Below are 144179 nucleotides of genomic sequence, written 5' to 3' on the forward strand. Positions count from 1 at the left end.
ATTACCAGAGGGGCCTCATTGCATATGAAGTGGATGGTGTTACAGGAGGGGATCCCTGAGCTTAGGGAATCCAAATCTTTTATAATGGACAGTAAGCAAGCCTTCCCTTTGCTCCAGAGGCAGACTCTATCTCTATTTTCCCTCTAAAAATATTCTTGAAAAGAGAGTCCAGAGAAAGGGCAATCAGTGCCTTTCCTCACAAGTCACAGAGAAATGTGAGAGACCTATAGACAATTGTCTCCTGGTGGTGTTATTAACTTACTTAATCCTCTCTACTTTACAAATATGGAAACTAAAGTACGGAGAGTCTAGTAACTTTCCCAAGATCATACAGCTAAAGAGTCAGGCATATTGGTTATTATTTCTAGAACAAAGATAGATTTCTGTTTAAGAAAAATCTTTAATACTGTAATTCTAGAATAAGGAATATATGAACTCAGTTTCTTCATTATCATATTAAATAGTAGTCCTTTTGACTTTATTAAGCTGTTGAGTTTATATAAGGCAAAATATTATATCTTCATAGCACTGTATCTAGAGAGAATGTTTTCCACGAACAGTTATTTTAAGAAGCCAGGACGCTTTCCAGGAAGAGAATACACGGGGGTAGAAAATGAAACCAGCCAAGTTGTCAAAGGTTTCAAGAGACAGTATGCACTTCAGAGCTAATGTAGAAGCTTGATTTTATCATCAGTATGTTTGACTGAATTTACTATCTTTGTGGGTTTTCAGTACTGATTGTTATGGAGGAAACAAAGAAGAAAGCAATCTGAATATGGATTTTTCTATTTGTTGAGTGCCAGAGGAGAAACAGTTCTACTTTGTCATATAATCTTATTAAATAATGTTTTATAAAGATTTAACCTTTTACCATTTGATCATTGTTTCACCAAGATATCCAAGTGATACCTTGATCTCGATTTGAATGTTTTTAGTGGAATACATATATTTATATTCTGTAGGGATTATCACTATTGTAACAAGGTCCAAATATAATTATGAGAGGTCTATAAAGGGATCATAGAACCTTAGCAATAATGGAACAGATTCTGAGAAATAAGATCTATAAATTGGCTGTTTAGAATTCAATGTCTGGGTAAAATATTATTTTGATTTCCACCTTTTTCACCCACCTGAAATTTCCTACATTTTAGATGAGACACATTCCTGTTGTAATACTGACCTGTAGCTTATTCCAGAGCCTTGTGTTTTGAAGGGCTGAGTTAATCTTTGATTATTAAAAATAGGAGCATTCTTATTATTTATAGGAACACTTATTTGAATTCATTACTTACATTTAACTTATCATCAGATCAGTTCTTTAAGAACCTTTTTTCATTCCATAAATAAAAATTTTATTCTATTCATATGATTTATTGACTCATGGAACTCAAGGATGTACTGAATATATAATAATGCAGCTAAATTTCAGAAACAACTGAACTAAGGTCCTTGCTGCAGTTATAACATTTCACCCATTGAATTCTAAACAACCACTTTATAAATTTTATTTCTCATCAATTTTCCTATTACTGTGCAGTTTCTCTTGGCCAAAAATTATGTGGAAAAGACTCTGGCTGTGCTGGAGACATATATACAGAACAATGTATGAAAATGGAAATCTCCACAGTAACCATGGAGATGAGGCACAGGTTCTGAGGAAAAGGAACAGCGCTGAGGAAACCCTCAATGATGCCCTCTACAGGACCTCAATGATGTCCCTTTCTTTTCTCCCAATTTTCTACAGTAAGTTGCAGTTTACTCTTTCTTCATATGTAAGATGCTTCAAATAAGTCAAAAAACAGGCAAAGAAAGATATAAATAATGAGAACAATATAACCAAGTCTGAGATAATAATATTCATGTCACCAAACCTGCAGGTTAGGAATACAGAGCAAACTAATCATTCAATTCTGATACATATGTTGTAGACTTTCAGAGTTGGATATATAATGATTATCCCATTTTCTCCAATGAAACTCAGGTAATCACCAATGCTAACTAATCGACTGATTCATTCGTTTATTCAACAGCATACACTGAGATCTTACTTTATGCCAGGAATTATGCCAGATATTTAAAGAAGTATATTTATTTTATTTTTAAGAGGTTATACATTCAAATGATTAAAAATGAAAATAATACTAAAAGGTATACACTGTAAAGTTTTATTCCCACAGAGGTTCCCAGCTACCATTTTCCCCATCCCACATATCCTATAGGTAGGGTGACCATACACCCTGGTTTTCCTGGAACATTTCCAGTTTGTGCTTTTCATCTTGGTTTAATTATTAATAGTGCCCCCTTTTTATTCTTGAAAATGTTCTGGTTTAAATAATAAACATGAGAGAAAAAAATCAATAAATTTGAAAACAGGAACTCAATAGAGAAAATCAATGAAACCAAAAGCTAGTTCTTTGAAAAAAAAAATCAATAAAATTGATAAACCTCTAGCCATACTGACCACGAAAACAAAGACAGAAGACAAAAATTGCCAATATTAGGAATGAAAGAGGAACTATCACAACAGATCCCATAGAGAATAAAAGGAGAATAAAAGAAGACTGCAAACAACTCTATGCCCATAAATCAACTCAGATAAAAGAGACCAATTATTAAAAGACAAAAATTACTTAAACTCACTAAAAAACACTGCAATACCAAAAACAAACAAACAAACAAAAAAACCTAGTCCTATAACTATTAAAGAAACTGAATTTATAGTTCAAAACCTTTCAACAGAGAAAACTCCAGGCCCAAATGTTCACTGGCAAATTGTAAAAAACACTTAAGGAAGAAATAATATCAATTCTAAATAATCCCTTTCAGAAAATATAAGAAGAGGAAACACTTCTCATGTATTTTATACTGCTAGGATTATCCTAATATCACACCAAACACATTATAATAAACTGAAAATAAATACCAGTATCCCCCCACAAACATAGATACAAAAATCCTCAGTAAACTATTAGCAATAAGATATGGTACATATATAAATGGAATATTACTCAGCCATAAAAAAGAATGAAATAATGCCATTTGCAGCAACCTGCATGGGCCTAAAGATTATCATACTAAGTGAAGTAAGTCAGACAAAGAAAGACAAATATCATATGATATCACTTATATGTGGAATCTAAAAAGATGATACAAATGAACTTATTTACAAAACAGAAACAGACTCACAGACTTAGAAAACAAACTTATGGTTACCAAAGGGGAAAGGTTGCAGGGAGGGATAAATTAGGAGGTTGGGATTAACATATACACACTACTATATATAAAATAGATATCAATAAGGACCTACTGTATAGCACAGGGAACTCTACTCAATATTCTGTAATAACCTATATGGGAAAAGAATCTGAAAAAGAATAAATATATGTATATGTATAACTGAATCACTTTGTGTACACCTGAAAGTAACAACAACATTGTAATCAACTATAGTCCAATATAAAATAAAATTAAAAGAAAAACTATTAGCAAATCAAATCTAGGCATATATAACAAAAATAATACAAAATGACCAAGTCGGCAAAACCTAGGAATACAAGGTTGGTTCAACTTTTGAAAACTCAATGTAATTCACACCAGATTACCAGACTAAAGAAGAAACAAAACAAAACAAAACATGATTATCTCAATAGCATTTGACAAAATTCAACACCTCTTCATAATAAAAACTCTCAACAAACTAGAAATGGAAGGAAAATTCCTTAACCTGATAAAGAATAACCATAAAAAACCTACAACTAATATCAAACTTAATGGGAACATGGTAAAGATAATCTCCTTTCACACCACTCCTACTCAACACCACAGTGAAAGTCCTAGCCAGTGCAACAGGTGAGAAAAATAAAGTCATTTCAGATTGTAAGGGGGGAAAATACTCTATTACAGATGACAGAATTTTTACATAGAAAATCCCCCAAATATAGCAAAAACAGTTCCTAAAACTAATAAGTGAATTTACCAAATTCACAGGATAAGAGATAAATACAGAAGTCAATTACATTTCTATAAACTAACTTGGATTTAAAAATTTTAAAAACAATATTTACAATAGCACCAAAAAAAAAGAAAACATAGATATAAATCAAACTATGAGTAGGATCTATATGCTGAAAACTACAAAATACTGATAAAATAAATCAAAGAAGACTTAAATAAGTAGAGAGGTATATCATGTTCGTGGATTGATAGACTCAATAATATTAATCCTAAATTCTCCCCAACTTGATATACAGATTCAGCATATTCCCCATCAAAACCTTAGCAGAATTTTTTGTAGGTATCAACAAGTTGATTTTTAAATTTCTACGGAAAGGCAAAAGAATTAGAATAGCCAAAATAAAGTTGAAAAAGAAGAACAAAGTTGGAAGACTACGCTTTCTGATTTCAAGAAATACTGTAAACTACACTAACCAAAGACAGTGTTGCACTAGAAGAAAGGATGGATAATCTTTCCAACAATAGTGCTAGAATAATTGGTTGTCCATACCAAAAACAAAACAACTTATACCTCATACCTTATTTTAAAAAATAACTCTAGATCATAGACCTAAAGGTAAAACACAAAATGGTACAACTTCCAGAAGAAATCATAAGAAAAAAATCTGCATGACCTAGGGTTAGGCAAGGAATTTTTAGGTATGACACCTAAAAGCATACATAAAAGAAAAAAAACTGGTAAGTTGGTTCTATCAAAATTAAAAACTTTTGCTCTGGCAAAACACTGTTCAGAGAATGAAAAGACAAGCCACAGACTACAGAAAATGTTGTTCAAATTCACATTTTGATAAAGGACTTGTATCTCAAAAATTACCAGGAAAAAAACACCCCCATTTTTAAAATGGGAAAAAGGTATGAACAGACACATTATTACAAAAGATACATTCATGTCAAATAAGCATATGAAAATATGTTCAACATCATTAGGTCACTGAGGAGATGTGAATTAAGCCACAGATATCACTACACACTCTACTAGAATGGCTAAAGAAAAAAAAAAATACTGACACTATCAAGTGTGGATAAGGATGACAAGCAACTGGGAATGCCATACATTGTTGATGTAATGCAAGATGGTAGAGCCACTGTGGAAAGCAGTTGGCAGTGTCTTACAATTTAAACATATACCTACTATATAATCCAGCAATCCCACTGCTAAGTGGGTTAATCCAAGAGAAATGAAAATTTATTTTACACAAAAACTCTCTACGCAATATTTATAGAAGCTTATTAACAACCACCCCCCACAAACTGGAAACAACTGAGATGTCCTTCAACCAGTGATGAAAAGCAAAACTGTGATATATCAATACAGTGGAATGCTAGTCAGCTATAAAAATGAATTATTGATTCATGCAACAACATGGATAAATCTTAAATGCATTTGCTAAATGAAAGAGGTCAGACCCAAAGGGTATGACTGCATTAACATGACATTTTGTAAAAGCAAAATTATGGGTATGGAAAACGTATCAGTAGTTGCCAGTGTCTGGGAAGTAGGGGGGAGGGATTGACTATTAAGGGGTAGAATGATGGAATTTTGAGGGTGAGGAAACTTCTGTATACAACTGTGGTGGGAGATAGAAAACTCTAATAATTTGTTGAAACTCATTGAACTGTACACCACAAATAGTACATTTTACCATATGGAAATTAGATAAAACCAACAAGGATTTGGACAGAACACAAGCTGGAATGCAGACTGGGACATATAAATCTAACTGTATTACAAATAAATCAAATAGCCGCCCTGAAGCAGGTGGAGAAGAAAGGAGTGACCCAAGTAACTTTGGAAAATGGTGTTTGGACTGGGTGCTATAAGGCTAAAGACAAAAAGATCTGTGCCCAAGCAACATGCTCTAGTTTTAAATGTGTTTCTTATCCGGTATGGATTAGCAATTTTTAAAACTGCTTTATATGTGTACTGGGGTTGAACAAACAAGTAGATGTATTGTGGATAATGAGAGCCAGGTTTCCCACAGTCACAGAAAGAAGTTAAAAGAAAAGGGCAAAAGTTAGAATAAACTGTGGTGCTGGATTTGAGTGGGAATATCAGTATGAACTCATGTCTTATTTATATATCCACACATTTATATACATGTAAAATATATATATATATACAGATAGATACAGAAATATAGATATATTAATGTATATGCATGGGGTGGTATTTATACATATATTTCCTATCTCTGCCTTCTGAGAGGAACTAGAAGCAGTGATAGCCTAGCATTCAGATTTTAAATACCATTCTTTAATAAAAAGAAACAGGGTTCCTTGGAGAAGTGGTTGAATCTAGGGCTGGGCCAGGAAAATACAAGATGAGCCTGGAAATCTTGCAATAATAGAAAGTAGGGAAGTGCTTAAAGGAAAAAAAAAAATGAGACACAGTGGCTCCTTAGTGGTCTCTGAATGGCCAAAGCTGGAACAATTTCAGCAACAAAAGAATAATGATATTGGATATAACCCAAAGAATAAAATAAATATCCATAAGCTCAAACTGATGTAAATAACTGAATAAATAAATAAATGGGAGAAAACATACAACACCTCTCTACAAAAGAACTCCAGCTAGTAAATGAGGAAAATAGAAAGCCACCATTAACACACCATAAAAGCTGTTAGCAAGAAAAACCAGCTAAATTTAGTGGGTGAAAGTTTAAGGAGAAACAGGATATTTGCACAGCCTTGAAGTATCTCTCCCCAAATACTTATTAGTTACAGAGAAGAACGCAGTAAGATTACTGGAGAAATCTAACAGGCATCACTTTAAGCAAGAGATGAATATTAACTTAAACAGTAATAAGGCAGGCATATCATGTACCCCCGAATATGAGGCACCAAGAAGTACCCAATATCACTTCTGTGGTATTTTTCCCAAATTGCATAACCACGATCTAGTCATGAGAAATCATGACAAACCCAAATTGAGGGACATTTTACAAAATAACTGACCAGTAGTCTTCAAAGATCCTAAGGTCATGAAAGACAAAGACTGAGGAAGGAGACAGGACAAGTAAATGCAATGTACGATCCTGGATTGTATCCTGAAACAGAAAAAAGACATTAGTGGGTAAACTGATGAAATCCAAATGAAGTTTGTTGTTTCATTAACTGTATCATACCAGTACTAATTTCTTAGTTTCGATCACTGTACCATGATTATATAAGATTTTAATATTAGTGGAAGCTGGGTGAAGGGTATATTGGAACTCTATGTACTGTTTTTGCAACTCTTCTGTGAATATAAAATTAACTGATAACACAAAGTTTGTAAAAAATTATCTTGGTTAGGATGGAAAATTATACAGTCTCCCTTTTACTTTTATTGGTTCCTTATGTATCCTCCCAGTGCTTATTTATACAAATATAAAATTCTTATCCCCTCTGTTTTCCCACAACACCTTGCTTTTTTCACTTATTATATATAGTGGAGACTTTCCATATAAGTACATAGATATTTTCTTTTCTTTCCAGTTTATTATGAAAAAAAATTTAAACATACAGAAAACTGGTAAGAATTGCATAAACACTCACATACCATCACCTGTATTTCCTCATTTTCTTTTATAAACATATGGTATTCCATTGTGTGGGGTTAACTCATGTATTTCTCATCTCATAGTTAGATGCTGAAATTTCTGTCTTGACCCACTGTTGTCAGCATGGAGTAGAAAATGGATAGGAGATGGAATCAAATTGAAAAGCATGGGCTTTGAAGCCAGATAAACCCAAGTCCAAATAACCATTCTGTCACTTACTGGCTATATGGTCCTAGGCAAGTTACTTAACTTCCTCAAATCTCAGTTGCCTCATCAGTAAAATGGGAATATAACTACTACCTCTAAAAGTTACAGTCAGGATCATGTGAGGCAATATACAGTCGGCCTTCCATATCCATGAGTTCCACATCCACGGATTCAACCAACCTCAGATAGAAAATATTAAAAAAAAAAATTCCAGTAAGTTCAAAAAAGCAAAACTTGAATTTGCTGCAGTGGGTAGCTATTTACATAACATTACATTGTATTAGGTATTATAAGTAATCTAGAGATGATTTAAAGTATTAGGGAGGATGTGCATACTTTATATGCAAATACTATGCTATTTTATATAAGGGACTTGAGCATCCTTGGATTTTGGTATCCTGGTGGGTGGGGGAGTCCTGGGAACAATCCCCTGCAGATGGGGAGGGATGACTGTATATAAAACATCCAATTCAATAGATGATTCAATAGATAATATATAGTTACTATTATTCAATCAGAAAATTTCAGAAATACCTGGCAGCTGATTTGTGTAGGCCAACTTAAAGACCACCCACGCCCCTTCCTTTTGCTGATTATGAGTCATCCTATTAAGACCAAAAGAGTACTCTTATCTTAGGAAATGTAAAACAGAGCCCAGCAACATCACCATAACCTTGACTTTATTCTTAAGTTTGATCAGCAGAACAATGTGAAAATCTACTTGACCACACAATTTATCAATAGTTGGTAAAGCTAAATGACAGAGACCTTGTAAGAAGCGCTGTTACCCTAGACTGATTCAGCTAACAGATCTATCTTTTCAGCCCTGGGCTGACTCATCAGTTCATTAAAAAGTCAGACTCCTCCAAATTTTAATCTCTATACCCAGAGCCAATACTTTACCAAAAGGTCTGGACTGCCCACATAAGGTGAGGAACCAGTTAGTGAATTTGCCATTCTCATCCCTCCATTGTACCAACCATATATGAAAACTTTGATTTTTTTGTGTGCGTTTGCATTTCTTTATCCACAGAATACATTTCCACCTCCAAGGGGAAGTGGTTGCAGGTAACTTTGCTGTCATTTGTGTAACTGCAATGTCAAATCATTCCCAGCTGTGGAAAAAAGCAGATGCCTTTTCCTGCCTACAAATAGTATAGTCACGAGAGTGAGACATAGCCTCTGTAGAAGCATTCAAAATTTATTCATTAATTCATTCACTAAACAGGGACTTACCAAGCCTCTACTGTCTGCCAGGCATTGTGCTTGCTGCTGAAAATTTAAAAATCAAAATAAAGAGAACAAAGGTCCTGTCCTCAAGTGGCTTACAGCCTAATCAAGGGGAGGTAAGGCACACTGACAATTATGCTGTACAATAAATACTTTGGGAGGGAATAGAATGGCTCTACAGAAGAGGTTACATTTCCATTGAATTCACCAGACTGATGAGAGGGAGGGCATGCCTGGCAGAGGGTGCAGAGCCTGCAAGCACAAAGACGTGCCCGTAGGCTTGAATTCAAGGTTCCCTTGGGGGGCCAGGTGCAGATGAGGCTGGTAGATTAGGCTGAAGCCATTAGAAATTTGGGCTTCATACTGTTCAATGGAAAACTAAAAGTTCAAGTGGGGAACTATTAAATGTTTTTAAGCAAAGGAATAAGATAATCAGATTTACTTTCTCAAAAGATCATGTTAGTAGCTATATGAAGGATGCTTTGGGAAGAGTGATCAGAAAACCAGTTAGAAGGCTATCATAGTAGTCATGAGAGAGGATGGTCTCATGGAATCCCTAGGATTTCCATGGCTGAAAAGACCTTGTTTTTGAGTGGGGGCAACCAGTGTGAAACTATTTATCAACTGAAAATCAAGAGGGAGATCAGGAAAAAAAATCAATACGTTCAGGCACTTAGAATAAAAACAGACTTTTAATATAGTAAATTCTCAGGTGTCCAGAAACCCCTTCTCTAACAGATGAATTAGTTTATTGACGACTTCAGATTCTTTTCTCTAACTCTGTAATTGCCTGACTTAAGTTCTAATGTGGTTTACCAAATGGTAGACAGAGGAAAATACATTAAAAACACTAAATTTAATCAATTTGGCTCCCTGACTGCTGTTTAATATGGAGAGTCAAGGAGAAGGTGAAAACTCTCATTACACTTAAGTGTGCAGATTATCTACGGAGTGCATACACATATCCCTCATCTTCATCCATAATCAGAGGTCACTACAAGAGAAACCTGCGAGTAACTGGCTCTTTGTATGACGCTCTAAAATACTCTTCCACTTTCATATTAAAAGCTTTATTGGCCCCTCACCTGAATAACGTTTGCGGTGCTCATTTCTCCTTCACCGGATGGCCCTACAGTTTGATGAATATGCCTTACAGCTGTGGTTTGACATTCTCTCCATCTCATGTGAGTCTCGGCTATCAGAATAAGAACAGCCAGATCAATTCAGCCGCCACTCACTAAGCAAGGGAGGACTCATCTCGGATCTGACAGCATTCATTTGAGGGCTAAAGTTATTGTCAGCTGCAACCCCAGAGAGACGAGAAGAATACATTAATTGCCCTGGTGCTGGTAAAAGGTGTTCTGTCCAGCTACCTAAAGCAAAGCCGTGTTGCCTTTTCACTGTAGAAGACTTCACGGTAAGTGTGAATTCCCAGTCTTACAGCAAAACTCAGAAACGACTGCAGTTTTATTCTCGGTGCTCTCTCTCGTTTCGCAGCTACTTACAGTCAAACTGAGAAATACCTACTCACCTGTAGACAAAGCAAGAAATAAATTATGCTGAAGAGACAAAAAACCAGGGAGCAGACATGTGTTTTACTCTCGATCTGGCCATGATGCACGAGGATGAAGAGGGCCTTGTTTATTTCTTCAATGAGAAGAATGTTTGAGCTCGGTATTTTTACCATTTTTTATGCTCATTAACAAAATCTTATTTTCCTGTCGTTCAGAAGTTACTTGATACTTTCATCCTTCTAAAACTAAAAACATTTTCTTCTCTTGGACTCTGACCTGCTGCAGGGTATGTGTCAAATGACCCAAACGCCGCACGCTCACCGGCATGGGATGGGTAACTCCGCAAAGCGGACGCCGCAGGACCTCCGGGACGTGAGTGGGCGGAAACTACCTATCCCGGCGTGCCCCGCTTGCGAGCACAAAGGAGATCTGTCGTCGTCCGGGTCATGGGGCTGCGCGTTCCGTGCGCGCCTCCGGATACCGGCCTGGGTCCCGCCCGGGGCGGAGGGCCCTCCAGGGCCGGGAAAACTGCGATTCCCGGCATGCCCTGCCACGGGTGCGCCTGCGTAAGGGAACTCCCGCGCCGGGGGCGGGTAGGTTTAAATCGCTGTCTTAGTTCCATAGAAACCAGCTCACCTGCTGCCGGACAGAGCCACAGGAGGACAGATGGACTGTGGGGTGAGGCTGCGGGACCCTGGGAGGTCCGGAGTCCGCGGGGGCGGGTCGGCGGCTCAGATAAGGTCCCAGTCATCTCTCCCTGCCGCCCTCTCCCCTAGCTGGCGGAGTTTACTCTTGCCCTCTGGACCTCAGGACCCTGATTTATGGCGCTTCTGCGCTGGATGCCGGTGAAAACTGTTTAGGAGAGAGTTTTTTTTTTTTTTTTAAAGTGATGGTCAAAGTGAAGGGGATGAGATTTTTTTTATATTCTTTTTTTTAAAATTTTATTTATTTATTTATTTTTGGCTGTGTTGGGTCTTCGTTTCTGTGCGAGGGCTTTCTCCAGTTGTGGCAAGCGGGGGCCACTCTTCATCGCGGTGCGCGGGCCTCTCACTGTCGCGGCCTCTCTTGTTGCGGAGCACAGGCTCCAGACGCGCAGGCTCAGTAGTTGTGGCTCACGGGCCTAGTTGCTCCGCGGCATGTGGGATCTTCCCAGACCAGGGCTCGAACCCGTGTGCCCTGCATTGGCAAGCAGATTCTCAACCACTGCGCCACCAGGGAATCCCAGGAGCGATGTTTGCATTGATCTGGCTCCAGCGGAGGAAGGATAGCCACCAGAGAGGGCCGCGCATAAGCCCCAGTCCGACTTTTCTTTATTTATATGTTAGGTTGGCGTTATAGGTTCCCGAGAAAGCCATTTCATTAATTTCTGGTTTTTGCCACCGGTTATCTTCCCTGGCCCACTCGTTAGAATGCAGGTGTCAGGAATTTACATTCGTTCATTGCTGTTTCCCCAGCTCCTACCAATTAGGCTGGAACAAAGTTACATTTTTGTTGAACTATGCCGCTGTTTGCCACCCACAATGTCCCATGTACTGTCTGGGCTCTGAAGATAGAAAATGATTAAGAATATGACCTTACTGAGGTGAAGCTCGGGTTAGTCTGGCTTGAGTACTCCACACTGATCTTGGAGCGCCCAGGACTAGGTCCTTGAATCTTTTCTGTTCTCTGTTATCCAGTCTCCGCGGCTTTAAAAGCCATGTATATATTGACAACTTCAAAATTTATATCCCCGGTCCACCTTTCTCCCCTGACTCCAAATCTACAAGTTCAGTCAGGTATTGGGCATCTTTCCTGTTTTAAATTTAACATTTCCAAAACAACTCTTGATCTCTCCCCCTGAAACAACTTCTTCCTAATAGGCTTTCATTGTCTCAGTTAATGGCAACACCGTGCTTCCAATGCATCCTTTCTCATCTAATCTATCAACCAAACCTATCTTTAAAATATGTCTGGACTCTGACCACTTCTTACTGTTCCGTTGCTAGCACCCTGGTCCTAGCCAGCGGTATCTCCCCTGGGTTATCGTAGTAGCTTTACAACTGGTCTTCCTACTTTGCTGTTGTCTTTCTACCATCTCTGCCTGGCTACCATCTAGGCAGAGTGATCCAGTTAAAAGTTAAGGTAGATCACAACACTTCTCCACTCTAAACCCTCCAACAGCTCTGAAAGTAAAGGCAGACCTTTACAATAGCCTTTAAGGCTGTATGTAACCTGTCCTGTTATTACTCTCTGACCTTATCTCCCACTATTCTCGCCTTCACTTTGTGCTTCCCAGTCAAACTGACCTCCTTACTGTTTGTGGACCCATCAGGCCTTCTGACTTAGGGCCTTTGCACTCTCTGTTCACTCTTTCTGGACCTTTCTGTCCCATCCAGGTGTCACTCCTGTACCTCCTTCACAGGTCTTTGCTTAAATATCATCTCAGTGAGGTTTCCTTTGACCATTCTGATTAAAATGGAAGCCTGCCCCACAACCTCCCTCCCATCCTCTTTCCTGCTTTTTCTCCATTGTACTTATCACCAGTGAACAAACTATATATTTTACTTATTTCCTCAAGTGGAATATAAGCTCCAGGAGGGCAAGGAGTTTGTCTCTTTTGATCATTGCTGTATTTCCTGGCGTCAAAACAGTTTCTGGCTCATGGTAGGCATTCAGGAAATGTTTATTGGACGTATGAGTAAATGAAGAAAATATTACTGACCAAATTATTTTCCAGTGGTTGTGATAAGCTACACTGAGTTCCTGGCCTGTTACTTTGGAACCAACAGCATATAGTTGTAGCTATTGCCAGATATAAGAATGGAGCCTGTGTCTACAGAAGCCAGTGTTGCCTTTTCAAAGCCACCTGGCTTTTACTAGTATATTACTTACCGACATTTGTCTTATTCATGCCATGCTTTCAGTGAGGTAACCTGAGCTCTCTGGAAATACTTTCCCTAAACATAGAGACAGCACTGTATTAATTTGATAATGATATATTTATGAAAGTAATTGTGAATTAACTTTTTTAAAAATAAAAGCTTATATCTTAGTATTTTTATTATCGTTGCTATCAAGCATCAGGGCTTAGGTTCAAGGCTGCATTCAATGATATTTACTCCTTTTCAAAAACAGCAAAGCACAGATATGTTCAAGCTGTAGTCTCTTTGCTGGAATATTAGCAATTAGAGCTAAGTTCTCTTCTTGTAAGAATTATGGCTTCTATCCCCATAAGTTATAGATAGAGTTGAGAGTCTGTAACTTCTTAATAACATACAGAGTTATAAGTCTACTGAGCGTGGAAGTCATAGAGTTACGGCCACTGGCCTCCAGGTGGCCTGCAGATTGTGTGTGGAGGCATGGTGTTTCTGTTACCCTTGCTTGGACGTGCCGGATAAGGGAGGAGAGGCCAGGGGTATGAGCAACCGCAGCGAAAATGAGAATCTCTCCTGACTCTAAACCTCAGCCCAACGGATTCACTGGATCCCAAGTTCTTACTTTTCCTTTAACAGGCTCGCAGGTGCTCAGGGACTTCCTGGTGGATATTAAGGCTGTCCTGCTCTTGCTACTGGGCCACCATTGCTTCCATTTTTGTTTCTGAGGGCTCTCCTGACCTTGGCATTGTTTTTCTCCCCATGTGGAGAGGGGTTAGGGAAGAATTTTCAGCTAACCCTGAGACCTGTTTGTAATAAATCCTCAAAGGGTAGATTGTCTTGTTTAGTTTTTGAATCCACTTCTTTGACGACCTGAACCTCAGTGATTGACTAAGAGAATATTTCAAGGACAACACCGTGTATTTCACTCAAAAGCTTTATTCTCTGCCCACCATCAGCCAGTGTCCCAGGCACCTCGATCTCTCCCTCCTGAGGATGAATTTTCTATAAACCTCCTCGCCCTCAGAGGCTGGGGGCCAAGTTTATTCTTCTTCTTTGTCTGAGAGTATTTTTCCTCTCCAGAAGCCTGAGGCGCTCCAGTATAGATCAGGTTCAGGTGGGTGTGAGTGATGATGCCAATCAAATTCTTACCTAAACATATATAGACTTACTTTCTCTTTTCTGAGAAAATGAAGCAATTTAATTTGTGTTGTTTTCCATCTTGTTTTTATGGCTGAATGCGCACACATACCCTGTAAGGTTATGTAAGCATTTTATATCTATTTTGGGTACCTTGGGGAAATAACAGCAAAACTATGCCATTTCGACAATTACACGAAAAAATTTTAGGTGGGAATCTGCATCTTATTAAAAATATGTGGGAAACTTGTACTCCATTTTCTGTATTTTTTTCCAAAAATGAACTTTTATATTTGTGTTAGTATTATGTATCTGACTTCTGACATAAATTAATTAGACAGTCCTTTATATTATAACCAGCTCCCTGGGACTAACAAGTTGCCACAAAAATTACCCTCCCCTCCCACCTCCGGCACCGCTTGTCATTTTCTTTATCTCCTTCTTCTTCTCATTTCTCTACCAACTATTACCTGGGACTACTATATATTCCAGGACTGCTTTTGTTGCAAGCAACAGGAAAGTGTGACAAAACAAAAGTTTATATTTCTCACATAAGCAAAGTTTGGAGGTTACTAGTTTTATTTTAGAAAGTCAGGTAAATCTGAGCTTCTCTGGCCTTTTCCTCGTTTCTCAGATGCTGGTGATCCCCGACTCTTTGTTTACATTTAACAGTGAGGTACTGCATGGCTGACTTCAAGAGAGCCCTCACAGCTCCGGGCATCACACAGGGGAAGGAAAGGACAGGTGCCATCATTTCTGTTCTTTTTATCAGAAAAAAAAAAAGTCTTCCCAGAAGCTTCTTGCAAACTTCTGCCTAAAGTCTCACTGGCCAGGATATGTCACGTGGATGTGCCAGCTGTAAGGGAGGGTGGAGACGTGAACTTTTCAACTTCTTTTGGAGGGAGGACAAAGGAGCCAACTGCCTGTTACAAACCCCATTAAACACCCTTCCCGTACTTTTTTCTCCCAGCCCGAGGCCTGGTTTATTTCTATGTTGGCAGTAGCCAGACAGCAGGTGACAGAAAATGGAATGGAGGGTAAACCCATCTGGTGTTTCTTCACTGTTACCTCTCTATTTTCTTCCCACCCCACACTATTGTGGTTCCCCAACCCTAGCCCTGGTTTCATGGCAGTAGAACCAGCCCTAAGGTTTGTGTTCGAGGTTCTTCTTTCTGTTACCTGAGGGACACTATCCTGGCCCAAGTGGTAACCTGAGCAGGAAACTCTAAACCTGGCTTTTTTCAGAAATGTAGATGAACCTTACTTCACATCTTTGTGTATCCAGAGACTCTATTAATATCTGCGTCTACTTTTGTCATTCCCTTCAAGAATGAAGCATGAAAAGCAGTTAATAGAAGAGAACTTCTTTACCCCCTGTCCTTAAGCTGATTGTTAACAGAAAATCTAAAGAACTCAAAAAGGTTATGTGTGTCAGAAATGCATTCTGTTTTATAGAGGAGCACAAAGGAGAGAAATCTTGGTCAGGAGCATAAAATAAGAATAAAAAGAAAATTTGTACCCTTTGACCTACATCATTCCATTTCCCCTATCTTCCAGCCCCTGGCAACCACCATTCTATTCTCTGTTTCTATGAAATCAGATTTTTTTGTTTGTTTGGTTTTTAGAGTCCATATATTAGTGATACCACACACTATTTTTTCTCTGTCCAGCTTATTTCACTTAGCATAATGCCCGCCAGATTCATCCTGCAAATGGCAGGATTTCCTCTCATGTGGCTGAATAACGTTCCATATATATATATAAATCACATCTTTATCTATTCATCCACTGAAGGATGTTTAGGTTGTTTCCATCTCTTGGCTATTGTGAATAATGGTGCAGTGAACATGGATATGTGGATATCTCAAGACACTGATTTTAGTTCCTTCAGATATATACCCAGGAGTGGGGTTGCTGGATCATATGGTAGTTCAAGTTTTAATTTTTTGAGTAACCTCCATACTGTTTTCCATTATGGCTGTACCAGTTTACATTCCCACCAACAGTACATAAGGTTCCCTTTTCTCCACATCCTTGCCAATGTTTGTTATCTCTTGTCTTTTTAAAACTAGCCGTTCTAACAGGTGTGAGCTGCTATTTTGTGATTTCGATTTGCATTTCCCTGATGATTGGTGTTGTTGAGCATCGTTTCATGTACCTGTTGGCCACCTGTATATTTTCTTTAGAAAAATGTCTATTCAGGCCCTCTGCCCATTTTTTAATTGGATTATTTCTTCCTTTGCTACTGAGTTGTATGAGTTCTTTATATATTTTGGATATTAACCCTTTATCAGATATATGGTTTGCGAATATTTTCTCCCGTTCTGTAGGTTGCCTTTTCAAATAAGACATTCTGAGGATCTAATGTATAACATGGTGACTATAGTTAATAATATGGTATTGTATACTTGAAAGTTGCTGAGAGTAGATCTTTAAGTATTCTTACCACAAAGAAAAAAAGTTACTTATGTTAACTATGTGAGGTTGTTAATTATGTGGATGTGTTAATTATTTTGATCTTGGTAACCATTCTGCAAGGTATATGTATATAAAATCATCATGTTGTACACTTTAAATGTATACAATTATATTTGTCAACTATTCCTCAGTAAAGTATTTGTTTGTTTGTTTGGGGGTTTTTTTGTTTTGTTTTAAGTAAAAAGAGAGAAATAGGCCATTCTCTGGGACCTGTAGGGGAAAGATAGAAGGTGGTTAAAGAGCTGTCCTCAGTGGCTGTAACAGTGTTACATTGGCAAGAAGCTTAGCCTTTCCACTGGTGCCCCCTTAAATCCTGCCACCAGTTTTAGGACTTCTTTAATTCCTTCCCTGGGTCCTGGGGACCACCTTCAGTGACTTTAACCTGAGGGAGTCCCCACTTCCATTGCCTGGGATACCTCGGGGAGGTATCTAATCACACAGCAAGTGGGAGAGAAAGGTGTATTACGAATATTCCAGGTGGGGCCTTTGTGAACACATTCCCACAGGTACACTACTGCTAGTGATGCTTAAGGTTTATGGTTTGATTAGTATAGAAATGTCTGTACAGGATAGAGTTGCAGGAGAATGTCCTTAAAGTTTCCACCAGTGATCTTGTCATTGAACTTTGGGCACATGATTCGTTTAAATGTTGGGACTGCTTATAAGCTGATTCTGCTTCTGTCACTAATACCTGAAAGAGTAGTCTCACTACTCCCATTTACTCTCATGTGGTCTTGTGGGAGGAATCTGGAAATTTGATGTCAGTAGGTGTAAAAGAGTCTTTGCTATGAAGTTATGTTTGCAAGTTATTTTTAAAAGTCACTGCTTCAAGGTAGTTGGTAAATATTTTATGACAACTGCTCAGAGATCCAAGTACTGTAGAGTGTTGTTTTGTTTTGTTTTCAGAAAGATTGGATGGGAATATGTTAAAATGAAAATGGCTGGCAATGAAAAGAGGTAATAACTCCTTCAGCCAAGTCATAGGTCCTAGTGTACGTCTAATAGTAGCAGACAGGATAGACTAGATTGTGCTGCAATAACATACTACCTAACAATCTGCGGCTTATAACAACATTAGTTTCTCGCTCACTCACGCTGTATGCCATGGATGGGCCATGGCTCTGCTCATGTAATCTTTACTCTGGGATCTTGGCACATGGAGCAGGCCCTATCTGCGATGTTGCTCATCGCATGGAGAAGGGAAAAGAGATGATGAATGACAAGTTGGCTCTTAAAGCTTCTACCCACATTTAACTGACCAAAGCAGGACACATGGCCATTTCCAAGCTCAACAGGACAGGGATGTATAATCCTCCACAGGAAGGGGCAGTGGCTATTTTGAACAATAATAGAACCGACTACACTAATATTGTGACTTTAATCTCAGGTGCATATGGAAACTACAATGTCCAGACCAGTCCTCTCTCCAGCCCGCATCAATGCTACAGCTTCTGAAACATTCACGATACTTCAGCAAAGGACGAGAATAGTTGAGGAGCAGACCAGTTCTCTGAGGGATGACCTAATAATGTTGGACTTTGGTGAAAAAAGGTAACAAATGAAAAAATTGTGTTACAATATCTTTGTAGGTTGAAGGATTTTGCCTCACTGGTTACTAATAAGGAGTCACAGTGTGGGTGGTTTGGCAGGTGAAATAGGTACTTAGAAAAGAATTGAGAAATAACATTAGAATATTAATTAGAAAATATTTGCAAGATAAAGAGTTGTCCTCCTGTAATGGAGCTACTACCACTATTATAAACAGATTTTTAAAGTGTGTTAATTAGGTGCACAAACTTTGATATCCTATTCTCCCTCAATACTTGATTAAGAACAAATGTAATTTCTCACATAATTAGAAAAAAAATTTGGTCCTTTTTTAATAATAAAAATAGACTTTGATATTAGTTAAGGTGAACATCTACAACTTGATTCATGCCATTAATATGGTCTGTATTTTCTTTCCTAGATTTATTGTAAATTAAAAGAGAGGTTATAAGTCTTAAAAAAAAAATTCGTAGTTTAGAATGAAGTACTCAAAAGAAGAACTGTGTTTTTCCTTTGTGCTCCTGAAGAAGTTATTGCCATTAAAAGTTAGATTGTCAAAGACCTTGAGGAATCTGGGTGCTTAAGTGGCCAATGTTGAATTTACTGGTGTGATTTTCTTTAAAATTACGTATGTATTTCCTGAATGTCTCTTATGAAGGCCTAAAATTAGTATAGTTGGTATTATAGCACACATAGAATAAATAACTCTTCGGCAAAGATTAAATTTGTACCAGTGTTGAGTATGTTAGAACAAAATGGGAATGTTTATTATCACCTTGTTTAAAAATTTTCTAAAAAGGATGTGAAATACTGCCTCCATGCTAACTTTAATTCTTAGTTTACCATTATAGAATTAGCATTTAACATGTTTTATATATCACTTGCTTTTACATAAAAAATAAGCTTACAAAAAATTCCGATTAAACTAACCATTAAAAAATCAGTGGTCTTTACCCATCCCACATTGGTCTCATCCTCTTTACCTAATAGTGCTCTCTATGTTTAAATTTGTAGGGGCTATCAGATACTGGTTAACTAAAGAATATAGTTTTTATACTCAGTAGAAGTGTTGCATTGATTCGATGGTTGGGATTACCCTAAAATATTGTTATATTGGGATCTTTGTCCAGAGGCCACTTGGAAACTCCAAAATGTTTAGAAGAGCCTGTGAGCCAGAACATCATTAGCCCTATCCAGAATGAAATAATTTGTTCAGGAAAAACAGATATTTTCTGGAAGAAATGTGAGTTTCTGGTAAGTCGAATGTGCCGTCTGGAAAGCCTCATCCAGTCCTTGAAGATGAACATCTTCCATCTGCAAACTGAAAAGGATTTGAACCCACAGAAAACAGGTATAGAGAGAAGAGAATCATCAGAAATTTGGTCCTGTGTGGGTGCTTGATGAGTTCATGATTCTTTTCCTTTCCTGACCTTCTTTAAACTGCTTGATGACCCTCCTGTCCTGTCTGGTAGATTTTCTGAAGGAAAGACTGAATACAATACAGGAGGAGCATTCCAAGGACCTGAAGCTATTGCAACTGGAAGTGATGAATTTGCGCCAGCAACTAAGAGATGTAAAAGAGAAAGAAGACAAGGTACAAGATGAGGTGCAAAGGTTGACTGTGACTCTGCAGCTTGCCTCAGAGACAAAGGTTTGAGTCCAGAGTTCTGGAATGCAAACTCACTGTTAACCTGTTATCTGGAGGAGGCAACAGACCCATAAAACTGACTTTTAAAAATAGGTGATGTTGGTGTGAGGATTCTTGACATCTGAAATTTATCTACGTCGATAGCCTATAACATTGTGTGCTGTCAGTAATTGAGTATTTATAGATTCCTACCCTCTACATGTGACTGTGAGGATCCAGAGATACGAGGGAGTCTGTGCTCTTCAAGAGCTTATATGCTAGCTGGGAGAACAAGGCATAGCAGGAAAAACTAAAGAGAAAAAATAAGGGTATAAGAAATATTGAAGGACAGTATAGGACAATAAGCAAATATTGCCAACTAAGTGTTCTGTATTCAGGTGGGTTTGAGAAGGTGCGCATGTCCTGTCTAGAGTAGATTAGGCTAGGCTTCAAGGAAGAGACAGGACTTGAGATGAACCTTTAGAAGGCAAAGCAGTGAGGTGAGGACATTTAAAAGACCACACACAGAGGCAGCAAAAAAATAAGACTAGGGAAAAAAACTAATGATTTTGTTTTCCCTTCACAGGCCAGGCAGTATAACAGATGTTATTTTGTTTAAAACATGTTTTGTTTAATCTCTGCAAAACCTCAAGATGTAGGATATTATTGTCTCTATTTTAATGATAAGTGTACTGGGGCCCAGAGAGAAGTCACCTCTCCGAGATCACACTTGCCTGTTTTCTTCCTGTAACTCAGATTTGAACCTAGATCTTTCCCTTGGGTGCAGTTAGGAGGAAATGCATAAATTAGCTGGACAGGAGTGAGGATTTGTTTGTGTAAAATAAGTTGGAAATTGGCTAGGGATAACGTCATAGAGGATCTCAAAATCAAGAATAATCAAGTAGTTGGGCTTGATCCTATGGGGAGTGGTTAAATTTTTGATAAGAAAGTGACATAATGAAAACAAAAAAACTAATCCAGCAGTAGTGTAGAGTATCAGTTATAGAAGAAGAGATTGGAGATAGGAAAACCAATTAGGAATCCATTGCCTTATTTGAGACATAGACCTTATTAGGTCTGAACTACGGTTGTGGCATTTTGAGAGGAAAGATATTTTAGAATGTGGTATTGGATAGGGGCTGAAGGTAGAGAAGAAGGCAAAGACAGCTTTGAGTTTTTACATCTTAGATTGTAGTGCCATTAATAATATAAAAGAGAATGAATAGTGAAAACTGTGTTTTTCATCCTCAACTCCTAAGCATAGATAATATTTGAGGCTAGAAAAAATGGAGTACTTAAAAAAATAGGAATATAACCTGTAAGAAAAATGTCTAGCAATTACCAGATTTTCCTCTGATTATTGAATTTTACATAGAAGGTACATGTGACTAATCATTTTTTAATTATCTGAAAGGGAAAATGATAGAAGTCATGAATCAAAGTAATAAAATAACTTTAAATATCTCATTGTAATAATTACTTTAGACTCATAAGAAGTGTTTATAACTGTATTCAGAATAGCATTTATAGGTTGCCCCAAAAAAGTCTAGATTTGAACTGTGATATACCATAGACAGTTTCTTCCTGTCATTTCAGATTATTTAGAACCTTTTCTCCTTCTATTTTTAGAAGAATGCAGCCGTTATTGAAGAGGAACTGAAGACCACAAAACGTAAAATGAATCTTAAAATTCAGGAGGTAAGATAAAAAGGAAGCTGGAAGGTGAAGGGGGCATTGGAATTGCAGAGGGGGAAGTCAAGGAAGTGGATAGAATGAAAAGAAACCATTGAAGAAGAAAATATGTGGCTGTTTATTAGCAAGATTTTAAAAATATGCCACATGAAGTTACACCTGCCCATATGTGACATTAAGACTTCCCTTCACCTCAATACTGCCACAAAACCAGAAATAAAAAATAAATGCTCTCAGCCGGGAGGGAAACAGTTACCATGAAACTCATGCAGTTGCCCATATACTAGAGTTAAGTGGACATAAAAAGACCTTTTACACTGAAGTTGTGTTTAAAATAAGAAGCTTTTAATAAGTCTGCTCATCTAATTTTACCTTAAAACTTTCATTTCAGTCTAAATTTAAGTAGATAACAGATTGGAATTATGGAGTAGGTGGCTGCTAAAAGTTGTTGGACTAAAAATTTGCAGCTGAAAACAGTGGAAGAGTCAGAAGAATTACCAATTCAATACACCTTGACAGTGGCCTAAAAACCTCAATATTCCCTGACAGAATAATAATTGACATTAGTCCAAATCAAAAGAATCAAGTTATATTTAAAATATTCTGTTATACAAAACAGAGAAATAGATATACTATTTTAAAAATTATGAATTTCAGTGTGTTTAGGGTAGTAAGTGTAGCTATCTGGGACATTCTCTCATGTAGAGTATTTTATTTACCATTAGTTACTGATAAAAGCATGATTGTTCATTGTTAGTTGGAGTATATTGTTTCATGCTTTAAAAAAATATTTTGGCTATTTTAATAGATTCTTTTTAGAGCAGTTTTAAGTTTTTAGAAAAATTGCACAGAAACAGAGTTCGCATATATCCTCTCTCCCCACCCCCAGAGCTTCCTCTATTATTAACATTCTGTATTAGTCTGGTATGTTTGTTACATTTGATGAACCAGTTTTGATACATGATTACTAAATTCACACATTAAGTTGTACTTTTTGGTCATCACAGTATACAGAATAGTTTCACTGCCCTAAAAATGCCCTGTGCTCTACATACACATCACCCTGCACCTCCCTCCCCCACCCCCCATCTTTCCTCAAGCCCCTGGCAACCACTGATCTTTTCACTGTCTCTGTAGTTGGAATCATACAGCATGTAGCCTTTTTGGACTGCCTTCTTTCGCTTAGCATATGCATTTAATCCTCCATGTCTTTTCATGGTTTGATAGCTCATTTCTTTTTATCAGTGAACAATCATCCATTGTCTGGATGTACTGCAGTTTATCCATTCACCTACTGAAGGACATCTTAGTTGCTTCCAAGTTTGGCAGTTATGAATAAAGCTGCTGTAAACATTCATATGCAGTTTTTTTGTATGGACATAAGTTTTCAACTCCTTTGGATAAATACCTAGGAGTACGATTCATACTTATCATATGATAAGCTTATGTTTAGTTTTCTAAGAAATTGCCAACCTGTTGCAGTGGCTATGCCATGTTGTGTTCCCACCAGCAGTGAATGAGAGTTCCTGTTGTTCCACATCCTCACCAACATTTGGTGTTGTCAGTGTTTTGAATTTTTGCTAATTTTATAGGCGTATCTATAGTATCTTGTTTTAATTTGCAGTTTTCTACGGACATGATATTGAGCATCTTTTCATATGCTTATTTGCCATCTGTCTATCTTCTTTGGTGAGGTATCTTAGATCATTTGCCCACTTTGCAGCTGGGTTTTTTTCTTATTGTTGAGTTTTTAGAGTTCTTTTTATATTTTGGATACCAATCCTTTATCCAGTATGTGTTTTACAAATATTTTCTCCCAATCTGTAGCTTATCTTTTCATTCTCGTAACAGTGTCTTTTGCAGAGCAGACGCTTTTAATTTTAATGAAGTCCAACTTATCCATTTTTTTTCATGGATTGTACGTTTGGTATTATATCTATTAATAAAATATCATTGCCAAACCCAAGGTCACCTAGATTTTTCTATGTTATCTTTTAGAAGTTTTATAGCTTTGCATTTTACATTTAGGTTTTGAATTATTTTTTGTGAAAGGTGTGAGGTCTGTATCTAGATTGTTTGGGTGAGTTTGTGTATGTGTATGTCTAGTTGTTACAGCACCATTTGTTGAAAAGACTATCCTTTGGATTGCCACTTAACATTATTCTTTTATTGGGGAAGTCTTAATTCTTGGTGCTGTAGTAAAATGTTGAATGTTCATTGAACTTGTCAAGGACCTGAAGAAGGACTGTGCTAGTCAAATAGGGACATTTTGAGGGTATGTGGAGCAGGAAGGATGTATTAGTCTGCTGGGGCTGCCATAACAAAGTACCACAGACTGGTGGCTTAAACAACAGAAATTTATGTCTCACCATTCTGGAGGTGAAAAGTTCAAGATCAAGATATCATCAGCAGGTTTGGTTTTTTCCTGAGTCCTTTCTCCTTGGCTTGCAGATGGCTGCCTTTTTTCTGTGTCCTCACATGGTCTTTTCTCTGTGTACACATCCCTGGTGTCTCTTTGTGTACAAATTTCCTCTTCTTATAAGGACAATAGTGATGTTGGATTAGGGCCCACCCCAGCGGCCTCATAACTTAAACAACTCTTTAAAGGCCCTATCTCCAAACACAGTCATATTTTGAGATACTGTAGTTTAGGGCTTCAACATATGGATTTCAGAGGGATGCAATTCAGCCCATAACAAAGGACTATACAAAGATAAAGTAAATGCAGTATATATCTTTCTAAGAGATAAGAAATACATATATATATAAAATCTGGTTCTGATGAACATGAAATAGATTAACTGATAGCCCTTCATAATGCTTTAGGGATGAATATCTTAGTAGTATAATTATCAAATAAAGATTCCCTTTATAAGGCACTTAAATTATATCTTGAGCAAATTATACTATATAATTCAATGTAGAGCTTAGAAAAGTATATTATGCTACTCTAAAGTATAAAGTGATTATAATCTGATACTAAAATAAAACCTGAAAAATATAGCTCAAAACAAAAACTATAGCTCATTCTTAAATAAGATTATAATATTAATATTTAACTGATTATTGGATAAGGAAGGAATTTCTAAGCTTGAAAAGAAGGAACAGGACTATAAACTCGGTAAGTTTGACCATATAAAAATTAAAATCTTATACATGTATAAAAAAAGCAAAACTAATAAAACATAACAAAACTAGACAATAATCTTCCCTTTTAAAGAACTTAAATTGACTTGAAAAAAAAAACAGTGGGCAAAGGATAAGAACAGTTCAGAAAATATATAAAGAACTAATAACCATATTAGAAAATGTTTAATCTCACTAGGAACCAAAGAAATGCAAAAATATTAAGGTGTTGTTTTTCATTTATTAGCAAAGATTTAAGAAAGTGATAATCTGTAGTGCTGATGAGATTTATTCAAATACTACTGATAAGTTAAAATTGGAAGGAGAATTGTAAAATGTATCAAAAGTCTAAAAAATGTTTATACCTTTAGCCTAGTGATTCCTTTTGTAGGATTTATCCCAAGGAAATAATCAGAAATTCAATGAAAGATTTATTCTCAAGCATGTTCAGCAGAACAGTATTTAGAATAGCAAAACACTGGAAATATCCAAATGTTCAATATTAGGTGTATGGTTAAGAAAATCATAGAACATTTCCAAAACGGGCTATCTTGTAACTATTTCATGTCAACATATTTTTCATCTCATTTCACTTTTTAAAAACTTCTTGGGCTTCCCTGGTGGCACAGTGGTTGAGAATCTGCCTGCCAGTTCAGGGGACACGGGTTCGAGCCCTGGTCTGGGAAGATCCCACATGCCACGGAGCAACTGGGCCCGTGAGCCACAACTGCTGAGCCTGCGCGTCTGGAGCCTGTGCTCCACAACAAGAGAGGCCGCGATAGTGAGAGGCCCGCGCACCGCGATGAGGAGTGGCCCCCGCTTGCCACAACTGGAGAAAGCCCTCGCACAGAAACGAAGACCCAACACAGCCAAAAATAAATAAATAAATAAATTAATTAATTAAAGAAAAACTTCTTAAAAATTGTTAAATATATCATCCTTCAAGAAAACACATATAAAGTACATATGTACAATGTAGAGAAGAGTTATAAAGTGTACTCTTACGTCATCTTTACTGGGGTTTAAAAATAGAATTTCTGGGACTTCCCTCGTGGTGCAGTGATTAAGAATCCACCTGCCAATGCAGGGGACATGGGTTCGAGCCCTGGTCCGGGAAGATCCCACATGCTGCGGAGCAACTAAGCCCGTGCGCCACAACTACTGAAGCCCGCTCACCTAGAGCCTGTGCTCCACAACAAGAGAAGCCACCACAACAAGAAACCCGCGCACCGCAACGAAGAGTAGCCCCCGCTCACCGCAACTAGAAAAAGCCCACGCGCAACAACGAAGACCCAACGCAGCCAAAAATAAATAAATAAGTAAAAAAATTAAAAAAGAAATTCTTTCAATTTAACATCACTTCATAAAAGGAACAGCATTTTTCAGTTCCCATTTAAATTGGAAAGGATTTCTTCACTTCATGATAAAAGAGACTCTTAACCTTCTTTGTATCTTTACCTAACTCATTTTATAGTCATTTATTGATAGAAATAGGGTCAGTGTACCCAAACTCTTGAGTGTTGTTTTTGTCTGCTGCTTAACAACTACTTCATTATTTGTTTTGATCTTTAAGTTCCAATACATGAAAAAAAAAATTCCAATACATAATTGAAACAGGTTTCAGAGGAATGTTTATAATACTATGGGATTAAAAAAAAAATATATATATATATATAGGTGAAGAAATCAAAATACAGGAAAATAAGGAGTTAAAAAATAAAGTTAGAAAATAGAGAAATACAGAAAATACGTATACTAAGACATATTAGTGTTTTTCAAACTTCTTTTTGACAGCAATACATTGTAAGACATATTTTACACTGCAACACCATACATACATGCATATACACAAACATTTCATGAAGCAGTACTTACCCTTCCTTACTACTCGCTATGTGCTCTGACATTTTCTTTCTATTCTTTTCTCCCCCCGTTTTCAAGTGCTTCTTGCAACTTACTAATGCGTCTTGACCCACAATTTGGAAAACAGACTTACACAGTAGGAAGATGAGGGTAACAAATTTGACTCTGCATTTCTTAGAAGGTTATCCGTTAGGGAGAAACAAAAACATGTTTTTGAGTAGTCATAAATGAACGAAGAATGGGGGTGAGATGGCATGTCTGGTAAACTTTTCATGGTGACTTTGATCTTTGTTAAACTGCTATGAAGTTCCCTTGGTCTTGCCTAACTGCAATGTTGCTCTATAGCTAAGGAGACAACTGTCTCAAGAGAAGCACCTAAGGGAATCTCTTGAGAAATCTGGATCAGCCTTGCTACTCAAAATACAAGAAATGGGATCAAAGGTGGAGATGGAACGGAAACAGGTAGAGAGATTTTCTCTCCTTGTTTATGTTGGGAAAGTGAAACCAAAGGGGAAAAGCTAATGTTTTACCTACAAACCTATAGTTTTGCTTATTTCCTCTAGATTTATTAAATTCTTTTCTTTAGTATTCCTCTATTAACATTCTTACTACAATTTTAAAAATTTTAGTGCAAAATAAGAAAGGACTCTGACGCCATTTAGTCCAACGCTCTTAATTTATCAATGAGGGAGCTAAGGACAGAGAGGTTATTTTGTCTCAGGCTTTACAGAAGTGAACTCTTAGCTCCTGGGAGGGAATCCTTCCCCCTACACCATATAATCTCTGTTACAAGAATTGATTTTGGAAGGCACTGACCTAGTCTCATGTTATATGTATTGTATATGACGTGCATAAAAAAGAAAGATTAAACTGAGCTGACATTTGAAGCAAGGAATAAGTCAAATAATCAGGAATGTGTTTACATTGCTGTTTTCAAGTCTCATTATTTATTTTAGCATAATATTTTTGCTTTCATCAAAGTTGTTATTTGAAATATCTATATGTAATTTAGAATATTTTAAATGCTAAGTACCAAGGCAATTAGTAGTTTCAAATCATAATACCTATTATTAGATTACATAATTTTTATTATTTTAACGAGTGCTGTCCTTCACAATGGAATTATAAAGAGGATTCTACTTAAAGAATTGGTAAATGATCCTTTATTGCTATACCTTATATTGCCAGTATAGTAGGCACTAGCCACATGTGGCTATTTAAATAAAAATTAATTTTATTTGTTAAAATTAAACAAAATTAAAGATTCAATTCCTCCCTCACTCTGGCCACATTTTGAGTGCTGTTGAAGAATGCACAGAAGGTTCTCCTGGACAGCACTGCTGGAAGACACTGCACTCTGTTGAGATCTTTAACTGTAACACATAAACACCGCTTCTTCCTCCAGGAACATTAAGATCAGAAAAATCTGCCTTACGCCTGTGCTATAAGTTAGCTTAGTAGAAATCTTTACCTTACAGAAAAGGAGTTTTTCTTATACGATTTCAGGTGCAAATTTTGCAGCAAAACTGCATTGCCCTACGCAGTTCTATTCAGACCACCCAAGAACTACTGGCACAGGAGCGACAACAGAAAGGAGAGTTGGAGACCGCTACCTCACAGCTCAAGTCTGATCTAGGTATGAAAACAGATGCTAGAAATTACACTTTTGTTAGTTTTTTGAGATTTCATGCGAAAACTCTTAAGATTCCAAATTCTCGAAGTGGCCAGTGTTACTGGTATTTCCCACAGACCTGGATGTAAAAAATTGCTGATTTCCTTTTTATCTGTGGCACTGAGAAAGAGAATGTTGGTAATAAAATAGAATTTGACCCTCTTAATTGTAAACTTATGTAGATTTTTTTCAGGTTTATTTAACTGTGGACTTGGGAACATTTGGGTTCTATAAATCTAGATTGAATATTGGATAATAGAATGCGAATAAGGAAATGAGGTCATTAATCCATGCTATCCTACTGATTCTAACCATTTATCATGTCAGACTCTCCATTCTTCAGGTTATCAACCTATTTTGGTCAACTTGTATTTGTAGAAATGGATAGTTGTAAGGTACCATAGAGAGAGATTAGATTAACTACTCGTTTGAGGAGGAAAAAACATCTGTTTTTAAAAAAAAAAGAGTCCTAAAAGGTGACAGAGCTAGGAAATGGAAGTGTCTAGACTTGATCCCAGGTCGCTCAGAGACATGCTTCTTCCAACCCAACAGCCCTTATCAGATTACTGTTTGTTAATATATAATTGTAACAGCAGTTTTCAGGTAGATCTCACTATAGAGATCACCCAGAGTTCCAGTGCAGTGCCTTACGGATGAATAACACTTCATGGTTTACACAGGGCTTTCACATACATTATCTCATGTAATACACAAAACTATCTGTAATTCCTAAAGTTACAAAATGAATAAATGGTGAAGTGAGGCCTCAATCTGGATCTTCTAACTCCAAACCCAATGTTCTTGCCAGTGTGGCTTTCCTGCTCTGTGGCTGTAATGAGGACAGGGAATACCAAAAGGGAAATGAAAATTTAAAAAAACAAACAAACATAAAGGGTAATCCATTCAATACTTTTACTTACTGCTTTTAGCAGAAAGTATTCTTTTTCCATATAGTTGTTGAGTAATGAATTATTCTGTGAAGTTCTCACTGATAATGCCCCTAAATAATTTTCTGTCTTCCTGTGACTGCATGCCTACAAAAATACATGTTACATTTTATTGTACTACCACATTATCCCATTTGAGCCTTACAGCAAACTTGTGAGAAAGATAAGAAAATATACCCCATTCTACAGAAGGATAAAAAGATCTATAGTAAAGGGCCCACAGTAAATAGAATAGCTGGGGCTAAAACACAGATCTTTCTATTATACTAGTTGTCCTTCTGATTAAGTGATTTTTTAAAATGTTACTTTCTTAATGGATTAATGCTTTAGTTTTGAATTTTGTAAGAATATATGGAAGACCATTAAAAACATTGAGATTAGAATAACAGTAATTCAAATTAACATAAAAAAAGGAAACCTGTCTGAATACCAGCTATATGCTTCATATTGAATAATAGATGCTTTACATGCATGCAATTTTATTACTTTAAGGTACAAATAGTTATTCTAACTAGATTAATAAAAGGAATGCCTTTAGATATTTGCTTCAATGAATTTTAAAATGCACTTATTTATTAATAATTGTTTATTTTATTTATTAGCGATAAACATTATGTATATATATGTGTATATGTGTGTGTATTACACACACATTAATTAAAGTGATTAAATTGTTCTCCTAAATAGGCTACACATTCCCCTTTTAGTCTTTCTTTGATTAGTGGAATTTTCAAAATAGATCATGTAGTTTATCTTTTTGATCCTTCACCTATGTTAAATTAGAATTTGTTTAAAATGAGTCTTGGACTCATTTTCAAGAAGTACAGTTTTTCTGAGTATATCATAAATAAAATGTGAGTTTTTATGTGTTTTATAATTTTCTGGCTTTAGAATATTTAAGTGAAACAAAACTAATAGATCTTTATGAATTTTCTATGAAGCCAAACATTAACCTCAGAAAAGTGTATATCTCTTGGCTACTAGTATACAGTGCCAAACTGTTCTCCTATTTCTGCCTTTGGTTTTATTTTCACTGTATATACATACTCTGAGTGGTTTCACATCTTTTTTTTTTCCCACACCAAATCATCCTCCTGAGCTCCAGATGGTATCTTACTGCCAACTAATCATCTATATTTAGATGCTTTGCAGATACCTCAAAACACATGATGGAAGCTTAAGTGTTGCAGTCATTTTTACTCATTATATCCCCCAAACCTGCTCCTTGCCCTGAATTCCCTGTTAGAATCCACCAACCACCCCCACTGTCCAGGTCTGTACACTAGATATTTTCCTTGACTCATCTATTGCCTTTACCCCACTGGTCGGTCACCAAATCCTGACAGTTCTCCCTGCTTGCTTTTCACAAGTCTTTTCCTTCCGCATCATTACCTCAGAGCCAGCTCTCATTGTTTTACACTTGGGTTACTGCAACAGCTACTAAACTGATCTCCCTGTCTTTATTGAGCCTTTGTCAGAGTAATCTAACAAAACGCTTTTTGATCTTTTTGATTGTGTGCCTCTCTGGCTTGAAATCCCTCAGACTCATCATCATCTGTGCATTGAGTAAAATGTGACCTCATTTACCATTGGACTAGTTTCTTGATAATTTCAGGATTTAGTTTCCAGTCTATAAAAATATGATAGAAATACTTCCATTCTCCTTATTTCTGCAAAATACAGACTAAAATGAATTTTTTTTAAATCAAAGTTTCTCAGGGAAAATACCATGTGTTTTCAATGTAGTTGTAAGTTATTATCATCATAGTTATGTGGACTTTTTTTGTTTTTAGTTACTAGAGATGACCTCATTTCCAAGTTGGCTGAAGAAAATAAGGTAGGTTTTGAGGTTTTGAGTACAGAGGTTTTCTTTCATCTCTTCACTAAGTAGTATTTCCTCACTCATGTTTGTTTACAGTCCTTCTGATTCTCCTAAAATCTTTATTAAAAAAAGTTTCAGTGTAAATGAGTGTATATCCAGAACTATTGTCAACTGGATATTAGGAAATAAATCATTTCATGCAGATTATTATAGTTTGAAAAAAGGTGCCTTGGCAAAACTAATGAGGCTTATTTCCATTTTATACCTATTGCAAATGAATTGTTGTGAAGCTTTTTTTATGAAATGTAAGAAATATTAACTATTTTTGGTGATGGTTTATCAACAACATGAATGTATGTACTTACTACCACTGAATTTAACACTTAACACTTAAATAGTTTTAAGTGAACTGTACTCTTAGAAATAGTTAAAATGAGTATAGTGCTATACAGTAGGCCCTTGCTGGTTATCTATTTTATATATAGTAGTGTGCATATGTTAATCCCAACCTCCTAATGTATCCTTCCCCACCCCTTTCCCCTACAGGGGAAAAGAATCTGAAAAAGAATACATATTATTAGATGTAATTATATAATAATATAATGTATATTTGTATATAATATTAATATTATTATTGTATATAACTGAATCGCTGTGTTGTACACCTGAAACTAACACAATATTGTAAATCAACTATACTTCAATAAAAAAGACATTTCATTAAAAAGACTTAAAAATGGTTAAAATGATAAATTTTGTTATGTGTATTTTACCACAATAAAAAATAGAATAAATGTTACTACTTTTATATCTTAAGACATTTCTAAATCAATCTCATGATGTAGATGTTATATGATGTTGACTTTTATTGAGATGCTTCTTCTGGAAAGCTAGAAAAGTGGTTCTCTCTCTGAAGGGAGAGGACTTAGACTTTGTTCTTCCCCATTTGACTAAGTACCTATTAGGTAAAACCCAGCCCACAACTCAACATCCCTATCACCTTTTCCTCATCTCAAAGAGAACATTTTTTTTCACAGAACAAAGGTGCTTTCTTCTGCTCCACCCTCAGGTATTCCTTGATGAAAATCTCTTCCCCTACTTATAATTTTAAAAGATCCTTGCATGTGTTTCTTTGAAATAATAAGCTCATACTGCTAATGGGAAGAAATGTGTATGTAACATAAAGTAAAAATATTTCATCTTAGAGAGTAGAATTTTTTTGACATAAGGATACTAGGTAAATATCAAGGTTTGTTTTTAGGCAAATTCTTTCTAATTGGAGTCCCAGTATGAGAATATTTTTAATAAATAGTTTTGATAAATTTATAAATTAAGAGAAGTTTGGGAGTTGGATATATCAAGATTTTAAAAAATCCTTTATAAGACACTTATCTATGTATATTAGAACTTGAACTGGTACTAGCCACAATACAGAACAGGTATTTTGAAAGAGATACATGTAATAGCTCTTACATGTAGAAAAAGAGAAATTCTTTTTTTTTTTTTCCTGTAGAATATACAGATGTCTTTCAACAAGGAACATGAAGAAAATGCATATTTGAGGTCTGAAATAATATTCCTTCATGAAGCAGCAGAAAAAGCACAGGTAAATCTTCCCATTTCTCTAGTGTTTAGATGTTAATTTTGTTCAGTTAAAGAACCAAGAACCAAGATTAATCCTGGTTACGTGAATTCATACCATTGCCATCATCCAAAATTTTTATTTCCATAAGATTTACTTCATTTGTGAAACATCATCAGATTAACTACATTTCCCATTTCACCCTCTAAATTCCTGTGATACGTAGGTATTTGAGATATACTGCTAAACCATGCACTAGTTTAAACTTTGCCTTGTTTGTTTTCTAATTTACTCACTAAATGTATACCTTTTATTTCCCCCTATGAAACTCTAAGCAGTTCAATGCCAAGGGCTATCTTATACTTTCTTTGTATCTTCTATGGCAAAGCACAGTAGGAACCTAATAAATACTTGCTGATTTTGGAGTTATGTGTAATCATTTTATGTGGGATGGTGGTTCCCACATTCAGCTGATGTTTTCTGTATATGCATGTATATGGAGAGGAGTCACCACATATGCAAGCAACCGAGTTATTTCTCATAGGGCCCAATGAAATAGTATCGATCATTTAAAAGAACTTTTTGTTAGTACAATTTGATTATTTCAATGTTAGGATCATAGTGTTGTTATGCTCTCTTTATGATAAAGAAAATACAAAATGTGATCTTTCATAAAATAATGATAACAGTAACTACTACTACTCTTACTATAAATGGTAGTTAACATTTACTGAATCCATACTACAGTAATGGCACAATTCTAAGCACTTTATGTTACTAACATTGTAATCCTCTCAATAGGACTTCTTTAGAACTATTATTATTCCCATTTTAAAGACAAGAAAGTTGATATACAGAGAGGTTTAATAATATAGCTAGGGCTTCCCTGGTGGCACAGTGGTTAAGAATCCTCCTGCCAATGCAAGGAACAGGGTTCGAGCCCTGGTCCGGGAGGATCCCACATGCCGCGGAGCAGCTAAGCCCGTGCGCCACAACTACTGAGCCTGCTCTCTAGAGCCTGCGAGCCACAACTGCTGAGCCCGCATGCCACAACTACTGAAGCCCTCGAGCCTAGAGCCCATGCTCTGCAACAAGAGAAGCCACTGCAATGAGAGGCCCACGCACTGCAATGAAGGGTAACCCCTGCTCACCGCAACTAGAGAAAACCGGCGTGAAACAATGAAGACCCAACGCAGCCAAAAATAAATTAAAAAAAAAAATATATATATATATATATAGCTAGTAAGTGACACAGTTGGAATTTGAGCCCAGCAATCTAGCTGTAAAGAAAATTAGCTATTTCTTTTCAAGGAGCAAGAGTTCTCCTCTGTCTTATCCCCAAGTATTCCTTGATAAATAGTTTGTGCATCTGGTTATAACTTTAAAATGCCCCTGAATGAATTCCTGTCTTATGATGCTGTCCCACTTATGATGCTGTCCAGATAATCTTTAGTTTATCTGTCCTTTCTTGTTACTGTTTTTTGAGTGTTTTTTCTATTAACCCTTCAGAGTTATTTGCCCCATCCTTAAAGAGTTTGTACATTAAAACATAAGATCCTTACCAAATATACTTTGCAAAAATAGCTGAGAATTAAGATAAATATTTTCCACAGGAATACAAATTTCAAAATACCAAAAGGACAAGAGAATTATAAACTAACTACATGTATGATAGATGTGTTACAGAAAAGATTTTTGTTTTATTTTGGAAGGTTAATCTTGTGAAATGGCACAGTCATCTGTATTTTGCTTTTTTGAATACTGTAACTGGTGATGAAAGAGCTTAGGTATTTTGTTATCAGCTAAACAATTCTGAAAGCTCATCATCCAATTTTGAGAATGGATTTCTGTAACATTGGCCATGCATCTACATTGTAAATTCCATTCTGTAGATGTCTTGCTGTAATTGACCAGCATTCAAAATTATGAAGAATGGAAGATTGGTAAACTGCCAAATGCTTCAGTTGCTTCTCTGTATCAGCAAATTTCCCCTTTTAATTTACAGTTGTTTAGGATGATGACTCCAAATATTTGAAAGTATTTTATAATCTAATGAAATATCAATTGGGATTAGGTTAAATAAATTAGGTTCACATGTATGGTGAAATACTAGGCCATTGTTAAAAATGATGATATGTAAGTAAAAAGACTTATTTATTGGAGAGATCTGTGATTTGCTGTATATGTTGTCTTAGGTTTTGAATGACCAACTGACTAGAAAGTGTTCAGAGCTGAACAGAATGCTTCAGACTGTTAGAATGGAAAATACCAGAATCATTGCTGACCACCAAGCCATTCTGCAGGTATTCATTTTTAACACTAGTCAATTTCTGGTAGAGTCATCAGGAAGCCTCCTTGGCTAAGAGATCAGGAAATACAAATAGCCAACTGGATACATAAAATATTTTAGCAATTAATTTCAAGGATTTTTCTGAATTATTTTATTTTTTAATTAGTTGTTTCCTGTTTTCATCAGAGGGGTCATTTGGCCTTACACTCAGTGCTTTCTTAATGGTTTCTTCTCAAATATCATTACTTTAGGAAAACTAATTACCTGTCCCAGTATTGATAGAATCATGGAGAATACTTATGACTGACCCTAAAGTATTTACCTTTTCCCCAAAGACCTGTGCTTTCCCATTTTGCTTATGCCATTCCCTCTGCTGAGAATGGTCTTTACTTCATTTTCAACTGTTTGAGATTGTGTTCAGTCTTTAAGACTCACTTTCACCCAGAAGCTTGATCACTCCAATCAGAAAGAATCAGTTTTGTCTTTTAATTTCTACTTCTAGGACACTAAACAGGCTGTAATAATAAGGCTCTCTCTTTTTTTTTTTTTTTTTTGAGCATACTTACTATATACCAAGCATTGTGCTAAGGATTTTACATATATTACCTCCTTTAATCCTAGCAGCTGTTACATAAAGGGATATTTGTCATCCTCGTTTTACAGATAATAAGAATAAGATTTAGAGAAGTTAATCAACTTGCCCAAAATCACCCAGCTAGTATAGGGTGGAGCCAGATTTAAATCTAGATTTGACTCCAGACTCAGTGTTTTTAATCATTTATGTTATGTTGCTTCTCTTGTTCTGCATTCTATAGTAGTAGTTTATATGCATGGCTCATTCCCTGTACTACATTCCTAGGACATTGTCTTACATATCTTTGTTATTACCCATAGGGCTAAGCGCATTTTGCACATAACAGGTACTCAATAAGTATTTTTTATTAATTCAGAAAGCATTTAGTGTTTACCTCATGCAAGTATGTTGCTAGATCTAGATAGAATTATGGCAGTGAACAAGACAAGTCCCTACTTTCATGGAACTTACAATTTAGTAGACTGAATAATGTGACTTATGTATGTAACACTTTCACAAACATTTTAAAATTTTGGAATATGACACAAGTGAGATCCCATTTTGCCAAGTATGAAGATGTGAAGGTTTACCTTGCAGTCAAATATTGTTCAAAAAGAAGTGTTTTAAAATATGTTTACAAATATAATTATTAATATGTACTATATTTACAAAAGCTTTATAAATTGTATATAGAGGAGGTGTGCATAAATATGCTGTTTTGATAATTGAAAATAGTAAGCCAGAGAAAATTGTGCAAAACAGTTATAGACTTCTGCTGTAGCAGTATCTGAGTGCAATTTCAGATACTGTCAAAAGAATTTACACTAAACTATGAAACATGATTGTCCCTGGAGAATGGAATTATTTGGAAGAGATGTGGGGGAGATAGAGGTGGAGCGATCATTTCACTTTATATATGTTGATATTGTCTTACTTTTTAAAATATAGTATGTTGAAATTTTAAAGTACCAAAATATACTTAATATAGTTTTTTAAAAATCTCTTTTGGAGTCTGGTTGCTTTACAATGTCGTGTTAGCCTCCACTGCACAACAAAACGGATCAGCCACACACATACAGATATCCCCTCCCTCTTGGACTTCCCTCCCATTTAGGTTACCACAGTGCATTAGGTAGAGTTCCCTGTGCTATACAGTATGTTCCCATCAGTTGTCTATTTTATACATGGTATCTAAAAATTTGTTCATGTTAGGAGTTTTATAAATTTTGCAGCAAGCTGGATAAATAATGCATCTTGATTGTTGGCTAGAAGAGCTATAAAATGATAGAACTGTGGTCAGGTCAGGGTAGGTACAAAGAGCAAGCTGGACATTAAGATAAATTCTTTTAAAAGGGGGTTTTATTTATATAAATTAAATTTGTCTTTGGTAAGTATCAGTATCTTTGATCAGTTGTTTAGAGTGATACCCTATCAAATGACTTCTGGCATCTTAACTTTTAATATTGCTTCTAACACTTAGGAAGAACAGAAAATGATGACACAGACATTTCAAGAACAAAACTTACTGCTGGATGCAGCCCATGCCAGTATCACAAGTGAGCTGCAGACTGTTCAGAATGAGAAAACACAACTCCAAATGCATCTGTAAGTAAACTGTGGGCAACTTTTGCATCTTTTGTTTTTGCATTTGTATTTCTTATCTTTAATGAAAATGTTTAATTCTGCATTTGCTGGGCCAGTCACAGAAATAAAGACTCTGCCCTAAAGGAACTAGTTTTGTTAGAACATTTCGGTAACTGCCCTCAGGCAGGAGATATGTTCTGTAAGAACATTTAGTCTTTCTGTTAAAGAAGAACTCTCATTCAGCTTTCATATCTCCTTGTTCTCTTCCTGCAGGGACCATTTAGTCCTTGAGCATAACCAGTGTATCCAGAAAGCACAGGATGCTGAGAAGAGGGCAGCTGTGCAAAAAGAGCTGCTAGAATCAACTATTGCAAGATTGCAAAGGGAACTGGACGCATCAATGCAAGAGAAGACCTCTCTGCTAGAGGAGAAAGAAGGACTTCAGAGAGAGGTAGGTAGAGGCAAATTTATGTTACCTCCTGGTTGTGGTGGTGATCTTGTTTTAAAATTTTATTGTAAGTGCAAAAGACCAGAAAAGAAATACAACCCAGATGCAGTTTGTCTGAGTTGCCCATGAAAGAAATCTTTGGGTGGCTAATCTGTGTCTTTCAGCATGTGAGTGCACTGTGCCAAATAGTTACCCTTATATAGCATGAGTGAATGTTAACTAACCATTCACACATCCTCATGTTAGTTAAGGAGTCAGATTTAAAACTCGATTTTCCCAGTAGGAGTGAGACAGTGTAGCGGAAACAGTGTAAGGGGAAACAGCCCTGTCTTCCTCGTTAGGAAGGAACCAGCAGAGTCTGACATGCAGACGTGTCTTTCTAATTTCAGGGCTGTTTGTGAAGTCTGCTCTGCCTCTGAGACTCCCGGAGTGGCCCCTTTTCTGAGAGGATGTGCTATCTCTGCAGTGTAGGTATTAATTGACATGCAGGGTGTATCTGCTATAGTAGAGCCTGTCAGCTGTTTTTAAATTGACCCATTTCTTTTTTTCCCTCCTCTTGGGCAGGTTAATAAAACGGAGAAAGAAATAGCAGAAGAAAAATGCAACTTGGAAAAGGAATTAGCTAAAAGCAAGGTATTCCACATTTTATTTGTGTTATGTCATTATATTTAATTCCTTCTGTATTGCTGCTTCCTGTATCAGCTTATCTTAATGAGGAGATGGGTTATTTTGTTGAATACCAAAATGTGGGGGGAGTAGAGAAGCCACGAAGCTGGATGCACTTAGAGCACTCCAGTCACTTCAGCATAAGGCTGCATCTGGGGAATGTTTGCTTGTTGAGCATCTCGTGTTTGCCAGTGAGCCATCACTGCCTCGGACCCTAGTGTTCACCGAGTAGTTTAACCAGGAATTCCCCTGAGAGTGAGCTAATGAGCCTGTGGGCTGCAAAGGGATGATTGCTGACCATGCTGGTGGTTTTTTTTGTTTGTTTTTTGGGTTTTTTTAAAAAACTAATTTAAGCTTCCTAACTTGTTAGCACTTGCCACTTTATTTGTGAGATACCCCTTTCTGGGTTCTATGAAGGTAGCATGGCCAGAGAAACAAACACAATCCTTATTCAAACAAAAAAAATCTTTAAGACATTGCTGTTTGCATTTCAAAATTTGAAGAGTAAAGATTATGTATCACTATCATCTAGAAAATATATCTGGAGCATCAAGGACTATCAGCCCATCCCCATTCAATAAACCCAGCAACAGGTGTCAGATATAGGCATCAAGCCTTGACTGTTTCTTGGCTCAACTAAATAGCATTCTTAGTACCATATATGTGAACTTTTGGTTTAAGAACTGGGGAGAGAAGAAAAGCTAAATTCTGAGCTGGAGCTCAAAAACAGTTCACTAAGCTGGCAGGTACCTTGTGTGGTTTAGTCACTCATATCTAGTGATTTCAAAACAGTCCACCCAAAAAATCTTTAAATAAAGCTGACTTCCTGTGGCAAGGACTTTGCTGGTGTCAATGTGGCCTCAAATATGTTTTTTAAAATTTGGGAAGTTGGTGGATACTATTAAATTCATTAATACTTTTTGCTTTAAAATGCTAGTGAATATTTCATGGCTAAGGCAAATGCTATTTGCGATTAAAACATGGTATTATTATTTTGCTTGTCTGATTTCATTTGTTTTAATGTAGACTAAGTGTATGTTCATGGGGCTGAAAGATACTTGCTCGTTAGAGAGGTTTGGTTAAGCCAAATGACAGTGCTTCTACAGAGTTCCGTTTTTTGGTCTAACTGGATATTTTTTACATGTGTACTCATTGTAAAGCTATGTTTTCTTAAAGTCAGGCTTATTGAGTTATAATTTAGAGTGAAATTCACCCTTTTTTTAGTGTACAGTTCTGTGAGCTTTGACAACCACAATCATGTAACCACCAGCACAACAATCAAAATATAGAACATTTCTATCACCCCGGAAAGTTCCCTTGCGCCTTTTAGTAGTCAGCCTCTTCCTCCATGCCCATCCCCTGGCAACCACTGATCTGTTTTTCTATCCCTGTGGTTACATCTTTTCCAGAATATCATACAAATGGTATCATACAATATGTAGCATTATAAGTCTGGCTTCTTTTATTTAGCATAAAGCATTTGAGATTTGAGATTCACGCATGTTACTGTATGTATCAGTGGTTTATGTTCTGTTATATCACAGTTTCTTTACCCGTTTGCCAATTGAAGAACATTTGGGTTGTTTCCAGATTTTGGCAGTTATGAAAAAAACCTGTATAAATATTCATATGTGAACATGTATTTTTATTTCTCTTGGATACATATCAGGAATTGGACTTCTAGATCCTACAGTAAATATATGTTCAACTGTTTTCCAAAGGATGTGTGCCATCTTGCATTCCTACCAGGAATATATGAGTTCCAGTTTCTCTACACTCTCACCAGCACTTGGCATTGTCAATTCTTTTAGTTTCAGCCATTCTGATTGGTGTGTAGGGGTATGTCACTGTGGTGTACTTTGCTTTTCTCCAGTGACTAGTAATATTGAGTACCTTTTCATCTGCTTATTTGCCATCAACAACTTAAAGTGTCTCTTCAGATCTTTTAACCATTTTTAATTCAGTTGTTTGTTTTCTTATAATTTATTTTTCAGAGCTTTAAAAATAGTGTCATATTAATTCTCATGTAATAGTTATTACTATTTGTATATAAACAAATTTTATATGTGCTTTACCTACTTTTCTTCTATATTATGCCTTTTCATGCTCTTTTAAAGAGCAGAAGTTTTATATTTTGATTAAGTCCAGTTTATCAATTTTTCAAATTTTATGGATGATACTTTTTGTGTGGTAGCTAATAAATTTTTGCCTAATCTAAGATTACATAGATTTTCTCCTTTGTTCCCTAGAACTTTTTTGGCTTTACGTTCAATATTAGGTCTATGATCCACTTCAAGTTAATTTTTGTATATCATGCAAGATGTAGTCCAAGGTTCATTTATTTTTAGGTGGATCATCTGATTGTTTTAGTACCTTTTATTATTGAGATATAATTAGTATACCATAAATTCACCTTCTTAAAATATACAAGTTAGTGATTTCTTAGTATATTCACAAGTTTGCACAAATACCACCACTATCTTATTCTAGAACCTTTTTAATCATCCTAAAAAGAAACCTAGTACCCATTAGGAGTCACTCCCTATTTACCCCTGCCCACCTCTGGCAACTACTATTCTACTTTCTACCTCAATGGATTTGTCTGTTCTGGACATGTCATGTAAATAGAATCAAACAGTATGTGGCCTTTTGGGTCTGGCTTCCTCGCATGATGATTTCAAAGTTTGTCCATATTGTAGTGTATATAACTACTTCATTTCTTTTATGGCTGAATAATATTGCATGAATATAACACACTTCATTTATCCATTCATCAGTTGATAGACATTTAGGCCGTTTCCATTTTTTGGCTATTAAGAATAATGCTATGAACATTTGTGCACAATTCTTTTTGTGAGCATATGTTTTCACTTCTCCAGGAACAAAACTACTGGGTCATGTGATAACTCTGTTTATCATTTTGAGAAACTGCCAAACTGTTTTACAAGTAAGGTAGTTGCACCATTTTACAGTCCCACTAGCAATGTATGAGCATTCCACTATCTACGTCCTCACCTAAACTTGTTATTGTCCTCTTTAAAAAAACTACACCCATCCTAGTAGGTGTGAAGTATCTCACTGCAGTTTTTTTTTTTTTTAACTGAGGTGAAATTCACATACTGTAAAATCAACCATTTAAAAGTGAACAATTCAGTGGCATTTAGTACAATATTCACAATATTGTGCAACCACCACCTCTGTGTAGTTCCAAAACATTTCAATACCCCGAAAGGAAACCCCATACCCATTAAGCAATCACTCCTTATTCCCTCCTTCCCCCAGCCCCTGACAACCACTACTCTGCATTCTTTCTCTATGGATTTACCTATTATGCATATTTCATATGAATATAATCATACAATATGTGATCTTTTGTATCTGGCTTCTTTCACTTAGCATAATGTTTTTGAGGGTCATCCATGTTTTTGTATCAGTATGTATCAGTACTTCATTCCTTTTTATGGTTGAGTAATATTCATTTTGTGTGTGTTTGTGTGTGTGTGTGTGTGTGTGTGTTGAGTTGGCTAAAAAGTTCGTTTGGGTTTTTTGTAAGATCTTACAGAAAACCCAAACGAATTTTTTGACCAACCCAATATATGTATGTGTGTGTGTATACATACACACACACACACACACACACACACACACGTATATATATGTACACACACACATACCACAATTTCTTTATCTGTTTGTTGATGGATATTTGCATTGTTTCTGCCTTTTGGCTGTTGTGATTAGTGCTGCTATAAACATTTGTATGTGTATTTGTAAGTACCTGTTTTTTTATATATCTTAAAGATATGTTAAGATATATAGCTATGAGTGGAATTGCAGGGTCATGTGGTAATTTTATGTTTAACTTTCTGAAGAACCACCAGACTGTTTTCCACAATGCTGAACCACTTTTTCTTCCCACCAGCAGTGCAGAAGGGCTCCAGTTTCTCCACATCCTCACCAACATGTTATTTATTTATTTAATTTTATTTTATTTATTTTATTTTTGGCTGTGTTGGGTCTTTGTTGCTGCACATGGGCTCTCTCTAGTTGCGTTGAGCGGGGGCTACTCTTCCTTGTGGTGCGCGGGCTTCTCATTGCAGTGGCCTCCCTTGTTGTGGAGCACGGACTCTAGGCTTGCGGGCTTCAGTAGTTGTGGCACGTGGGCTCTAGAGCGCAGGCTCAGTAGTTGTGGCGCACGGGCCCAGTTGCTCTGCGGCATGTGAGCTCTTCCTGGACCAGGGCTCGAACCCATGTCCCCTGCATCAGCAGGCGGATTCTTAACCACTGCACCATCAGGGAAGCCCCTATTTTTTGTTTTTTGATAATAACCATCCTAGTAAGTGTGAAAGTGGTACCTCATTTTGGTTTTGATTTGCATTTCCTTAATGGCTAATAATGTTGAGCATCTTATTATGTGTTTATTGGCCATTTGTATATCTTCTTTGGAGAGCTGTCTACTCAGATCCTTTACCAATTTTTAAAGTGGGTTACTTAATGTCTTTTAATTGTTGAGTTGTAAGAGTTCTTTATATATTTTGGATGGTAGACCCTTATAAGATATGTGACTTGCAGGTATTTTTCTCCCATTCTGTGGGTTCTTTTTAAATTTTTAGATTTTTATAAAGTCCAGTTTATCAATTTTTTCTTTGGTTGCCTGTGCTTTAAGTGTCGCATCTGAGAAACTGTTGCCTGATCCAAGGTCACAAAGATTTACACCTTTTTGTTCTGTTTTGTTTTTATATTGGAGTATAGTTGATTAACAATGTTGTGTTAGTTTCAGGTGTACAGCAAAGTGATTAAGTTATACATGTACCTATTCTTTTTCAAATTCTTTTTCCATTTAGGTTATTACAGAATATGGAGCAGAGTTTCCTGTGCTACACAGTAGGTCCTTGTTGGTTATCTATTTTAAATATAGCAGTGTGTACATGTCAGTCCCAAACTCCCAATCCCTCCGCTCCCCCACCCTTCCCCCCATAACCATAAGATCATTCTCTAAGTCTGTGAGTCTGTTTCTGTTTTGTAAATAAGTTCATTTGTATCTTTTTTTTTTTTTTTTTACATTCCACATATAAGTGATATCATGATATTTGTTTTTCTCTGTGTGACTTATTTCACTTAGTATAATAATCTCCAGGTCCATCCATGTTGCTGAAAATGGCATTATTTCATTCTATTCAATGGCTGAGTAATATTCCATTATATTTATGTACCACATCTTCTTTATCCACTCCTCTGTCGATGGACATTTAGGTTGCTTCCATGTCTTGGCTATTGTAAACAGTGCTGCAATGAACACTGGGGTGCATGTATCCTTTCAAACCATGTTTTTCTCCGGATATGTGCCCAGGAGTGGGATTGCTAGATCATATAGTAGTTCTAATTTTAGTTTTTTAAGGAACCTCCATATTGTTCTCCACAGTGGCTGCACCAATTTACATTCCCACCAGCAGTGTGGGAGGGTTCCCTTTTCTCCATACCCTCTTCAGCATTTATTGTTTGTAGACTTTTTGATAATGGCCATTCTGACTGGTGTGAGGAGATACCTCATTGTAGTTTTGATTTGCATTTCTCTAATAATTAACAGTGTTGAGCATCTTTTCATGTACCTCTTGGCCATCTGTATGTCTTCTTTGGAGAAATGTCTATTTAGGTCTTCTACCCATTTTTTGATTGGGTTGTTTTTTTGGTATTGAGCCGCATGAGCTGTTTGTATGTTTTGAAGACTAATCCCTTGTCGGTTGCATTGTTTACAAATATTTTCTCCCATTCTGTGGGTTGTCTTCATTTTGTTTATGGCTTCTTTTACTGTTCAAAAGCTTTTGAGTTTAATTTGGTCCCATTTGTTTATTTTTGTTTTTATTTTCATTACTCTAGGAGGTGGGTCAAAAAAGATCTTGCTGTGGTTTATGTCAAAGAGTGTTTTTCCTATGTTTTCCTCTAAGAGTTTTATACTGTCCAGTATTACATTTAGGACTTTAATCCATTTTGAGTTTATTTTTCTGTATGGTGTTAGGGAGTGTTCTGATTTCATTCTTTTACATGTAGCTGTGCAGTTTTCCCAGCACCACTTATTGAAGAGGCTGTCTTTCCTCCATTGTATAGTCTTGCCTCCTTTATTGTAGATTAATTGATGATAGGTGTGTGGTTTATTTCTGGGCTTTCTATCCTGTTCCATTGAATTATATTTCTGTTTTTGTGCCAGTATGATACTGTTTTGATTACTGTAGCTTTGTAGTATGGTCTGAAGTCAGGGAGCCTGATTCCTCCAGCTTCGTTTTTCTTTCTCAAGAGTGCTTTGGCTCTTCAGGGTCTTTTGTGTCTCCATACAGATTTTAAGATTTTTTGTTCTAGTTCTGTGAAAAATTCCATTGGTAATTTGGTAGGGATTTCATCGAATCTGTAGATTGTCTTGGGTAGTATAGTCATTCTGACAGTATTGATTCTTCCAATCCAAGAACATCGTATATCTTTCCATCTGTGCCATCTTTGATTTCTTTCATCTGCATCTTATAGTTTTCAGAATAATGGTCTTTTGCCTCCTTAGGTAGGTTTATTCCTAGGTGTTTTATTCTTTTGAATGCAATGGTAATTGGGATTGTTTCCTTAATTTCTCCTTCTGATCTCTCATTGTTAGTGTATAGAAATGCAACAGATTTCTGTGTATTAATTTTGTATCCTGAAATTTGACTGAATTCATTGATGAGCTCTAGTAGTTTTCTGGTAGCATCTTTAGGATTTTCTATGTATAGTGTCATGTCACCTGCAAACAGTGACAGTTTTACTTCTTCTTTTCCAGTTTGGATTCCTTTATTTCTTTTTCTTCTCTGATTGACGTGACTAGGACTTCCAAAACTGTGTTGAATAAAAGTGGTGAGAGTGGACATCCTTGTCTTGTTCCTGATCTTAGGGGAGGTGCTTTCAGCTATTCACAGTTGAGTATGACGTTAGCTGTAGGTTTGTCATATACAGCCTTTATTATGTTGAGGTAGGTTCTCTCTATGCCCACTTTCTGTAGAGTTTTTATCATAAATGGGTGTTGAATTTTGTCAAAAGCTTTTTCTGCATCTATTGAGAGGATCATATGGTTTTTATTCTTCAATTTGTTGATGTGGTGTATCACACTGATTAATTTGTAGATACTGAAAAATCCTTGCATCCCTGGGATAAATTCCACTTGATCGTAGTGTATGATCCTTTTAATGTATTGTTGGATTTGGTTTGCTAGTATTTTGTTGAGGATTTTTGCATCTGTGTTCATCAGTGATATTGGCCTGTAATTTTCCTTTTTTGTGGTATCTTTGTCTGGTTTTGGTATCAGGGTGATGGTGGCCTCATAGAATGAGTTTGGGAGCGTTCCCTCCTCTGCAATGTTTTGGAATAGTTTCAGAAGGATAAGTGTTAACTCTTCTCTAAATGTTTGATAGAAGTCGCCTGTGAAGCCTTCTGGTCCTGGACTTTTGTTTGTTGGGAGTTTTTACAGCACAGTTTTAATTTCAGTGCTTGTGATTGGTCTGTTCATATTTTCTATTTCTTTCTGGTTCAGTCTTGGGAGATTATATCTTTCTAAGAACTTGTCCATTTCTTCTAGGTTGTCCATTTTATTGGCATATAGTTGCTTGTAGCAGTCTCTTATGATCCTTTGTATTTCTATGGTGATTTTTGTAACTTCTCCTTTTTCATATCTAATTTTACTGATTTGAGCCCTTTCCCTTTTTTTCTCGATGAGTCTGGCTAAAGGTTTATCAATTTTGTTTATCTTCTCAAAGAACCAGCTTTTAGTTTCATTGATCTTTTCTGTTGTTTTCTTTGTCTCTATTTCATTTCTTCCCTCTCTGATCTTTATAATTTTTTTCCTTCTACTAACTTTGGGTTTTGTTTGTTCTTGTTTCTCTAGTTGCTTTAGGTGTAAGGTTAGGTTGTTTATATGTGATTTTTCTTGTTTCCTAAGGTAAGATTTTATTGCTAGAAACTTCCCTGTTAGAACTGCTTTTGCTGCATCCCATAGGTTTTGGATCATTGTGGTTTGGTTTTCATTTGTCTGTTAGTATTTTTTCATTTCCTCTTTGATTTCTTCAATGATCCATCAGTTGGTTAGTAACATATTGTTTAGCCTCCACATATTTGTGTTTTTTACAGTTTTTTCTTGTAATTGATTTCTAATCTCATAGCATTGTGGTTGGAAAAAATGCTTGATATGATTTCAATTTCCTTAAAGTTACCAAGAATTGCTTTGTGATCAGTCCTGGAGAATGTTCCATGTGCACTTCAGAAGAATGTGTACTCTGCTACTTTTGAACAAAATGCTCTATAAATATCAGTTAAGTCCATCTGGTCTAATGTGTCATTTAAGGCCTTTGTTTCCTTATTGATTTTCTGTCTGGATGATCTGTTCATGGATGAAAGTGGGGTGTTAAAGTCCCCCACTATTATTGTATTACTGTCAATTTCTCCTTTTATGACTGTTAGTATTTGCCTTATATATTGGAGTGCTCCTATGTTGGGTACATATATGTTTTCGATTGATATAGCTTCTTCTTAGATCGATCTCTTGATCATTATGTAGTGTCCTTCTTTGTCTCTTGTAACAGTCTTTATTTTAAAGTCCATTTTGTCTGATATGAGTATGGCTACTCCAGCTTTCTTTTGATTTCTATTTGCATGGAATACCTTTTTCCATCCTCTCACTTTCAGTCTCTATGTGTCCCTAGATCTGAGGTGGGTCTCTTATAGACAACATATATACGGATCCTGTTTTTGTATCCATTCAGCCAGTCTATGTCTTTTGGTTGGAGCATTTACTCCATTTACATTTAAGGTAATTATCAATATGCGTGTTCCTCTTGCCATTTTCGTAATTGTTTTGGATTTTGGGTTTTTTTTGTGGGATTTTTTGGCCGTACCCCTTGTTTTGTGAGATCTTAGTACCCTGACCAGGGATTGAACTTGGGACATGACAGTGAAAGTGCCGAGTCCTAACCACTGGACCACCAGGGAATTCCCTGGATTTGTTTTTGTAGGTCTTTTTTCTTTCCTTCCTCTTTTGTTCTCTTATCTTGTGATTTGATGACTAACTTTAATGTTGTGTTTCGATTCCTTTTTCTTTTTTGTGTGTATCTATTGCAGATTTTCGGTTTACGGTTCCCATGAGCTTTTGGTATAGCAGTCTATATATAAAGAAGATTGCTTTAAGTTGCTAGTCTTTTAATTTCAAATGCGATTCCAATATCCTGCATTTGTGCTCTCCTCTTCTCACAGTTACTGGTTTTGATATCATATTTGTGTGCAGATGATTTCCTACATTAACTGTATGTTTGCCTTTACTGGTGAGCTTTCCATTCATAATTTTCTTGTTTCTAGTTGTGGCCTTTTCTTTTCCACCTAGAGAAGTTCCTTTAGCATTTGTTGCAAAGCTGGTCTGGTGGTGCTGAATTCTCTTGGCTTTTGCTTGTCTATAAAGCTTTTGATTTCTCCTTCAAATCTGAATGAGAACCTTGGTGGGTAGAGTATTCCTGGTTTTAGGTTCTTTCCTTTCATCACTTTAAATATATCTTGCCACTCCCTTCTGGCCTGCAGAGTTTCTGCTGAGAAATCACTTGATAACCTTACGGGAATTCCTTTGTATGTTATTTGTTGCTTTTCCCTTGTTGCTTTTAATATTTTTTCTTTGTCTTTAATTTTTGTCAGTTTGATTACTGTGTGTCCTGGCATAGTCCTCCTTGGGTTCATCCTACCTGGGAGTCTCTTTGCTTCCTGGACTTGGGTTACTGTTTCCTTTTCCATGTTAGGGAAGTTTTCAGCTATTATCTCTTCAAATATTTTCAAAGGTCCTTTCTCTGTCTACTCTCCTTCTGGGAGGCCTATAATGCGAATGTTGGTGCATTTAATGTTGTCCCAGAAGTCTCTTAGACTGTCTTCATTTCTTTTCATTCTTTTTTCTTTATTCTTCTCCATGGCAGTGATTTCCAACATTCTGTCTTACAGCTCACTTATCCATTCTTCTGCCTCAGTTATTCTGCTATTGATTCCTTCTAGTGTATTTTTTTTTCACTGTATTTTATTTTTACAAGAGATAAATAGACTGTATTTTATTTTTACAAGAGATAAATAGACTGACACCAAGCATTGTACATGGATGACCACAACAAAAGCAACAATGATTGCAATTACCAAACATGAAACACACTCATACTATGTCATAATATTGACATTCAGTCCAGTAATCCTCCACTGTAACAGCTCCTTTACTTTGCAGTGAAAATTGATTTGTATATTCTTTGCCTCTGAGACCTTGTGGGATTTTTTTTTTTTTAATTCAGACAGAAAGTCACAAAAATTATACTCATCCTCATCAGTTCACTCAATCCCATGTAATTAATTTTTTTTTTAATCTTGATCTTTTCTTAGCACTTTTATGAGTTCATCAGTTTTTCATTACAGTTCTGAAAATGCTTATTCATTCAGTTCAGCAGTACAGTCAGTTACCAGAAACCTGTACTTGTCAGAGTCTTTTCCATGAATTTCTTGAAGATGAAACCCTTTTATAGGAACATATTTGCAAAAGCATCAGAGTACACCCAGGACTGTCTGTAAATGACAAAAGACTTAAAAATGACCACAGTTAAAGATTTGATGAAAGTTCATAATAATGCAGTTGACAAGAAAATTAGTTATTTCTGAGATATACATTTTAAAGTAATAACTAGGATTGTTACTTATAACATTATACCAGAACATATAAGATTTTTAGAAATTTCATGTAATGTCTGAAACATTTATATTAACATATTTCCATACATATTTCCATACAAACACAAGATTTTTAGAAATTTCATGTAATGTCTGAAACATTTATATTAACATATTTCCATACAAATAAACCAATGAAAGTTTAGTATTAGTTGTTTTGTTTGTTTGTTTTTTTATACTGCAGGTTCTTATTAGGCATCAATTTTATACACATCAGTGTATACATGTCAATCCCAATCACCCAATTCAGCACACCACCATCCCCACCGCACCGCAGTTTTCCCCCCTTGGTGTCCATATGTCCATTCTCTACATCTGTGTCTCAACTTCTGCCCTGCAAACCGGCTCATCTGTACCATTTTTCTAGGTTCCACATACATGCGTTAATATACGATATTTGTTTTTCTCTTTCTGACTTACTTCACTCTGTATGACAGTCTCTAGATCCATCCACGTCTCAACAAATGACTCAATTTCGTTCCTTTTTATGGCTGAGTAATATTCCATTGTATATATGTACCACAACTTCTTTATCCATTCGTCTGTTGATGGGCATTTAGGTTGCTTCCATGACCTGGCTATTGTAAATAGTGCTGCAATGAACATTGGGGTGCATGTGTCTTTTTGAATTATGGTTTTCTCTGGGTATATGCCCAGTAGTGGGATTGCTGGGTCATACGGTAATTCTATTTTTAGTTTTTTAAGGAACCTCCATATTGTTCTCCATAGTGGCTGTATCAATTTACATTCCCACCAACAGTGCAAGAGGGTTCCCTTTTCTCCACACCCTCTCCAGCATTTGTTGTTTGTAGATTTTCTGATGATGCCCATTCTAACAGGAGTGAGGTGATACCTCATTGTAGTTTTGATTTGCATTTCTCTAATAATTAGTGATGTTGAGCATCTTTTCATGTGCTTCGTGGCCATCTGTATGTCTTCTTTGGAGAAATGTCTATTTAGGTCTTCTGCCCATTTTTGGATTGGGTTGTTTGTCCTTTTAATATTGAGCTGCATGAGCTGTCTATATATTTTGGAGATTAATCCTTTGTCCGTTGATTCGTTTGCAGATATTTTCTCCCTTTCTGAGGGTTGTCTTTTCGTCTTGTTTATGGTTTCCTTTGCTGTGCAAAAGCTTTGAAGTTTCATTAGATCCCATTTGTTTATTTTTGTTTTTATTGCCATTAGTCTAGGAGGTGGATCAAAAAAGATCTTGCTGTGATTTATGTCAAAGAGTGTTCTTCCTATGTTTTCCTCTAAGAGTTTTATAGTGTCCAGTCTTACATTTAGGTCTCTAATCCATTTTGAGTTTATTTTTGTGTATGGTGTTAGGGAGTATTCTAATTTCATTCTTGTACATATAGCTGTCCAGTTTTCCCAGCACCACTTATTGAAGAGACTGTCTTTTCCCCATTGTATATCTTTGCCTCCTTTGTCATAGATTAGTTGACCATAGGTGCGTGGGGTAATCTCTGAGCTTTCTATCTTGTTCCATTGATCTATGTTTCTGTTTTTGTGTCAGTACCATATTGTCTTGATTACTGTAGCTTTGTAGTATAGTCTGAAGTCAGGGAGTTTGATTCCTCCAGCTCCATTTTTTTCCCTCAAGACTGCTTTGGCTATTCGGGGTCTTTTGTGTCTCCATACAAATTTTAAGATGATTTGTTCTAGCTCTGTAAAAAATGCCATTGGTAATTTGATAGGGATTGCATTGAATCTGTAGATTGCTTTGGGTAGTATACTCATTTTCACAATGTTGATTCTTCCAATCCAAGAACATGGTATATCTCTCCATCTGTTGGTATCATCTTTAATTTCTTTCATCAGTGTCTTATAGTTTTCTGCATACAGGTCTTTTGTCTCCCTAGGTAGGTTTATTCCTAGGTATTTTATTCTTTTTGTTGCAATGGTAAATGGGAGTGTTTCCATAATTTCTCTTTCAGATTTTTCATCATTAGTGTATAGGAATGTAAGAGATTTCTGTGCATTAATTTTGTATCCTGAAACTTTACTATATTCATTAATTAGCTCTAGCAGTTTTCTGGTGGCAGTTTTAGGATTCTCTATGTATAGTATCATGTCATCCGCAAACGGTGACAGTTTTACTTCTTCTTTTCCAATTTGTATTCCTTTTATTTCTTTTTCTTCTCTGATTGCCGTGGCTAGGACTTCCAGAACTATGTTGAATAATAGTGGTGAGAGTGGACATCCTTGTCTCGTTCCTGATCTTAGAGGAAATGCTTTCAGTTTTTCACCATTGAGAATGATGTTTGCCGTGGGTTTGTCATATATGGCCTTTATTATGTTGAGGTAGGCTCCCTCTATGCCCACTTTCTGGAAAGTTTTTATCATAAGTGGGTGTTGAATTTTGTCAAAAGCTTTTTCTGCATCTATTGAGATGATCATATAGTTTTTATTCTTCAATTTGTTAATATGGTGTATCACATTGATTGATTTGCGTATATTGAAGAATCCTTGCATCCCTGGGATAAATCCCACTTGATCATGGTGTATGATCCTTTTAATGTGTTGTTGGATTCTGTTTGCTAGTATTTTGTTGAGGATTTTTGCATCTATATTCATCAGTGATATTGGTCTGTAATTTTCTTTTTTGTAGTGTCTTTGTCTGGTTTTGGTATCAGGGTGATGGTGGCCTCATAGAATGAGTTTGGGAGTGTTCCTTCCTCTGCAATTTTTTGGAAGAGTTTGAGAAGGATAGGTGTTAGCTCCTTTCTAAATGTTTGATAGAATTCACCTGTGAAGCCATCTGGTGCTGGACTTTTGTTTGTTGGAAGATTTTTAATCACAGTTTCAATTTCATTACTTGTGATTGGTCTGTTCATATTTTCTGTTTCTTCCTGGTTCAGTCTTGGAAGGTTATACCTTTCTAAAAATTTGTCCATTTCTTCCAGGTTGTCCATTTTATTGGCATAAAGTTGCTTGTAGTAGTCTCTTAGGATGCTTTGTATTTCTGCGGTGTCTGTTGTAACTTCTCCTTTTTCATTTCTGATTTTATTGATTTGAGTCCTCTCCCTCTTTTTCTTGATGAGTCTGGCTAATGGCTTATCAATTTTGTTTATCTTCTCAGAGAACCAACTTTTAGTTTTATTGATCTTTGCTATTGTTTTCTTTGTTTCTATTTCATTTATTTCTGCTCTGATCTTTATGATTTCTTTCCTTCTGCTAACTTTGGGTTTTGTTTGTTCTTCTTTCTCTAGTTTCTTTAGGTGTAAGGTTAGATTGTTTACTTGAGATTTTTCTTGTTTCTTGAGGTAGGCTTGTATAGCTATAAACTTCCCTCTTAGAACTGCTTTTGCTGCATCCCATAGGTTTTGGGTCGTCGTATTTTCATTGTCATTTGTTTCTAGGTATTTTTTGATTTCCTCTTTGATTTCTTCAGTGATCTCTTGGTTATTTAGTAACGTATTGTTTAGACTCCATGTGTTTGTCTTTTTTACGTTTTTTTCCCTGTAATTCATTTCTAATCTCATAGCGTTGTGGTCAGAAAAGATGCTTGATATGATTTCACTTTTCTTAAATTTACTGAGGCTTGATTTGTGACCCAAGATGTGATCTATCCTGGAGAATGTTCCGTGCGCACTTGAGAAGAACGTGTAATCTGCTGTTTTTGGATGGAATGTCCTATATATATCAATTAAATCTATCTGGTCTATTGTGTCATTTAAAGCTTGTGTTTCCTTATTTATTTTCATTTAGGATGATCTGTCCATTGGTGTAAGTGAGGTGTTAAAGTCCCCCACTATTATTGTGTTACTGTCGATTTCCTCTTTTATAGCTGTTAGCAGTTGCCTTATGTATTGAGGTGCTCCTATGTTGGGTGCATATATATTTATAATTGTTATATCTTCTTCTTGGATTGATCCCTTGATCATTATGTAGTGTCCTTCCTTGTCTCTTGTAACATTCTTTATTTTAAAGTCTATTTTATCTGACATGAGTATAGCTACTCCAGCTTTCTTTTGATTTCCATTTGCATGGAATATCATTTTCCATCCCCTCACTTTCAGTCTGTATGTGTCCCTAGGTCTAAAGTGGGTCTCTTGTAGACAGCATATATATGGGTCTTGTTTTTGTATCCATTCAGCCAGTCTATGTCTTTTGGTTGGGGCATTTAATCCATTCACGTTTAAGGTAATTATCAATATGTATGTTCCTATGACCATTTTCTTAATTGTTTTGGGTTTGTTTTTGTAGGTCCTTTTCTTCTCTTGTGTTTCCCACTTAAAGAAGTTCCTTTAGCATTTGTTGTAGAGCTGGTTTGGTGGTGCTGAATTCTCTTAGCTTTTGCTTGTCTGTAAAGCTTTTGATTTCTCCATCAAATCTAAATGAGATCCTTGCCAGGTAGAGTAATCTTGGTTGTAGGTTCTTCCCTTTCATCACTTTAAGTATATCATGCCACGCCCTTCTGGCTTGTAGAGTTTCTGCTGAGAAATCAGCTGTTAACCTTATGGGAGTTCCCTTGTATGTTATTTGTCGTTTTTCCCTTGCTGCTTTCAATAATTTTTCTTTGTCTTTAATTTTTGCCACTTTGATTACTATGTGTCTTGGCGTGTTTCTCCTTGGGTTTATCCTGTATGGGACTCTCTGTGCTTCCTGGACTTGGGTGGCTATTTCCTTTCCCATGTTAGGGAAGTTTTCGACTATAATCTCTTGAAATATTTTCTCTGGTCCTTTCTCTCTCTCTTCTCCTTCTGGGACCCGTATAATGCAAATGTTGTTGCGTTTAATGTTGTCCCAGAGGTCTCTTAGGCTGTCTTCATTTCTTTTCATTCTTTTTTCTTTAGTCTGTTCCACAGCAGTGAATTCCACCATTCTGTCTTCCAGGTCACTTATCCGTTCTTCTGCCTCAGTTATTCTGCTATTGTTTCCTTCTAGTGTAGTTTTCATTTCAGTTATTGTATTGGTCATCTCTGTTTGTTTGTTCTTTAATTCTGCTAGGTCTTTGTTAATCATTTCTTGCATCTTCTCAATCTTTGCCTCCATTCTTATTCCGAGGTCCTGGATCATCTTCACTATCATTATTCTGAATTCTTTTTCTGGAAGGTTGCCTATCTCCGCTTCATTTAGTTGTTTTTCTGGGGTTTTTTCTTGTTCCTTCATCTGGTACATAGCCCTCTGCCTTTTCATATTGTCTATCTTTCTGTATCTGTGGTTTTTGTTCCACAGGCTGCAGGATTGTAGTTTTTTCTTGCTTCTGCTGTCTGCCCTCTGGTGGTTGAGGCTATCTAAGAGGCTTGATGGGAGGCTCTGGTGGTGGGTAGAGCTGACTGTTGCTGTGGTGGTCAGAGCTCAGTAAAACTTTAATCCACTTGACTGTTGATGGGTGGGGCTGGGTTCCCTCCCTGTTGGTTGTTTGGCCTGAGGCAACCCAACACTGGAGCCCACCTGGGCTTTTGGTGGGGTTAATGGCAGACTCTGGGAGGGCTCACGCCAAGGAGCACTTCCCAGAACCTCCGCTGCCAGTGTCCTTGTCCCCACGGTGAAATAGAGCCACCCCCCGCCTCTGCAGGAGACCCCCTAACACCAGCAGGTAGGTCTGGTTCAGTCTCCCCCAGGGTCACTGCTCCTTCCCCTGGGTCCCGACGCGCACACTACTTTGTGTGTGCCCTCCAAGAGTGGGGTCTCTGTTTCCCCCAGTCCTGTCAAAGTCCTGCAATCAATTCCCACTAGGCTTCAAAGTCTGATTCTCTATGAATTCCTCCTCCCGTTGCCAGACCCCCAGGTTGGGAAGCCTGACGTGGGGCTCAGAACCTTCACTCCAGTGGGTGGACTTCTGTGGTATAAGTGTTCGCCAGTCTGTGAGTCACCCACCCAGCAGTTATAGGATTTGATTTTACTCTAATTGCGCCCCTCCTACCGTCTCACTGTGGCTTCTCCTCTCTCCTTGGACGTGGGGTATCCTCCTTGGTGAAGTCCAGGGTCTTCCTGTCAATGATTGTCCAGCAGCCAGTTGTGATTCTGGTGCTCTCGCAAGAGGGAGTGAGAGCACGTCCTTCTACTCCGCCATCTTGGTTAATCCTCCTTGACCTTGTCTTTTCCAAGCATTTGTTCTTGATTTCAGGAAAAAACAACCAAACTTCTATAGTTAGTTTTCTTCTGCTTGAAATTTTCAAGACGGTCATTTCACTGTGGATTTAAAAAGCTCAGCAATTTCTCTGTTTTCTCCTTCCCTGGAGTACTGATCATCAGCCTGTTGGACTAACTAGCCTTAATAGCAGCCTTCTAGTGTATTTTTCATTTCAGTTATTGTATTGTACATCTCTGTTTGTTTGGTCTTTAGTTCTTCTATGTCTTTTTTAAACATTTCTTGTATCTTCTCAGTCTGTGCCTCCATTCTTTTCCTGAGATCTTGGAACATCTTCAGTATCATTACTCTGAATTCTTTTTCCGGTAGATGGCCTATCTCCACTTCACTTAGTTGTTCTTCTGGTGTTTTATCTTGTTCTTTCATCTGGGACATAGTCCTTTGCCGTCTCATTTTGTCTAACTTTCTGTGATTGCGGTTTCCATTCCGCAAGCTGCAGGATTGTAGTTCTTCTTGCTTCTGCTGTCTTCCCTCTGGTGGATGAGGCTGTCTAAGAGACTTGTGCAGGCTTCCTGGTTCCTGCCCACTGGTGGGTAGAGCTGGGTCTTGTCCCTCTGGGCAGGGCTATGCTCAAGAAGACTTTAAGCAGCCTGTCTGCCGATGGGTGGGACTGTATTCCTGCCCTGTTGGTTGTTTGGCCTGAGGCGTCCCAGCACTGGAGCCTACAGGCTGTTGGGTGGGGCTAGGTCATTGGGAGGAAATGGCAGCCTCCAGGAGTGCTCATGTTAATGATTATTCCCCAGGACTACTGCTGCCAGTGTCTTTGTACCTGCAGTGAGCCACAGCTCCTCCCCTGCCTCTCCAGGAGACCCTCCAATACTAGCAGGTAGGTCTGGCCCAGTCTCTTATGAGGTCACTGCTTTTTTTCCCTGGGTCCTGGTGCACATGAGACCTTGTGTGTGCCCTCTAAGAGTGGAGTTTCTGTTTCCCCAGTCCTGTGGAATTCCTGCGATCAAACCCCGCTGGCCTTCAAAACCAGATTCTCTGGGGGCTCCTCCTCCTCTTACCAGGCCCCCACACTGGGAAGGCTGACATGGGGCTCTGGACTTTCAGTCCTGTGGGAGAACTTTTCAGGTATAATTACTTTCTAGTTTGTGGGTTGCCCACCCAGTGGGTATGGGATTTGATTTTATTGCAGTTGTGCCCCTCCTACCATCTCGTTGTGGCTTCCTCTTTGTCTTTGGATGTAGGGTATCTCTTTAGGTAGGTTCTAGTGTTTTATTGTCTATGGTTGTTCAGCAGTTAGTTGTGATTTTGATGTTTTTGTATGAAGGAGTGAGCTCATGTCCTTCTACTCCCCCATCTTGCAACTGTCATCCTGCACCCATTTTTTATTCTAAAAATTTTATAGTTTTACAGATTACATTTTGGTCTTTGATCCATTTTGTGTTAAATTTTATATATGGTATGAGGTAGAGGTTTAACTTCATTATTTTTCCTGTGGATATCCAGTTATCCTAGGACAATTTTTTGGAAGACTGTTCTTTCTATTGAATAATCTTGGCTCCCTTGTCAAAATCTAGTTAACCATAGATGCATGGGCTTATTTCTGGACTCTGAATTCCATTGCATTGATATATATGACTGTACGTACACCAGTACCACATGGTCTTGATTACTGTAGCTTTGTAATAAGTTTTAAAATTGAGACTTGTGAGTCCTCCAACTTTATTTTTTTTGAGATTTTTCTGGCTATTCTGGATCCTTGCATTTCTATTTGAATTTCAGGATCAGATTTTCCATTTCTGTAAAAAAAAGAGGAGCTGGAGTTTTGATAGGGTTTGTATTGATCCTGTAGATCAATTTGGAGAGTATTGTGATCTTAACAATAGAGTATATATTTTCTCTATATAAGATTGTGCCATCTGCAAATGGAGATAGTTTTATTTTTTCCTTTCCAATTTGTTACCTTTTGTTTCTTTTTCTTGTGTGATTGCTTTGGCTAGAACCTCCAGCCATGAGAGGTTGAATAGAAGCGATGAGAGCAGACATCCTTGTTTTGTTCCTGAGTTTAGAGGGATAGCTTTCAGTTTGTCACCATTAAGCATGATGTTAGCTGTGTGCTTTTCCTAAATGCCCATGATGAGGATGAGGAAATTCCCTTCTATTCCTAGTTTGTTGAGAATTTTTATCATGAAAATATGTTGAACTTGGTCAGTTGCTTTTTCTATATCTATTGGAATAATCTTGTGGATTTTGGCCTTTATTCTATTACTAAGGTGTATTACATTGATTGATTTCAAATGTTGAACCAAGTTTTCCTTTGGGGGATAAATTTCACTTGATCATGGTGTATAATCCTTTTCATATGTTGTTTGATTTGGCTTGCTATTATTTTGTTGAGGATTTAAACATCTATATTAATAAGGGTTATCCCATAGTTTTTTGTTTTTTTTTTCTTGTGACATCTTTGGTTTTGGTATCAAGGTATTCAATAATATTGGCCTCTTAAAATGATTTGATAGTGTTCCCTCTCTTATTTTGAGAAGACTTTGCGAGGGATTGGTGTTAATTCTTTCAATGTTTTGTAGAATTCAACAGTGAAGCCATCTAGTTCTAGGTTTTTCTTTGTGGGGAGTGTTTTGTTTTGTTTTTAATTATTATTATTATTGATCCAGTCTCTTTATTTGTTATAGTTCAATTCATATTTCTACATTTTTTTTTGAGTTTCAGTCATTTGGGTCTTTCTAGGAATTTGTCCATTTCATCTAAGCTATGTAATTTATTGGCATACAGTTGTTCATAGTAGCCCCTTTTTTATTTCTGGAAGTTCAATATAATGTCTCTTCTTTCTAATTTTAGCAATTTGTGTATTCTTTTTTTTTTTTTTTCTTGGTTAATACCACTAGTGGTTTGTCAATTTTGTTGATCTTGTCAAAGAACCAACTTCTGGTTTTACTGATTTTCTCTGTTGTTTTTCTAGCCTCTGTTTTATTTCTGCTATAATCCTTATTATTTTCTTCCTTTTGCTTGCTTTGAGTTTAATTTGCTCTTCTTTTTCTAGGTTCTTAAGATGGATGCTTAGGTTATTGATATGAGATATTTCTTTTTTATTAAATATAAGTTTATACAGCTACAGATTTCCCTCTAAGCACCACTTTAGCTGCATACCATACATTCTGCTTATCATGTTATATTTTCATTTTCATTCATCTCAAAATATTCTTTAATTTCCTTTGTAATTTCCTCTTTGACCCATTGGTTATTTGGAAATATGTTGTTGAATTTCCCCATATATGTGAATTTTCCAAATTTCCTTCTTTTATTCATTTAATTTTATTTCATTGTTGTTGGAGAACATACTTTATATGATTTCAGTCCTTTCAGATTTATTGAGAGTTGTTTTATGGTTTAACATGTGGTATATCCTAGAGCATGCTTCATGTGCACTTGAGAAAAATGTGTATTCTATTATTGTTTGGAGGAGTGTTCTAAAGATGTCTGTTAGGTCCAGTTGCTTTATAGTGTTGTTCAAGTCATCACTTGTTTCTTCATTGATCATCTAACTGTTCCATCTATTATTGAAAGAGGGATATTGAAGTCTTCGAATGTTAGTGTTGAATTGTTATTTCTCCCTTCAATTCTGTCAGTTTTTGCTGTATTGTTTTTGCTTCATTGGGGTTGTGTTGTTAGATGAAAATGCATTTATAAATGTTATCTTCTTAATGGGTTGATCCTTTTTTCAATATATAATGTACTTCTTTATCTCACAGATTTTTGTCTTAATATCTACTTTGTCTCATGTTAGTGTAGCCACTCCAGCTCTTTTCAGATTACTGTTTACATCATATATCTTTTTCCATCCTTTTATTTTCAACCCATTTGTGTCTTTGGATCTAAAGTGTGTCTCTTATAAACAGCATACAGTTGGGTCTTTTAAAAAACTTATTCTGCCTGTCTCTGCTTCTTAGTTAGAGTGTTTAATCCATTAATATTTAACATAATTACCCATAAGGTAGGATTTACATCTGCCACTTTACTATTTTTTTATATGTTTTATGTGATTTTTGTTCCTCTCTTTCTCCAGTACTGCCTTCCTTTGTGTTAAGTAGATATTTCTGGTGCACTATTTTACTTCCCTTAACCTTTCTTTTACTATATATTTTTGATTTATAGATAACAAAGAGAGTTACAAACAAAAACTACATATTTATATGTCTTCTACATGTACCTATGTTGCTACATTTTCTGGTACCCTTTATTTCTTTATGTGGATTCCAGTTATTATCTAATCCCCTTTTATTTCAGTCTGAAGAGCTCCCTTTAGCATTTCTTACAGGGCATTATTTTCTAGCCTCACAGTCTAGACCCCACCAAAGGGTGGACACTGGTAAATTATCCCACACAATTTAAATTGGGATTAGAGAGAATTGACATCTTAGCAATATTGTATATTCCTAATACAGAGACACAGTATGTCTCTCCATTTTATTTAGGCTTTTGATTTATCTTGTCAGCATACTGTAATTTTCAGCATGTCAAATATTGGACATATTTTTTCTTAGATTTGTACCTAAGAATTTCATGGATTTTGGAACTGTTATAAATGGAACTTTTAAGAAATATCAATTTCCAATTGTTTGTTGCTAATATATAGAAATACAATTGATTTGACCTTGTATCCTTCAACCTTACTAAACTCACTTATTCTAGCATTTCTTTTGTAGATTCTTTGGGATTTCCTATGTAGACTATCATGTCTGTTGTAGGTAGAGACAGTTTTATTTCTCCCTTTCCAATTTCTATGCTTTTTATTACTTTTTCTTACCTTGTTGCACCAGCTAAGGCCTCCTGTATGATACTGAATAGGAATGGCAAGAGCAGATATCCTTGCCTTTTTCCCAGTCTTAGGGGAAAACATTCAGTCTTCCACCAATACTGATATTAGTTGTAAGTTTTTACAGACATAGTTTATCACATAGAGATGGTTCCCTTTCATTTCTAGGTTACTGGATTTTTATCATAAATTAATGTGAATTTTGTGCAATGCTTTTTCTGTGTCTATTCAGATGGTCATATGGTTTTTCTTCTATAGTCTATTGATGTGGTGAATTATAGTAATTAATTTTGAATGTTGAACAAGGCTTGTATTACCAGAATAAACTACACTTAGTCCTGATTTGTTATCCTTTTATATATTGCTGGATTCATTTTGCTAATATTTTTTGGAGTATTTTTGCATCTATATTTATATGCTTGAGTTAATATATAAATAAGTATCAAGTACCAGAAGGACTTTCACTTCTAGTAAATGTACACTATGCATTTTGTAATAACTCTCCTGCTAAAGACAACTAAAAAGCAGGGAAACATGTTCATAAGATACCATTTATTTTACAGTTAAAAATGTCATTTTAAAAACAAGATAATATTTTTGGATCTGGCATAGATTTCTTTTCTCTATTTTTTCTAAAGGTAGACATAAATGCATCAACCCGCAACCTGCAGACTCTAGAGGAAAAGAATAAGCAACTGGCAGATCAAATTGCTTCCCTAGAACTTGAGCAGGCAACTTCTGATTACCATTGGGGGTATAAAAAGGTCAGTCTAAAGTAGCAATTAATGACTATGAGTTTTAAAAAACAATCAGAAATCAGGAGATGGGTTTCCTTCATTTTTTTTTTTTTTTTGATAGTTATCACAAGTCTGAATAATGCAGGCTAAATATGTCAGAGAGCCCTACGGTATTCAGACAATAGAGGATTTAGGAAAACAAGAGTTTAAGACAGCCTTTAAATGTCTGCCTACACAGATGATCTATAATGCTGAAAAGCACCAGTATTTCTAACGTTTTAAAATATTTTCTTTTCCATAAATTGTGAGGAACAAACTTGTATTTTTTTTCTCTTTCTGACAGTTCCATCCATTAGGAAATCAGTAGTAAGTTCGATTTCTAAAAGCTATTTGACAAGGTCAATCCATTACAAATAAATGGTAGAATTCTTAAAACATCTCCAGGTGAAAGAGATTTAAAGAGATGATTGTTATGTTAAACAGCTAATAAGTTTTCCATGTGCTTCTGAATGCTTGAGAAAGAATTAGCCATTGCTTCTATAACATGCAAATCATCTTTCAAAATTCCAAAGAAGGCCCTGATGTGAAGTCTGCCTTAATCTGAACTAAATTCTTTCAAACTCTGTCATAAGCTGCTCATTACTTCAACTATAAAAAATTACAGAGACTAAATCTAAATCCTGGGACTTCCCTGGTGGTGCAGTGGTTAAGAATCCACCTGCCAATGCAGGAGACACGGGTTCGAGCCCTGGTCCAGGAAGATCCCACATGCCGCGGAGCAACTAAGCCCGTGCGCCACAACTACTGAGCCTGCGCTCTAGAGCCCGTGAGCCACAACTACTGAGCCCTCGTGCCACAACTACTGAAGCCCGCATGCCTAGAGCCTGTGCTCTGCAACAAAGAGAAGCCACTGCAATGAGAAGCCCATGCACCCCAATGAAGAGTAGCCCCCGCTCACTGCAACTAGAGAAAGCCTGTGCGCAGCAACGAAGACCCTATACAGCCAAAAATTGGTAAATAAATAAAATTTAAAAATATATATATAGGGGCTTCCCTGGTGGCGCAGTGGTTGAGAGTCTGCCTGCCGATGCATGGGACACGGGTTCGAGCCCTGGTCTGGGAAGATCCCACATGCCACGGAGCAACTAGGCCCGTGAGCCACAACTACTGAGCCTGTGCGTCTGGAGCCTGTGCTCCGCAACAAGAGAGGCCACGATAGTGAGAGGCCCGCGCACCGCGATGAAGAGTGGCCCCCGCTTGCCGCAACTAGAGAAAGCCCTAGCACAGAAACGAAGACCCAACATAGCAATCAATCAATCAATAAAAAAATCTTTAAAAAAAAAAAAATATATATATATGTATAAATCCTCTTACATTTTCATGGCTTTAGAGCCAGACTATCTATGTTTCAGTTTTGGCTGTGACCTTGGGTGTGATCCTTAACCTCTCAGAGCCTGAGTTTCTTAATCTGTCAAAATGGGGATAATCATACTATTATTAGGAGGTTGTTGAGGTTAAGTAAGTTAATACATGTAAAGCATGTACAACATTGCTAACATTTATTGAATTCTTAGTATCTCATCTGTCTCAGAAGAAAGCCTGTAAGTTCCTATCAAAGCAACAAGGTGCATTAGCTCTAATTTCTGGTACTGTCTCAAACCACGCCTCCCTCCCCCGAGATTAAAGGTTCATCCATGTCCTTTCCTGTTGGCCAGGCCTCAGCTGGGCTTATCCACCCACCTGGTTTGGGTCTCTCTGGAAGACCATATCTCAGTCTGCGTGATTCTTTTGTGCCTCTACTGCCAGTGAGCAGGCCTCTGGCCTTATCCTATTAGTGACTTTGACGGGTCTTGCAAGTGATTTGGTCAATGTTGATTCTTGCCTGCCCACAGCACCTCTTGATTAAGGTCTCCCAGTGATATCCCATACCTCAATTCCAGCTTATATGTCTATGCATAGAATCTTCTCTGACCAAGCCTGCCTGGAAGTGCTTCACTTGGCTGTATGAGTCTTGAGGAAAGAGGCTAAGAACTTTTTTTTTTTTCAATCCGAGCAATGTCATTAAACCTATTGCCATTCAAGGCCAGCAGTATATTTTTGTTCTTTGAGAATTAACACTTAAACTTCTCAATAAAAACTACCCTCTAGTATAACCTCTTACTGATTTTTAGAGATATACATATGAATGTGTGTTGTGTATGCCACGCCACAGATTTAAATTCAGACCTGGTTACAATACTTGGCTCCATTTACTGTGTGACCTGGGCAAGTTCTTAACCTCTATGGCCTTCAGCACCAAGGGGATCTCCCCTAACTGTGGGGTTCCCACAGCCTACTGTGCATACCCATATCAAAATAGTTACTACATAAGTTAGAAATTGACCTGCTTATGCATCTGCCTTCACTCTCTTCTAATGCAAGAAGAGTAGTTACTCATCTGTATACTCCCTTGCCTACCATAGCGCCTAATACATAATAGGTGTTTAAGAAATGTCGATTGGGTAGAGCACAAAGAGGGTCATGTCTGTCTTACCAGGCTGTGAGGATTAAATGTCATACTGTGAGTAAAGTGCCCCTCACAGGGCCAACATATACAGTATACTTGTATAAATATCATTTCTTCTTTTTCTCACACTTCCTTATTTTAGGTTTATGTTTGCCATTTCAGCCTTTAATGACTGTGTAATTTTTAAAATTTTTTATTGAAGTATAGTTGATTTACAATGTTGTGTTAATTTCTGCTGTACAGCAAAGTGATTCGGTTATACTTTTATATTTTTAAATATTCTTTTCCATTGTGGTTTATCACAGGATATTGAATATAGTTCCCTGTGCTATACAGTAGGACCTTGTTGTTTATATATTCTATATATAATAGTTTGCATCTGCTAACCCCAAACTCCCACTCCATCCCTCCCCCATTCTCCCCTCCCCCTTGGCAACCACAAGTCTGTTTGCTATGAATGATGGTGTAATTTAAGTCCGTTACCACAGGCAGTCATGCAGGGAAACACAATGAGAAAAGATACAACTGTGAGAAGGTTACTATTCCTGGGTTCAAGTTAAATGACTATTTGCCCCACTTCTCATTTGTATTTTAAACATACATTTTCAAATGGTAGCACCAGACAGAAATAGAATTAGTTGCATACACAACTAGGATTATAATGACTTGAAATTAAACAATGTATTAAATGTAGTATTTCTTAAAACTAGGATGACATTCAGTCAGTGTATACTTGTGAGGGTGACAGAGTTGGTTCCATTTGCAGGGGCCCATGTCATACTGGTTGTTAAACACTTTGAATAAAATTCCTAGTTAAGAATCTACTTATAAAACAGCTTTACCAAGATGCTACTATCTCTTGGTTTTATGTATCCTTCTAACAGCTTCTGCTAACTTTTAGAGCTTACCCAGATTTTAAAAATTATTTTAGAAATCACTTTGTGGCTTACTGTTGATCCTTGTCAGCCTGCCTTTCATATCTTAAGATAATTCTTTCTGTGTTAGCTTCCTGCTTTTTCAAGGGGTGATGTTTCAGTGCTTGAGTTAAAATGTATATTCTAACCATTAGCATTTTTCTTTGTATGCTGTTTCTAAGGTGATTCTCCAGTTTCTGTTTTGCTCTGTATATTAATAATCTTTATAGTATATTGCCAAGATTATTTAAGCAAAGGTTGCATTGAGTTCTGCATTCCACAACTCAGAATCTGAGATATTCACTCATTTAAGTGGTCTCTCTCTAATTTCTGGTGTTCCATCAATTTTCTTAAGTACAGGGCCTATTTAAATAATCTGAAAACAGTAATTTAAGTTACTGCCTTAATATCTACTTTCCTTTAGCAACTGGAACAGTTTATTTTTGTTTGTCATAAATTTAAATAAGTGACTCTGTGTCAAACAGTCACATTTTGATTTTTCTGAGTTTTCACTTATCAGTGCATTAGTGTTCTCTTTGGTGGCAAAAAGGGGAAATTATTTTAAAAGTGTATTTGAAAGAGTAATAGAATTCTTTATGCCTTTGCCTAAAAGAGGGAGTTTTATTGAGGAAAAAAGTGCCATTATTTTAAAAATTCTTGGACACATTTTATAAGAGACCCGGACTATCCAAGTTATTTAAAAAAATAAAAAGCCTTCCACATTCCAAGAAGGCAAGCAAAGTTATTTTTGAGTGTTTTTATTTGTAATAGCTAGCATATTTTTGGTTAAATCTAGCTCTTGACTTTTTATAAGCTAACCTACATTTTGCAACACATTGGGCACCTTGATTTATAGGACTTGGAACTGAATTTTAAGTTTTAAATAATTCAGCTTTTATGGTTATGGTGTAGCTTTGTTTTTGTAGCATTATTGGCCATCCTTGTGATATATTTTCTGCTGAAGGCTTGATCAAAACATAATCCCAAATGTTGCATTCATGGGATGATTTTACATCATAGTTACCAAAATGAAAAATATTGTGGTAAAGGAGGACTGTATGTCTTCCACAGACAGAAAATTAATTGATGACTAATGTTATGATAATATATTACTAGCCTCCTATTTATTGATAGCAGTCTACATTTTCCTTAGGTTATTTTGAAACCAATACTTTATTGGTCTGAATGCTTTAAAAAAATATTTTCCTTTGCTTTAGTGGGAGCAACCCACGATTGAAAGTGAATGGACCTAGAGTCTATCGTACAGAGTGAAGTAAGTCAGTAAGAGAAAGACAAATACCATATGCTAACACATATATGTGGAATCTTAAAAAAAAAAAAATGGTACTGATGAACCTAGTTGCAAGACAGGAATAAAGATGTAGACATAGAGGGACTTCCCCGGTGGCGCAGTGGTTGAGAATCTGCCTGCCAATGCGGGGGACACAGGTTTGAGCTCTGGTCCAGGAAGGTGCCACATGCCGCGGAGCAGCTGGGCCCTGTTCTGGAGGCTGCAGGCCACAGCTGCTGAGACCCGCGTGCCTGGAGCCTGTGCTCCGCAACGGGAGAGGCCACCACAATGAGAGGCCCGCTCACCGCAACGAAGAGTGGCCCCCACTCAGCGCAACTAGAGAAAGCCCGCGCGCAGCAATGAAGACCCAACACAGCCAAAATAAATAAATAAATAAATAAATAAATTAGTTCCTTTTAAAAAAAAATGCAGACATAGAGAATGGACTTGAGGTCACAGGGTGGGAGGGGGAAGCTGAGGCAAAGTGAGAGTAGCATTGACATATATACACTACCAAATGTAAAATAGTTACCTGGTGGGAAACAGCAGCATGGCACAGGGAGATCAGCTCGGTGGTTTGTGACCACCTAGAGGGGTGGGATAGGGAGGGTGGGAGGGAGATGCAAGAGGGAGGGGATATGGGGACATATGTATGCATATGGCTGATTCAGTTTGTTGTACAACAGAAACTAACAGTAGTGTGAAACAATTATACTCCAATAAAGATCTGTTTAAAAAAAATTTTTTTTTAAAAGTGAAACTTTAAAAAACAAAGTATGAATATGTATAAGTAGGTATGAAATAAATATTGATCTGATAGGACAAATGCCTAGATAGCCATAATAGTTAATTACCCACCGATCTAATATTGGGTATAAATTTTTATATTGAATGTGCATAATTTTACAGTAGGACTAATCACTACTTATAATTTTTCCATAGGTTTTTATCAAGTCTAGAATGTCTAAAATGGCTTAATTCTTCTAGCCAAGACAACTACCAAGGAGAAAACAATGCTCCAGATTAATGTGACCTCTTAACAGAATATATGCTATCATGAAAATATTTTGAACAGGGGAAGAAATGAGTTACATGTTATACAGTAATCTAGTTTGGAATGTGTTTTTACTTTTATTTGGAAAATATTCACAATATTTAAAATGAAATAAAGTGCACTACAAAGAGACGAGTAAAGAATAGCTGTAACAATGTTGGAGATAGTGAGGAATGTCTCTTGTGTAAATTAATATCCCAACATATATGGTTTCATCTTTACAGACTAGCCTAAAGTTGAATATAAAACAAAAATCTAAATTCTTTGGCTTTAAATGCTGAAAAGGTCCTTTTGTTCTATTATTCACAGATTAAGCAAATGTAAACCAGAAATAGTGATTATGTCAACATAGGATATTTACCAACATTATTAAGACCTTGAACTTAAAATTTACTGGAAATGACCCATAGTGCAGCTGGTTGGCCTACGTGATTAAGAATTTGTGTTCTTAGTCACATTTGCTTGTGTGTGTATTATTCCTACAATGGACTTATGAAGATGATTTTGACATATGGCAAATATCAGTATTTCCCGTTATTAAGGTGTAACACTGAAATTGATTATGGAAGGTGAAAATTTCTATATTCAGTCACTAATAGTGTTCCTGAAGTACCAGTAAGGTTCAAAATTTAGTCAAGAGAAAACTATTTTATAGTTATTTCCTCTGACAAAGTCTGAGGAAAAAAAAATAACTCATTATTAAAGGCTGTTTGAATGATTAAATATGTAATTTCATGAAATATAGAGACTTCAGTAATGTTTGTCCTAGATAACATTGTGTTGAGTACTTGATCAAACAATGTTGGAGTTTCCGACAAACATTTCTTTTGGGTTTTTTTTTCAGTTTTTTTTTTCTTTTTTTACTGTCTTTTACTATGGTAACTGAAGTATCTGCTATTGACCAAATGGTTGTGATCATTTGTAGCTCCCATTGTCTTAAATAACTACAATCATCCCTCAGTATCAGTGGGGGATTGGTTCCAGGACCCCCCAGATACCAAAGTCTGTGGATGCTCAAGTCCCTTATATAAAATGGTGTGATATTTGCATATAATCTATGCACATCCTTCCATATACTTTAAATCATCTCTAGATTACTTATAATACCTAACACAATGTAATGCTATTTAAATAGTTGTCAGTTGCCCGTGTGTGGCAAATTCAAGTTTTGCTTTTTGGAACTTACTGGAAATTTATTTTTCCTGAATATTTTTGATCCACAGTTGGTTTAACCAGTGGATGTGGAACCTGTGGATACAGAGGGCCGACTGCATATAATCCTCAAACTGCATATCTGCAACCACTGATAAAACCACCCCACATCTGGGTTAGGTTGCAGCTACAAAGGAATACTTGACATAACAAAAACAGAATTAGGAAACAAAGAACAACTGTGAGTCCTAAGGCACTCATATTTTCATTAACAGTCTCTCTACATGTTTCATATTATACTATGATCAGCTGTCTAAAGACAGACTAAGAGGTAGCAGTAGCAAATAAATATGAATCCTGGATTCATTACTTTAGAAATAGTAAGGGTATAAATACTTGTTTAAGAAAGAAAATGATTATTCATTCTATGCCTAGAGGTACTGATACCTGTGTTTGCTTTATCAGCTTGCCCAACAGCAGGTGGAAAATGTCTTGGGAAAAATTACTGAGAGTAAAAATAAACTGGCCTATGAAAAGGGAAGACTACAGGTATGAGATTTCATTTTTTGATTTTTGTTTTCTTATTTTTTAATGCCAGTTGTCAAGCTAAATTTTGCTGGATTTTGAGAGGACTTTGCTCTGACATTTACTAATTCTATAACTTTGGACAAGTTTTTAAGCCTCCCTAAGTTTGGCCCCTCATTCAAATCCAGGTGACTCCTATTTACACACCTATAATATAATACTGAAACCTAAAATTGTGAAGCCAAGGCTCATTTCTATGACAGTATAAACTTTATTATAATTATTTTATGCATGGTCATTTGCTGCCAATGTAGAAAGCCTATGTTCTCTCTCTCTTTATTGAAGTATAGTTGATTTACAGTATTACATTAGTTTCAGGTGTACAACAGAGTGACTCAATACTTTTATAGATCATATTCCATTTAATGTTATTATAAAATATTGGCTATATTCCCTGTACTGAACAATCAGTCCTTGTAGCTTGTTTATTTTATACATAGTAATTTATACCTCTTAATCCCCTACCCCTGTTTTGCCCCTCCCACCTTCCTTCCCCCAACTGATAACCAATAGTTTATTCTCTATTTCTGTGGGTCTGTCTCTGTTTTGTTATTTTCATTGCTTTGTTTTATTCTTTAGATTCCACATATAAGTGCTAACATATAATATTTGTCTTTCTTTGTCTGACTTACTTCACTAAGTACAGCACCTTTCACATCCATCCATGTTATTGCAAATGGCAAGATTCCATTCCTTTTTATGGCTGAGTAATATTCTCTCTCTCTCTCTCTATATATATATATGTGTGTGTGTGTGTATATATACATACACACATTTATATATGTATATATATATATAGAGAGAGAGAGAGAATATATATATATATATATTCTCACATCTTCTTTATCGAGTCATCTGTTGATATACCCTTAGGTTGATTCCATATCTTGGCTATTGTAAATAATGCTGCTATGAATGTTGGGGTTTTTTTTTTTTGTAAAATAATGGGTTTATTGAGATATAGTTCACATTTAAAGTGTACAATTTAGTGGTTTATAGTACATTCACAAAGTTGTGTAATCATTACCACTGTCTAATTCCAGAACATTTTCATCGTGCCAAAAAGAAACCCTGTACCCACTAGCAGTCATTCCCCATTCTCCCCTTCCCCTAGCCTCTGGCAACCACTAATTTACTCTCTGTCTCTGTAGATTTTCCTATTCGGGACCATGTTTAACTTTTTGAACTGTAAAAAAGAATTTTTTTTTTACCACCCCCCCTCCCCACCCGATGCTTTCCCCCCTTGGTGTCCATACGTCTTTTCTCTACATCTGTGTCTCTGTTTCTGCCCTGCAAACGGGTTCATCTGTACCATTTTTCTAGGTTCCACATATATGTGTTAATATACGGTATTTGCTTTTCTTTCTGACTTACTTCACTCTGTATGACAGTCTCCAAGTCCCTCCACGTCTCTACAAATGACCCAGTTTCGTTCCTTGTTATGGCTGAGTAATATTCCATTGTATATATGTGCCACATCTTTATCCATTTGTCTGTTGATGGGCATTTAGGTTGCTTCCATGACCTGGCTATTGTACATACTGCTGCAATGAACATTGGGGTGCATGTGTCTTTTTGAATTACGGTTTTCTCTGGGTATATGCCCAGTAGTGGGATTGCTGGATCATATGATAATTCTGTTTTTAGTTTTTTAAGGAACCTCCATACTCTTCTCCATAGTGGCTGTATTAATTTACATTCCCACCAACAGTGCAAGAGGGTTCCCTTTTCTCCACACCCTCTCCAACATTTGTTGTTTGTAGATTTCCTGATGATGCCCATTATAACTGGTGTGAGGTGATACCTCATTGTAGTTTTGATTTGCATTTCTCTAATAATTAGTGATGTTGAGCAGCTTTTCATGTGCTTCTTGGCCATCTGTATGTCTTCTTTGGAGAAATGTCTATTTAGGTCTTCTGCCCATTTTTGGATTGGGTTGTTTGTCCTTTTAATATTGAGCTGCATGAGCTGTTTATATATTTTGGAGATTAATCCTTTGTCCGTTGATTCATTCTCCCATTTTGAGGGTTGTCTTTTGGTCTTGTTTATGGTTTCCTTTGCTGTGCAAAAGCTTTGAAGTTTCATTAGGTCCCATTTGTTTATTTTGTTTTTATTTCCATTACTCTAGGAGATGGATCAAAAAAGATCTTGCTGTGATTTATGTCAGAGTGTTCTTCCTATGTTTTCCTCTAAGAGTTTTATAGTGTCCGGTCTTACATTTAGGTCTCTAATCCATTTTGAGTTTATTTTCCTGTATGATGTTAGGGAGTGTTCTAAGTTCATTCTTTTACATGTAGCTGTCCAGTTTTACCAGCAACACTTATTGAAGAGACTGTCTTTTCTCCATTGTATATCCATGCCTCCTTTGTGATAGATTAGTTGACCATAGGTGCGTGGGTTTATCTCTGGGCTTTCTATCTTGTTCCATTGATCTATGTTTCTGTTTTTGTGTCAGTACCATATTGTCTTGATTACTGTAGCTTTGTAGTATAGTCTGAAATCAGGGAGTCTGATTCCTCCAGCTCCATTTTTTTCCCTCAAGACTGCTTTGGCTATTTGGGGTCTTTTGTGTCTCCATACAAATTTTAAGATTTTTTGTTCTAGTTCTGTAAAAAATGCCATTGGTAATTTGATAGGGATTGCATTGAATCTGTAGATTGCTTTGGGTAGTATACTCATTTACACAATATTGATTCGTCCAATCCAAGAACATGGTATATCTCTCCATCTGTTGGTATCATCTTTAATTGCTTTCATCAGTGTCTTAATAGTTTTCTGCATAAGGTCTTTTGTCTCCCTAGGTAGGTTTATTCCTAGGTTTTTATTCTTTTTGTTGCAGTGGTAAATGGGAGTGTTTCCTTAATTTCTCTTTCAGATTTTTCATCATTAGTGTATAGGAATGCAAGAGATTTCTGTGCATTAATTTTGTATCCTGCAACTTTACCAAATTCATTGATTAGCTCTAGTAGTTATCTGGCGGCATCTTTAGGATTCTCTATATATAGTATCATGTCATCTGTAAACAGTGACAGTTTTACTTCTTCTTTTCCAATTTGTATTTCTTTTATTTCTTCTCTGATTGCCGTGGCTAGGACTTCCAAAACTATGTTGAATAATAGTGGTGAGAGTGGACATTCTTGTTCCTGATCTTAGAGGAAATGCTTTCAGTTTTTCACCATTGAGAATGATGTTTGCTGTGAGTTTGTCGTATATGGCTTTTATTATGTTGAGGTAGGTTCCCTCTGTGCCCAGTTTCTGGAGAGTTTTTATTGTAAATGGGTGTTGAATTTTGTCAGAAGCTTTTTCTGCATCTATTGAGATGATCATATGGTTTTTATTCTTCAGTTTGTTACTATGGTGTATCACATTGATTGATTTGTGTATATTGAAGAATCCTTGCATCCCTGGGATAAATCCCACTTGATCATGGTGTTTGATTCTTTTAATCTGTTGTTGGATTCTGTTTGCTAGTATTTTGTTGAGGATTTTTGCATCTATATTCATCAGTGGTATTGGTCTGTAATTTTCTTTTTTGTAGTATCTTTGTCTGGTTTTGGTATCAGGGTGGCCTCATAGAATGAGTTTGGGAGTGTCCCTTCCTCTGCAATTTTTTGGAAGAGTTTGAGAAGGATGGGTGTTAGCTCGTCTCTACATGTTTGATAGAATTCACCTGTGAAGCCATCTGGTCCTGGACTTTTGTTTGTTGAAAGATTTTTAATCACAGTTTCAATTTCATGGCTTGTGATTGGTCTGTTCATATTTTCTATTTCTTCCTGGTTCAGTCTCGGCAGTTTGTGCGTTTCTAAGAATTTGTCCATTTCTTCCAGGTTGTCCATTTTATTGGCATAAAGTTGCTTGTAGTAATCTCTCATGATCCTTTGTATTTCTGCAGTGTCAGTTGTTAGTTCTCCTTTTTCATTTCTAATTCTGTCGATTTGAGTCTTCTCCCTTTTTTTCTTGATGAGTCTGGCTAATGGTTTACCAATTTTGTTTATCTTCTCAAAGAACCAGCTTTTAGTTTTATTGATCTTTGCTATTGTTTCCTTCATTTCTTTTTCATTTATTTCTGATCTGATCTTTATGATTTCTTTCCTTCTGCTAACTTGGGGTTTTTTTGTTCTTCTTTCTCTAATTGTTTTAGGTGTAAGGTTAGGTTGCTTATTTGAGATGTTTCTTGTTTCTTCCTTTTTTTTTTTTTTTAAAGGAAGGAACGTTTTATTTATTTATTTGTTTGTTTATTTATTTATGGCTGCGTTGGGTCTTTGTTGCTGCAGGTGGGCTTTCTCTGGTTGCGGTGAGAGGAGGCTACTCTTTGTTGCTGTGCATGGGCTTCTCAGTGCAGTGGCTTCTCTTGCGGAGCATGGGTTCTAGGCACGCAGGCTTTAGTAGCCGTGGTCCAGGGGCTTAGTTGCTCTGCGGCATGTGGGATCTTCCCGGACCAGGGCTTGAACCCATGTTCCCTGCATTGGCAGGTGGATTCTTAACCACTGCACCACCAGGGAAGTCCTGTTTCTTCTTTCTTAAGGTAGGATTGTATTGTTATAAACTTTCCTCTTAGAACTGCTTTTGCTGCATCCCATAGGTTTTGGATCGTCGTGTTTTCATTGTCATTTGTTTCTAGGTATTTTTTGATTTCCTCTGATTTCTTCAGTGATCTCTTGGTTATTAAGTAGTGTATTGTTTAGCCTCTATGTGTTTGTATTTTTTACAGATTTTTTCCTGTAATTGATATCTAGTCTCATAGTGTTGTGGTCAGAAAAGATACTTGATATGATTTCAATTTTCTTAAATTTACCAAGGCTTGATTTGTGACCCAGGATATGATCTATCCTGGAGAATGTTCCATGAGCACTTCAGAAGAAAGTGTATTCTGTTGTTTTTGGATGGAATGTCCTATAAATATCAATTAAGTCCATCTTGTTTAATGTATCATTTAAAGCTTGTGTTTCCTTATTTATTTTCATTTTGGATGATCTGTCCATTGGTGAAAGTGGGGTGTTAAAGTCCCCTACTATGATTGTGTTACTGTCGTTTTCCCCTTTTATGGCTGTTAGTATTTGCCTTATGTATTAAGATGCTCCTATGTTGGGTGCATATATATTTATAATTGTTATATCTTCTTCTTCGATTGATCCCTTGATCATTATGTAGTGTCCTTCCTTGTTTATTGTAACATTCTTTATTTTAAAGTCTATTTTATCTGATATGAGTATTGCTACTCCAGCTTTCTTTTGATTTCCATTTGCATGGAATATCTTTTTCCATCCCCTCACTTTCAGTCTGTATGTGTCCCTAGGTGTGAAGTGGGTCTCTTGTAGACAGCATATATATGGGTCTTGTTTTTGTATCCATTCAGCCAGTCTACGTCTTCTGGTTGGAGCATTTAATCCATTTACATTTAAGGTAATTATCGATATGTATGTTCCTATTACCGCTTTCTTAATTGTTTTGGGTTTTCTATTGCAGGTCTTTTCCTTCTCTTGTGTTTCATGCTTAGAGAAGTTCCTTTAGCATTTGTTGCAGAGCTGGTTTGGTGGTGCTGAATTCTCTTAGCTTTTGCTTGTCTGTAAAGCCTTTAATTTCTCTGTCAAATCTGAATGAGATACTTGCTGGGTAGAGTAATCTTGGTTGTAGGTTTTTCCCTTTCATCTCTTTAAGTATGTCCTGCCACTCCCTTCTGGCTTGCGGAGTTTCTGCTGAAAGATCAGCTGTTAACATTCGGGGGGTTCCCTTCTGTGTTATTTGTTGTTTTTCCCTTGCTGCTTTTAATATTTTTTCTTTGTATTTACTTTTGATAGTTTGATTAATATGTGTCTTGGTGTGTTTCTCCTTGGATTTATCCTGTATGGGACTCTCTGTGCTTCCTGGACTTGAGTAACTATTTCCTTTCCCATATTAGGGAAGTTTTCAACTTTAATCTCTTCAAATATTTTCTCAGTTCCTTTTTTTTTCCCTTCTTCTTCTGGGACCCCTATAATTCAAATGTTGGTGCATTTAATGTTGTCCCAGAGGTCTCTGGATCTTTTCATTCTTTTCATTCTTTTTTCTTTATTCTGCTCTGCAGTAGTTATTTCCACTATATTATCTTCCAGGTCACTTATCCGTTTTTCTGCCTCAGTTATTCTGCTATTGATCCCTTCTAGAGAATTTTTAATTTCATTTATTGTGTTGTTCATCACTGTTTTGTTTTCTCTTTAGTTCTTCTAGGTCCTTGTTAAACGTTTCTTGTATTTTCTCCATTCTATTTCCAAGATTTTGGATCATCTTTACTATCATTATTCTGAATTCTTTTTCAGGTAGACTGCCTATTTCCTCTTCATTTGTTAGGTCTGGTGGGTTTTTACCTTGCTCCTTCATCTGCTGTGTGTTTCTCTGTCTTCCCATTTTGCTTAACTTACTGTGTTTGGGGTCTCCTTTTCACAGGCTACAGGTTCGTATTTCCCATTGTTCTTGGTGTCTGCCCCAAGTGGCTACGGTTGGTTCAGTGGGTTGTGTAGGCTTTCTGGTGGAGGGGACTAGTGCCTGTGTTTTGGTGGATGAGGCTGGATCTTGTCTTTCTGGTGGGCAGGTCCATATCTGGTGGTGTGTTTTGGAGTGTCTGTGGCCTTATTATGATTTTAGGCAGCCTCTGTGCTAATGGATGGGGCTGTGTTCTTGTCTTGCTAGTTGTTTGGCATAGGGTGTCCAGCAGTGTAGCTTGCTGGTCGTTGAGTGGAGCTGGGTTTTGGCGTTGAGATGGAGATCTCTGGGAGATTTTCGCCACTTGATATTACATGGAGCTGGGAGGTCTCTGGTGGACCAATGTCCTGAACTTGGCTCTCCCACCTCAGAGGCACAGGCCTGACACTCGGCTGGAGCACCAAGACCCTGTCAGCCACACGGCTCAGAATAAAAGGGAGAAAGAAAGAAAGAAAGAAAAGAAAGAAAGAAAGAAAGAAAAAAGAAAGAAAGAAAGAAAGAGAAAGAAAGAGGTAAAATAAAATAAAATAAAATAAAGTTATTAAAATATAAAATAAAAATAATTATTAAAAAAATTTTTTTAAGTAATAAAAAAAAGAAAGAAAGAAGAGAGCAACGAAACCAAAAAACGAATCCACCAGTGATAACAAGTGCTAAAAACTATACTAAAAAAAGAAAAAACAAAACAAAACAAAAAAAACGTACAGACAGAACCCTAGGACAAATGGTAAAAGCAAAGCTATACAGACAAAAATCACACACAGAAGCATACACATATACACTCACAAAAAGAGAATAAGGGAAAAAATATATATATATATCGTTCCTCCCAATGTCCACCACCTCAATTTGGGATGATTCGTTGTCTATTCAGGTATTCCACAGATGCAGGGTACATCAAGTTGATTGTGGAGATTTAATCCGCTGCTCCTGAGGCTGCTGGGAGAGATTTCCCTGTCTCTTCTTTGTCTTTCTGTCCCAGGGTTCAGCTCTGGATTTGGCCCTGCTTCTGCATGTAGGTCGCCTGAGGGTGTCTGTTCTTCGCTCACACAGGACGGGGTTACAGGAGCAGTTGATTCGGGGGCTCTGGCTCACTAGGCGGGGGGGGAGGGAGGGGTATGGATGCGGGGCGAGCCTGCGGTGGCAGAGGCCAGCATGACGTTGCACCAGCCTGAGTCGTGCCTTGCATTCTCCTGGGGAAGTTGTCCCTGGATCATGGGACCCTGGCAGTGGTGGGCTGCACAGGCTCCAGGAGGGGAGGTGTGGATAGTGACCTGTGCTTGCACACAGGCTTCTTGGTGGCTGCAGCAGCAGCCTTAGCGTCTCATGCCCGTTTCTGGGGTCTGCGCTGATAGCCGTGGCTCGCGCCCGTCTCTGGAGCTCCTTTAAGCTGCGCTCTTAATCCCCTCTCCTCGTGCACCAGGAAACAAAGAGGCAAGAAAAAGTCTCTTGCCTCTTCGGCAGCTCCAGACCTTTTCCCGGACTCCCTGCTGGCTAGCTGTCGCGCACTTTCCCCCTTCAGGCTGTGTTCATGCAGCCAACCCCAGTCCTCTCCCTGGGATCCGACCTCCGAAGCCGGAGCCACAGCTCCCAGCCCCCGCCCACCCTGGCAGGTGAGCAGACAAGCCTCTTGGGCTGGTGAGTGCTGGTCGGCACCACTCCTCTGTGTGGGAATCTCTCCGCTTTGCCCTCTGCACCCCTGTTGCTGCGCTCTCCTCCATGGCTCTGAAGCTTCCCCCCTCAGCCACCTGCAGTCTCCACCCGCAAAGGGGCTTCCTAATGTGTGGAATCCTTTCCTTCTTCACAGCTCCCTCCCACTTGTGCAGGTCCCGTCCCTATTCTTCTGTCTCTGTTTGTTCTTTTTTCTTTAGCCCTACCTAGGTACGTGGGGAGTTTCTTGCGTTTTGGGAGGTCTGACGTCTTCTGTCAGCGTTCAGTGGGTGTTCTATAGGTGCAGTTCCACGTGTAGATGTATTTCTGATGTATCTGTGGGGAGGAAGGTTATCTCCGCGTCTTATTCTTCCGCCATCTTCTCTGGACTGATGTTGAATTTTGTCAGATGTTTTTTCTACATCTGTTGAGAAGATCATGTGATTTTTATCCTTTCTTTTGTTAATGTGGTGTATCACATTGATTAATTTGTAGGTATTAAACCATCCTTGCATCCCTGGAATAAATCCCGCTTGATCACAGTATATAATCCTTTTTATAATTGTTGAATTCAGTTTTCTAATATTTTGTTGAGGATTTTTGCAACTAGATTCATCAGAGATGTTGGCCTGTAATTTTCTCTTTTTTTGTGGTGTCTTTGTCTGATTTTTGGTATCAGGGTAATCATAGGCTCATAGAATGAATTTGGGAGTGTTCCCTCCTCTTCAGTTTTTTGGAGTAGTTTGAGAAGGATAGGTATCAGCTCTTCTTTATATTTTTGGTATTGATAGAATTTCCCTGTGAAGCTGTCAGGTCCTGGACTTTTGTTTGCTGGGAGTTTTTTTGTTACTAATTCAATTCCACTGCTAGTGATCAGTCTGTTCAGATTATCTCTTTCTTCCTCATTCAGTTTTGGAAGATTGTATGTTTCTAGAAATTTATCCATTTCTTCTAGGTTGTCCAATTTGTTGGCATATAGCTGTTCATAGTATTCTCTTCTGATGTTTTTGTGTACCTCTGTGATATCAGCTGCAATTTCTCCTCTTTCAGTTATTATTTTGTTCATTTGTGTCTTCTGTCTTTTTTTCTTAAAGAGCCTGGCTAAAGGCTTATTGATTTTATTTATCTTTTCAAAAAACCAGCTCTTAGTTTCATTGATCTTTTCTATTGGTGTTTTTTTTTAGTCTCCTTTTCATTTATTTCCTCTCTGATCTTTATTATTTCCTTCCTTTTGCTGACTTTGGGCTTTGTTCTTTTTCTAATTCCTTTAGATGGTATGTTAGGTTGTTCATTTGAAATTTTTCTTTTTTCTTGAGGTAGTCCTGTGTCGCCATAAACTTCCCTCTTAGGACTGTTTTTGCTGTATCTCGTAGATTTTGGAAAGTTGTGTTTTTATTTTCATTTGTTTAAAGGTATTTTCTGATTTCCTCTTTGATTTCTTTACCTACCCATAGGTTTTAATAGCATGTTGTGTAGTCTCCACATGTTTGTGGTTTTCCCATTTTTCTTCCTGTAGTTGATTTCTAGTTTCATACCATTATGTTCAGAAAAAAGTGCTTGATATAATTTCTGTTCTCTTAAATTTGTTGAGACTTATTTTATGGCCTAGCATGTGATCTATCCTGGAGAACATTCCATATGCATTTAAATTTTATTTATTTTTTATTTTTTTTAATTTTTGGCTGCATTGGGTCTTCATTGCTGTGCGCAGGCTTTCTCTGGTTGCGGCACGCGGGGGCTGTTCTTCGTTGCAGTGCATGGGCTCTCATTGCAGTGGCTTCTCTTGTTGTGGAGCACGGGCTCTAGGTGCACGGCCTTCAGTAGTTGTAGCACGCGAGCTCCAGAGCGCAGGCTCAGCAGTTGTGGCGCATGGGCTTAGTTGCTCTGCGGCATGTGGGATCTTCCCAGGCCAGGGCTCAAACCCGTGTCCCCTGCATTGGCAGGTGGACTCCCAACCATTGTGCCACCAGGGAAACCCCCATATGCATTTAAAAAGAATGTGTATTCTTCTGTTTTTGTATGTAAAGTCCAGTATATATCTGTTAAGTCCAACTGGTCTAATGTGCCATTTAAGACCACTGTTTCCTTATTGATTTTCTGTCCATTGATGCAAGTGGAGTTTTAAAGTCCCATACTGTTATTGTATTGTTGTCATTTTCTCCCTTTATGTCTGTTAATATTTGCTGTATATGTTTAGATGCTCCTGATTAGGTTCACCTATATTATGTACATATATGTTAATGAAAGTTAATCCTATTCTTGTACAGATCCCTTTATTATTATATAATGCTGTTTGTTGTCTTTTGTTATAGACTTTATTTTAAAGTCTACTTTGTCTGATATGAGTATTGCTACCCCAGCATTTTTTTCCTCTTCCATTTACATGAACTATCTTTTTCCATCCCCTCACTTTCAGGCTGTGTGTGTGTCTCTGAGATGAGTCTCTTGCAGGCAGCATATAGATGGGTCTTCATTTTTATCCAATCAGCCACCCTATGTCTTTTGACTGGAGCATTTAGTCCATTGATATTTAAAGTGATTATTGATAAGTGTGTACTTATTGTCATTTTGTTACTAGTTTTCTGGTTGTTTTTATAGTTTGTCTCTGTTATTTTCTTCTTTTACTTCCTTCCCTTGTGGTTTGATGATTTTCTTTAGTGGTGTGCTTGTATTCTTTTCTCTAGTTTCTGTGTATCTATTGTAGGTTTTTTATTTGTGGTTACTGTGGAGTTCATATATGTTGACCTAGAACTTTATGTGCTTATTTTAAACCGATAGTCATTTAAGTTCAGATACATTTATACACTTTTAAAAAGCTACATTTTTTATTCCCCTCCCCCACATTTTGTGTTTTCAATGTCATATTTTACATATTCATGTCTATCCCTTAACTTTTTATTGTAGTTATAGTTGATTTTATAATTTTTGTCTCTTAATCTAGTAGTAGCTTTTTTAAGTAGTTGATGCACAACCTTTACCTTATATTTGCCTTTACTAGTGGGATTTTTCTTTCCTATAAACTCTTCTTGTTGTAGCCTTTTCCACTTAGAAAAGACCCTTTAACACTTGTAACATTAGTTAGATGAACTCTCTTAGTTTTTGCTTCTCTGAGAAGTTCTTCATCTCTCTTTCAATTCTGAATAATAATTTTTCTGGGTAGAGTATTCTGGCTTGTAGGTTTTTCCCTTTCAATACTTTAAATATATCATGCCACTCCCTTCTGACCTGCCAAGTTTCTATGGAAAAATCAGCTGATAGCCTTACAGAGGTTCCTTTGTATGTTACTCTTTATTTTTTTTTTCTTGCTGCCTTTAAAATTCTCTCGTTAACTTTTGCCATTTTAATTATGATATGTCTTGGTGTGGGTCTTTTTAGGTTCATCTTATTTGGAACTCTTTGTACTTCCTATACCTAGAAATCTGTTTCTTTTTTCATCCTCAGGAATAAATTTTTCCAGCCATAATTTCACCAAATACATTTTTAACCTTCTTCTCTTGCTCTTCTCCTTCTAGGACCCCTAATGTGGGAATGTTGTCCCAGAGGTTCCTTCAACTATCCTCATTTTTTTAAATTTGTTTTTCTTTTTGCTCTTCTGAATTGGTGATTTCCAATATTGTATCTTCCTGATTACTTATGCATTCTTCTGTATCTCCTAGTCTGTTATTAATTCCTTTTAGTGTATTTTTCATTTCAGTTATGATCTTCAGCTCCAACTGGTTCTTTTTTATATTTTCTAGTCCCTTGTTAAAATTCTTACTCTGTTCATCTATTCTTTTCCCAAGTTCAGTTAGCATTCTTATTACTAATGCTTTGACCTCTATATCTGGTAAATTATTTATCTCTATTTCGTTAGTTGTTTTTTCAGTGGTGTTTTTTGTTCTTTTGTTTGAAATAAATTCTTTTATCTTCTCATTTTGTTTGACTTTCTGTATCTCTAGGTAAAAGTTACCTATCCCAAACTTAAAGGAGTGTCCTTGTGTGGGAGTGTCCCTGTGCAGTCTCCTCGTGTCCAGTGGCTTTGTTGGGGGAGCTGAATCTGAAGTGAGCACAGGGTACATCTTCCCCCAGGGTGTGCTGGCAGTTACCACCTTGGTGGGAGGTAGGACCAGAGACGAAGGGGCTAGAGCCAGAGCCAGGTGTGAGCTGGCACTTCTCCTATGCTCACTGGCTATAGCCACCCTATCAGGTGTAGGGCCAGGTATCAAGGTGCTGGAGCAGAAGCCCTAAGGGTCAGGTCCAGGCTGGTTTTGTTCCCTCTTAAGTGTGCACTCCCCCTCCCCTCCAGCAATGGCAGCCTTCGCCCTAGTGGGCAGCTCCTTCAGGGCAAAAGGGTCCAGAGTAGGTGCCTGGTGTGGGCTGGGGTATGCACTGGGATGGTCCCAGCACATCAGTAGGAGTTACAAGTAGCTCCTGCCCCACCACTTCTGCACACACTGGTAATGATTGCCCTCACCCTATTCAGATGCAGGGCCCAGTCTGAACCGCTCCATCTCCCCCAAGTGCTTATCCTCCCTGACAGGGGCAGCAGTGGGGAGCTGCTCCAGAGCAAGAGGGGCTGGAGCTGGCATCCGTGCAGGCTAGGGCAGCTGTTGGGGTGGTCTTGGGAAACCGGCCAGAGCCCCAGGCCATTTTTAATCTGTTTCCTCTACCTTGTTCCTGGGAGTAAGCAAGCGTGTGTGCACTGTTCAGGAGCAGAGTCTCAGTTTCTTACAGCTCTCTGGTATGTCCCACTGATTTTCAAACCAGCTAGTGGGATTCATCTTTCCATTGTTGGTCCCCAGGACTGGGGTTCCTAATATGTGGTTCAAGCCCCAAAACCTCCAGGGAGGATCTCTGAACCTGTGATATCCCCTCCTCTTCTGTATCCCTACTAGGGACATAGGTCCCGACCTGATCACTTCTCCCTTCCTACCAAACTCTGTGGATCTTTCTTTGCAGCCTTGGTTGTAGACATCTTTCTGCCAGTCCCCAGTTTGTTTTCACTGAGAGCTGCTCCACATATAGAGGTATTTTTGATTTGTTTGTAGGGGTAGGTGAGCTCAGCATCATCCTACTCCACCATCTTGACTCCCTCCATCACATATGTTCTCCTTTTTGCAGAATTTTTATAACATTCCTAAAAAGAAATAACCCTGGAAATTGAGATGCAAGGCAATAGAATTGACTTGTGCATGAGATGATACTGTTCTTTCACTCCATGTGGGTTTTGTCCCTAAAGTGTCCTCAGAGCAGGAAGCTTGCCACTAATAAGGCTAGACCTGCCTTAAACCAACTTCAGTAGAAACACTGAAGTCTAAATTAGTGGTTCTCAGCCTTAGCTACACAGTAGGCTCCCCTGGGGAATTTTAAAAACTCTTTATGCCAGGAAGTATATGATGTCTGCCATTTACTTTGAAACGAACCATTAAAAAAAGAAAAAAGAAAATAGTTTGATAGATCGATAGAGGAAATGATGGATGGATATATGATAAGTAAGTATAAAAATGTTAATGGTTGAATTTGAATGGCAGGTGTATGCACATTTCAATTTTTCTGTATATTTAAATTTTTTCATAATAAAATATAAAGGGAAAACTTCCCATGACCGGGCTTGCACCCCGGAGCAATTAAATCAGAATCTCAGGGAGTAAGTCGTAGGCTTCAATACTTTTTAAATCCCCGGTGATTCCAATGTGCAACCATAGTTGAGCACCACTGGACTGAATGGTATGAAGTGAAGTCTGGTTAGGCTTGGCAGCTATAGAGCTGACTGAATAAGTAATCTCCCTAGAGATTTGCCGAACACCTTAGTGTTAATCTTATCTCATCTGCCCAAGGGACTTACCATAGGGTTAGCAGACAAGATCCAGCCCAGAAATGGCAGGTGATCTGAAACGCAGTTGATAAACCATGGTTGTGAAACAGTATGTTGTCCAATAAAAAGATAAAGCTATTTGGCCACTATTTGTGTGCTTTTAATTAATATTTTCCAGAGGCAGCGATGCACTTAAGTATAATCATCTTTCTTTTGTAACCTTGCACAAGTCTTAATTTTCTTGTTTCATCTTATTCACCTATGAAATGAGCTGGGGAAGTACACCTCTCTTATTTACTTCTCACTGGGAAAGGTGATCAGTGTAATAGGCTGGGTATATACTTTCTCCTTTGTGACACTAATCATCTCATAGAAGCTGTGGCCCATGATTTTGACCTGCTTTTAGCTTTCCCAAGAGAAATGAAGTATATTTCTAAGTGTGTGGGAAAAATCTTAAATACTCATAGCCAAATCTTAAACCCTTGAAGCCAAATTTTAGCTGGGAGTGGAATACATTTTAAGATTTATTAGTGAGTCTCATGTTACCTATCTAACCTTTTAAACCTTGATTACATGTTAGAGATCATCCTTATAATCTTAAGGAAAATACATGCCTTTTTTTCTGCCCATATTCCTGTAATAAGGGCTGAAGCTTTTTGATAGCCTTTGAAAGGTGAAACACTTTTGAAACTGTTGATTCTCTGGTGTTTTTATGTCATGCCTTGGGTTGGCACATTCCAAAAGGCACTGACCTCATCAGCCCAAGGGAAAGTGCTCTTATATAGCACATTATTCTTTTTTTTTTTAATTGACAATCTTGTGTTAGTTGCTGGTGTACAGCAAAGTGGCTCAATTTTATATATATGTGTGTGTATATATGTTCTTTTTCATATTCTTTTCCATTATACTTTAAAAGTATTAAATATAGCTCCCTGTGCTACATAGTAGGACCTTGTTGTTTATTTTATACACAGTAGCTTGCATCTGCCACTCCCAAACTCCTAATTTATCTTCCCCCCGCACTTTCTCCTTTGGTAACCGTAAGTTTGTTTTTTATGCCTATGAGTCTGTTTCTGTTTTGTAAATAAGTTCATTTGTATCATATTTTAGAGTCCACATATAAGTGATATCATATGGTATTTTTCTTTCTCTGTCTGACTTACTTCACTTAGTATAATAGTCTCTAGGGCCATCCATGTTGCTGCAAATGGCATTAGTTCATTCTTTTTTATGGCTGAGTAATAGACCATTGTGTGTGTGTGTATATATATCCATATATATATACATACACACACATCTTCTTTATCCATTCATCTATCGATGGATATCTTGGTTGCTTCTACGTCTTGGCTATTGTAAATGTATACCATATTACTCTCACAAGATAATCTAAAAGAAGAGCTACATATTAAATATAATCAAAACAATAGTCTGCTGTGTGTTCTCTCAACTGGATTATAATCGATTAAAATATCACATATGAACCATATTAGATAAAATATTACATTGTCAAAATTGACTTAATGATGTAAATACCAGGTTTTAGGTTTTAATGCAGACTGTCAGAAACTGTCACCTCACAAACATGATTTCAGTTTCATATATAGTGCTGTATACTATTGCATTATCTAAATATGCCCAAATGTATTTATCCTTTCTTTTCTTTTTTTTTTTTTACAGGGAACTCAATTTATTCCCTCTACCTGCATTTGTATCTTTCACTGAAAATTATTATTATTATTATTTGTTTAAATTCAAACAGAAAGTCACAAAAATTATAATCATGCTCATCAGTTCACTCAGTCCCATGTAATTAATTTTTTTTCATCTTGATCTTTTGTTAGCACTTTTATGAGTTCATCAGTTTTTCATTAGAGTTTTGAAAATGCTTTTTCACTCAGTTCAGCAGTACAGTCAGTTACCAGAAACCTGTACTTGTCAGAGTCTTTTCCATGAATTCCTTGAAGATGAAACCCTTTTATAGGAACATATTTGCAAAAGCATCAGAGTACACCCAGGACTGTCTGTAAATGACAAAAGACTTAAAAATGACCACAGTTAAAGATTTGATGAAAGCTCATAATAATGCAATTGACAAGGAAATTTAGTTATTTCTGAGATATACATTTTAAAGTGATAACTAGAATTATGACTTATAACATTATACCAGAACATATAACATTTTTAGAAATTTCATGTAATGTCTGAAACATTTATATTAGCATATTTCCATACAAATAACCCAATGAAAGTTTAGTATTAGTTGTTTTGTTTGTTTGTTTTTTTGTACTGCAGGTTCTTATTAGTCATCAATTTTATACACATCAGTGTATACATGTCAATCCCAATCGCCCAATTCATCACACCACCATCCCCACCCCACCACAGTTTTCCCCCCTTGGTGTCCATATGTCTGTTCTCTACATCTGTGTCTCAACTTCTGCCCTGCAAACCGGCTCATCTGTACCAATTTTCTAGGTTCCAGATACATGCGTTAATATACGATATTTGTTTTTCTCTTTCTGACTTACTTCACTCTGTATGACAGTCTCTAGATCCATCCACGTCTCAACAAATGACTCAGTTTCGTTCCTTTTTATGGCTGAGTAATATTCCATTGTATATATGTACCACAACTTCTTTATCCATTCGTCTGTCGATGGGCATTTAGGTTGCTTCCATGACCTGGTTATTGTAAATAGTGCTGCAATGAACATTGGGGTGCATGTGTCTTTTTGAATTATGGTTTTCTCTGGGTATACGCCCAGTAGTGGGATTGCTGGATCATATGGTAATTCTATTTTTAGTTTTTTAAGGAACCTCCATACTGTTCTCCATAGTGGCTGTATCAATTTACATGCCCACCAACAGTGCAAGAGGGTTCCCTTTTCTCCACACCCTCTCCAGCATTTGTTGTTTGTAGATTTTCTGATGATGCCCATTCTAACTGGTGTGAGATGATACCTCATTGTAGTTTTGATTTGCATTTCTCTAATAATTAGTGATGTCAAGCATCTTTTCATGTGCTTCTTGGCCATCTGTATGTCTTCTTTGGAGAAATGTCTATTTAGGTCTTCTGCCCATTTTTGGATTGGGTTGTTTGTTTCTTTAATATTGAGCTGAATGAGCTGTTTATATATTTTGGAGATTAATCCTTTGTCCGTTGATTAGTTTGCAAATATTTTCTCCCATTCTGAGGGTTGTCTTTTGGTCTTGTTTATGGTTTCCTTTGCTGTGCAAAAGCTTTGAAGTTTCATTAGGTCCCATTTGTTTATTTTGTTTTTATTTCCATTACTCTAGGAGACGGATCAAAAAAGATCTTGCTGTGATTTATGTCATAGAGTGTTCTTCCTATGTTTTCCTCTAAGAGTTTTATAGTGTCCAGTCTTACATTTAGGTCTCGAATCCATTTTGAGTTAATTTTGTGTATGGTGTTAGGGAGGGTTCTAATTTCATTCTTCTACATGTAGCTGTCTAGTTTTCCCAGCACCACTTATTGAAGAGACTGTCTTTTCACCATTGTATATCTTTGCCTCCTTTGTCATAGATTAGTTGACCATAGGTGCGTGGGTTTATCTCTGGGCTTTCTATCTTGTTCCATTGATCTATGTTTCTGTTTTTGTGTCAGTACCATATTGTCTTGATTACTGTAGCTTTGTAGTATAGTCTGAAGTCAGGGAGTCTGATTCCTCCAGCTCCGTTTTTTTCCCTCAAGACTGCTTTGGCTATTCGGGGTCTTTTGTGCCTCCATACAAATTTTAAGATTTTTTGTTCTAGTTCCGTAAAAAATGCCATTGGTAATTTGATAGGGATTGCATTGAATCTGTAGATTGCTTTGGGCAGTATAGTCATTTTCACAATATTGATTCTTCCAATCCAAGAACATGGTATATCTCTCCATCTGTTGGTATCATCTTTAGTTTCTTTCATCAGTGTATTATAGTTTTCTGCATACGGGTCTTTTGTTTCCCTAGGTAGGTTTATTCCTAGGTATTTTATTCTTTTTGTTGCAATGGTAAATGGGAGTGTTTCCATAATTTCTCTTTCAGATTTTTCATCATTAGTGTATAGGAATGCAAGAGATTTCTGTGCATTAGTTTTGTATCCTGCAACTTTACCAAATTCATTGATTAGCTATAGTAGTTTTCTGGTGGCATTTTTAGGATTCTCTATATATAGTATCATGTCATCTGCAAACAGTGACAATTTTACTTCTTCTTTTCCAATTTATATTCCTTTTATTTCTTTTTCTTCTCTGATTGCCGTGGCTAGGACTTCCAAAACTATGTTGAATAATAGTGGTGAGAGTGGACATCTTTGTCTCGTTCCTGATCTTAGAGGAAATGCTTCCAGTTTTTCACCATTGAGAATGATGTTTGCTGTGGGTTTGTCATATATGGCCTTTATTATGTTGAGGTAGGTTCTCTCTATGCCCACTTTCTGGAGAGTTTTTATCGTAAATGGGTGTTGAATTTTGTCAGAAGCTTTTTCTGCATCTATTGAGATGATCATATGGTTTTTATTCTTCAATTTGTTAATATGGTGTATCACATTGATTGATTTGTGTATATTGAAGAATCCTTGCATCCCTGGGATAAATCCCACTTGATCGTGGTGTATGATCCGTTTAATGTGTTGTTGGATTCTGTTTGCTAGTATTTTGTTGAGGATTTTTGCATCTATGTTCATCAGTGATATTGGTCTGTAATTTTCTTTTTTTGTAGTATCTTTGTCTGCTTTTGGTATCAGGGTGATGGTGGCCTCATAGAATGAGTTTGGGAGTGTCCCTTCCTCTGCAATTTTTTGGAAGAGTTTGAGAAGGATGGGTGTTAGCTCTTCTACATGTTTGATAAAATTCACCTGTGAAGCCATCTGGTCCTGGACTTTTGTTTGTTGAAAGATTTTTAATCACAGTTTCAATTTCATTACTTGTGATTGGTCTGTTCATATTTTCTGTTTCTTCCTGGTTCAGTCTTGGAAGGTTATACCTTTCTAAGAATTTGTCCATTTCTTCCAGGTTGTCCATTTTATTGGCATAGAGTTGCTTGTAGTAGTCTCTTAGGATGCTTTGTATTTCTGCCGTGTCTGTTGTAACTTCTCCTTTTTCATTTCTAATTTTATTGATTTGAGTCCTCTCCCTCCTTTTCTTAATGAGTCTGGCTAATGGCTTATCAATTTTGTTTATCTTCTTAAAGAACCAGCTTTTAGTTTTATTGATCTTTGCTATTGTTTTCTTTGTTTCTATTTCATTTATTTCTGCTCTGATCTTTATGATTTCTTTCCTTCTGCTAACTTTGGGTTTTGTTTGTTCTTCTTTCTCTAGTTCCTTTAGGTGTAAGGTTAGATTGTTTACTTGAGATTTTTCTTGTTTCTTGAGGTAGGCTTGTATAGCTATAGACTTCCCTCTTAGAACGGCTTTTGCCGCATCCCATAGGTTTTGGGTCGTCGTGTTTTCATTGTCATTTGTCTCTAGGTATTTTTTGATTTCCTCTTTGATTTCTTCAGTGATCTCTTGGTTATTTAGTATCGTATTGTTTAGCCTCCATGTGTTTGTGTTTTTTACGTTTTTTCCCCTGTAATTCATTTCTAATCTCATAGCGTTGTGGTCAGAAAAGATGCTTGATATGATTTCACTTTTCTTAAATTTACTGAGACTTGATTTGTGACCCAAGATGTGATCTATCCTGGAGAATGTTCTGTGCGCACTTGAGAAGAACGTGTAATCTGCTGTTTTTGGATGGAATGTCCTATAAATATCAATTAAATCTATCTGGTCTATTGTGTCATTTAAAGCTTGTGTTTCCTTATTTATTTTCGTTTTGGATGATCTGTCCATTGGTGTAAGTGAGGTGTTAAAGTCCCCCACTATTATTGTGTTACTGTTGATTTCCTCTTTTATAGCTGTTAGCAGTTGCCTTATGTATTGAGGTGCTCCTATGTTGGGTGCATATATATTTATAATTGTTATAGCTTCTTCTTGGATTGATCCCTTGATCATTATGTAGTGTCCTTCCTTGTCTCTTGTAACATTCTTTATTTTAAAGTCTATTTTATCTGATATGAGTATAGCTACTCCAGCTTTCTTTTGATTTCCATTTGCATGGAATATCTTTTTCCATCCCCTCACTTTCAGTCTGTATGTGTCCCTAGGTGTGAAGTGGGTCTCTTGTAGACAGCATATATATGGGTCTTGTTTTTGTATCCATTCAGCAAGCCTGTGTCTTTTGGTTGGAGCTTTTAATCCATTCACGTTTGAGGTAATTATCGATATGTATGTTCCTATGACCATTTTCTTAATTGTTTTGGGTTTGTTTTTGTAGCTCCTTTTCTTCTCTTGTGTTTCCCACTTAGAGAAGTTCCTTTAGCATTTGTTGTAGAGCTGGTTTGGTGGTGCTGAATTCTCTTAGCTTTTGCTTGTCTGTAAAGCTTTTGATTTCTCCATTAAATCTGAATGTGATCCTTGCTGGGTAGAGTAATCTTGGTTGTAGGTTCTTCCCTTTCATCACTTTAAGTATATTATGCCACTCCCTTCTGGCTTGTAGAGTTTCTGCTGAGAAATCAGCTGTTAACCTTATGGGAGTTCCCTCGTATGTTATTTGTCGTTTTTCCCTTGCTGCTTTCAATAATTTTTCTTTGTCTTTAATTTTTCCCAATTTGATTACTATGTGTCTTGGCGTGTTTCTCCTTGGGTTTATCCTGTATGGGACTCGCTGCACTTCCTGGACTTGGGTGGCTATTTCCTTTCCCGTGTGAGGGAAGTTTTTGACTATAATCTCTTCAAATATTTTCTCTGGTCGTTTCTCTGTCTTCTCCTTTTGGGACCCCTATAATGCGAATGTTGTTGCATTTAATGTTGTCCCAGAGGTCTCTTAGGCTGTCTTCATTTCTTTTCATTCTTTTTTCTTTAGTCTGTTCCACAGCAGTGAATTCCACCATTGTGTCTTCCAGGTCACTTATCCTTTCTTCTGCCTCAGTTATTCTGCTATTGATTCCTTCTAGTGTAGTTTTCATTTCAGTTATTGTATTGTTCATCTCTGTTTGTTTGTTCTTTAATTCTTCTAGGTCTTTGTTAAACATTTCTTGCATCTTCTCGATCTTTGCCTCCATTCTTTTTCCGAGGTCCTGGATCATCTTCACTATCATTATTCTGAATTCTTTTTCTGGAAGGTTGCCTATCTCCACTTCATTTAGTTGTTTTTCTGGGGTTTTATCTTGTTCCTTCATCTGGTATATAGCCCTCTGCCTTTTCATCTTGTCTCTCTTTCTGTGAATGTGGTTTTTGTTCCACAGGCTGCAGGATTGTAGTTTTTCTTGCTTCTGCTGTCTGCCCTCTGGTGGTTGAGGCTATCTAAGAGGCTTGATGGGAGGCTCTGGTGGTGGGTAGAGCTGACTGTTGCTGTGGTGGTCAGAGCTCAGTAAAACTTTAATCCACTTGACTGTTGATGGGTGGAGCTGGGTTCCCTCCCTGTTGGTTGTTTTACCTGAGGCAACCCAACACTGGAGCCTACCTGGGCTCTTTGGTGGGGCTAATGACAGACTCTGGGTGGGCTCACGCCAAGGAGTACTTCCCAGAACTTCTGCTGCCAGTGTCCTTGTCTCCACGGTGAAACAGAGCCACCCCCCTGCCTCTGCAGGAGACCTTCCAACACTAGCATGTAGGTCTGGTTCAGTCTCCCCTGGGGTCACTGCTCCTTCCCCTGGGTCCCAATGCGCACACTATTTTGTGTGCGCCCTCCAAGAGTGGGGTCTCTGTTTCCCCCAGTCCTGTCGAAGTCCTGCAATCAATTCCCACTAGGCTTCAAAGTCTGATTCTCTATGAATTCCTCCTCCCGTTGCCAGAACCCCAGGTTGGGAAGCCTGACGTGGGGCTCAGAAGCTTCACTCCAGTGGGTGAACTTCTGTGGTATAAGTGTTCGCCAGTCTGTGAGTCACCCACCCACCAGTTATGGGATTTGATTTTACTCTGATTGCGCCCCTCCTACCATCTCGTGGCTTCTCCTTTGTCTTTGGATGTGGGGTATCTTTTTTGGTGAGTTCCAGTGTCTTCCTGTCGATGATTGTCCAGCATCTAGTTGTGATTCTGGTGTTCTCGCAAGAGGGAGTGAGAGCAAGTCCTTCTACTCCGCCATCTTGGTTCCTACTCAATTTATCCTTTCTTATGTCGATGGATATTTAGGCAGTTTTCAATTGTTTGCAAATAATGCTGATATGATGAATTCTTGCACATGTCTTTGTACTTATCCAAAATATTCTCTATTCTAGGTATAATTCTTAGGAGGAGAATTGCTGGGTTGTACGATGTACATAAATTGAAATTTACTAGAGTTTGTCAAATTTCTCCTAAAAGTAATTATACCAGTTTAGAAAGCAGTCTATATAAGAGGATGTATAGTGTCATGTGTTAACATGGATGAATCTCATAAAATAATACTACATACTGTTTAGGGATACATTTATAGTAAAATTATTAAAAAGGAATAGGAATGATAAAACACCAAATTCAGGATAGTAGTTAACTCCAGGATGGAAGAGATTTAGTTGGATTAGGCTACACAGAGGGTTTCAACTATATTAGTAATGTTTTATTCTTTTTAAGTTGAGTGATGAATAGAAGGGATGTTACTATATATGCCTGAAAGATTTCCAACATTTTTTTAATAAATTTATTTAATTAATTAATTTATTTTTGGCTGCGTTGGGTCTTCATTGCTGCACTCAGGCTGTCTGTAGTTGCGGTGAGCTGGGGTACTCTTCGTTGCGGTGCGTGGTCTTCTCATTGTGGTGGCTTCTCTTGTTGCGGAGCACAGGCTCTAGGCCCGCGGCCTTCAGTAGTTGTGGCTCGCGGGTTCTAGAGCGCAGGCTCAGTAGTTGTGGCGCACAGGCTTAGCTGCTCCGCAGCATAGGGGATCTTCCTGGACCAGGGATCGAACCCGTGTCCCCTGCATTGGCAGGAGGATTCTTAACCACTGCACCAGCAGGGAAGCCCAACACTTTTTTCTTGTCTTTAAACATATGTTAGTTAGCGCTTTATGCTCACTTTAATCTACCACTGGCCCCATCAGTCTTATACCAACTGGATTCAAATATTATGTTAGCTGCCTAGCCCCTTAGGAGCAGCTGCATTTGTGACCTTAATTTAGAGATTATTTAAAGGTTTTGTTTGGTTTTTTTTAGTAAATTTTTATTGAACTATAACATATTATACAGAAAAGTACACAGGGTACAGCTAATGGATTTTCACAAAGTAGAGGTACCCATGTGACCAGCACACAGAATATTCCCAGCACCCAGAACCCATTTCATAGCCTTTTTCATTCACTATCCCCCAAGATGTTACTATCCATCATCCTGACTTCTAATACCCCAGATTAATTTTTGAACTTTATATAATAATACAGTATATACTTTTTGTGTGTTTTGTTTCTTTCACCCAGCATTATAATTGAGAGATTCATCCATGTTGTTTGTTGTTGTACTTCTTTGGTTTGAATTGCTGCATGGAATTATATGAATATTTTTAAGGTTGCTGTGCTGAAATTATCAGTTTTATGAATGTATTTTCATACTTCTAGTCAAAATACATAACTCTGGCAGTTTAGGTTGTTTCAACTCTATAGCTCATTTCAAACTTTGGGGTAACGTTGTAGGCTTGTCCCACTTTATTTCCAACTTATCATATGTATCGAAGAAGAAAAAACCTAGGAAATTTATTAATAGCATTAATTTAGAATACTTGCATTATAAAACACATAAAAATAAGTTTTCCTTTTCATCCATTTCTTAGGTATCTCACAGTTTCTATAGTGTTATGTTTTTATAGTTTTATATTAGAAAATATATGTAAGGGGCAATATTAGGGTAGGAGATTAAGAAGTACAGACTACTGTGTATAAAATAAGCTACAAGGATATATTGTACATCACATGGAATATAGCCAATATTTTATAATAACTATAAATGGAGTATAATCTTTAAAAATTGTGAATCACTATGTTGTATAGTTGAAACTTACATAATATTATAAATCAACTATACCTCAATTTTTTAAAATATGTTTCTATATATATTTAGATCATTTGAAACAATAGGAGGATATGACCTTGACCTAAATACCGGTATTTCCGAGACTGCCTGGTAAGCTAGCTATGGAAGCTACTTGGATTTTAATGACACAGAAACATCAGACCTCTGAGGGCAGCAGGATTTATTTGCTTCTGTGTTCTTCCCCATTTCAATGTCCTGAATTAGAAATCCTTCCAAAAAAGAAACCCAGTATAAAAATTAAAGTGCTTTATAGATGAGAACATGCCATCTGACAAGTTTCAGGGCATTTTATTGAGTACTCTGAGACTGGGGGTAGCGTAAATTACCTGAGAAATATTGTGGAATAAGGATATTCTGTGTTTTGTTTGAAGAGAGGCAAATCTAAAATTCTTGAGTGTTCATTAGTATTTTCCATGGAGTTCTAAGGTTAACAGAAGTCTGCTTACGTTTAAAATGAGAATAATTGTTGAATCAATACCTCCCTTTAGAGGCAGCCATTCTAATTCTGAAGCTTAAGTGAATACACTTAAGGGGGAGCCATGGAACATGTTTTATACTGTACACTGGAAAAGAGCACCAGAAACAGGCAAAGATGAGAAAAAGAAGGATTCTGCTGATGGAACAAGAGAGATTTCCTGAGACAAAATGTGTTTTCATGTAGCCTTTCTAAAAAAAACTAAATATTAGCACTCAAATTTTAACAGTTCTTGAAAACAATCAGTGCTACAACCAAGAGGAGTTTGCCCTTCAGAGGTGGGAAACAAGAAAAGATACTGAGAGAGGAAAAAGTTGATTTAAATTAAAAATTTTGGATGAAATTTTTTCTGATTCAGAGATAGGCTCAGTAATGTTAATTGTTGATTTGTATTGAGAGGATTGGGAATAAGAGGAAGAAAATGTAGAAAAACACACAATTTGGAGATTTGTGAGTAAATATTAATGATTTTATTCCCCCAAATCATCTTTTCTTTAAAGTGCAGGATGTGAGTAGTCAGCTTTATGAGTTAGTTTTCAAGTATAATTCAGCCTATAAGAATTCTGTTAATTCAACTTTCGTAATTCTTTGTGGGTAAACACAAGACTCTTGTCTCCTTACATATTGACAATTCTAATTATCCGTACTCAGAAAGGGTTTTGAATACTAGATACCACAATTCCTTTAAAATTGAAATATTTTACCCACAAAGTTTCACTGTTAATATTCATGAGTCATGTTAATCTGGAGTTTCCATAAATGCTATAAACCAAATGAATTATCTCAGTACATGTATAGGGCTATAGTCTACTTTTATTTGTTGAAATAGCTATTTTAGTTGAAATAGCATCATTAGAAAAACTTAGGATTGCTTTTTACAAGTTTTAAGGATTTTCTGTGTTTTTTTTTTTTTTTTTTTGCAAAACTTGTGACATCTTTTTTTTTTTCTGTTTTGGAGTATATATATATATTTCATTAATGAGACTTGTTTCTTTATTCTTCTGTTTTTCCTCTAGATAAAAGTTAAGCAGCTAGAAGAACAACTACATTCTTTTACTGAAACCAGTTCACAGAATGACCATCTACGCAAGTTGAATAAGGCACTAGAGGGCAGATATGCTCAGGTGTGATTAATAGCTATAAAACAGATTGCTTCTATGTTGTTTTAATTAGCTTTTAAGAAATTGGTGCCTTTCTCCCCACCTCACCATATGATCCCAGAAAGATGAATATTCTCTCACTTGACTCAATTTATCAAAAAAATTTTTAAATACCCTCGATGCACAAGGTTCCACTCAACCACAGAAGAATGCATAAAGATGCCTGAAGCAGTACTGGGACATTCAACTTGCTTATGCTCTAATTGCAGGATTAGTAATGTACTCCGCAGACTTTATTATAGAATAGAAGGTTATGCCTTTCAGAAACAAAATAGATTGTATTGTGAGCATGCATAGGGAACATCATTATGATGAAAACATCAAGAATCTCTATCATAGAGGAAGTGGTTTTTTAATTTGAGCCTTAAAACTTTTGGCAGACGTGAGGAACCAAGTATCTTTGGGTTTTGTTTTTTGTTTTTTTTATAAATTTATTTATTTATTTATTTTTGGATGTGTTGGGTCTTAGTTTCTGTGCAAGGGCTTTCTCCAGTTGCGGCGAGCAGGGGCCACTCTTCATCGCGATGCGCGGGCCTCTCACCGTTGTGGCCTCTCCCGTTGCCGAGCACAGGCTCCAGACGCGCAGGCTCCAGACGCGCAGGCTCAGTAGCTGTGGCTCACGGGCCTAGCCGCTCCACGGCATGTGGGATCCTCCCGGACCAGGACACGAACCCGTGTCGCCTGCATTGGCAGGCGGATTTCTAACCACTGCGCCACCAGGGAAGCCCTGTCTTTGGGTTTTTAATTACAGGCAAATGCAGAACTCGTTGCCAACAAGATACACCTGCAGTAGCACACTTGAAAGAGGTATTAGTAGTGAAGGTGCTTACTTGTTAGCATGGTGGCTATTGAGACTGAAAACCGTTCGTAGGTCACATAACAATTTAACATATGAACAGAGAAAATTAGATGAAGAAGATATATAAAACATTTAGTGAAGAAAATAATCCAGGAATATGTTACTAAAAGAAAGTGATTCATTTCAATGATTTACAAATTTATCACATTATTTATTTTTAATTTTTAACACTCAGTGTAAGCATGTGTAACTTCTTCAACTATAACGTTTGTGTATGTATACCCTTGGTAACCAAGGAGCTAGAATGTGTCTTCAAATGGAATGCTGCTAGGGTTCTAACAGTCTGACTATACTGGTAAAGGGGACCTCGTTAGATACGCTTTGTTTCTTCCGTAGGACGTACTTTACACTAGTATTTTCTTCATTCTGAAAGCAAAGGAACACATTTTTAAGTATATTTTCCATCCCAGCTTCATTTAGAACGTTGTGTTGTTTCTCATAGTAAAGGAGGCACTCACTGAAAAATAATTCTAGGTTTAGTTGATGTTGTCTTTTTAAATTGGTGATGCCTCCAAGAAAAAGGAAGTCTCCAGAGAGGCCTGCGTCTTCAAGATTCCTTGAAGGCTATAGGCCCCATGTCAACAATGTAAAGGAACGAACTCCATCAGTTGGTTTGCCCAGTGTTACGCCAAACCCTACACGCCACGTGACCTTTGTACCTACCCTGACTTCTGTGAGGTCTTCTCAGGAGATGGGAGACTCTAGGATCTCTCTAAAGACTCTTTTGAATGCCATTAAAACCATGGAGGGAAGACTGGAAGGTAAAATAGACATTCTTGCCTCAAGACCATTAATAAATGATGAGCCACCAAATGTTCTTTACCGGGATTCGGTAAGTGAAGGCCACAAATTAAATCATAAGGAAATTTCAGATTTATACAACAGTGAAGAAAAGTAGTAACATCTAGAAAGATAACGTTTGGAGGTGTGAGTCACAACAAGGAAGGAACTTCTTCACAAACAGGAAAAACTGATGATGTAGATCAAAACCATCATTCTGGCGATTGCATACTTAATTTTTGTTTTGGACACAGAAATGTCATATTTGGCTTAAGAGTAACCATTGAGATTTTTAATCTAATTTTCACTTTAAAAATTAATGCTAATAGTCTTAACATTTACAGTAAAATGGGTAAAGCGTGATTTTAAAGTAGAAATACATAAACAGAAGCCCTGAGAACTTGAACACTGGAAAATACTTTCCAAAGAAAACTTAATAGAGCATCCATCTTTGTTTGGTATTTAAAAATAGAAAGTACTATAGCTTGTCTTCTAGAGTTAACTACTATTTAGACCCTTTTTGTAAGCACTTTTGCTAGTGGCCTTTTCATATTTATAAATATTTTATAAACACTGGTAAAATTATAAAAACTATATTCTTCCTAATGTACTTTTCTAGAACAAAATCCAATAGGTTTTCAAAACCTTATAAGTTAGCATCTTTTGTACTATTCTTGAATCCTTACAGAAGAAGTTAAAGTATTTTTAATGTTACAGGTTAAAAGTTATAAGGAAGTATAATATTGAGGAAGATGTGGGGAAAAGGCATTCTTCTTTGCTGCTGTTTGGAGTGCCCTTTTCCTGTGGAGGGCAATTTGGCTTTGTTTATCACTTTATGCCCACAGTTGTACTTTTTCCTACAGATACACTAGCTTGTACATAAGACATGTTTACAAGGTTACTTTCTGAAGTATTGTTTGTTATTAGCAAAAGACTAGAAAAAACCAAAATTCCATCAGTAAGAGGCTGGCTAAATAAATCATGGTGTATCCATAGTTTGGAATACTGTTTGAAGATATATTTATCTTAATCATAACATATCTATTATTAGGTTAAAACAGTCAAGGTTCAGAAGAGTATACAGAGTATTTTACTATTTGTGTGCAAAAGGGTTGGGGCGATGAAGTATACATACGTATTCACTTTTGAATAGAGTCTCTCTAAAATGAATCGTAATAAATTGGCAACATTATTTTCGAGGAAGGAAACTGAGTGGCTGGGAGATTTTTCACTTTATCCTTTTGTACCTTAAGAGTAATGTGAATGTGCTACCCATCCAGAATAATTTTATGAACACTTTATTTTCAACAGAAGTAAAGGTAGAGAAAGGATGGTCTTTTCAACAAATGTGCTGAAGCAATTGGGTATCATATGCAAAAACAAAAAAACAAAATACCTTTGATCCATACCTCTTACCATATATAAAAATTAACTCAAAATGGATGAAAACCCTAAAGGTAAAACCTAAAACTGTAAAACTTCTGAAACATAGGATGAAACCATTGTGATCTTGGATTACACAAAGATTTCTTAGATTTGATATCAAAAGCATGATCCATAAAGGAAAAAATGTAACATTGACAACGTATGCTCTTCAAAGACATTGTTAAGAAAATGAAGAGAAAAGCTACAGGCTGGGGGGAAAAAACATTTGCAAATCACATATCTGATAAAGGTCTTGTCTCCACAGTTTATTAAAAACTCTCAAAACTCACTAAGAAGGAAAAACAATCCGAAAAAAAAAAAAAAAGAAGGCGCAAAGTATTTGAACACACATTTCACCAAAAAAGATACATGGATGATAACTAAGCACTTGAAAAGATGTTAAACATCAGTCATTAGGGAAATGCAAATTAGAACTGCAGTGAGATACTACCACACACTATTAGAATGTCTAAAATTGAAAAACTGATTACCCCAAGTGTTAGCGAAGATGTGGAGGAACTCTCATACATTGCTGAAGGGAATGTAAAATCACTCAACCACTCTGGAAAATAGTTTGGTAGTTTCTTTAAAAGTAAGACGTATTACTACCATACAACCCAGCCATTCCACTCCTATGCATTTACCAAAGATAAATGAAAGCATATATCTACACAAAGATCTGTATACAACTGCCCAGAGCAGCTATACTTGTAATAGCTTAAAACTGGAACAACTCAAGTGTTTAGCAGAATACTATTCAGCAACAGAAAGGAAGAAGTATTGATACATAAAGAAGATTGATTGAATCTCAAACTAACTGTGCTGAGTGAAAAATCATTCAAAAATGAGTACATAAAATATGATTTCACTTACATAAAATTCTAGAAAATAAAAGTGAATTGATTGTGACAGAAAACAGGTCAGTGGTAGCCTTGGGTGGATGTGTAGGAACAGGGAGAGATAGAAGTGGGGGAAATTACAAAAAGGCATAAGGGAACTTTTGGGATAATGGAAGTGTTCATTATCATGATTATGGTTTATACGTATATCAAAATTGTACACTTTAAGTATACATAGCTTATTGTATGTCAACTATATCTCAGTAAGGCTGTTTTAAAAAATGTGAATGTATTATACTAAAATTAATTATTTTTAAATGTTTAAAATAACATTCTTGAAATGACAAAAACAGTAGTGATAGAGAACAAATAAGTGGTTGCCAGGGGACATGGGATGAGTTTGGGGGAGGGTGTGAACACAGAGAAGTAGCACAAGTGAGTTCTTTGCAGCAATGGAGCGGTTCTGTATCTTGATTGTCGTGATCACAGGAATACATGCATGGGATCAAATTACATAGAGCTATGTGCATGTGTGCATACACAGATGAATGCAGGTTAAAAAAAATGGTGAAAATTGTAAGTTTTGTAGTCTAGTTAATCTCATTAAAGTCAATTTCCTGGTGTTAATGTTGAACTACAACAATATAAGATGTCATCATTGGAAGCAGGGAAAAGAGTGCATGGGGACTCTGCACTAATTTTGTAACCTCCTGTGAGTCTGTATTTCAAGATAAAGTATTTTTTAAAAGAGTAGTATTTAAAATAGTATGATGATCATCTGAAATAACTGTGTAGATATACTAAAAGTATTTCAGAGATGTAAGATTCTAATACTTCTAATTAGGATTAGGACACTAGAACACTTCTGTAACACTATTTTCTTGACACTATTTAGTACTTATTCACCTTTGCTCTTATGATATTAATTTACATTGTATTTTCAAATTCTGTGATAATCAGTTTCTCCCCCGTTTTTCATCTTAGCATCATTGTCTTATCTCCCTTACCTTCATTCTGCGCTTTCATAGAGATTGACATATATTAGAGATTTGCCCATGTTTATTAACAGATTTTTTTTGCTTTGTAGTTTTAAGGGGAAAAACAGCTACTAAAGCTAGTTTTTATTTACAATAATATATAAGCATATTTAATTAAACATTTTAAATTTGGTTTCTAAATTGCTGTGTCTTATTCTAATTGCTGACTGTGCTTTGGGAGAATCATTTATCATTTCTTTTTTTCTACTAAGGTGAAATCCATTCTTGAAAAGAATGAAGAGGAGCTCTCACGAGTTGTGAAGGGTCGTGCTGCAGCCCTGAAAGAGAGTCAGAAGTTGAAAGGTGACCTCGAAGCTTTGGAGGGCAGGGAGAACAAGAAGGCAAGACATCAATCCTTTCTGAAGTCTGTTACTGAAATGAAGCGCTTCTGAAATCTTTCATGAGCCATATTCTTTCCTTTCTTGTTACCTTTAGTAAAAAAGAATGAGGATTGATCAGAGGAGGATTTTTTTTTTTTTTCCTAAAGAAAGGGTAACTTTAGAAGAGCTCTAAAATATTTCCCTTAAAAATACATGATTTAACTCCCAATGGTTTTTTTTTTCTTCCTGTCTTAAAATAATCAAAAGTCCTATTTTTTTCTGTTGAAACACATCTGACCTTGGTAATAATAACCACCTACTTATGTTTTATTAATGTGATATAACACTGTTAAGATTTTATGTTAAATAAAATTACCAAATGCTTTCTGCTTAACAGTGTGTGTGCTTAGTGGGAAGAGAGGTAACATCCCAAACTTCTTGCCAGCATGTGCTAGAGTTTGCCCCTCTGAAGAGGGCTGTGAGTTACATCATTCTTCAGCAGCTTCCACTTTCTCTTATGGTCCTTTTTCCTCAGATAATTCTGATGGCTTCAGATGTGTTATCTTCTTCTGACCCCATGGTAAGATAGCTGAGGAGGGCTAGCACAGGCCAGTCTGGGACCACCTGTAGACCCAAGAAGCTGTTGGTCCTTATATCTCTAGTTAACATATGTGCTGTGACACGACAATAGTTAGGACGCACTGCAGAGTTCTTCATAGGATCCATATGATCTAGGGCCTAGTTTTCTTTTTCTCAAAGTCAGAATAACTTAAGAAACAAAATAAATATAAAATATACTTTAATTATTCCTCTTAGCATTCTACCAGACCTGGTTTCCATACTCTTCTAGAAGTCATGGGACTCAGCAGAAGAATAACCAGAAAGGATCAAATATCTTTGTCTTATTTCATTTTCTATTAGGTGGGAAACTTCCAGCGACAACTGGCAGAAGCTAAAGAAGACAACTGCAAAGTTACAATCATGCTGGAGAATGTGTTGGCTTCTCACAGTAAGATGCAAGGCGCTCTGGAAAAAGTGCAAATAGAGCTTGGGCGGAGGGATTCAGAGATTGCAGGCCTCAAGAAAGAAAGGTACCAGAGATTATTTTTCTGTCTTTGTACTTGTATTTTTCTGCTGCCTTGTAGTAAAGAACAGTGTGCAGTCAAGAAACAGTCACTTTATATTGATTCCCTTGTGAAAATAAAGTAGTAAAATGGTATTTAAAGAAGTAGCAAATTCAGGAAAATCTGGAATTATAAATAAAAATGATATCCAAAAATTCTCATATTTTGTAGTGATGTAAATAAGTATGTATTCTAGAAATTCATGTGATATATGCTGTTTTATCCTTGCTGTTTTCTACACCATTTATACCTGCCCTTGGGTCTACAGAACGGTAATTGTCAAGATTAAAGCCAAGTGTCTACTTCTGTTTGAATTAATTATCCATTTATTAGTATCCTATTTATTTTAGATGAATCATTCTGAGAACTACTTTTAGCCATGTTTTATAAGTGAACTCCTTTGAATGTTTCAAAAATTACATAATAGTTTCCCTTTTAGGTTAATGAACAAATGGTTTGAGTTTAATCAGACCTCTAAGACATATTGTAATATATTAGTGGTGCATATTGCCTCTATGTTATGGGAGAATGAGTGAGTTTTATATTCTTCATTGTGCTTGTTTTTTTACATATTATGAATCTGTATTACCTCTGAACTTAAAAACAGTCAAGGGGATGGTATTAAAAATAGTTTACTTATTCACAATAAAATTCTAGGTAAAAAACAGAAATCTCAACAGCAAGCCAGTCCATATAGAGGTGATATATTTTTGTACTAGTAATATATATAGTATAAAGTTACCGGCCCATAAGTTAGTCATTAACATGTACTGATAGTTTAATATATAAAGCCAAATTGAATCATAAATGGGGCAAGTTTTTAATCCATAGGAAAATTAGTTTCTTAACCTGAAGCTGAGGCTACTACTTGTCACCTGCCAACTCTCAGATATCCTGATTATCTGTAGCCCGCTACATATGCCATTTGGGCTTCTTGGACGGTGCCCTGTAACTGCCAGTGGTATCATTCCTAGGTGGTACTTTTCTGTGGTCACTCTCCCTGTGCCCTTCATTTATAGGGCTCTAAATCAACAGCGGGTACAGAAGCTGGAAGCAGAAGTGGACCAGTGGCAGGCCAGAATCCTTGTCGTGGATGCCCAGCACAGCAGTGAGGTAGAAGCCAGGTTTTTATAGATGATAATGTTGATATTTTTTATTTTATTGGGATACTGCTATTTTGGAAAAACGGAGTAAAACAATCGGGTAAATTTCCTTTCCATTCAAGTCTGAGTTTTGAACAGCGACATATTTCCAAATGGGAAATGGGTCTGCGATCTTACAGTGAACCATTTATTGGCAAACCAGGACCATAATTATGCCTAACTCTCTTTGTCTTATATGGTCTGCATTCTTTTCATGTATTAATGCATAAGTGAAGTTGAAGGGCTTAGAAAACAACATAACTTTAGTCAGAAGTAGCTAGAGTGATCCCATTAAATAAGGAGGCATGCTCACATGTGTTTATAGGTGTATACACACATGAATATGTATCTACATGTATGCACATATATAAAATAGAGATATTTCCTATAAAAAGCTTTTTCTAGAAGGATATACAAGGAACAGTTGCCAGTTCTTATCTCTCTAGGCAGTGAAACCAGAGGGTCATAGGATCAGGAAGGGGAGTTTAACTGGTTTAAAACTTTAGAAATTAGGATAAATAAGTTGGCTCTATTTTCCAAAACTCTAGTGACCAGTGGAGCATACCCTTCCCATCACCTTCTAAGAGTCTCCTAAGGACTGTCTGTAATAAATTCTCACATATATATTCCAGGCATCTGGAGTCTTTGGTTCTGGTTCCAAATAATTATTGTTTCAAAGTTTAAAGAGTGAATATACAGTGTTATAGACTTCTTGTATCTGTTACAGTGGAATTAAAAATAATCTTCTTTCTTCTCTCTTTCAGATGGAGCCTCTACAAAAAGCTCTAGATGTAGCTAGAGAAGACAACAGGAAACTGGCTATGAGCCTGGAGCAAGCTCTCCAGACAAATAATCAGCTGCAAACAAAGCTTGACCATGTTCAAGAGAAATTGGAAAACAAAGAACTTGAGCGAAAGAATTTGGAAACCTGCAGGTAAGGGCAGTATAGTTGCAGTGAAATTAGGGAAGAGCCTCTGGGAGAGTAAGTTTGGCTAATTCACATAAACCAGTTAAACCCTTTTTCCCTACTTTGAGCTAGTTCTCCCAGCAGAGCCATGTGAAGGAAGCAGGCATAGTTGAGCAGAGCAGATATTAGCTGGCTGGGGTACGCTCCTTTTCAGCTCTTCCCTCATTTAGTGTCGGTCTTCTTCTGTACATGAAGGTTTAAACCAAGTTGGAAGGGACACTTACATGTTTCTGCCAAACCTTTTCTATCAGAAGCTTATGTGTCCTTTAAAAGCATGATTTGGAAAAGGAGAAACAGAAGCATGGATGGGAATAACCCCTCCAGGAGTGGGATAATTCCATTTAAGCAGCTGCTAAACCATTCATTGTTTTCAATTTTGTCCTGAGATTAGTTAGGTCGATCAAGTTCAGGTCAAGCCACTAAAGTTTTTTGTTAAACTGTATCTAGGCAAATAGGATTTAGATATTAATAACATCCCATGAAAATTTATACCCAAGGGAAATGCATTGTTTACATGGATCTTTATTCCTTTCACGTAGTGAACATACTGATACAGCAGACAAGTATAAGCTAAAGCAAAGAAGGTATTTTTCATATTTGTAATCTGTACAAATTTTATATTCTGGTAAAATGTTGCTGGCTCAAGACTACTCAGTATTGGTTAAAACAGGAGTATGTGTTTCACTCTTTTGGGTGGATCTCTTTATATTGAATGACTTTTTGTTTTTTAATGCTGTAGGTAAATGCTTATTTCTTCTTCTGTTAATGAGTTCCAGATCAGTGATTTTTACCCGGTGACTGATCCGCTTCTCATTTGTAAATGACACCTCCTAAGATGTTTTCTAAAGGTGACTTATCATCTCTCTTTTTCAAAACAGAGAACGGATGAGTGAAGAATCCAAAATAGAAGCAGAATTGCATGCTGAACGCATAGATGCTCTAAGAAAGCAGTTTCAAATTGAGAGAGAAACTGCAAAGAAAGCAGCACAACGGGAAGTGACTGAGGTATGGAGGCAAGTGACAAAAGTCTCTCTCTAGGTGAATGCCTTTGAAGAGGAGAACCAGCTACAGGATTTCCAAGAATGGCTACAGTTGTTCTTTGGCTCTTCTAATCCCCCTTTCACCAGCAAGCCAGATACATCTCTATGCTGTTTGTTTGTAAATTAACACACACAAAGTTTCTGATATACAGTTATCTGCCCAATGAAGGAATGCCTTGATGACAGCCTTCCCACTGGAGAATAATAACTGAGTGGGAAAGAGGAAGGAGGAGACTGCCATCTGCTAGACAGATAGCAAATCACCTGTCTCCTCAGTTCACTTAACTAGCATCCATAATGCACCTACCTCCTCCTGAGAGGCACAAGTAAAAACAGCAGAAGATGTGGTCTGTGCTAAATGACCCCTTATTTAATTGTCATCTCCACTCTTTACATGAGACAACTAGGAAGACATCAGAAGATGTTTCTTGGATAGCTAGAAGCTGTGTACAATTTTAAAGGAATTCAAAAGTTAGGCAAAGTTTGTTTTAGGCTGGTTGGGTGATCGAAGAAGAAGGGAACCTTGATGAAATTATACAGGGTTGAGACTGGCAGAGCTGACAGCGCTGCGACACTCTATGTAAGAGGATGAATAAAGCTTAGTTACAAGAATAAATAGGACATGTGAGCAAAGAAAAAGGATTTGCCTCTCTTGATCAGAGCAGAGACTTTAGGAAATTTCTGAGAAAAAGGGGTTAGCTTAGATGAGACCAGCTGGTAGACAGCCTTGACTACCAGAATGTTGGATGGAAAGTATTAGGTAAAAGTAGAGCACTGTAGGTTTCTGAGAAGGCTATGAGCACAATTTTAGGTAGGTTAGTCGATTAGCAGTGGAGAGTAGGTAAGAATGAAGAGAAACTGGAAACATGGAGGCTCAAGGGAACTAGAGCAGTTACTTTGGGCTTCAGATGATTAGAGCCAAGCAAAGTGTTTCTGTTGAAAACAGAGAACAATCAAATCAAAAATCCATTTAATTAATAGAAAATCAGACAGACACTAAGTGTATCATAAGCAAAGGGGAGGGAGTAATTAAAAATAATTCCAAGACGTGGTTGGGGTGGCTGGTCTGTATTTTGCCAAATTTAGCGCATTTAGCAATTGCACTTTACAGTGCACGGTCACAAAATCAGATTCAACTATTTATATGATGCTTTGTAAATTGAAAAAGCACTGTATAAATATTAAAAATATTATAAAAATAATTTCTGTGGGAAACAAAAATGGGCACTGAAATTAAAAGTACCTTTATTCAGAGAGAGTTGTTCAGAATACTTGAAAGTTTAAATCCTTTTAACAGCGATCAGTAAAGATGGTGAACTTGTGCAGGAGAGACCAAGGAACAGTACGAGTGTGATGTCTTGAGCAGTTAGTGGCCGGGGTGGGCTCAGGGTGCACTGTTGAAGACTCCCAGCTCTGCCTCTTATTAGCAACGTGTAAATTTACTATCTGTGCAGATGACTTGACTTCTGAGTCTCAGTTTCCTCAATCAAAATGGAAATCATCACAACTGCTTTCCAGGGTGGTTTTGAGGGTTAGTTTTTAGGGCTTACCCAGTTTTGACAAAGCTGTGATTGAGGTAATGGTGGAATATCTAACAGAAATTTAGTTGGGTGATAATAAAAGACTAACACTGTAGTGTGAGGTTAGGATCTGAGGGAATGAGCTAGTATAAAGAGAAAAGGTAACAAATAATTTTGACTTTTTTCTTTGACATGTTAAATACTTACCAGCCACAGAGAATACCACCCCCCTGTCTTCTCCCTTCTCAGCTGCCGTCTCTTCTTCCTAAAAATCAAGTGGTACTCATTTAAGGGCATATGAGGAGCAGGGGGAACTCTGTAAAATGATTTAAGTAATGTTAAAAGATAAATTGAGGAATAATAAAAGTAAGAGTTTATTTGAACAAAAATCAATTTGAATCAGGCAGTATACAGTTGATTGCAATAGAAGGGCGCTCTGAGGAGTTGTATAAAATGAAAGACTTTTATAGGCAGAGGGGAGCAGGAACAAGGAAGTTATACTAGGCAAAAAAGTAGATTAGTTACTAGTAGCAGAGTTACTTCCTTTAAGGGATGGCAGGGGTCTATCAGGCAGATTACCCAACTAATGCTGATCAGGCGATTCCTGATTGACTGGTTTAAGAGTCCTCTTCTGGGAGAGCCAAAACTAATTAAGTCTCAGTTTGGTGACATAAGGCTTAGCATAAGTGACTTCATTGTGGGCCTGTTGTCTTGTTTTTAATAGTAATCACTATGTTATTTTTCCACTAGACAAGTTTATTAAAATTTCTACACAAAAAGCAATATTAATAAGTATAAACTACGATGTAAACAAGCTACAAGGATATATTGTACAGCACAGGGATATAGCCAGTATTTTATAATAACTGGAGTATAATCTATAAAAAATTTTAATCACTATGTCATACACCTAAAACTAATATAATATCGTAAATCAACTATACCTCAATAGAAAAATAGCAATATTATAAAAATACATGCAAGGATAGTCAATAACTGATAGGTGTATTTACATAAACTGCCATATAATTTATTTTCACTTCTCTGTACATGAGGTCGCAAGTGACAGAAAGAGACGAGCTTAAGCTTTTTTTAAAAAAAAAAGCTTTAAAGCATAGTAATGATCACTGAGCAATTAGTGTGTGCCAGGCTCTATATTCCTTCTCTGCCTCATCTTGTTTAACTGTTACATGAATCCTATGAAGGTAGGCTATTCACATACTTTTCCAATGATGAACCTGAGGCTTAGGGAAGTTAATTATCTGAAGTTACTTGACTAGTGCGTGGTGAAGCTGAGATTTTAACTTCTGTCTGATTCCAACGCCATGCTCTTAGAAAGCAAATGATGAACATACATTTACGTTATCTGTTCTAAGAAAAATTGTGTTCTTTAGTGTTAAAAATTATGAAAATCACTGAGTGTTTCTCCACAAATCTACTTGTTATTATTGCCTCACTTACCCTCCTTTTTAAAATATCTATTTGTTTGGCTGTGCCAGGTCTTAGTTGCGGCACACAGGATCTTTAGCTGTGGCACACAGGATCTAGTTCCCTGACCGGGGATCAAACCCGGGCCCCCTGCATTGGGAGCACAGAGTCTTAGCCACTGGACCACCAGGGAAGTCCCATCACTTAACCTCCTTTTTATTTATTTATTTATTTTTGGCTGTGCTGGGTCTTCGGTTCGTGCGAGGGCTTTCTCCAGTTGCGGCAAGCGGGGGCCACTCTTCATCGCGGTGCGCGGGCCTCTCACTATCGCGGCCTCTCTTGTTGCGGAGCACAGGCTCCAGACGCGCAGGCTCAGTAGTTGTGGCTCACGGGCCCAGCCGCTCCGTGGCATGTGGGATCTTCCCCGACCAGGGCTCGAACCCGTGTCCCCTGCATCAGCAGGCAGATTCTCAACCACTGCGCCACCAGGGAAGCCCTTAACCTCCTTTTTAAAAGAAAGGTCCAAAGAGAACAAAATATAGGGACACAGCTAAACATAAGCTTCTCTTACTGAATGGAAGGTTAAAATGCTCTAATTTTCCCTTTGTATCCCACAGCTGAAGAAGGCCCTTGATGAAGCCAACTTCAGATCAGTGGAAGTATCCCGGAGCAACCGAGAGCTGCGGCAGAAACTTACAGAGTTGGAAAAGATCCTGAACAGCAGCAAGGAGAAAATAAAGAATCAAAAGGCCCAAATTAAGCTCCACTTGTCAGCTAAGGCGAATAATGCTCAGAATATAGAGAGGATGAAGGTTGTATGAGAAACGCTAAATCTCCCCTCACCTCCTTAGTATCTGATGAGGATCCAGGCAGGCAGTGGTGTCTGGGGAAGATGGTTTCAGAGCACTACCACCACCATGTGTTCTCTGGGAATTACAGCCACACCTGGGAAGTGGGCAGATTGCCTGGGGGGAGGTGGGGGGAGACTTTTTTTCCCCCCGCAGAGATACTGCTGCATCAGTGTTTGGTTTCTCATTAGCTGCCAGTGTCACATTCTGGCTCCCCAGCTGTCTCTTCCACAGTGATTGTACAAGACTTTGCTCTTTTGGGGTCAGGGGGCTGGATGGGAAGGAGGGCCCAGCAGGAACTGGTAACTGTGGATCTCATGTGGGAATTCCTTCTGTCAGCCTATAGGCAAAAAGAGCAAGCCAGTTTTTCCACTGATCATCTTACTATGTTATTTCCACATTTACTTTCAGCAAATAGAAACAGAATTGAGGCAAATGGAGCTAATTAAGGATCAATATCAGAAAAAAAACTATGAACAGGTAGATGATTTCCACACACTCTGTTTACCATTCACGTGAAATCCCAAACTTGGACAGGTTCACCAACTGTCTCCCTCTTTGTGCCCTACCAGTCACTGAGTATCCAGAAATTTGTATCTGAAATGACTAACCTACAGAAGGAGATGAAGCTGTTGGCCAAGAGCCAATATGATATGTCAGCACGGAATAAACAGCAAGAGCTGCGACTTGAGGCAGAGTGGAAAAGGAGGCAGGAGCTGGAGCATCGGTGCCAGGTAAAAGGGTTCCTGAGATTGATCTCAAAGATTACCAGCAAAGGCCATGTGCAAAACCCAGCTTGAGGGCACCTAGCTTTTCTAGGCTCTATAGAAGAAGACAAATATACAAGTCATTCATCTTAGCTAAGTCCTTAGGATCATATCTAGGAATGAAGCCTGGAGCTTTGACTATGGCACCTCGTCTTCATGTTCAACTTAATAAAAATGATACTCATTTTTAAAGAACGGCTAAAGCTCACATATGCAAAGTACTAGTTACTAAGTAAGACTTCTGAACTTCATAGTCTTTCAGGAACTTTACACCCCTTGGTTCTTCCCTGTAGCTCAGATACATCTGTTGCTGTTACAGGACTTTAATCTACTCCCAACCTAATGAAAAGCACATTTTATTACAGAAAAGGGACTTCAAGAGACCATCAAGCTCTTGCCTTCCAACAGAGATTGTCTGCTGTGAAAAGTATTCCCCAGTTCTGGAAAGAGATGTTAATTACCTTTTCTCAGGAGAATCTGTAATCATATACACAAATGTATACTGTAGGTTAAACTGAAAATAATAGTTTTTATCTTATACTCTGGTAGCGCCTGGAGTTAGAAAGTACCCCATCATACTTTCATAATTTGGTTGCTCATTATTACAAATTGAAGCTTTTTCTTCCATATATAGTACATTGGGAGTTTGTAAAAATCTTTGTATCACGTTTTCAGGAATTGGAAGAAACTGTTAGACACCTGAAGAAATGTAAAGAGGCAACAGAGAATAAACTGAAAGAAACTAGTATGGAATCAGAACAGGTGAGCCAGACCCACAGACATGAAGACTTAGCCAAGCTTCCTCAGACACAATGACCCTGAAACACAAATCAGTGTAAAATCCTTCAGTAACACAGTTGTCAGGAGTGCAAAAGGCAAGAACCAATACCTTACTTAGTATAGCCTCTGTTATAAAGAATAGTTTTAGATTAAGATTCTGTGTCTTGATGAGACATCATAGAATGCTAAAGCCGTGATTGATAATTGATGAATATTAACTTGGTAGTCCAAGTCCCTGAAATTCCAGAAATCCCTGGAATTGGGATTGACATATATACACTAATATGTATAAAATAGATAACCAATAAGAACCTGCTGTATAATAAATAAAATTCAAAAAAGAGATTCTTAAGCTAAAGGTATCACAGTGACATTGCTGCCAGTTTATCCCTTTTGTAGCCATTAATTACATGATAATATGACTGTCAGAATGGTATATTAAAAGGAATATGGGGGGCAGAGTGAAGATGTTGTACTAGGAGGACGCGGAATTCGCAGTCCTCCTCACAACTAGGGCACCTACCAGGCACCGGTGGGGGACCATGGACACCCTAAGGGGATGGGAGAAACCCCCAGCGACCAGGTAGGACATGGGGCATTGGGGGAGTGAAGGGGGGAGGGAGAAGCAGAGGTGGGATGGGACTGGCACCCGAGGGGGCAGCTGGGGAAAGGAAGGGATCCCATGCCCGAAGGGGGAAATTTGGAGACCACTGGGAGGGCAGAGGATCAAAAGGGAGCAGGGCCAGGTTTCCCCTGCCTACTTGGGCCCCTGGGAGCCTGCTGAGATCCCGGGCCTGTGATCCTCTGCCCACCAAGGCCCCCTCCAGCTGCGCGGGTCCTGAGGGCGTGGGAGGGAGGGAAGGGGGAACAAAGGTAAAGGCCGGACCTGTGGGACCGGCATCCCTGAGGGGTGGCTGGGGGAGGGGAGGAGTTCCTACACCCAGGGGGACCCACCCACGGTTAGGGGTCCAGCAGCAACAGGGGAGACCCTGGAGGAGAAAGTGGGGGAGGGCACAGAGGAATGGAAGGAAACAGGGCCAGCACTCTCCCTGTTGGGCTCCTGGGCCTAATCCTTGGAGCCTCCCTCCTACGGTGCAGAGCCCAAGCCCTGCCCCCACACCCCCATCCAGGGCCCCACCTCTACACTCGAAGACCCCCTCCAAGGCACCGGGCCTAAACCCCACCCACACACCCTCACTCAGGGCCTTACCTCCAAACTCCAGAACTCCACACTCCGGAGGCCCTCCTTTCCTTCCACCCAGGTCCTAAGCAGAGGCCCTGCCCCACACTTGAACATCACCCCACCTAGGCCCCACCCCCAGGGCCTTTTCCTGCTATGGGGGTCCTGAGCCTAGGTCCTGCCCCACCTTAAACCCTGCCCCTGCCTAAGTTCCCCCCCCCCCTAAACCCCCCCCCCCCCAGCCAAGCCCTTTTTTTTTTTCTTTTTTCCTCTTAGATTGGGGTTCTGTTTTACCTTGTTGACTCACTGTTGTTGATTCTCTTATATTTTAATATTTCCTAATCTTTTATTTTTCTAATTTTTTTTTATTCTTTATACTTTGTTATTGTTCTCTCCTTTTGGTTTGTACCACCCCCTTTTTTTTTTTTCTTTTTTCTGTTGTGGTTTTATTTTACCTTGTTGCAGTTGTTTCAATTATAGTTTTATATTTCCTAATATATTTTTTATCTTTCTAATAATTTTATTTTGTTTTTTATTCTTTGATATTGTGCTGCTCTGCTCCTTTTTTTTTTTTTTTTTACCATGCCACAAAGCTTGCTTGCGAGATCTTGGTTCCCAGGCCATAGGTCAGGCCCGAGCTCCTGTGGTGGGAGCTCCAAGTCCACTGGACTAACAGAGAACCTCAGACCCCAGGGAATATTAATGGGAGTGAGGCATCCTGGAGGTCCTCATCTCAGCACCAAGACCTGGCTCTATCCAACTGCCTGCAAACTCCAGTTCTGGACGTAGTAAGACAGGAATACAGCACCACCCATCAAAAAAAAATGAAACAACAACAACAAAAAAATATGTTACAGATGAAGGAGCAAGGAAAAACCTACAAGACCAAATAAGTGAAGATGAAATAGGCAAGCTACCTGAAAAAGAATTCAGAGTAATGATAGTAAAGATGATCCAAAATCTCGGAAACAGAATGGAGAAAATACAAGAAACATTTAACAAGGATCTAGAAGAATTAAAGAGCAAACAAACAAACAAACAATTACTGAAATTAAAAATACTCTAGAAAGAATGAGTAGCGGAATAACTGAGGCAAAAGAATGGATAAGTGAGCTGGAAGATAAGATGGTGGAAATAACTGCCAGGGAGCAGAATAAAGAAAAAAGAATGAAAAGAATTGACGGCAGTCTCAGAGACCTCTGGGACAACATTAAACACACCAACATTCGAAATATAGGGGTCCCAGAAGAAGAAGAGAAAAAGAAAGGGACTCAGAAAATATTTGAAGAGATTATAGTCGAAAACTTCCCTAACATGGGAAATGAAATAGTCAATCAAGTCCAGGAAGCACAGAGAGTACCACACAGGATAAACCCAAAGAGAAACACGCCAAGACACATTAATCAAACTATCAAAAATTAAATACAAGGAAAAATTATTAAAAGCAGCAAAGGAAAAGCAACAAATAACATAGAAGGGAATCCGCATAAGGTTAAGAGCTGATTTTTCAGCAGAAACTCTGCAAGCCAGAAGGGAGTGGCAGAACATAATTAAAGTGGTGAAAGGGAAAAACCTACAACCAAGATTACCCTACCCAGTAAGGATCTCATTCAGATTCCACGGAGAAATTAAAACCTTTACAGATAAGCAAAAGCTAAGAGAATTCAGCACCACCAAACCAGCTTTACAACAAATGCTAAAGGAACTTCTCTAGGCAGGAAACACAAGAGAAGGAACAGACCCACAAAAACAAACCTAAAACAATTAAGAAAATGGTAATAGGAACATATGTATTGATAATTACCTTAAATGTAAATGGATTAAATGCTCCCACCAAAAGACATAGACTGGCTGAATGGATACAAAAACAAGACCCGTATATATGCTGTCTACAAGAGACCCACTTCAGACCTAGGGACACATACAGACTGAAAGTGAGGGGATGGAAAAAGATATTCCATGCAAATGGAAATCAAAAGAAAGCTGGAGTAGCAATTCTCATATCAGACAACATAGACTTTAAAATAAAGACTATTAAAAGAGACAAAGAAGGACACTATATAATGATCAAGGGATCGATCCCAGAGGAAGGTATAACAATTGTAAATATTTATGCACCCAACATTGGAGCACCTCAATACATAAGGCAAATACTAACAGCCATAAAAGGGGAAATCGACAGTAACACAATAATAGTAGGGGACTTTAACACCCCACTTTCACCAATGGACAGATCATCCAAACTGGAAAGAAATAAGGAAACACAAGCTTCAAATGATACATTAAACAAGATGGACTTAATTGATATTTATAGGACATTCCATCCAAAAACAACAGAATACACTTTCTTCTCAAGTGCTCATGGAACACTCAGAATAGATCATATCTTGGGTCACAAATCAAGCCTCAGTAAATTTAAGAAAATTGAAATTGTATCAAGTATCATTTCTGACCACAATGCTATGAGACTAGATATCAATTACAGGAAAAAATCTGTAAGAAATACAAATACATGGAGGCTAAACAATACACAGCTAAATAACCAAGAGATCACTGAAGAAATCAAAGAGGAAATCAAAAAATACCTAGAAACAAATGACAATGAAAACATGATGACCCAAAACCTATGGGATGCAGCAAAAGCAGTTCTAAGAGGGAAGTTTATAGCAATACAATCCTACCTCAAGAAATAAGAAACATCTCAAACAACTTAACCTTACACCTAAAACAATTAGAGAAGGAAGAACAAAATAACCCCAAAGTTAGCAGAAGGAAAGAAATCATAAAGATCAGAAATAAATGAAGAAGAAATGAAGGAAACAATAGCAAAGATCAATAAAACTAAAAGCTGGTTCTTTGAGAAGATAAACAAAATTGATAAACCATTAGCCAGACTCATCAAGAAAAACAGGGAGAAGACTCAAATCAACAGAATTAGAAATGAAAAAGGAGGAGTAACAACTGACACGGCAGAAATACAAAGGACCATGAGAGATTACTACAAGCAGCTAAATGCCAATAAAATGGACAACCTGGAAGAAATGGACAAATTCTTAGAAAAGCACAACCTTTTGAGACTGAACCAGGAAGAAAAAGAAAATATAAACAGACCAATCACAAGCACTGAAATTGAAACTGTGCTTTCAAATCTTCCAACAAACAAAAACCCAGGACCAGATGGCCTCACAGGCGAAATCTATCAAACATTTAGAGAAGAGCCAACACCCATCCTTCTCAAACTCTTTCAAAATACAGCGGAGCGAGCAACACTCCCAAAATACAGCGGAGCGAGCAACACTCCCAAACTCATTCTACAAGGCCACCATCGCCCTGATACCAAAACCAGGCAAGGATGTCACAAAAAAAACTACAGGCCAATATCTCTGATGAACATAGACGCAAAAATCCTCAACAAAATACTAGCAAACAAACAGAATCCAACAGCACATTAAAAGGATCATAGGCCATGATCAAGTAGGGTTTGTCCCAGGAATGCAAGAATTCTTCAGTATACCCAAATCAATCAATGTGATACACCACATTAACAAATTGAAGGATAAGAACCATATGATAATCTCAGTAGATGCAGAAAAAGCTTTTGACAAAATTCAACACCCATTTATGATAAAAACCCTCCAGAAAGTAGGCATAGAGGGAACTTACCTCAACATAATAAAGGCCATATATGACAAACCCACTGCCAACATTGTCCTCAATGGTGAAAAACTGAAACCATTTCCTCTAAGATCAGGAACAAGACAAGGTTGCCCACTCTTACCACTATTATTCAGCATAGTTTTGGAAGTTTTAGCCACAGCAATCAGAGAAGAAAAAGAAATAAAAGGAATGCAAATCGAAAAAGAAGAAGTAAAACTGTCACTGTTTGCAGATGACATGATACTATACATAGAGAATCCTAAAGATGCTACCAGAAAACTACTAGAGCTAATCAATGAATTTGGTAAAGTAGCAGGATACAAAATTAATGCACAGAAATCTCTTGCATTCCTATATACTAAGGATGAAAAATCTGAAAGAGAAATTAAGGAAACACTCCCATTTACCATTGCAACAAAAAGAATAAAATATCTAGGAAGAAACCTACCTAAGGAGACAAAAGACCTGTATGCAGAAAACTATAAGACACTGATGAAAGAAGTTAAAGATGATACAAACAGATGGAGAGGTATACCATGTTCTTGGATTGGAAGAATCAACATTTGTGAATATGACTATACTACCCAAAGCAACCTACAAATTTCACAATTTGTATGGAAACACAAAAGACCCCGAATAGCCAAAGCAATCTTGAGAAAGAAAGACGGAGCTGGAGGAATCAAGCTCCCAGACTTCAGACTATACTACAAAGCTACAGTTATCAAGACAGTATGGTACTGGCACAAAAACAGAAATATAGATCAATGGAACAGGATAGAAAGCCCAGAGATAAACCCACGGACATATGGTCACCTTATTTTTGATAAAGGAGGCAAGAATGAATATACAATGGATAAAAGACAGCCTCTTCAATAAGTGGTGCTGGCAAAACTGGAGAGCTACATGTAAAAAAATGAAATTAGAACACTACCTAACACCATACACAAAAATAAACTCAAAATGGATTAAAGACCTAAATGTAAGGCCAGACACCATCAAACTCTTAGAGGAAAACATAGGCAGAACACTCTATGACATAAATCACAGCAAGATCCTTTTTGACCCACCTCCTAGAGAAATGGAAATAAAAACAAAAATAAACAAATGGGACCTAACGAAACTTCAAAGCTTTTGCACAACAAAGGAAACCATAAACAAGATGAAAAGACAACCCTCAGAATGGGAGAAAATATTTGCAAATGAAGCAACTGACAAGGGATTAATCTCCAAAATTTACAAGTGGCTCATGCAGCTCAATATCAAAAAAACAGAAAACCCAATCCAAAAATGGGCAGAAGACCTAAAGAGACATTTCTCCAAAGAAGATACAGATGGCCGACAAACACATGAAAAGGTGCTCAACGTCACTAATCATTAGAGAAATGCAAATCAAAACTACAATGAGGTATCACCTCACACCAGTCAGAATGGCCATCATCAAAAAATCTACAAACAATAAATGCTGGAGAGGGTGTGGAAAAAAGGGAACCCTCTTGCACTGTTGGTGGGAATGTAAATTAATACAGCCACTATAGAGAACAGTATGGAGGTTCCTTAAAAAACTATAAATAGAACTACCATACAACCCAGCAATCCCACTACTGGGCATATACCCTGAGAAAACCATAATTCAAAAAGAGTCAGGTACCACAATGTTCATTGCAGCTCTATTTACAATAACCAGGACATGGAAACAACCTAAGTGTCCATCAACAGATGAATGGATAAAGAAGATGTGGCACATATATACAATGGAATATTACTCAGCCATAAAAAGAAACGAAATTGAGTTATTTGTAGTGAGGTGGATGGACCTAGAGTCTGTCATACAGAGTGAAGTAAGTCAGAAAGAGAAAAACAAATACCGTATGCTAACACATATATATGGAATCTAAAAAAAAAAAAAAAAAGGTTATGAAGAACCTAGGGGCAAGACAGGAATAAAGACACAGACCTACTATAGAATGGACTTGAGGATACAGGGAGGGGGAACAGTAAGCTGGGACAAAGTGAGAGAGTGTCATGGACATATATACACTACCAAACGTCAAATAGATAGCTAGTGGGAAGCAGCCGCGTAGCACAGGGAGATCAGCTCAGTGCTTTGTGACCACCTAGAGGGGTGGGATAAGGAGGGTGGGAGGTAGGGAGACGCAAGAGGGAAGAGATATGGGGACATATGTATATGTATAACGGATTCACTTTGTTATAAAGCAGAACCTAACACACCATTGTAAAGCAATTATACTCCAATAAAGATGTTAAAAATAATTAATTAATTAATTAAATAAAAGGAATATGGACTCCTCTCTTGTGAGTTTGCCAACAATGACACTTACTGGGCCCTTAAGGAAGTTACATTTACTTTCTGTAACTCATCAGTTACCAGTTCCATAATAGTCAGGAAGTTATTACCTACCACTGTTACTCTGATAGATCGCTTGGAGTAAGTTTCAATAAATGTTGGCTGCATTCTCAAGAGGAGACATGACGTACAATGAATGTCATTTCAAGCATCTTTCCCTCCACTTCTGATAAAGAGAAAAGTGGGGTTTGGTTTGGGGGTGGATGGGAGTGTGTCTGTCATCAGGATGCACAAACAGACCTGGAAAATACTTTAGCTTTGTAGCTTTCTAAAAGTTAAATGACAAGCAGAGCTCTAGTTTCTTATCTCACTATTTTGTACCCACACTGTGACCTGGTTAATATGGGACAAGTACATAGTAGCACAAATTTATAAAGGACCTATTATATGGCTGGTGCTGTGCTAGGTGATGGAGATACAGGGTGAATAAGCCAGACGAAGCCCCTGCTCTCATCGAACTTGCCTTCTCCCAAGCAAGAGAGAAATAGACTAGTCTCTGAGACCTCAGAGTCAAAACATGAAAATGCTGTCCAAGAAACATAAATAATCAAAGGGGGAAAACCAGTCATTTTACTTTTTATTCTAGAGGATATGTTCTACAGCTATTTTGAAGCAACCTTTATATATAATAAAAACCTGCTGGCTCTACCTTCAAAATATCAAAATATCCCAAATACGTAGAAAAGTGCCAGGCACATATAGGCACTCAATAAATATTTGTCAAGTAAATACTGATTCTAGATCATCTTCAAAGGCAGACTATTAGAGGGACTGTTTTCAAGTCTAACAGATCATTTGGAAGTTTGTGCTTAGGAGCTAAAGTATAAAATATTTTGATAAAGGAAATAAAAAGGATACCATTTACACTAAGCTGGTCCAGTGTTTTTACTAATTCATTCTATTACTTTTATAAAGCACAGCAGGAAAATCTAGGCTTTACAGGTCAGGGACTTTGGAGAAGTGTTTAGTCTTAGAGAACAGAACTCAAAGTGTGGTTTGAACTACCATATGAATTTTCAATGCCATCTTGTACTTTCACTCTTAACTTTCTCCTGAGCCCTCTCACCTCAGTTCACATCCAGGAAATATTAACAAATGCATGAAAATCAGCAGGTTTGCATTCATTCTTTAACTCCATATTCAGAAATTTTTCTCTCTTCTATAGGAGGATGTGTATTATGCAAACAGGTTGCAAAGACCATGCAGTTAGAATTTGAGTCTTTTAATATCTAGGTAAAGTCTCTTGAACTGGCAACTATAGGAAGAAAACTTCCAGTTTAACTAATATGAAGCCCATTTGCTAACTGTGGGGGGAAATAAAGCTTTTAAATTATACAATGTAAAAAGAAAGAGTCTCTTGAACTAATACACAAAAAGATTAAGTGTTCCTTTGTTGTAAATTTTAATGAGAACATTTGTATGTGCAGGTATCAGCTAACCTGGAAGAAGCTCAGCGCTGGTTTAAGTGCAGACTTGATGGCCTACAACTTGAGCTGACCAAAAACCGGTTGCAGAGGGAAGACAGGTGGCGGGAAGAGGTAGAATATTTGGATGTCTTAAGCAATTCTGGATTTGTTCCTTCTCAGATTTCTAATTACACAAGTTCTCTCTTCATCCAGCTACTCTCCACTAATCTGTAGATTTCTTTAAACTACTGTTTGGAAAACCAATGAACCGAATTTCTTTCTTAAAAGTTCTACCTCTCCCAAGCTGGTCTAGTTTAGAACCACCTATCTTGAAAAAAAATGACATCCATAAAGACAAAATAGGTCCTCAGCTCTGCAGTTAGTTTCTAACAGTTTGGGGTGTGTTTCCTTTCCACAGGACCAAGATAAAAGGCACAACGGCATATCCAATCAGTCTGCTCTACATCGATGGGAGAATAAACAGAATCTTAGACTTGTGCCCAAGAAGTGTCATTCTGAACTAAAGAGAAAGTGGTGTCCTTGACAGAGGAGCTTCTTCACTTAGAACAGCTACATCACCCTGATTCCCTGAGCCCAGCAACTAGGGCTGGGCTGTTTCCACCGTCATCAGGACATGAAGTCTTTGATGTGGACTAGAGATTTTGGACCTGAGTTTATCCTTTTATGAACTCTTTGATATCAATACGGAACCACCCCATCTTTTTTGTCCCTTTCCCCATTTTCGACCCAATAAATTTATATTAATGTGTTGTATAATAGGAGATGCTGTTGCATGATACTTGGCTATTGTTCTAAGTAAATTTTATCAAAAATCATTTAATGAGGTACTGGATGATTTGGCAACTAAGTGATATGATACTTTATTTCAGTGAAATGTCCTAGTGTAACATTTAGTAGATAATCCCTGGAAATACTACGAGCACCTGAAAAGTGGTAAAAACTCTCCCACTGTCTAGTAAACATATACCCTTCTATGCTGGGTAATTACTAGCACGCCTTTTATAAGACCATATCTCTATTCGTATATAAGATATCTCAGAGGTTGTATTTGCAGCTTCCTTGGACATTTACGAAGAAGTTTATTCAACTCTGTTCCAGGAGATTATGCCTGACCGATGTAGCGCTCTCCCTTACTATAGTAAGCAATAAATTCAGCTTTATCTTCTCACTTCAGATTAAGTAATCCAGATTTAAAGTGTGTAAACAGCTGGCATAATACCTGGCTTAACTGATGCTCAAGTAGTATGCTGCTGATAATAGTATTAGGACCTAAATCAAGTGAGCAATTATAAAATTAGAGAGAATATCAAATATAAGACTCTCAGAGGTTGATGAGCCCACCACTCAATATCTAATATAAAAACAACACAGCTGGGGACTTCCCTGGTGGCGCAGTGTTTAAGAATCCACCTACCAATGTAGGGGACATGGGTTCAATCCCTGGTCCAGGAAGATCCCACATGCCGCAGAGCAACTAAGCCCATGTGCCACAACTACTGAAGCCTGTGCTCTAGGGCCTGCGTGCTGCAACTACTGAAGCCCACGCGCCTAGAGCCCATGCTCTGCAACAAGAGAAGCCACCACAATGAGAAGCCCACGCACTGCAACAAAGAGGAGCCCCTGCTCTCCGCAACTAGAGAAAGCCCACACGCAGCAATGAATACCCAATGCAGCCCAAAATAAATAAATAAAATAAAATAGAACAAAATACTAAAAAATAAAAAAACACAGCTGAATTTATTGCTTACTGTGGTAGGGGAGAGATAAGTTAGTCAGACAGTGGCCTCCCTGATCAGAGCAAACTGCTGATCTTACATAGGGTTTTGAGGAAGCATGGAGTTGAAGCATTGGAAGAGTGTCAGAGGTTTAAGTGGGTTGACATCATCTGTAGATGTTTAGTACTTGAGTGAGACTATTGTTGATTAATTGACATTCAGAGGCAAGTTTCCTGGAGGGCATCCATTTCTGTGTCTGACTTCCAGGAGTGAGGGACTCACTGATTGGCAGGCTGGTAAAAGCCTCCTTAAGTTGTCTAACTCCTATAGTATTTATCCCTTTGGACTCTTTATAAGGAGGTATTGTCAACTTGATGGTATTGGGGAGTCAGAATCTTGAAACAGCCTAAGAGCCCCATAGAACAATTAACCTTGGTCCTGGGGTGGCACTGAAAACCTTGGTCCTGAATTATGCATAGGAACAAAGATCCCAGTTGCTGCACAGGAGAGATGATCAATCTTAATGGGCTGCAAATGAGTGTTGTCATGACCGTCACATGCCAAGAATATTAATATCCTCATCCAGAACAAGAGGAGAATTATAATGTTAGATTGGTGATCATTTCTAGTCAAGATTATAGTTAAAACAGCCTATTTAGTGTGATGATTTGTTAAAGTATTTCTATGATACTTTAGAAGTGTTTCTATAGTACATTTAGAGTGTCTATCATATATACTAGCTTCTATTGTGACCCTCTACTTTCATTTGAAGTAACAAAAAAAGACAAAATATGAAACAATGGTTTTTAAGAGACTGGACATCAAGCAACAAAGCAGTCTCATCCCTGAGAGAAAGGGAACAAGTGAGGTGAGCCCTACTGTTGCCTCAACTTACAGCCTTGAGGGAGTTCAGGCTATGATGCAAGGAGTGGAAATCAGGATGGGTTCCCTGGGTTAAGGAATGAGAATTGAGAGTCCAGGGAGACAGGCTGCAAGCGTTCCAGGACAGAGTATGGGAGAGGAGAGAGCTGCACAGAGGAGCATCTCAGAGATGTCCACAAGGTCCTGAGTATTGAGCTGGGTACTGGTCAGCACATGCCTTTGAGGAATCTACCTAAGGCTGGAGAAAAAACCATCCAAAAGGGTTAGAAGTGACAGTGCCCAGCATGCACATGCATGCACACACGCACGCACACGCGCACGCACACACACACACACACACACACACACACAGTACCAGTTCTCACCAGCCAGAATTGGAAACCTTGTGATTTATGGGCACTGGGTAGTATACAACAGGGCCTTGCCTCAGTAGTAGCGAATAGTGAGCCCTGGAGTCAACACAGCTCTGCTCCTAACACGTCTTAACAGCATGGCCCCAAATGACCCATTTCCAAGTAACTGTGTTCCAAAACAGAGCTTAAGAATATTCAGAAGAATACAAAAAATATGGTACCCATCAAGGTAGAATCACGATTTCTGGCAAAATTATCAGGCATGCAAAGAAGCAGGAAAATAGGGCCCATAATGAGAAAATCAAAATTGACCCAGAACTAACACAAACATTAGAGTTGACAGGCAAGGACATTAAAACAATTATTGTAACTATTCTGTATATTCAAAGAATATTATACCAGTAGATGGTAATATGAGAAAAAGAAAGTGGCAATAGTTTATAATTATTTAGTTAACTAGTAGAAAAATGATGAGTGATTTCCTTTAGCAATAGAGATTTACTGCATGTGGTAACATCAGATTTAAAGGTGAGCCTAACACAAGATCTGAAGATGCTTTGACTAATTTCTTGAAGACTGTAATTGTTCTGAAGCAAGGAAACTAAGCCATGGCTTCTACTGATTTAAGGGACAGGCAATGCCATGTTTTTAACACCCCTAGAGCACGGCCTAACCTTTTCATGTTAGTACAAAAATAGATTTATGAAAATCTAGGAAGAATCAATCTGAACTCTAATTGACTTTGCTCCAGTTAGCCTGTCTGTAAAGTATTTTACCCTTGGGGATTCTGAGACCATAGCTATTTCTTTGGTAATTTTTTGGTCAGCTTTATTGAGGTATAACTGACATTAAATTATAAGATATTTAAAGTATACATTGTAATAATTTGATATACACTGTGAAAGATTCTTCTCATCTTGCTAATTAACACATCCATCACCTCACATCTTTTTAAAAAATATTTGGTGACAGCATTTAATTTCTACTCTGTTAGTAAATTTTAGTTATACAAGACAGTATTTTCAACCACAATCATCATGTTATACATTATCTTATAACTGAAAGTTTGTACCCTTTTCCCAACTGCTTCCTATTTCCTCTACCTCCCAACCCCTGTAAATCACTTTTCTAATCTCTGTTTCTATGAGTTTGACCTTTTTTTGGGGATTCCACATGTAAGTATCTTTGGTAATTCCTTGAGTCATTTCTTTAGACTAGTGTATTCTAATGTCACATCAGCTATAATCTGATAATATGAAAGGGCTGCAGTATATTTTCTCTGGAAGTTGATCCTGCCTATTAAATCTGTAGGTGCCACAAAGAATAAAGGAATATTTCTCCAACAGAGATCCCAAAGTATCAGATATGGGTTGAGACTTAGAATTGTTGTAAATTCTCAGTTTTTAGAGTGGTTCTAGTAGACCAAATCAAGTTTATTTTAGGGTGGTTCTAGTAGACCAAATCAAATAAAGTTTATTTCTTCTCAAGCTTCTATGATTACTATACATTTTCAAATTCTTCATCATCTTTTATCATGTCAGTCATTTTTACATTAAGACAAAATTCTTCTCTCTGTCTCTCACTCTCACTGTAAGTCATTTTGCTTTTTAGACAACTTCAAAACTCATCTGAGGATCTGATGTTCCAGAGTAGCAGGATTAAGGGTAGAGAACACTAATATCAACAAGAATGCTACATTGTTCCACTTGGGAGTTTAGAGGAAGGACGAGGAACTGTTGTGGACTCAGGTCTCCCTCAGAGCGGCCATGATTAGACAGATTTTGGATTGTCCTTCAGCTTCTTAGCCAGTATTGAACAACTGTTATTTCAGTGCTCCTTTCACTTGCACTATTCTCCTGGCTTCTTTACCTACAAGCTTCCAATTCTTAACAGAAGACCTTTTGGTCTAGTTTTTATCTCAGGGGTCAATTTTATCTAGAGAGCCATAGCTTGTTTACTCTCTAAGCCTCTCTAAAAACATCTGGCCACATATTATATATTTTCTAAAAATAGTTTCACATTTCAATTTTTTTTCTTAATAAGTTTCCTGGTTTATATTTGAGCCTGTTAACAAAAAGGGAGGACTAGTCCTCCTTTACTTCAGCTGTGGGGTCTACGCCAGAATACTTTTGAAAAAAGCGGAGATTTTCTAAGAAATTTGACTATTTGATAATATTTGACATCTCTCTTCTCAAGAGTGTTTATTCTGGGCTTTTATCTCTGGTGATCTCTCACTTCATTGAGCGAGATGGCTCTAGGGTGGCACCGCACTATAATATTTTCTCCACCTTGGATTTCCTTGGGCAATAGGGACTCTGTAAACCATTTGCTAATGTAATCCCTTTTCTAAATGGTCAGAAACGATGAACAATATATAGAAGACTAAAACAGACTGGAATATTTCCTGATTACCAACCCCAGCAGAGTGTTTTTCTTTTCTTATATAGTTCTAATAAGAGGTCAGGATTGAGTCTCATTGGAAGGATTGGTTCCATTCCACCCTCAACCAATCACTGTGACTTGAAAGATGAATTATATACTGACTGGTTAGGTCTCTATGTGAGATGTGTCCATCTCTGAAACTGAGGGTGGTCCCCAAAGGAAATCTAAATGATATTTCCAGAAGAAAGGGGAAATGGAGGTGGACCAGATCAAAACCACAGATGTCAAAAGTTTGTAAGTGGAGAAAATACACCAAGGTCACTAGTGAACTTCATTTACACTGCAGCCAGAGAGCTTTGAGTAGCGGATAGGGTCCTCATACTGACACTCGTTTTCCTCCAGAGCACTAACGGACAGCCACAAGCTGTCAAGTTCTTCCTGAAGCTTTTAAAACTATTTCGTTAGTAATCTAGGTATAGGGGCTTTCAGGTAACTAAAGACATGGCAGCTACTTAGCTGTCTGCCTCCTAATATTCCCTTCACAAGCAATATGAAACAAGAAAGAAAAAGTAAATTCTACACAAAACCATACTCTATATAACTCGAAGGCAGATAATGTCAAATCTTCAAAATAAGTAAAATGAGGGGAAAAAAAAAATCACCAAATCCCCATGCATGGCTCTCTCACACTTCTGCCCCACCTCCCTCAATAAAAGGCTCTGTGGCAGACAAAGGTAGACCAAAATAACTGCAGTGAAGACAGAAAAAGGAAACAAGGGAAGGAGTCTAAGGTTGATCTGGAACTGCCACCACAAAGACTAAATGCACCCTAAATCTGGAAATACTAAAAAGTGTCCAGGCAGATCAGAGCATGAACTACAGGAAAGGAACTTCAAAGTACATACATGATTTAAAAGGTACAGGCATGATTTAAGGGGGCAGTCATCAAAATGCATAGTTTCTGGAGGAGTAAAAACAAAAAAAAGGCAAAAGGGAGAAGCCCTCTTTCGAAATTGTTAAGGGGAAAGAGAAAAAAGGAAAATTTTAGGGCCAGTAAGAAAAAAGAGAAGCATAAAATACCATACCTGTGAACAAGAGGAAAGTTAAGTCCGTACAGAGCTACTGCAGAAATTCAGGAAGTGAAATTCCCTACATTTCAACTGAGGAAAATTTCCAATAAACATTCATGAAGGAGAAGACACGAAAAGTGAACATTCCAAACAAATGTATTTCAGACAAACTTTTGAGGACACAATAAACCACTGGGAAACAAATTCAAAAACTGAGACCAGAAATGGACAAAAATCAGAAGTAAAAGGAGAGTTGTTTAAACTCAGGAAAGAAATGGAAGAAAAAGACAAAATTGTCTCAGAAATGAGGAATAAGTTACAAGATGCTCAAGGGAGAACAGATTTGGATGAAAATAACAGTCATTGAAGAAAGGCAGGAAAACAACCAAGAAAATGAAAATTGTATAAAGAAGGTCAGAGAAAATGTAAATGGAATGGAAAATAGGCAAAGAAGGAATAAAATCATGTTATTGGAGGCCCTGAAGAAGAAAAAACAGTAGAATAGAAGTAATATTTTAACCTACAGCCCAAGCACACTTTCCAAAAATAGAAAAAAAAATGTATATCTGAATCTACATTATAAGGACTCTGCGGGTACCCTGGGAAAAACTGATCAACTCTGAGACATATTCTAATAAAACTATTAGATTTCAAAGACAAAATGTTATCAAAGTCTACAGGCAAAAAGATCAAATAACTTAAAAGGCAAAAGAAACTGGCAACAGTCATTTAAAAACCAACACACCAAGCAAAGCAACAGTGCAGCAGCGTGGTAGGCAGAATTCTAAGGCCCTGAGATTTCCTGCACTCAGATATGCATGCCTACACCATCCCTGGGACTGTGAAAATGGATTTTACTCATGATTCAATTATATGTTACAATTGACTTTAAGAAAGAAGAGTATCCTGGTCTAATCACGTGAGTCTTTTAAAAACTGTTTTCCCCACCTGGTTACAGAAGGGGAATTCAGAGATTTGAAGCACAAGATTTCATGTGCCCTTGCTGGCTTGAAGATGGAGAAGGCCACATGGCAAAGAATGCAGGTGTCCTCTAGGAGCTGAGAGCAGCCCCCGGCTGAAAACCAGCAAGGAAATGTTGACCTCAGTCCTAAAACTGCAAAAACCTGAATTCTGCCAACAACCAGGTTGAGCTTCAAAGCAAATTCTTCCCTAGACCTCCAGAGAGAAGCACAGCCTTGCTGATACCTTGCTTTCAGCCTGTGAAACCCTGAGTGAGACTCCAGCCTCACTTTGTCTGTATTCCTGATGCACAGAAACTATGAAATAATAAGTGTGTATTATTTTAAGGGTTTAAGGTAGCAGCAATAAAAAGTTAATACAAGTAGCGTTTTTTTAAAACTCTAAGAATGTGTTAAAAAAAAAAACACCTCAAAGAATGTGTGTGAACCAAGGATTTTATATCCAGCTACATTGTCCTTCAAATATCAAGACTAGGGGTCTGGGCAAGATGGCGGAAGAGTAAGACGCAGAGATCACCTTCCTTCCCACAGATACAGTAGAAATACATCTACACGTGGAACTGCTCCTATAGAACACCCACTGAACGCTGGCAGAAGACGTCAGACCTCCCAAAAGGCAAGAAAATCCCCACGTACTTGGGTAGGGCAAAAGAAAAAAGAAATAACAGAGACAAAAGAATAGGGACGGGACCTGCACCAGTGGGAGGGAGCTGTGAAGGAGGAAAGGTGTCCACGCACTAGGAAGCCCCTTCGCGGGAGGAGACTGCGGGTGGCGGAGTGGGGAAGCTTCGGAGCCACCAAGGAGAGCGCAGCCACAGGGGTGCGGAGGGCAAAGCGGAGAGATTCCCACACGGAGGATCAGTGCCGACCAGCACTCACCAGCCCGAGAGGCTTGTCTGCTCACCCGCTGGGGTGGACGGGGGCTGGGAGCTGAGGCTCGGGCTTCGGTCGGATCGCAGGGAGAGGACTGGGGCTGGCGGCATGAACACAGCCTGAAGGGGTTAGCGCACCACAGCTAGCCGGGAGGGAGCCCAAGAAAAAGTCTGCAGCTGCCGAAGAGGCAAGAGACTTTTTCTTGCCTCTTTGTTTCGTGGCGTGCAAGGAGAGGGGACTCAGAGTGCTGCCTAAATGAACTCCAGAGACGGGTGCGAGCTGCGGCTATCAGCGCAGACCCCAGAGACGGGCGCGAGCCGCGGCTATCAGCGCGGTCCCCAGAGACGGGCAGGAGACGCTAAGGCTGCTGCTGCCACCACCAGGAAGCCTGTGTGCGAGCACAGGTCACTATCCACACCTCCCCTCCCGGGAGCCGGTGCAGCCCGCCACTGCCAGGGTCCCGTGATCCAGGGACAACTTCCCCGGGAGAAAGCACGGCGCGCCTCAGGCTGCTGCAACGTCATGCCGGCCTCTGTCGCCGCAGGCTTGCCCCGCATCCGTACTCCTCCCTCCCCCCCCGCCTAGTGAGCCAGAGCCCCCGAAGCAGCTGCTCCTTTAACCCCGTTCTGTCTGGGCGGGGAACAGACGCCCTCAGGCGACCTACATGCAGAGGCGGGTCCAAATCCAAAGCTGAACCCCGGGAGCTGTACGAACAAAGAAGAGAAAGGGAAAGCTCTCCCAGCAGCCTCAGAAGCAGCGGATTAAAGCTCCACAAACAAGTTGATGTGCCTGCATCTGTTGAATACCTGAATAGACAACGAATCATCCCAAATTCAGGAGGTGGACTTGGGAGCAGGATATATTAATTTTTCCCCTTTTCCTTTTTTTGTGTGTATATGTGTATGCTTCTGGGTGAGATTTTGTCTGTATAGCTTTGCTTTATAATAGCTTTATTTTACTTCATTATATTTTATCCTCTTTCTTTCTTTCTTTCTATTTTTTTCTCACTTTTATTGTGAGCCATGTGGATGAAAGGCTCTTGGTGCTCCAGCCAGGCATCAGGGCTGTGCCTCTGAGGTGGGAGAGCCAAGTTCAGGACACTGGTCCACAAGAGACCTCCCAGCTCCACGTACTACCAAATGGCGAAAACCTCTCAGAGATGTCCATCTCAACACCAAGACCCAGCTACACTCAACGACCAGCAAGCTATAGTGCTGGACACCCTATGCCAAACAACTAGCAAGACAGGAACACAGTCCCATCCATTAGCAGAGAGGCTGCCTAAAATCATAATAAGGCCACAGACACCCCAAAACACACCACCAGACGTGGACGTGCCCACCAGAAAGACAAGATCCAACATCATCCACCAGAACATAGGCACTAGTCCCCTCCACCAGGAAGCCTACACAACCCACTGAACCAACCTTAGCCACTGGGGACTGATACCAAAAACAACGGGAACTACGAACCTGCAGCCTGTGAAAAGGAGACCCCAAACACAGTAAGATAAGCAAAATGAGAAGACAAAAAAACACACAGCAGGTAAAGGAGCAGGGTCAAAACACACCAGACCTAACAAATGAAGAGGAAATAGGCAGTCTGCCTGAAAAAGAATTCAGAATAATGATAGTAAAGATGATCCAAAATCTTGGAAATAGAATAGACAAAATGCAAGAAACATTTAACAAGGACATAGAAGAACTAAAGAGGAACCAAGCAGCGATGAAAAACACAATAAATGAAATTAAAAATACTCTAGACGGGATCAATAGCAGAATAACTGAGGCAGAAGAACGGATAAGTGACCTGGAAGATAAAATGGTGGAAATAACTACTGCAGAGCAGAATAAAGAGAAAAGAATGAAAAGAACTGAGGACAGTCTCAGAGACCTCTGGGACAACATTAAACGCACCAACATTCGAATTATAGGGGTCCCAGAAGAAGAAGAGAAAAAGAAAGGGACTGAGAAAATATTTGAAGAGATTATAGTTGAAAACATCCCTAATATGGGAAAGGAAATAGTTAATCACGTCCTGGAAGCACAGAGAGTCCCATACAGGATAAATCCAAGGAGAAACACGCCAAGACACATATTAATCAAACTATCAAAAATTAAATATAAAAAAACATATTAAAAGCAGCAAGGGAAAAACAACAAATAACACACAAGGGAATCCCCATAAGGTTAACAGCTGATCGTTCAGCAGAAACTCTGCAAGCCAGAAGGGAGTGGCAGGATATACTTAAAGTGATGAAGGAGAAAAACCTACAACCAAGATTACTCTACCCAGCAAGGATCTCATTCAGATTTGATGGAGAAATTAAAACCTTTATAGACAAGCAAAATCTGAGAGAGTTCAGCACCACCAAACCAGCTTTACAACAAATGCTAAAGGAACTTCTCTAGGCAAGAAACACAAGAGAAGGAAAACAACTACAATAACAAACCCAAAATATTTAAGAAAATGGGAATAGGAACATACGTATCGATAATTACCTTAAATGTAAATGGATTAAATGCTCCAACCAAAAGACACAGACTGGCTGAATGGATACAAAAACAAGACCCATATATATGCTGTCTACAAGAGACCCACTTCAGACCTAGAGACACATACAGACTGAAAGTGAGGGGATGGAAAAAGATATTCTATGCAAATGGAAATCAAAAGAAAGCTGGAGTAGCAATTCTCATATCAGACAAAATAGACTTTAAAATAAAGACTATTACAAGAGACAAAGAAGGACACTATATAATGATCAAGGGATTGATCCAAGAGGAAGGTATAACAATTGTAAATATTTATGCACCCAACATAGGAGCACCTCAATACATAAGGCAAATGCTAACAGCCATAAAAGGGGAAATTGACAGTAACACAATCATAGTAGGGGACTTTAACACCCCACTTTCACCAATGGACAGATCATCCAAAATGAAAATAAATAAGGAAACACAAGCTTCAAATGATACATTAAACAAGATGGACTTAATTGATATTTATAGGACATTCCATCCAAAAACAACAGAATACACATTTTTCTCAAGTGCTCATGTAACATTCTCCAGGATAGATCATATCTTGGGTCACAAATCAAGCCTTGGTAAATTTAAGAAAATTGAAATCGTATCAAGTATCTTTTCCGACCACAATGCTATGAGACTAGATATCAATTACAGGAAAAGATCTGTAAAAAATACAAACACATGGAGGCTACACAATACACTACTTAATAACGAAGTGATCACTGAAGAAAGCAAAGGGGAAATCAAAAAATACCTAGAAACAAATGACAATGGAGACACGACGACCCAAAACCTATGGGATGCAGCAAAAGCAGTTCTAAGAGCGAAGTTTATAGCAATACAAGCCTACATCAAGAAACAGGAAACATCTCGAATAAACAACCTAACCTTCCACCTAAAGCAATTAGAGAAAGAAGAGCAAAAAAACCCCCAAAGCTAGCAGAAGGAAAGAAATTATAAAGATCAGGTCAGAAATAAATGAAAAAGAAATGAAGGAAACAATAGCAAAAATCAATGAAACTAAAAGCTGGTTCTTGGAGAAGATAAACAAAATTGATAAACCATTAGCCAGACTCATCAAGAGAAAAAGGGAGAAGACTCAAATCAATAGAATTAGAAATGAAAAAGGAGAAGTAACCACTGACACTGCAGAAATACAAAGGATCATGAGAGATTACTACAAGCAACTCTATGCCAATAAAATGGACAACCTGGAAGAAATGGACAAATTCTTGGAAATACACAACCTGCCGAGACTGAACCAGGAAGAAATAGAAAATATGAACAGACCAATCACAAGCACTGAAATTGAAACTGTGATTAAAAATCTTCCAACAAACAAAAGCCCAGGACCAGATGGCTTCACAGGCGAATTCTATGAAACATTTAGAGAAGAGCTAACACCTATCCTTCTCAAACTCTTGCAAAATATTGCAGAGGGAGGAACACTCCCCAACTCATTCTATGAGGCCACCATCACCCTGATACCAAAACCAGGCAAAGATGTCACAAAGAAAGAAAATTACAGGCTAATATCACTGATGAACATAGATGCAAAAATCCTCAACAAAATACTAGCAAACAGAATCCAACAGCACATTAAAAGGATTATACACCATGATCAAGTGGGGTTTATTCCAGGAATGCAAGGATTCTTCAATATACGCAAATCAATCAACGTGATGCATCATATTAACAAATTGAAGGAGAAAAACCATATGATCATCTCAATAGATGCAGAGAAAGCTTTTGACAAAATTCAACACCCATTTATGATAAAAGCCCTGCAGAAAGTAGGCGTAGAGGGAACTTTCCTCAACATAATAAAGGCCATATATGACAAACCCACAGCCAACATTGTCCTCAATGGTGAAAAACTGAAACCATTTCCACTAAGATCAGGAACAAGACAAGGTTGCCCACTCTCACCACTATTATTCAACATAGTTTTGGAAGTGTTAGCCACAGTAATCAGAGAAGAAAAAGAAATAAATGAATCCAAATCGGAAAAGAAGAAGTGAAGCTGTCACTGTTTGCAGATGACATGATACTATACATAGAGAATCCTAAAGATGCTACCAGAAAACTACTAGAGCTAATCAATGAATTTGGTAAAGTAGCAGGATACAAAATTAATGCACAGAAATCTCTTGCATTCCTATATACTAAGGATGAAAAATCTGAAAGTGAAATTAAGAAAACACTCCCGTTTACCATTGCAACAAAAAGAATAAAATATCTAGGAATAAACCTACCTAAGGAGACAAAAAACCTGTATGCAGAAAATTATAAGACACTGATGAAAGAAATTAAAGATGATACAAATAGATGGAGAGATATACCATGTTCTTGGATTGGAAGAATCAACATTGTGAAAATGACTATACTACCCAAAGCAATCTACAGATTCAATGCAATCCCTATCAAACTACCACTGGCATTTTTCACAGAACTAGAACAAAAAATTTCACAATTTGTATGGAAACACAGAAGACCCTGAATAGCCAAAGCAATCTTGAGAACGAAAAATGGAGCTGGAGGAATCAGGCTCCCTGACTTCAGACTATATTACAAAGCTGCAGTAATGAAGACAGTTTGGTACTGGCACAAAAACAGAAATATAGATCAATGGAACAGGACAGAAAGCCCAGAGATAAACCCACGCACATATGGTCACCTTATCTTTGATAAAGGAGGCAAGCATATACAGTGGAGAAAAGACATCCTCTTCAATAAGTGGTGCTGGGAAAATTGGACAGCTACATGTAAAAGTATGAAATTAGAACACTTCCTGACACCATACACAAAAATAAACTCAAAATGGATTAAAGACCTAAGTGTAAGGCCAGACACTATCAAACTCTTAGAGGAAAACATAGGCAGAACACTCTATGACATAAATCACAGCAAGATCCTTTTTGACCCAGCTCCTAGAGAAATGGAAATAAAAACACAAATAAACAAATGGGACCTAATGAAACTTAAAAGCTTTTGCACAGCAAAGGAAACCATAAACAAGACGAAAAGACAACCCTCAGAATGGGAGAAAAGATTTGCAAATGAAGCAACTGACAAAGGATTAATCTCCAAGATTTACAAGCAGCTCATGCAGCTCAATAACAAAAAAACAAACAACTCAATCCAAAAATGGGCAGAAGACCTAAATAGACATTTCTCCAAAGAAGATATACAGATGACCAACAGACAGATGAAAGAATGCTCAACATCATTAATCATTAGAGAAATGCAAATCAAAACTACAATGAGATATCATCTCAAACCAGTCAGAATGGCCATCATCAAAAAATCTACAAACAATAAATGCTGGAGAGGGTGTGGAGAAAAGGGAACCTTCTTGCACTGTTGGTGGGAATGTAAATTGATACAGCCATTATGGAGAACAGTATGGAGGTTCCTTAAAAAACTAAAAATAGAACTACCATACAACCCAGCAATCCCACTACTGGGCATATACCCTGAGAAAACCATAATTCAAAAAGAGTCATGTACCAAAATGTTCATTGAAGCTCTATTTACAATAGCCAGGACAAGGAAGCAACCTAAGTGTCCGTCAACAGATGAATGGATAAAGAAGATGTGGCACATATATACAATGGAATATTACTCAGCCATAAAAAGAAATGAAATGGAGGTATTTGTAATGAGGTGGGTGGAGTTAGAGTCTGTCATACAGAGTGAAGTAAGTCAGAAAGAGAAAAACAAATACAGTATGCTAACACATATATATGGAATCTAAGGGAAAAAAAAAAGGTCATGAAGAACCTCGTGGCAAGCCGTGAATAAAGACACAGACCTACTAGAGAATGGACTTGAGGATATGGGGAGGGGGAGGGGTAAGATGTGACAGGGTGAGAGAGTGTCATGGACATATATACACTACCAAATGTAAAATAGATAGCTAGTGGGAAGCAGCCGCATAGCACAGGGAGATCAACTCGGTGCTTTGTGACCACCTAGAGGGGTGGAATATGGAGGGTGGGAGGGAGGGAGATGCAAGAGGGAAGAGATATGGGAACATATGTATATGTATAACTGATTCACTTTGTTATAAAGCAGAAACTAACACACCATTGTAAAGCAATTATACTTCAATAAAGATGTTTTTAAAAAAAATCAGGACTAAGAAAATTGGTTAGAAACATATAAAATCTTAGAGAATTCTGTACCCATCAGCCCTTCTTAAGGAATTTGCAAGAGCAGAGGTCAGCAAATTTTTTCTGTAAAGGGCCTGATGGTAAATATTATGGGCTTTGAGGGTCATATATGGTTTCTGTCACTCATTAGTCTTTGGTTTGTGTGTGTGTGTGTTTTATACAATCCTTTAAAAATAAGGAGAAAAATTCTTAGCTCATAAGCCATATAAAAATGGGCTATGGGCCATATTTGGCCTGTGGGCCTTATTTGAACAACCTCTGTATTAAGGATGAGCCTCATCCAACCAAGTGATAACTGGGAAAATTTCAGGCAAAGGACTGATGGTGTGAGCATTTAAAAATATATAAAGCAATATATGAAGCAAAGGTCGGAATGACAATGGAAAACTGATGTACAAATGTTACATATTATGACAGCAGAAATGCAACTACAAAAATGGCAAAAGGAAGAAGGAAATACAAAAATAGAATAATACTATTGCTATGTAGGCCACAGGAGGGCATTAAAGGATAAACAAAAACTTGATAAACCAGATAGCTGAAGGCTAAATAAGGAAACTGGACTAACAGCTTTTTAAAAAGTACAAGCAAGGGAGGCAGTTCAAGACGATGATGTAAGAAGATTCTGGACCCACTTTCTCCTGCGGACACACTGAATCTACAGCCACATATGGGACAATTTCCTCTGAAAACTAGCTGAGCATCTCCTTTACATGGGGAAAATGAGCAAAAGGCCGCATCAAAAGCGGTAGGAGAGGCTGAGACCCAATTTCATCACAAACCCCATCCCTGGCATGGCAACCCACAATCAGGAGGAAACTTATAAACCCAGAGCTGCTCCCTGAGGAGTGAAGGGTTTGTACCCCCAAAAAGGCACCCCAACTTTTAAGATTTGCACATGAGACAAGCCTCCAAAACATCTGGCTTTGAAATCCAACAGGGCTCATGTCCATGAGACCCAAAGGGCTGCAGCAATCTGAGAAATGGCCTTTGAAGGGCTTGCATGAACTCACTCACCACGGGGCCCAGCACAGAAGCAGCCATTTGAAAAGCACTTCGACTTTACAAGAAAGAGATTCAACTGCTAATCTTAAAGCATCCACCAGAAGGGTGGGATGTGCTGCAATACTCTCCAGGGACGGAGGATGGTGGGCACCATTTTCACACTCTCCCTCTGCATTGCTAAAGCCAGTGGGTGCCTTTTTTTCTCACCCCTTGGCAGGTGTCATCTCTACCCTCCAACCAGGGAGTGCCATCCTCACTAAAACTTTAATTTTGCTAAACCTAGAGGTGCCATCTTTTTTCCCCACTCTAGACCTTTTTTTCTCTTCTTGGTGGGCTCCATATTTGTGCTCTCTCTCTCTCTCTCTCTCTACTGTGCTCCAGAGTGTCAGTATCTCCCGGAGGGGAGGTTTTATATGCATCTGGTGCCTGGTTTTTGTGGATGCCGCTCACAGGATGCCCCTTGATCACTTGGCTCTGGAGGCCTGGGGGCTGACATTCCTGGGTGCCAGAGGACTGTAACAATCAGAGACAGCTCTTGGCAGACTACTACCCCCAGGGCACTGCAGAGATAGCCTATTAAAACATACTCACAGTGTTTCTGAGAAAGAGGCCTATCTGCTTGTCCAGGAGCTCTGACCTGAGCAGCAGGCTTTTCTGGTCTGGCACACTTCTAGGAGGTGATCTTGGGGAAGAGAGGCTGGTGGGCACAATCTTTGTGCTCTCCCCCTGCTTCACTCCAGCTTTGTGGTATATTCCAGAAAGGAGTTTATACCTTTGTTTGGTGTCCCAATTTTTGCAGCTGCCACAAGGGAACACGTCTACATTTTCTGGCTCTGGTGGCTTACACTTATGGGTCCCACAGAACTATAGCCAGGAGAAAGAATTCTTAAACAGCTACCACACTTAGGGCACAGCAAGAGGCAAGGAGCTCAGAAGAGCCAGGAGCTCAGTCTTCTTATGAAAGAGGCCTAAAAGTTTAGCATCATCACTGACGCAGCATAGGGGCAAGGCAAAACACACTAAGGGCTGACTGTAAACCTTTCTAGAGACTGCAGAGGGCAGGCACTACCTTTATGCTCTCCCTCCAGAGCACATACTGGCACTCCAGAATGCCAGTATTGCTTGGGCAGGACTCTTACACATGTCTAGTGCCCCAGTTTTTACCTCTGGTGCCCTGGTTTCTGTGGTTGCTACCCAGGAAACATCCCTTGATCACCTGGCTCTGGTGGCCACAGGGGCTCACATTTCTGGGTTCCACAGGACTGTAACAATAGAAGAGAGAAATCTTGGCAGACTGCCACCCACAGGGCACTGCACAGACAGAAGACTGAAACACACCCTTGGTCTTTCTGTGAAAGAGGTATTTACTTGTCCTGGAGCTTTGGTCTAAGGGGCAGGATTCAGGTATAGCATGCATTTAGAGGCATGTGGAGGTGCTCTCAAGAAATATGGGCAAGAGGACACCATCTACACTCTCTCCCTCTGCCTCACTCCCAGAAAAGGAACTTATACACTCCTCTGGAGCCTTGATTTTTGCAGCTGTTGCCCAGGGGACACCTCCAGATCACCTGGCTTTGGGGGCCAGCAGGACTTATGCTTGCAGTTCCACAGGACTGTATATATTTGCATGCTTTAAAAGCTGCTGCCTGAAGGTCTGGCTTCTAAATCTGCCTGAATCAAGGTGCTGACTGAAATACCCCTCTTGGGAACACTGACAGGTCTTGGCACACCCTCAAATACTGGGAACTATTAAAAATAAAATAGGCCATGTGGACAGTCACAAAGGATTGAGAGACAACGAAGAGCTGGGGCAGGGCTGAATGATAAGGTTCATCTCCTACACATGTTCACTCCTTCAAGACTGAGAGAGGTAGTTGTTTCATCTACTATATAGAGACCAACAAAGAGTCATGTAAAATGAAGAAATTGAGGAATATGTTCCAAATAAAGGAAGAAGATAAAACCTATGAAACAGAGATAATTTGGCTGATAAAGAGTTCAATAATGGTCATAAAAATGCTCACCAAACTGGGGAGAACAATGGATGAACCTAGTGAGAACTTTAATAAAGAGATGAAAAATATAAGAAAGTACCAAATAGAAGTCATAGAACTGAAGAACACAGTAACAGAACTGAAAAATATACTAAAGGGGTTCAACAGCAGAGTAGATGAAGCAGAAGAAAGGATCAGTCAACTCAAAGCCCAGGCAGTGGAACTCACCCAATCAGAGCAGTAAAAAGAAAAAGAATGAAAAAAAGTTAAGATGGCTTAAGCGACTTATGGGACATCAAGCATATTAACATTCACATTAAAGGGGTCCCAGAAGGAGAAGAGAGAGAGAAAGGGCAGGAAACTTATTTGCAGAAATAATGGCTTAAAACTTCCCTAACATGGGGAAGGAAATAGACATCCAGATCCAGAAAGCCTAGGGAGTTCCAAAAAAGATGAACCCAAAGAGATCCACACTGAAACACATTACAATTAAAATTTCAAAAGTGAAAGACAATGAAAAAATCTTAAAAACAGCAAGAGAAAAACAGTTTGTTACATACAAGGAAACTCTCCCATAAGACTCTGAACAGATTTTTCAGCAGAAACTTCACAGGCTAGAAGGTAGTGACACAATATATTTAAAGTGCTAAAAGAAAAAAAATGTTCCAACCAAGAATACTCTACCTGGAAAAATTATTATTCAGAATTGAAGGAGAGATGAAGAGTTTTCCAAGCAAGCAAAAACTAAAGGAATCCATTACCATGAAGCCAGCCTTAAAGGGATTTCTTTAAGCTGAAAAGAAAGGGCACTAATTAGTAACAGAAAAACATACAAAAGTATAAATCTCACTGGTAAATGTAGTGGATCATTCACTTATAAAACTAAAAAGAAAAAAGTAGTAAAAATAACTATAATAATTAGTTAAGGGATACATAAGATTAAAGATATAAAATGTGACATCAAAAATATAAAACTTCGGGGGTGCATAAAAAGGTAGAACTTCAAAATATGTTCAAACTTGTTATCAACTTATTGACTGTTATAAGTTGTTATATATAAGCCTCATGGTAGCCACAAAGCAAAAACCTATGGTAGATACACAAAAGATAATGAGAAAGGAATCTAAGTATACCACTAAAGGAAGTCACCAATCCACAAAGGAAGAGATCAAGAGAAGAAAGGAACAGAGAAGAAGTACAAAACAGCCAGAAAACAATTAACAAAATGGCAATAAATACATATCTATCAATAATTACTTTAAATGTAAATGAACTAAATTTTCCAATCAAAAGACAAAGAGTGACTAAATTGATTAAAGAAAACACAAAAACTAAGACCCATCTATGCTGCTCACAAGACACTCCATCTGTAAGAACACAGACTGAAAGTGAAGGGATAAAAAAAGATATTCCATGCAACAGAAATGAAAAGAAAGCTGAGTTACCTATACTTATATCAGACAAAATATTATAGTCTTTAAAACAAAGACTATAATAAGAGACAAAGAAGGATATAATGATAAAGGGGTCAGTCCAGCAAAAGGATATACCAGGTATAAATATTTATGTTCCCAACATAACAGCCACCTAAATATATACAGCAAATATTAACAGACTAAAAAGAAGGAGAAACAGACAGTAATACAATAATAGTAGGGGACTACAATACTTCACTTACATCAATGGATAGATCATCCAGACAGAAAAATCAATAAGGAAACATAGACCTTAAATGACACATTAGATCAAATAGACTTAACAGATACACACAAAACATTCCATCCAAAAGCAGCAGAATACACATTCTTCTCAAGTGCACTTGTAATACTCTCTAGGATAGATCATATGTTAGGCCACAAAACAAGTCTTAATAAATTTAAGAAGACTGAAATCATATCAAGCATCTTTTCTAACAACAATGGTATAAAAGTAGAAATTAATTACAAGAAGAAAACTGGAAAACTCACATATATGTAGAGAATAAACAACATGCTATGGAACAACCAGTGGGACAAAGAAGGAATCACAAGAGAAATAAAAAAATACCTAAGACAAGTGAAAATGGGAATAAAACACACCAAAATTTATGGAATACAGCAAAAAGCAGTTCTAAGAAGGAAGTTTATAGCAATAAACACCTACCTCAAGACATGAGAAAAATCACAAATAAACAACCTAACACTACACCTCGAGGAATTAGGAAAAGAAAAAAATGAAGTCCAGGTTAGTAGAAGGAAAGAAATAAAGAACAGAGCAGAAATGAATGAAATAGAGACTAAAAAGACAGTATAAAAGATTAATGAAACTAAGAGATGGTTCTTTGAAAAGATAAACAAAACTGAAAAATTTTAAGCTAGACCCACCAAGAAAAAAAGAGAGATACCACAGAAATACAAAAGATCATAACAGACTACTATGAAGAATTACACACCAACAAATTTGACAACTTAGAAGAAATAAATTCTTAGAAATACACAACCCTTGAGACTGAATCATGAAAAATTGAAAATCTGAATATACTGAAGAGTAATAAGGAGATTGAATCAGTAATCAAAAACCTCCCAACAAAATAAACTCCAGGACCAGATGGCCTCACTGGCGAATTCTACCAAACATTCAAAGAATAATTAATACCAATCCTTGTCAAACTCTCCCAAAAAATACAAGAGGAAGGCACACTTCCAAAACTCATTTTATGAGTCCAGCATTACCCCGATACCAAACTAGACAAGGATACCATAAGAAAACTACAAGCCAATATCCCTGATGAATAGAGATGCAAAAATCCTTACCAAAATATTAGCAGTGATCAGAAGAAAATTCATAGCACTAAACATTTTTATCAATAAAAATGGAAAACTGAAAATGAACAAATCAAGTTTCAAGCTCATAGAAACTAGTGAAAGAACAAAGTAAACCAAAAGAAAATACAAAGAAGGGAATAATAAAGATAAAAGCAGAAATTGATGATAGAAAATTTAAAAAATAGATCTAGTAAATAAATTAAAATCCTATTTAAAAAAAATAAACAAAATAGACAAAACCACTAGTTAATTTGATAATTAAAAAGGGAAAAGGCATAAATACTGAAAAATGACAAGGTGGAAATAACCATTGAAACAGAAGAAATTTTAAGTCCTGAGAGACTACTTTGCACATCTTGCTGCAAATAAATTTGAAAACTTAGATGAAAGGGATAATTTCCTAGGGAAATACAGATGACCAAAATTGAGGCCCTTAATTATAGAAAGCTTAAACAGACTAATTTCTGTAGAAGAAATAGAGAAAGTTACTAAGAAATTACCTAACATAAACGTGGAATTCTACCAAACCTTCAAAGACTGGTACCCAAATGCTTCATCATTATTCCAGAGCATTAAAATGAAGGAAAACTTCCTAATACCTTTTTTAAGGCAAGTATAACATTGATACCTAAACCTGATAAAGATGATACAAAAATAACACTACAGAGCTATATCACTCATGAATATTCATGCAAAAATACTAAAGAATCCACAAACAGAATTCAACACCATATCAAGAAAATAATATACTATAAACAAGTGGGCTGTATTCCAGGAATGCAAGGTTGGTTCAATATTATGATATCTGTTAATATCATATACCATATTAAAAACCAAAAGGGAAAAATATTAAAAATCTATGGGAAAAATCATAATTATTTTCATAGATGCTGAAAAAGCCTACAACAAAAATCAACATCCACTGAAGATAAAAATACTCAAGAAAATAGAAATTGAGAGTTTTTAACAAGAGCAAATATATATAAAAATACAGATTTCACTTTATCTATAAATATATATGTTTATAAAATATATTATATAAAATTATATATACATATATATGTGTGTGTGTATATATACACATAGGTGATCCTTAAACAATATGGGTTTGAACTGCACAGGTCCATTTGCATGCAAATTTTTTCAATAAATATAGCACCTGTATTTTCATTTTACAAAACTTTAAATTAACTAAGTGTGGGGAAAAGTTTGTGTTCAATTAGAGATCACAATATGTGGAATCAAAAAAACTAGGATTTGAGTCCTGATTCTATACAAACGGTTTTACCTTCCTGCCCTTGAGTGAGGCATCTATCAATTCCTTTGTCTTTGAGGCAGAGATAGCAGCACATGGATTTTCTAATGCAGTGGGGTGGGGTTAGGGAGAGCAGTCAACTGCACAAACATAAATTTTATATATATATATATATATACACACACACAAACTCCCCAGGCCAACCTTAACATGGAACCACTCAGAGAAAGGAATTCTGGAAAATGTAGTTCCAGCTTAATTAGATTGACACAGTTCAAACCACACATTCTGACCAGCAATGAGTATAGGTGGCCTGTAGGGGAGCTGGTCACATTCTATTTCTTGATTTGGGTGGTGATTTCATGGTTGTGTTCACTTTGAAATAATTCACTGGCCCCTACACATGATCTGAGCCCTTCTCCCTAAGTATATTATACTTTCACTAAATAAGCCATTTTTAAAAAGAAAATAAATGTGTTATAAAGTTATAAATATTAAAATAATTTGGTACTGGCTCAGAAATAGACAAACAGTTCAGTGGAATAAAACAGAAGACATACAGATGGCCAAAAAGCACATGAAAAGATGCTTAACATCACTAATTATTAGAGAAATGCAAATCAAAACTACAATGAGGTATCAGCTCACATTGGTCAGAATGGCCATCATCAAAAAGTCTACAAACAATAAATGCTGGAGAGCGTATGGAGAAAGGGAACCTTCCTACACTGTGAGTGGGAAGGTAAATTGGTACAACCACTATGGAGAACAGTATGGAGGTTCTTTAAAAAACTAAAAACAAGAACTACCATATGATCCAGCAATCCCACTCCTGGGCAGACATCCAGAGAAAACCGTAATGTGAAAAAATACGTGTACCCCAATGTTCATTGCAGCACTATTTACAAGACCCAAGACATGGAAGCAACCTAAATGTCCATCGACAGAGGAATGGATAAAGAAGATGTGGTACGTATATACAACAATGGAATATTACTCAGCCATAAAAAAGAATGAAATAATGCCATTTGCAGCAACATGGATGGACCTGGAGATTATTATACTAAGTGAAGTAAGTCAGACAGAGAAAGACAAATATCATATGATATCACTTATATGTGGAATCTAAAAAGATGATACAAATGAACTTACTTACAAAACAGAAACAGACTCACAGACTTTGAAAACCAACTTATGATTACCAAAGGGGACACGTGGAGGGGAGGGATAATTTAGAAAGTTGGGATTAACATATACACACTACTATATATAAAATAATCAACAAGGACCTACTGTATAGCACAGGGAACTCTACTCAGTATTCTGTAATAACCTATATGGGAAAAGAATCTAAAAAAGAATGGATATATGTATATGTATAACTGAACCACTTTGCTGCACACCTGAAACTAACAGCATTGTACATCAGCTATACCCCAATATAAAATAAAAATTAAGTTCAAAAAAAAGAAAGAAAATAAATGTGTTGTAAAGTTATAATCATTAAAATAATTTAGTACTGGCTCAGAAACAAACAGTTCAATGGAACAAAAGAGAAAGTCCAGAAATAGTCACCATTTGAATTTGCTATGTAATTAAGATGGTGTAAATAAAGAGTTAACAAAACCCTTTCTCCTTTTCCAAAAGGAAAAGACCTTGGATTCAACTTCTCCCAGCATTATTTGCCTGGAAACCTAATAGGGTAGGGTGTCAGCTGTGTTACCAGGCAGCATTGCTTATAGTAAAAATGACCCCCTAATGAGTAAATTGCACCTAGACTGGGAGGCTTATAACGCCTGGTGAGAAGCAGGGCCCTGGGGCTTCACTATGAGGTTCACTCTGTGAGCGAGTGCATACTTCCATGCTAGGCCCTGGAAGTGATGTTCATGAGCTTTTACAAACAATATTGGTTCCTATGGTGGTCTTGGTTCTTGTGTGGCTTTGTTCCTTTATACCTGTGCTGTTCCTTGGAGGCCAAAAGTCTAGCTCCTGGACTGTGTAAGGACCCCTGGTGATGACACATCTGATGCTGTTCTGCTGACATGCTGTAATTCCTGTCCTGTATCCTTCTATAGATCTAAATGAGGCTGATGCCAGGTGTGGCTTATTGGTCTTGTGACTGTGAGCATCCCACTGGATTGAGTCACTGTGCTGGTCAAGCAGAGCGGACATTGCAGGTGGCATTTCAAAACAGTGGTAAAAAATTATTCAGTAAAGTCAATCGAGACACAGACTGGTTAGTCAGCCTTTTAGTAAAATAAAGGTGGGTTTCCACCTCATCCTACCTCAGTACAAGCCTTTATATTCAGATGAATTTTATACCTAAAGGGGAAGAACACCACATCTGGGTATATACTGAAAAGAATTGAAAGCAAGACCTTGAACAGAAATTTGTACACCAATGTTCATTGCATTATTCACAATAGCAAAAGGTAGAAACAACCCAAATGCCTATCAATGGATGAAGGGATAAATAAAACTTGGTATATAATAGAATGGAATATTATTCAGCCTTCAAAAGAAAGGAAATTCTGACACATACTACAACATGAATGAACCTTGAAGACATTATGCTAAGTAAAATAAGCCAGTCACAAAGGACAAAAACGGTATGATTCCACTTATATGAGTAGTCAAGTTCAAGTTCATAGAGAGGGAAAGTAGAATGACAGTTGCCAAGGGCTGGGGGAGAGAGAATAGAGAGCTCTCATTTAATGGGTACAGCATTTCAGTTGAGAAAGATGTAAAAGTTCTGGAGATGATGGTGGCGATGGTTGCACAAAAATGTCAATGTACTTAATGCCACAGAACTATACACTTAAAAATGGCCAAAATGGTAAATTTTATGTTATGTACATTTAACCACATTTTTTAAAGGTGGGAACAAAACCATAAAAGTACTAGATTATATGAGTAGAAAGTTTTGTCATCTTGTGGAGAGAAAGACATTTCTAAGAATGACACCCCAAACAGAAAACCTATAGGGAAAAAAAAAGACTAGAGGGCTTCCCTGGTGGCACAGTGGTTAAGAATCCACCTGCCAATGCAGGGGACATGGGTTCAAACCCTGGTCCGGGAAGATCCCACATGCCACGGAGCAACTAAGCCCGTGCGCCACAACTACTGAGCCTGCGCTCTAGAGCCTGCGAGCCACAACTACTGAAGCCTGTGCGCCTAGAGCCCGTGCTCTGCAACAAGAGAAGCCACCGCAATGAGAAGCCCGCGCACCGCAACGAAGAGTAGCCCCCTCTCGCCGCAACTAGAGAAAGCCCACGTGCAGCAACGAAGACCCAATGCCATCAAAAATAAAATAAATTAAAAAAAAAAACAACTAGAAAAAAGAGTCCTTTATTTTATAAACAAAATTAACAAGCCAACAACATACCCACTGAGTTTTCTCCTCCTCGTCTACCTGTGTCTTGCACCTGTGGCCCACCTGGTGTGGCGATGAGGCCCCCACCTCTGGGCAGTCAGTTGGCACCCACACGGGTCCTGGCTTACAGCTGGGAGAGACCACTTTAGTCTGAACCTCACAGAGGATACACAAGGCCTCCTCACTGTCAGATGAGCAACCATGGCAAATGCGACAGGTTTCTTTCCCCCAAATCCTCCTGAAATAAAAAGGTGTGTGATAAGCAAGACTTTGGGGGGTTTGCAAAGCCTCCAGTAGCACTGGGGTTGCTCCTCATCCACAGCCAGGTGCTCTGCCCTCTTTCCAGACCCAGAAGAGGTCCTCCTGCTGCCAAGTTACTCGAGTCAAATTGGTGAATGGTTGGTGATTTCAGGACTGTCTCCAACAAACCACCTATCATACCCATTAATCTCAAAACATAGCCTTAGTTCTCAGCAGCTGATGGACCAGGGAAGAAATCTATTTGAATCCGATGCTTATTAAAAATGATGTGTTTCACATACTTCTCTGAAATGCAAGAGAAATGATGCTTTTCAAGTGACAGATTTCTTCCCTCCTTACTTCCTGCAGGAGAGCCACCAGTTCAGGGACCTGTTTCTCATGCTCTTCCAAAGCCCTTTCAACATCATTGAATCGTTACCCACAGTAGCACCACCAACTACTTCATATCCCAACCACTCTCCAGTGACACCCTGTACTGGCAAATGTGAGCTGTCTTCTCTTTCTTCTCCACCATGAGCATCTGGGAACCCCTATTCCTGACATGCTAGTTCTGTTTGGCAGTTGAGGGCATCCTGAACTCAGGGCACATTGAACTGATCAATCTAAGTTTGCTTGTTCAGTACCTGTAATTCATACACAGCCTCTACCTCTGGGAGACTATTTAAGATGCCTAAGAACTTTAAAATTCAAATAACAGCATTAATTAAGAATGTCTTAATATGGTCCCTCAAATCTGTACAGTCCAATATGGCAGCCAAAGCTATTACAATTTTAATTTAAATTAAATTTAAATAAATTAAAATTAAGTATAATTTAAAATTCAGCTCCTTAGTCGCACTAGCCCCATTTCAACAGCTCAATAGTGTCTAGTGCCCACTGAATTGGACCGCACAGACGTGGAACATTTACATCACAGGAAGTTCTATTGGACAGCACTACCTTAAACCATGGATCTCTGCCCAAACTCTTTTCAACACTCATTAAATGTCTACGCTTCTATAATTCCCAGGTGTAGTGAGATGACATGCCTGTTCCTAGCCTTCAACTTCCATATTAACCTTCTTTCCATTTCTAGGTTGGGTGCTGGGGGAGCACAAAGCACTATCCTGCTCTTAATACCCTGACCTCACCGTTCCCAGGAATTCTGGGG

At 37.6% G+C, this 144179-nt stretch overlaps 1 protein-coding gene across 1 annotated transcript; it reads left to right on the plus strand.

Annotated features, from left to right (window-relative positions):
* Positions 1-11102: 11102 nt before the first annotated feature.
* On the plus strand, positions 11103-118132 carry CCDC150 (coiled-coil domain containing 150). The gene is made up of 27 exons (XM_036858122.1): positions 11103-11188; positions 18368-18531; positions 19659-19879; positions 20001-20179; positions 21785-21853; positions 27182-27298; positions 28343-28472; positions 31249-31292; positions 32791-32883; positions 35055-35162; positions 37204-37328; positions 37581-37758; positions 38320-38388; positions 60689-60814; positions 68170-68253; positions 93728-93835; positions 99024-99152; positions 100053-100222; positions 101275-101368; positions 102162-102331; positions 103243-103369; positions 106970-107164; positions 107612-107680; positions 107773-107934; positions 108643-108729; positions 117377-117487; positions 117774-118132. The coding sequence occupies exons 1-27, from the start codon at positions 11177-11179 to the stop codon at positions 117897-117899; spliced, it is 3267 nt and encodes a 1088-aa protein (XP_036714017.1). The 5' UTR covers positions 11103-11176; the 3' UTR covers positions 117900-118132.
* The last annotated feature ends 26047 nt before the right edge of the window (positions 118133-144179 follow it).

This window comes from Balaenoptera musculus, chromosome 7, assembly GCF_009873245.2.
Source record: "Balaenoptera musculus isolate JJ_BM4_2016_0621 chromosome 7, mBalMus1.pri.v3, whole genome shotgun sequence".
Classification (NCBI taxonomy): Eukaryota; Metazoa; Chordata; class Mammalia; order Artiodactyla; family Balaenopteridae; genus Balaenoptera; species Balaenoptera musculus.

Bases quoted from the DNA above. Each gene is read 5' to 3' on its own strand.
- CCDC150 (XM_036858122.1), top strand. The intron at 68,254-93,727 runs GTATGAGATTTC...TTTTTCCTCTAG, and splicing joins ATGAAAAGGGAAGACTACAG to ATAAAAGTTAAGCAGCTAGA. The intron at 93,836-99,023 runs GTGTGATTAATA...TTTTCTACTAAG, and splicing joins TAGAGGGCAGATATGCTCAG to GTGAAATCCATTCTTGAAAA.